We start from the raw sequence: 144,179 nt of genomic DNA, 5'->3' as shown, positions 1-144,179 counted from the left end.
CTGAAGTGACAAAGACGCCATAGTGTCCCCCAAGGTTCCACTTTAGGTCTCCATTTGTACTTATTACTCATAGTACGGACCGATTTGCATTTACTACGACTTTTCATTATTTTTAATGGCACCCTTCGAATCGAACAAATAGTTTTTTGCGTTATTGTTACTTACGTTTGTCCGTTATTGCAAAAGTACTTCAATGGCGTTGTCAAATGTATTCATTCATGTCGACTAGCATCTTTTTTCTGACAGAGCTCTCTTTATTTTTGCTTTTGTGTATTTTGTGAGTCATTGTGGTAAGTACACAGTTTCCAAGGTTCTGAACCTGCGCTAGTTGGTTAGTGACTAATGTTGCTTAAATAATTACTGTTTATCACGAACATCATAAACAAACAATTAACTGTTTTTATTTTTTATCATCATCATCAACCCATTACTGTCCCACTGATCGCAAATCGCAAAGCCTTCTTTGTTTCTACTTTATACGTCGTTGTTAAATATACCATGTCTAACCATTGCAGTCTATTCAATTTTACTTTGTTATGAATTTTCTAACTTTATTTATAGCAAATTCTAATATCAACGATATAACGTCGTCTTTCATAATAGAAGGATATGGCCATAGCCCACCGCGCTGGCCAAGTACGTATTGGTAGACTTCACATACCTTTGAGATGTTTTTTTATAAATCTCTCAGATATGCAGGTTTCCTCACGATATTTTCCTTCACCGTTTAGCAAGTGATAATTAATTTCTAACATGATTTGAAAAAATCAGAGGTGCCTGAGATTTGAACCTCGGACCCCTCTATCGAGAGGCCGAGTTTCTTAACCACTAGGCTTAATCTTAATTACCTTTCCTTTTTTTTAAATTACCGCCAATTTAATAATCCCGTTAACACGTCCCTCGTATTGACATAATCAGAATCGACGGAAGTGGTGACGTCACGTCTCTCCCTAATAATTTCACAAAGAATGCGCGCGCGGTATGCGTTGATGAATGAAATATTTCCGTTTGAAATCCAAAACCGTGTGATTGTTCCACATAACAACTGTAGGACTGTGCTTCATAACCAGTTCGTACAATGTTAACGTACTTGACTAAACCGAATATCGCAATATCTCAGTCAGATGTAAGCTTTGTAACTTTTCCTTGTATGACGTTTGTGTTTTTTAGATCAGTGTATCTTAAATTATATTTTCAAATGTTCTTAGAAAATTTGGCACACGACGGCCATATGGTTCTTCGGAATCTAAATAGGGATACGTCATAAAATGTTTGTTCTATTCTAACAAAAGAAAGGTCGTCTTGAAGAATTTATTGCCAAATACTTAAGAACTAAAAAAAATATATTAGCCGTGGTGGGATAATTGTTGTTCAATTATGGCATGAGTGTTATTGCTTCATAGCAAAAGTGACTACTGTCACAAATATGACTTACTGATTTTGATTTTTCTAGAGACTTCCCAATAAAAACTACGCAGTCTTAAAAGTTTACAGAATTTGATAGAATTGAAGCTTATCTCAAAACAACGTATGGGTAAATTTCACAAGATATCTTTATCAATATGGAGTAAAACTATTGAGAATGATACCTCTTGTCTCTTAAGATACATCTGCTGATAACAACTTAAAGCCACAAAAAATGTTGAAATGTTTCCGGTCATTTGTACTAAACTCATTCATAGAAGAACAATTGATTTTAATTCTTCGGTGTGAAGATAACACTTTTTTGGAGATAAAAATTGGTTTTTAGCGATCGACATAGATCGTGGTGTAAGATTAATGTGCCTGTTAAAACATTTAGTACTTTAAAACTTTTAATTTTAGACATTCAAATTACATGTTTTTTAATTGAACTGTGTTCTACACTCACATTGTACACAAAGACACACACACACAAAGATGAACCCACAAACACCCACAAAAACAACACTAACAAACTCCTAACTAAAAATATACAAAGTCGAATACACAGACACCTAGAAAGTATAGGCAAATCCTTTATAATTTGATTTTAAAATCAATTTAAAATTCATCATATTTGAAGTACTTAAGTTGCGCTTACATTCTGAATGTTCTGTATTTTTTTCCAAGAGGTAATATTTAAGTAACTATTCCAAAAATCCTAATTGCTTGCATGCAACTTTTTCCTTTCCTGTTTTAGTTCTAAAGTTCATTCATACACAGACAATACATTATCTTTTAGTATTAACACCAGCAAAGGGTCTAAATCCGGAAAGTTATTGTTAAGAGTCACTTCCTTGTAGATAAGACTACCACTTCCTTGTAGATAGAACCATGGGAAATGTTAGAAATATATTCAAATTATTTTATTATAGTATTATTTTTTAATAATAAGTTCCCATGTATATAGTCACTGGCTGGTACGATTCTATGAGTTAGCATAAAAAAGAAAAGAAAGCGTCTTGACGTTTGAGTTGTATTTTGCGCGGGAATAATAAAAGTTGTAAATTGGTTCAAGAAGTTTGGTATTGGTTCAAGTTTTTATTCCTTCAGAAGGTCGTTCTTATACCTACATAATTGATATTAAAAGTAATTTTTTTTATAATGTTTTATACCATTACTTCTGTTAGTTATGGCCTATTAGGTGTACAATTATTTGTTAAACTTGTATAACCAACGATTACAATACAATTAATGATAAGGATCAGTGATCACAATGAGAGGAAAAACGTGGTATTATTGAATTTAATTAAATTTATATTTTAAAGTAAATAGATATACAATTGGACATAAATAACATTTTGGTGCCAATAACTATGCTTCATAACTGGTATAGACCAGATTTGATCAATATGCATCCCAGATTAGATAAACAGAATGGCATGTGCAGCATAAAAGTTTCTGGGTTCGAGTCCCAGTCATGCCCGTTTCTCGGGTTGGGTACGGGACAATCAAAGCACTGGTGTATTTTCCTTTATTTGTCAGACTATGAATACAGAAAGAAAATAAAAATAAAACATTTAGTTACGTAGAAACTAACATTAAACTTTACACATGATTTCTACACTCACAGCTCTACTATCACATTCCCTGCGTCGTGGGTGCCATGGAAACAGATATATGTCTGCCCGGGGATCGAACCGGCGACCCATTGCGCGTCACACTGGTATGGCGTCTGCCCCGTCACTCAGGTCGAAGTACCGCTCAGTAAACTGCAAAAATATACGCCCTACCTTTAAACACTTCCCAGAACAGGATCCATAGCAGATTTACGACGTTTCCAGCCGAAGCTATCAGTCCGATGGTTATGTGACAATAACTCCATGTGTGTCCATGTGACACAAATGTTTTGAGGCCACCGAAGTCCATAAAGCGAACAATGGTGCAGTCTCACGGGTGTCCTAACGGTGTTTAGAGATGCATTTTGCAAGTACAATTTGATAAATAGTTTGCTTTGTCAAATTTTTGAAAATAATATGTTATTGATTTTAGTTTTGTGTGTTACATTTTTTGTTATTTATATAGAAGTATAGTAAAGGAAGCATGCGGTGCACATGAATGTAAGTAGGTAAATTCGCCCATGGACAACTGTAATTAACCTTGGGTAGATTAGGCCTATCGGGGTTGCCCACGGCTACTGAGGATAAGTTGGAAGTTCTAACTTGGAACGCTTTGGACAAGTAGGTATGTCTCCCTTACCAAACCTTTATAAAACATAGTTCTTGACACTGCTGTTATAAGGCAGAAACAGGTGTAGCGGTGGTGCCTCCGAAGTCGAAAACACGCTTCTACCACCATTGAACTAATTATCAATTTATTTAGCGTAATTAATTAATATATCGGTAGGCCTTCAGCTGAAAAATATACGCAGTCTAAGAAAATGCCTTACAAAATATATTATTTACTTAATGTTACGAAATCGTAGAAATCGATCTACTCTACCAATGACGTAAGCTTAACTGTTTGAAGAGCAGTTTCTAAACCCAATAGCAACTAACGAATCTGAACCTAGTATACTACCTACATACTGTTTAATACTCTGCAGTTTTCTGAGCACCTAGTACTTTTATCTTCTAAAGCAATTATATAATTATAACTATTAATTACAATTATTATTATAAACGTGAATGGGGGTTTGTTTGTTTGTTACATTTTCACGTCTTAACCGGTTGTCATGAAATTTCGTACACACGTTGTCAGAGGTCCAGGAAAGGCCATAGGGTACCTTTTATACCAAAAAAGTACTGTTCCCGAGAGATAGATAAAAACAATTTTTAATAAAGGACTCACCAATCTATCTCATCAATTGAATATTTAATTGAATATATATCTTTAGTTTTTACCACAATAATCAATCCAAGATAGACTAACTAGTCGGAGAGCTCTTATCCCGAGCGAAGCCACACGTAGAAGGTATAATTATCATTAAATGATAATTCCAAAGTCTTCGTATAATGACGTGATGTGAACGAACTTCGGATCAGTAAGATACATTGGAGTCTATTTAAGTATTGAAGCGTGTCCGTGAAAATCTACATAATAATGAACGGAGGCAATGACAGTTAGGGTTGCCAATCACTATTTTTAATACTAAAAAAAGTTAGTCAGTTTTTTTAATAATATGAAAGTAGCAGATGACCTGGCAGATGGCATGATGTCCACCTAATATTAAGTGGCCTATGATGCACATTTGCAATCAATCCCAGGTAAGTTTAGATTCCTACATGAGGTCGGCCATAGATGCGCCGCTAGCTATGAGGACTAAGTTGAAATGCCGCGGAAATGTATGTCTCTCTTATCGCACCCTTTAAACCAGAACACAGCAGCGCTTAACACTGCTGCTATTAGGCAGAAGTCGGTGTGGCGGTGGTGGCGCCGGAGTCGAACCACCGAGAGTTCTACGTTTAAGTTAGCTAAGTTAGTCTCAAGGCATCTGTGATCATCGCTGAAGACTACGAACTACTATTAAAGAAGTGACAACCCTACCAGAAATACAATAATGGCAAAAGCATCCGAAGACAATACCGATGATCGACAGTTGACGTAACTATTATTGTTTTTTGTGAAAATTCCTTTCATAATAAAATATTTGCTGAAGTTTATTGGTTAATGATGTCAGCCTGAGGTACTGATGTCATCACTTCCTATATAACTATAAACTGTTACGTATACCAGAAATTGTAAATTTTAATGTTATCTGTGTAATGTTTCGAATTTGTTTAAACTATTACTTCAATTATTAAATATTTTGAAGTTGGTAGAACCCTTTGTGGTTCGACTCTTGCGGCCATCGCCACTATTTCTGCCTAATAACAGCAGTGTTAAGCGCTGCTGTGATCTGCTTTGAAGAGTGTGGTAAGGGAGAAATACTTCTCCGAGGCGTTCCAGCTTAGTCCTCAGGGATAGCGGCGCATGTGTGTCCTCGGGTAGGAATATCTAATCCTATTTGGGGTTGATTACAGATGTCCATGGGCGGCAGAAGCCACTAGTCATCAGGTGGACTGCATGCTCGTCTGCTATTCTTATATAATAAAAAAAACTTGGCCATGTGTTTTTCTTAACATCACACACCACACAAATAATTAAATCATAGACACATCATATTTTATTATTGTTTTTATGTTTTCGTAATGTCATTTGGCGTAATTTCGCCAAAGTCACAAACGAGGCGAGATCAAAATGAGTCAAAACGAATTCGCCAAAGGTCAGGCTGGGTTAATTTAATGACTAGGAAACTAGCTGATTACTGTAATATTAAAATGTGTGTCGTAAGACAGACTTTTAGGGTTCCGTACCCAATGGGTAAAAACAGAACCATATTACTATGTCTCCGTTGTCTGTTCGTATGTGCATCTGTCTGTCATAGATAGACAGATTTTTTTTTTACAGGGTATGAGGGTGCGGCCGTTACAATAAATGCTACAAATAAAAAATCGTTTATATAAATGGGGGTCGTCATACAATAAACCACTATTTTTCCCTTTTTTATTTTTCACCTTATTTATTGAAACAAGATAGGTATACAGTTTCGATTTTCATAATGCATTTACTTCTATGGCTGTTATGATAACAAATACTAAAAATAAAACAAAATTAATTAAATTTTGGTGGTACGGAACCACCCGTGTGTGAGTTCGACTCGCACATGCCTAATTTTTCCAGACATGACCACATTTCGTGTCATTGACCAATGACCACGAATTTATTTTAACAAGTCACCGCTTGCGGGTACGCTCGCGTGTCGCGTGTAGTTTTTTACTTTTAAGTAGCAACTATCCAAAATATTTTTGAAGTTCAGCTCTTATTATTTCCAGTAAGCAATTTAATAAGTGATATCAGAAACCCACTGTATTCAATTGTAGTGTGAATAAAATAAAACATATAATAGTTGCTCAAACAACAAATTGTACCGCTCTTCTGTCGCTCAAGCAAATTAGACACCCGACTTGCCTGAGCTGCAACAGTTTAAGCAACTATTCGGTAACTTAAAGGATTAGTTGGTAGCTTAAGCAACTTTCGCTTATATTGCTATAACAGCCGATGAGCAGCCAGTCTTAAGCTCTCTATTTAATAGAATAATTGACCGTTATCTATACCACTGAAACTTCTCAGTTTTGCATTCGCGTAAAGGAAGCCTAACGACAGATCATCACGTCCAATAAATATACAGTAATGATTATCTAAACGTGGCTCGTGAAGCCAGTAAATTCTCGGCGTGGTAATTGCACGTTTTCTAATTTTTATTGCTTTCAAGCTATCGAATTACGGGCGTGCAGTTTCGCGCTTGTCCGTTTAGAGGTCAATGGTAGCAATGGTAATAGATAGTCTTGTTTTTAATCTTGCGTCCCAAATGTTGCTCCCTACTTATTACGAGCCGCTATTAACGTCTACCCATTATTGTCCCTGCTGCTGGATTAGGGTCTTCTGCTAGAAAGTGGGGTTGCTATTGTCTACCGGCTGGAAAAGTGCGAATTGGTTCACTTAACACACCTTTGAGAACTCTCAGGTAGGTTTCCGCAAGATATTTTCCTTCATTATAGCAAGTGATTATCTAAATATATATAACTCAAAGGTGACTGACAGACATAGTGATCTATCAACGCACATCCCAAACCACTGGACGGATCGGGCTGAAATTTGGCATGCAGGTAGGTGTTATGACGTAGGCATCCGCTAAGAAAGGATTTTTATCAATTCTATCCCCAAGGGGTTAAAATAGGGGATGAAAATATTACTTCGTAGCGCGAGCGAAACCGCGGGCAAAAGCTCGTTAATTTATAATACGTATAAGTAAATTTGAGAATCAGACGGGTTTGCCTGGGTTTCGAACCTTGGCCTTGGCTGGAATGAGAAGTAAGAGGTCAAGTTTCAAACTATCGATGCTTCTAAATATAGTAACTACTTTAATTTAGTTACAACGCAAACGACATTTTCAAAGAAAGCGATACAACTATCGACATATCTTAAATCAATAAAGTGAATCAATGGCACAATTTTTACCACACTTCACACCGACGCGTGAAGAAAGCTTGCATGGTATCGCAAATGATCGCGATAAATCTCATTAACCGCTGCATGATACATCAACTTCGCATGCTTATCATGGGATGGGTGCACCTGTGGTGAAACTGGGCACGTCACGCATGGAGAAAGTGTACGAAGCGTACCTTGTGACTGGCCCCCAATTAGGTTACGACCTCGAAAATCAACCGCCGGCGGTCTTTTTTCGTTGCGAACCGACGCTCTTCGGAACCGGTCGCTGGCCCATACTTAAACTTAATTTGGCGAGCTATTTCCGTGTGCTCTACGTATAACTAAAGCCTAATTAACAGTGCCACGGTCTGGTCTCTTCGCTGAAAATGAAGGTTTACGTGTGCCCCGCTGGCCATGTGCTGATTGTTGTTAAATGACAACTGGTTGTCCTACTGCTGGGCACGGGAATCCTCTCAGATTGAGAAGGGATATGCCATCCATCGTACTGGCTAAGTGCTAATCTACCAATTCCCATACCTTTGAGAACTAGTTTTTGTAAAGAACTCTCAGGCGAGTAGGTTTGTTCGCAGAGTTTTCCTTCACCATTATAGCAAGTGCTCATAAGTTTGTAATATCTGCATATGTAATTTGGAAAATCGAAGGTGCCTGGGATTAAGTGCTGATAGATAAATTCTAATTGTTTGAAAACTTTATGGAAAATTCTATATGACTTTTCTGGCGAAATTCTAATAAGTACGTACATATTTTGAACAATTACACGGAAAAGGTTTTAATTTTCAATAAATAAAGAATACATGTACCTTTGATTTAAAATTGGCTTGCCAAGGTCAATGTGGATTTTAAAAAGCCAAATTAATACAAACTAATACAAAAATGATAATTATTTTTTAAAGCAACTATAATTTCCGAGACGTGTGAAAACGGTAGCCTTCTAATCATCCGTTAATTTCCGTCAGTCACCTTAACCTTAATACATAATGGCTTCGTTTAATAATCTTATCTATAACTAAATAGGTATACGTATATTTCCTACACCTATACTTTCGAAACGGAAGCAATCTATTGCTTATCTATTTCAAGTGACAAGACGTGAATTTGCGTATGGCTTATCGTCACAGTATTCTAATAACGTCGTCAACAAATTATTGTCCCATTGCTGAACATGGATCTCCTTTCAGAGTGAGAAAGATTTTGAGCATAGTCCGTCTGACTTGTCAAGTGCGGATTGGTGTACTTCAATGAAGACTCAGGCGTATTCTCACGATGTTGTGTTTAACCGTTTAAGCAAATGATAATAAATTTCTATACTATAAAAAATCAGAGGTGCGTGGGATTTGAACTTCGGACTGAGATTTCAACCACTAGGCTATCTTATTCGGTAACAGAGCCTCAAAAAGAAATCGAAAAGCAATACTAAACGATGGCATGTTGCTTGGTTGTACCGATCAGTCATTTTCGACCGCAATATTTCGTGCTAAGGTTCAAACTCGGGATCTCGGGCCCCAAGTCCTGTTCCTCCCGGTCACCAAACAGGATTCCTTTAAACACTCGACCCTATTCAATGGGCCGTTTCTTACATTGTCAGTCGCATGTTATCTGAAGCAAGGGTGCTTTCAAAGGGCCTGTTGTATGCGTTCTATTAGAATATAACAGCGCGAATGAATAGAATGGGCGAGAAATTCTAGTGTATTGGATGCTTTGCTGGTTTTTTTTATGTATAGAATGGGAATGCAGTTTTATTAAGCGGTAACTATCCGCGATTGTCTGTAACAGACTCCAATATCCTATTAAATATCCTCTGAGCACTGAGCTCAGTTTGAGATAACTATTCAAATAATCTTTAAAACAGTTAAATATGTAAAGCGTTTGTGAAAATCCATACAAAGAAGGATAAAACTACTTAGCAACCGTCCACTAACATTATATATCATCGTCATCATCATCACCATTATATATGATGGTATATACTTTCAATCGTACAGTATGCACCACCCTTCCTCCAATACAGGATACGTGCGCATTTAAGAATAAAATATACACCACCATAACGTTTTTCGCTCCAAAAAGGAGCATCATCAGGGTAAGTTGTCTCTACGATGATTAATCATTGAGTACCTACTATTGTAACCGTTATAATCTTAAGAAAAAACTATTGATTGAATGATTAACGGCTATTGGTTGACTACAGACAATAAGAATACAAATCTTTGTATTATCTACTATCTAGTAGTAGAACAGTAACACAATGATAACAAAGAAGGGTAAGACAGACAATAGTTAAGTAGATAGGGGTTGATAAAACTCCATAAAACCCCGGATACCCCTCAGATAAGCTAGACAGATCGACTATAAAGATATAAAGAACATTTGAAACGTGTGAAAGGTGTCAAAGCCCTTCTTGTGGGCGTTGGCGGATGTAGTTTCCACAATATGGATTGCCCTTCGTAATCGTAGTTCTGAGCAACGACATTGTTATGGTTCTTGAATTTAACGGCTGATTTAATGATTAATAAAAAAAGTGGCCCGCGGCTCCCCTGCGTTATACCCAAAGTTGCAGCCCCATTAAAGTGTGAATACTACGAAGATTTCATGGGTTTTAATATTTTTGTACGGAACCCTAATTCTTTTTCTTAAAACAACAGCCAAAATGACTCCATATTCCATATAAAATCAACTATCTTCTAGTAAAAATCGTGTCATAATTGGTTAAACCGTCTCGGAGCCAGAACAAACAGACAGACATTTTTTTATAATTGATTGTTTGTTATAAATATCGTATATAGGTACTTTCATGCCAATTGTATGAATGTGTAGGTACTGGTATAAGTAAATCGGATTTATTGTATGGCTATGTTATTTATAACTAAAATCTTATATATAAAATTCTCGTGTCAAAATATTAGTTACCGTACTCCTCCGAAACGGCTTTACGGATTTTCACCAAATTTTATATGTATATTCAGTAGGTCTGAGAATCGGCTCCTATGTATTTTTTATACTTTTGCCGGGTCAGCTAGAATACTATAAAAATGTTTTAAATATGTTCTTTATAATCGACTTATTGGCATTAAGGATTTAAAACAAACTGAAATTTGACTAACGCACAGCCTGCGTTTTGATATAACAGTATTCGAAAATTCGGACAATATATTAATTACCACACACCTGCATTCGTAAAAGCACGGAGCTTTTAATTACTCTGTTAATTAACTTTTTATATTATGTAAGAGATATTTAAAATAAATACTGAGGCGGAAATTTCCCTGAAACAACAGTTTTACTTGGACAAAATCCACTTAATACCATGATTAGCGAGCTGATAACTGATAATGATAACATGATAATGCAGCCGTTATCACCTTGTTTGCATTTGTAAGTGGCAGCTGCTTTTAACAGTGGAGTCTTTGAGAGCCTGACCATGTACCTATTCATTATGATAGATTAAATTCCTTGCTCTATTGTAGGAACGCTACAAACGGTAGAGTCCCTGAAAGTTTTGTTGATTTGTTATTAAAATTAGGTTTAGCACAAATTTTATAACGAGATTCTTTGTTTCTTAATCAGTATACTTAAACAAAAAATCCTACTTCTTAAAAATATGGCTTATGTCTCCCACAACCCACAACTTAGACGAATCATGAGCACCGCCCGAAGATCATAAGCAGGCAGGAAATTTAAAATTAGGTACTTTCCCTAAATGAAATAAATCGATTGTCTTACATATTAGACGACTCTCGTAGAATCTCTATCTTAATAAACTTATCCTCTCTTCTATATCGCGTGCTTAAAGGTAAAAGGGCCTATAGCTAAGGGTTAATAGGGATTTATGCTGAAAGGGCACATAATTTTTTTTTTTTGCCATTCGGTTTGAAATTATCTGAAACGTAAAAATTTTTTACGTTAAGACAATTAAAGTAATCTATCTAGTCTTACTTTTACGTGGTGCTTTCTCTACAACGATAATTTATTACTCCTATTCAGACTAGGATCTTTACTTCTACTTAGCACATATTGTCATACTCAGGTTGTGACGTAAACAAACAAACCATTACATTATTTGTTTACTGATCATCTCATAAGACACGTCATGCGAAAATAAACTTTGCTTCATAAGAATCGTGTAATATTGTTACAGCAAGAGTAAAAAAAATATTTTTGTCCCAAATTAAAAAACGAATTCACCTCTGAGCTGAGACTCTGAGGTCCGTTCTTTTTTAATAATTTCGTTTCACGGCCTTAATTCCTCTTTTGGGCATAAATTTATTGAATTGTGTTTAGGTCGTCCAAAATTTAGTGATGCGACAATATCAATTAATTGAACGAATGAATTGAACTTTTAGGTGCGCTAATTACGCATGAGTATAAAAACATTATAATTTTATAAGCTTTTTTATAATCTTTAAATACTTTTACTAAATTTTCTGAGGTATTTTTAGTATACCCTAAATACAATCCTTTTTTCGTGCATTAATGTGTCTAATCGAATTGTCTACTTTCGTGAGAGGACTAAAAAGATTTAGGACCGAGATTGAGGCAAAAATATCCAAAATAAATATTTTATATAGCATTATTTATTTGGAGGCTTTTCATAACACCAATTTCAGTCATAAAGCCCTAATTAACCGACATATGAATAATATTAATTACACAAATTTTATTAATTAAAATAATTTATTACCGATTTCACCAATACATAATTAGTGGTAACGGTAACTTACGTATTGGTAATTTGTTTGTGTCAAATCGAGATGCCAATAAATGATTGCAATCTGTGGATAGATTCGCTGTTTTTATCAATACAATTTTTAACGCTGCCAACGTAACTAATTAAGAGTAAATTAAGAATTTTAACTTATGTAAGGTACTGATTTCTTTTTTGTCTTGTTTGTGACTTTTACTGTTTCACGAGGAAGTTAATGAGCTTCAAATCAAGATCTACCAAGGTCCACCTCAGTGACTAATTGTGGTGTTAGACGGCACACCTTTGAGAACATTATCAAATTTTTTTAAACTTCAAAACTATTTTGCCATTTGGCTCCCGTTGAAAACCTTCTTCAATGGAAAAATAAAAATTGCATTTTTTAGACTCGAACCGCGGCTGAGCTCTATCCCAGGGTGATGTTCATATAACTGGGCTGTTAGTTCATATTATACGTAACGACTATTAGGGTCAAATTTCCCTAAAAATTGTGAATCTCAGAAAAAATTATAGGTCTTTCAAAGATATTGTTCACTCACCCATGACTTACCCTTACACCGCTTATCTACATTGGAGAAATATTATTAATTATAATTATCGGACACAAATACTTCGTCCTATCAGTAAACATATTTAAGCTGTGTTTAAGACTTTAAAATAACTGCCAATTTGTAAGTTAGTATGCTAACTTATACCAAATCAAAATATAAGAAACCGTTTGTAAACATCAGCAACTGTGCAGGCTAAGATGAATTGATTTTGATACAACTCACGCAAACCTAGATAATTTAAGTATGAGATCAGAAGTTGAGAATATATCGTTATATGTATAAAAGATAAACACTCAATACAACATTTTGGTATTTAATTTTTTTTAATAAACCCTTAGCCGAGTGGAGTTTAGATATCCTCAATCGAACAAATCTAGTCCCATAATTTTTTTAATTTATAAATATACCTAACATGATAATCTGAACTTGGCTTTGATTTTATCGTTAATAAATAAACGTTTATCTCACCTTGAATATTTCGGCAATCCGTTCAAAGGTAAGCCAACTTTGAATGCACAGTTGAATCACAACACTGGACAGTAACAGTCAGTAGTCCACAGTGAATTTACTTGAAGCTAAAAAATTTGATGCTTGATAAGTATCGAAAAGGACCACCGTACGAAAAAAAGTAAAGTTCAACATTCTCTTCGGAATGCTTACATTTCAACCGCCGTCGCACGGATTTGAAACTTTCAACTTTGTACAACGTTCGTTATGTCACATCACTATAATATCAGTCTGATTGTAAGGTGTAAACACTTGTTACGCACAGTTTTCAATAGTTTTGATTTCGTTGGCTGTCACTGACGTAAGACGCACGCGCCGCACACCCGCGCGTCGGAGTGGCTACAACCAATATGGCGGGCTGGCTTCGCAGGCTTTGGAAAGGAGCGATATCGGACGAATGGACCGAGAACGAACGAATTTAACGTTATGATGTAGATCGTATTGCGTAGATTCAAAGCATAGTTTGGTATGAAAGTCAGTTTGGAGTGAACCGTTGGACCGAGTTGAATGGTCACCGGTTGTTTTGTGTACTTTACCCTATTTAGCGGACTTTCAATTTGAATAATGCATTCAAAGCGCGTCATAATTTCGTTGCAATTCATTTTTGGGTTACTCTTTTTTCTAATAATAAATACTTTACCGAATTCTTTCTGTTTTTTATTTGATCGCAGAAGGTAATGTATTTTCAGTGTATAAATTTATATAATTATGTATGTATGAATGTATGTAAGTCTCGTTCCTTTGTCATACAACCTAAACCGCTTGATCTATTTTAATATACGAGGTTAATTGGATTTTTCTAACGTTAGGTAGTCTCCTTTTATATTATTTGTAAGCATTTTTTTTTGTTAAAATGTATAATAATTATTAGTTTATGTTATTTAACAAGAGCATGTCGTATAATGGTAGGATACCCAACAAACACCGTTATCAATCATTAATCACATAATTTATGCCCCTGAAGAACTGGAGACTACTTAGATAAGATTACTTTATGTCCATATCTACTCTTAAAACGAAAATACCACAACAAACTCTCTTAGATAGTATATATATATTTTTTTAAATTACATCAATCTGAAATTAATAAAATTGTAATAAAACCTTTTACTATTTAATGACATATTTGTTTATTGTAATCATGCTGATCGACGATAAAACCATCCTTCAAATCAATCAAACACAAGACGTCACAAATTTTTACACGTAAACAAAATAATCAAATGTATTTCAATCTGTAACTAAAATCCGTTTTATTTTTGGCAAGAAAACTATGATTTTGGACCGTTAACTTTGAATTGAATTTATATTGGTAAATCAGCCATGGCGTTGGATCTAGTCAGTATCGCTCAGCCTCATTATATACCTGGGTTAGTATTTGTGCTTTGTATTTCCTACCTCACCACCCATTACTGTCCCACTGCTGCGCACGGGTTTCCTCTCAGAATGAGAAGGATTAGGCTATAGTCCACCGCGCTGGCCAAGTGCGTATTGGTAGACTTCACATACCTTTAAGAATATTCTACCTAATACTTGAAATAGAAAAAAAATATAAGAAACGGGCAATGGGCATCTAGTATTAGCGGGTGACAGGTTATTGTCGTTTTGAAAAAGAACAGACGTTTTATTTGTACACCATACGCTTAATTTGAAATTCTATGAAACGACCATCTTCGATCTTTATCTTCAGAAGTGACAACCCATCTGTAATCAGCTTTAGATACGAGTAGATATCTGTTCTATATGGAGTTGGTAACAGATGCCAATGAGCGCCAGTAGCCACTTACCATCAAGTGGACTACTTCAGTGTTGTAAAAATTAATAACTTTGTTAAGTGTACTAACTGTGTTTAAGAATAAGTCGAGGTCGAAAAATATTACCTGTATCATTTTTTTTATTTTTTAACCTATACTAAGGGTCTGGACGACATAATCCTCCAGCTCCTTAAATACGACCATGCTATATATTCTTAATTGATTCTGCCTAGTTTCCTGTTCAGTATCTAAACCAGATTTAATGAGCGAAGTCAAAGATGCGTGGGTTCCAAGTTTCCGAGCAGTTCAGATTTAATCTAAAGATCTAACGATCACATTCAGTTCTCAGCAGATCAAATATTGATTATCCCGCAAAAACACATGAGAACCTAGGCATTCCGACATTGAGATAGGTATCTATAATAGACCTACTATAAATCCATACAAAAATCAAGGGGATTAAATATTATAGGGCTATAGAGCGGTCATTGTCAAGATTTTCTTACAAAAACTTTTATGCTGCTTCACACTGACACCATCTCGGATTGGTTGACATTTCGCGTATATTTCAGAACTACTTATTACTAATTAATAATAACTCGTAGAGGACAGTTTCTTCCCACATCCTATCTATTGGTCTTTGACAAAATTTCTATTTTTATAAATCTTAACCATTTTAAAGAGCTAGTAAACTTAAGCTGCAATAATTGTTTGTTTTAGTTGTTGTTATAACTGTTTGTTAAGGTCAGCCAGTCAAAATAGCAAAAAAATGAAATGTTACTTGTCTGACATTATAAGATAACTGGCATTTTCTAAAATCGTAATTGTTTATCTGCATAATACCGAAATAAAAACTCGTTTTTTTTCACTTTGTACTCGTACGTGAGGACTTTAGTATGAAACTGATGAACCTATTCTCTAATAAAAAATATGATGCAGATATCTGTTATATATGCAGATGAGTTATTTTTATCTATGCAGATAGATGTTCGTTAGTCTCGCTAAAACTCGAGAACGGCTGAACCGATTTGCCTAAATTTAGTTTATAACAATTTGTGGAAGTCCAGGGAAGGTTTAAAAGGTGAGTAAATATGAAATATATTTCGTAAAAATGTATTCCGACGCGGTACAAAGTTTGCCGGGTCAGCTAGTTACTTATAATAAAAAAACAAATTAACCAATTTTTTTTTTATTTATGTTAATTTTTTTTTAGTTATGTGCCCAACATAGCCTGTGTTACTCCCATTTTAGACGAATCCATCTAGCCAGTTCTGCGACATTACCTTCTGCAGTTGGGTAAGAATATACAATATGATTTGCAATCTAAAATATGTTCAGAAGTGTCCTGTATAAAATCTGTGCAGAACCCTGTTAAAACAAATACCTATCCTTTATTCTTTAAAAAAATCATCGTGTAACCAAACCCACTTCAAAGTTCCCGAGCCATCTCCAACTTAATCTCACGATCGCCAATTCAGCTCTCAACTGATAGACATTTAATCCAGCAAAAAGTAGCCGCATGGGAATCTATCTACCTTATACCATATGCAACTACTTGGATGCTTAGCTGCCTATGTGGGCAAAAAGTGATCTTGAATGCGGAGTGTGTGTGCACTTTCGCACAGATGTTTTATAAGTCAAGACATAAGTCAATCAGGCACTTAAGTCTAAGAGCCTGATTGACTTATGTTTTATCGTTTGTCCATTCATAGACAAGAACGAAATCTACACACCTGTGAGATCTTTATTTAAACTTCTTAAAGGTGTGTGAAGTTCACCAATTCGCATTTTGCTAGCAGGGTGGATTAAGGTCTATAAGCCTTACATTTTGTAAGACTCGTGCCCAGCAGTGGGACAGTAACGGGTTGACGACTAAATAACAAGAAATTATAAAACTAGTACAAGAATGTGGTCATCCTCCTATAGGATGAGCTTCCTGCCTGAGGTTGACACATGCGTTGTTTCCCTGTTATATTATTAGTTTACTAGCTGACCCGGCAAACGTTGTGTTGCCATATAAATAAAAAAATATTGAGGGTGAACAATCCTTATCACTTAGGGGTATGAAAAATAGATAGTAGTCGATTCTCAGACCTACTGAATATACATATTAAATTTGGTGAAAATCGGAAAAGCCGTTTCGGAGGAGTTCGGTAACTATTTTTTTTTATATATAAAATATGAGTAGCAGACGAGCATACAGTCCACCTGATGGTAAGTGGCTACTCCAGAATTTGTCACATGACATTACTTCCCAGAATTTGGTCTTTATAAGGGTCACTATCAGATAGTGGAATAATATACAGGGTGTATTTTTTTGCAAAATGAACTCGTTCGATTCCCGGCTAAGGAAAATTTTTTTAAAAAACTAATGATGCATATTTTTTATCAAAATCGGCCTCGTAACTCCTTTCAGCATTTTTCGCTAATCCTTATAATTTCGGATTTGGTCCTGAAAGCCTATTTGAAAATACATACACCTATTAGCTTCTAGACTAAACAAAAAAGACATTTAACTCTATATGTAATATCTTTGTTCTAAACTTGTAACCGGTTTGAGCTGTGTGTGTGTCAATTAGTCAATGTTAATTTTACAGTAGTTTGTATTCAAATTGGTTTATAGAGTAAAATACATGCACTTTCAAGGATCACGAGTTATAACCCTTCACAAAAAGCGCAGTTAGTTTTAAATTTTACTTTTACATATACATAACACATTTTTAACTTTTAATATAATTTACCTTCTGTAAAACTTATGACTTAGGACTATATATCAGGTTTTGTTCTTAAATTTGTCTTTTATTTCCAAAATTCAATAGTTAAACTCCAATTATTATTGTTATTGTGAAACCTTAAAACTACTTCTTAATTCTCAGGCAACTGGATATAATGTACAACACGTAATTTAAAATAAAAAAAAACATTTGCAAGTTTTATCGACCGCGGTTACTTTACTTTTGCAGTAGCACACACACTTCGCTGTAACATTCGGATAATAAAATATACAATTTAATACTTCCAACTGGTTATATAAGCGATAATCCTACACGCAATAAATTCGCGTCACCCTTTGTGTCGAAAAGCTTTTGAGGGATAACATTCATTGCGTTTTCTCAAAATTGGCAAGTCGTTACGTAACTTTGATTCATATTTAAAGGATCATTTATAAACGTCAGTTGGGTGCAGGGTTTGCAGTCGGCACCGATGTTTTTATATGTTCATCATCATTATCATCATCAACCCATTACTGTCCCTCTGCTGGGCACGGTTCTCCTCTCGGCATGAGAAGGATTAGGCCATAGTCCACCGCGCTGGCCAAGTGCGAATTGGTAGACTTCTCATACCTTTGAAAACTCGTTTTTTCTTAGGTATGCAGGTTTCCTCACGATGTTTTCCTTCACCGTAAAAGTCACATAACTAAAAAAATCTGGGATTTGAACCTCAGACCCCTCAAGCGAGAAGCCGAGATTCTTAACCACTAAGTTATTACTGCTATTGTTTTTTATATGTTATTCACCCAAAAATAGGTAAAATGCGTGTCAGATAATTAATTTTACTTCAGATCTTTATTGAGTTCGACTACTTAGCTACATATTTTCAGAACCATCCTAGAAAAAAAAACAAAAAAAATTGTGTAATAAGGCTGAAATACTTAAATAAAAAATATGAAATTGAGTTCGATCGTAAATAGGTATTTCGCTGCTCTTGAGAACATTATGACTTCTCTTCAAATGTAGTAACGCAAGTGCGGCTGTCCTCAGGTAGGACTGCAATCCTATCCTGACTGAATAACAGGTGTAGGTACATAGGCCACAGTAACCATTTACTACTAGGTCGTCTTCTTATTTACTTCTTCTACATTGTAAAAAAATTGCCTTGTGTCAGCCCTGAAGCAAAATAATTCAGGCTGGATACACGCATGAGTTATGACATGTCCAACACATCCACGTCTCGAAGGGTCATTGTGCAATTTAATCCTTTGACAATTTATTTTTGGGCAAAGTTGCGAAGTATATTCTGCCAACGTGGTTAGGTAAGATGTCCATACTCAGTTAAATCTTAATCCTTGAATTAATTGGTCAAGGAAATTCAAAATGCTGTTGTTGCTAAGACTTTGACGAAATACTCGTATATAGAAGGATTTTTTTGGATATAAATGCGACGTCATGTGTGCAAATGTTCATGTAATAACTTGCCGTCATCATTTACCTAATTTTCCATTATTAAAAAAGAAAGAATAAGGTTCATGCAAATATAAAGTATCAACTTTACTTTAAGACGAATAGGTTAATGTACGAAGATTTTCGTCGTCATTAAAACATTTTGTTTCGATGCATAGCTTACTTACGGCTAGTAGAATACTTATAGGTACCAATAAATTTAATTGCTATTGAATTATATTTTATTTACGAGACACTCCCTTTCACGATGCTAAAAGTAGAATGGATATCAGTTCAGATATCTATTAGAGTCCCGAGCCTCTTTGCCTAGCAGATTTTGACGAAGGCAAGTTTCAGAATTTTAATATAAGTAGGTACTTGGTTTCACCAACAGATACACGGGCCACTGTCCAGAATACAAGTACCGTATCGGCGACACATATGGCTCCACGACGCACAAGATCCTCCTGGACCCCAGCGTGCTGCACTCCGAGAGACTAGTACTCTCAGACAGGACCGCTGACGACTTCCAGGTCTATTTGAGTACTCATTTATTTAAATATTATGTCATATTTACCTCGAGAAGTATCAAATGTATTAAGTGTTAAGATAAGAAGCAGTTTCTAAATATTATATTTAGGAAGTGAAAATATCAAAGATAACTTTAAAGGTGATCCCTAAGAATTTACGTTCAGTAAGCAAAAATCATCAATACGGTGCATAAAAGATAAAGTAGGTAAAATATACACCATGTAAGGATAAAAAATTTAGATACTCTAGTTGCTTAAGTAAGTTTTCATACTGATATTGCACAATTTAAACCAGTACCTATTGCAATAGTAATAACCACCTACTACCACAGCAATGGGCTGGTTTGTAAGATGATTTAAGGCATAAGGCTGGTATATTTAACCATGTAGCGTGCTTTCAACGCCTACCAGTTTTACTTAAAACTTAGGATTTAGTTATATAAAATATAGGAATAGCAGACGAGCACACAGTCGACCTAATGGTAAATGGCTTCCGCCCCCCATTAAGGTCTCGACCCCAAAGAAGATAATCACCAGGTAGTAGAACCCTTTGTGGTTCTTACCCGAGGTCTGTCACAGATGCACCATTACACTTAAGGACTAAGCTGGAATGCTTCGGAAAAGTATATCTATTTTACCACACCCTTTAAGCCAGAGAGCCAAGCTTCCAGCTTAGTAGTGGTTAATACGGGACTTATTAGGCAGAAATAGGTGTGGCAGTGGTGCCGCCGGAGTCGAATCACGGAGTGTTCTACCATCTTGATCTGTAAGTTATCCATTGACAATTTCTATAACATTTTTGTCCTAGATATTCCGGCCACCGCAAACAGACATCGACGTGGTGAACGCCAGATTTCGCAATGGAGATCCAGTGTATAAACATCCCATGATACCTGGATATGAAGGTTAGACTTCTTCATCTTCACTCTTCTCGCGTCGGTATGCTTGGTATGGTATAATTGGTAACTTCAATTGCTACCAATTGCTAGAGTGACCTTATACTGTGAAAAACATAAAGATCTTTGTTTAAAATTGACTATTGGTCATATTAGTATACTTTTTATACTTTTGAAATCAATCTAAGTAAAAATACCAAAAAAAAATATGGAGAACTCTCTACTCTACTTATACACGTAATTATAGGTACTTATGCCATTGTCTCCGTAAAAAAAGTCCTAATGCACAAACTATCATCCTCTATTTATCGTTTTTATGGGATGATTTCTCTAAAAATATTTTCTTAGCGATTACCACTATTAACTACATATGTATTATAATTAAATAACTGGCTTGCAACATGTTATACATTTCGATTTCACCGTTTTATACTTACTTTACGACTAACTTAATACATAGGTAGTTGTCAGATGTATAGAATTTGAAAAATTTGAGCTATGTAGCATTCAAAACTTTGGACTCTTATTCATACTTGCCTGTTTGATACTTAGACAAACATTACCCAAAGTCATCTATATCCAAAAAGGGTGATCTAGGTAACCTGTAGCTATCCCTATAAACCTATTGCAGTAACCGAACTACCGATTAGTCATTGTTTATTTACGAGGTGACTCACTTCTTGTCTCTGTACTTCCGAGACCAATAGGGCTACGGTATCCCCGGCGTTTCGTATGAGACGACTAAAACGGGGCTTCTGGAGTTGCGGACGGAAAAAGTGCGAGCTCGAACCGTCCTGCTAGCTAACCTAGAAAGGACGACGAGACCAATAGGTCTACGGTATCCCCGGCCTTTCGTCAGAGACGACTAAAAGGGGGCTTTAGTGGTTGCGGGCGGCAAGAGTGGGAGCTCGAACCGCCCTTCTAGCGATCCCGGGAAGGAAGACGGAATGTGTGGTCGCATACCGTTGTACACGAGTGGTGTGGCGAGCATCGTGCTCATCTGGGCTACGCCCGACGGAGTAGCGCGATAAGAGGACTCTGATTGTGTTCCTATGGCTACCTACCCTGGAGTCCTCTGAACTCTACGCAGCGTCAAAGAAGGCCCCCGGGGTCACTTAAGTTGTTGAACAGTTAAACTGCAAGTATTCCAATCTAAACCTACTGTAGTAACCGAAACACCGATGAATCATTGTTTACTTACGAGATGACTCACTCCTATGGATCGGTCAGAATGTCCGCAGCTTCCTGAGACTGTATCTTAATATAATATTTGTAAGATACCAACACCATAATGGGTAGTCTTTCATAATTTAGAATAATTTTATCTAGGCGGGTGCGTGTTAAAATGTTTATTTAGTAATACACACAAAAATAGTTAAAACCGAATATATGTTTTGATGGAAATATGCTTAAGTAAAAACCAGTAATAGCTTAGTTGTTAGAAAATCGATTTCTCCATCGAGAGGTCCAAAGTTCAAATCCCTGATACGCATCACTGATTTTTCATTTCAACCCAGACAATCCTAAATGCAACAGAGGCACATAAAAATAATTTTGGGAGGCGAGACCTATCTTTATAATTATACAGGTCTTAAAGATATCGTCACTTGTCCGTTTTTAAAAATCACTCTATCAAATGTTTTACTTACCAAAGATTAACATTTAACAGTTACTTCCTTGAAAATTTTGATAGATCGAGTATTAATAAAGGATGATTGTAACTTACCTATTTTTTAAGTCCCAAGAACATGTAACTTTTCCGCTTGAGAACTAGGTCTGTGGCCCTTTATAGCCTTTATTCTAGTGTGAACGCTCTGTTTACGAGCAGTAGGCACGCGCATGACTCAGTACGGTAGGGTCAAAATAATATACACCTAAAATATACCTATAGGTTCTTTTCAATAGAGCCATTAATGTACCTAGGCACGCAAATTACGACATAAAAGGATTCTTAATATTTGGTTATTTTCATAGATTAAAAGTAGCGATAGCTTAGTGGTTAAAAATGCAGTCTTTCAATCGAAGTGTCCGTGGTTCGAATCCAGGCACACGCTTGACATACTAACGGCGTTAGATGTCGCTCAAAAATTTAATGCTAATTGCCAACCCGTGTTGTGTATAAAATTCAGTAGGAAACACTATGTATTAAGCAGACTTCTACGTCATTCCTATTTCCACAACGTAAAAGTCTGCTTGAGCGGGAATCGAATTCGGTACTTTTCAACGCACTGGCGCGTAGTAGCTAAGCGCATACTAAACTAATGAACCGCAACGGTATATCAATCGATTTACAATGGACAATTCGAGTAGATACGCGTTACTCCATTAAGGACCAACCCGCAAAAGGGTCTAACGCAAAATGCCACTTGAACTGCCCATAATTATCTCGAATTTAGACCATTGTTTCTCAAACTTTTTGTGTTACGAGTTACGACTACTAATAGGCAATGGGTAAAACTTGGAAGGAAAAATGTTCCACGGATATATTTCTAATGTTTTCCGCTATTTATCTGAATAAAAAAAACCGAGTTAGAAAAAATAACATAGGTAGGGACTGCCTACGAAACGCCCCTCTTCATTTTATTAATGTTATATAATAGTTATTAAAGCAAATGTAACAATAGTCAATACTTAGTATTCATATTATTTAGGTATATACATTACACGAGCTTTTGCCCGCGGCTTCGCTCGCGTTACGAAGTAATATTTTCATCCCCTATTTTATCCCATTGGGGGTAGAATTGATCAAAATCCTTTCTTAGCGGATGCCTACGTCATAACATCTACCTGCATGCCAAATTTCAGCTCGATCCGTCCAGTGGTTTGGGCTGTGCGTAGTACCATTGAGTTATATATATTCAGATTACTCAAAAAAATAACTTGAAAAATTACCATAGTTTCAAAATTTTCGTAAAATTATCTAGGTATCGTAAAATATTTTTAATCAGATTGAGATATATGATCCTAAATGCCGCCAATATGATCCCCTAGGGGTCGCAACCCCCAGATTGAGAAACGCTGACCTAGAGGAACAAAACGGTACCCGACCAGCTCGACCTTTATCTGCCGTTCCAGTTACGTCTGACTATCCGATAGGCGCGATAGCAGCGGATCTGCGCCTGCGCAGCCTAACGGGATACGTCTCATTTACAATTATCATTATGAATATAGTCGGCTAGATATTCTCGATTCATCGAACTCATGAAATATTCAATTGTATGAAAAATTCAAAGCTGTGGAATTCAATGGCGCTGCCTATCGTCTGTAAGTTATGGTGACGGATATCGAAAATAAATGAGCTGGGACTGTGTTTTATGAATATCGGCTCTTTGTTTACAAAGTAATTCGAAGATTGCGTTAACAATAAGTGACGGTATAAAACACTTCCTTGACTATAAGTTATGATATTGTTTTCGGTTGCGTAGATAATGTCTGGTATGAGACAGTAGCATGTTCTAATGTAATCCTACGAGCAACGCATCTGTGATCGCTGTGATTCAAATTATAATGGTGTTTCGGCTAAATAGCTCTTGTGTGATATAAAGATTTGGTATACCTACATTCTTCAATTTCTGAATTCAGTAACTTCATTCACAATTTGCTTTTGAAAATTTAGATCTGTCTTTTACAAAAAATATCTTCAAAATTACATTACAGAAAATCTTAACTTTATTAGGTTTCTTACCACGTCTAAACGCTCATTTCGGCCAGCGGTACACGGTGTCAGCAACAGAGGCGCTGTCAGAGTTTCAGCGGGCACAACTAAATCAGCGAGCTGCAAGGAACCAGCTGGAACGTGTAGTTGACCTGCAAGCTGGCAAGGGAAAGCCTTGGGACTTGGCTGACAGATATGTAAGTCATTAAACAGGAACGATAGTGAAGACGAAAGATAGTGAAGAAGATTGTGGATTTGAAAGTAAGAAAGATTTCAAATGGAAGAAAAGGATTGTGGAAGGAGCCGGAGTGAAGAGGGAATGATAGATTGATCGTTCTGCATGCCGTTATGCTGACAGAAGATTGAACGGTGTGAAATGAGTAAAAAAGAGGAAAAAGGAAGAAAGATAAATAACACTGAAAATGTACTTAACTACGAGTATAATGGGATTGGAAAAGTAAAAGAAGCAGAAGGTGGAGTAGATGATTTAGTACCTTAAAATATAGTCAAAAGATAAAATGGGCAGTTGGATGAAATATGAGAGAACTACATAGTAAAATTAAAAAAAATGCCAAAAGTATATGATGAATTTGCTGTTTCATACAATTTTAGATATGATGATAGAAATCATAGTCTAACATGTTCACATGGATGTCGCCAATGTATAGCAGTATTTGAAGTAGAACCTTTTTGCCAAACTGAATATTTTTACGCCACAGACAGAGAGTAAATAAATTCAACTTCTCTTTCAAAAATTACTCCCAGTCTGCCACCGCTGAGTTCAAGTTACCGTTGGTCGTGGTGCGACCAGAGTGCGCCGGAATCCTGCGTGATGTGCCAATGGATGAGCCAAAGTTGTCCCCACCGACGCATTCGGTCAGCCCATACTTCATGGAGAACGACAATCCTGAGAAGTATATCAAGAAAGGTGAGGTTTATATGAAGATCTTCCTCTGCTTTTTGTGGAATTTTTTACCATTTTCAACACAATTTTAAAATTCGTCCAAGATCTAAATTCGATGTAGTCAACGTTTTAGTTTGTTAAGTACGTAAAAGGTACGTACTCGTAGTGGACTATAATTCAGTACCAAAAAACTTAAATATTAAAAGATTCCCAGTGGTTGCATTTAATTATTATGTTTTTACACTATACATTTTTCTGCATCAATTTTGTTCTCAATATAGGTATGTTAAAAATTTACTTTAATACTGGCATGAATATATTATATTTTTTAGGTCGACACTATTATTATTTTACTTTATTATGACAATTTCTTGATTGACATTTTTGGAATACTTTCAGTTAATTTATTTATTTTGGTTATTTTAATGGCAAAAACTAATGTCGTATGCAAAAATACACGCGTCGTTCGTTAGAAATCAAATTTGGGGGTATAATCCATCCCAGTCTGTGCGTAAGTTTTACGTTTTATATACAAATGTGTTTGATATGTACTATATATCAAGGTACAAGAGGTAAAAATAGAATCAATAATATAATTCTATCTATGGATATTCGTCGTATCCTATCGGCGGCAATCATCAACGGCAATCCTATCGTCCAAAAAGTCTATCGAAATTATTATAATAGTTCTTTGAATGTTATAAAAGTCCACCATCATTAAATACATTCCAGGCAGGGGTAGTAACGGATTTGTAGTGCTTAAGTAGGACTATCATTCTATCTACAGTTAATTACACATGTCCAATGGGCGGACTGAATGCACCTTTGCCACTTCTATAAAAAAACTTATTTATGATGATTACCCGCATAGTGTAAGGTCGACGATGAAGGTTTATCATTGACTAGTCGTCCTGGCATGTGGCATAAAATTAAAAAAAAATGTTATAATTGAACAGTGTCAGTGCCAGAGTTTAATAAATTATTTTTTTCTTGTCTATAGGTTTTGCTGGTCATGTTCCTTACGGTTTTCAACGTTTTGGAGATTCGTCGAAGAAGCTAACAAATTCAGCTCTTTGCGACTTTTCGTCTAATTATAGAAGAAGGCAGAGCACCGAGTGGGCACCCGTAAATGTAGTCAAGTAAGTCAAACTTATCATGAAGTTTACATTTTAAAAATAACATATTGTAATTCTTAGTTAATATTATAATGAATTCCTCATTTGGATAAAATTAACATAATATTAATTAATAAAGTAATTTAAAACTGCATTTACTTGCTTAAAATAAATAAATGAAATGTTTTTAAAAAGTCAATCATAAAGTTACTAATTTGGCTGAATATTAAAATTGCATTCGCCACTTCAAAGTATAATAAGTGAAATTACTTTTATATTTGCGTGACAGTGACAGTTCCACATGTGTTGACAATTTTTCAATTGACAATATTGACAATTTTATTAAATATCACGTCACGCGTAAACCTAAACGCGTAAATCTGTGTTAGTTGTTTATTAAAAACCAGCAAAATGGCTAAGAAAAAGCCGATGTCGCATCTATCGAAGGAGGAGAGAATGGTGATAGTTATATCGGAGATAATCCAAGAGTTGTTGGTCGCACACCGTCAGGGCAAGGATGTTAACCTCAACAAGATGAAGACGAGGATATCCTCGAAGTACGGGCTCGGGACGTCACCGCGGCTGGTTGACATCATCGCTGCAGTGCCGGCTGATGCTAAAGCGGTTCTCTTACCGAAATTAAAAGCGAAGCCGATACGCACAGCGTCTGGTATAGCAGTCGTCGCAGTTATGTGCAAGCCGCACCGCTGTCCGCATATCAACTTCACTGGTAACATTTGCGTGTACTGCCCCGGTGGTCCTGACTCAGATTTTGAATACTCCACGCAGAGCTACACGGGCTACGAACCGACGTCCATGAGAGCTATCCGAGCGCGCTACAACCCGTACTTGCAAACGCGGCACAGGGTTGAGCAGTTGAAGCAATTGGGCCACAGTGTGGACAAGGTGGAATTCATTGTCATGGGCGGTACCTTCATGAGCCTGCCAGATGATTATAGAGACTATTTCATAAGGTAAGTTAGCATTTGTAATTCTTGTGTAACTCTATATTTTTATTTGTAATTTACTTGCCAATTTATTTGCTCTAAATCACATTTATTGAACTTTTTCATTGTCTTATGATAACTTTATGTAGGTGGAAATTTGTGCCAGTTGCTAACAATGAAACAGAATACTATTATTTACAAAATGTTATTCATAAGTAAAGTAATGTTCATAAGTAATTAATGTTTTAACTTTTAACAAACATATTGACGAAACTCATTCCATTTTCATTTTAGTATAATTCCTATTTTAATAAATATTTATCATCCAGTGTTCATTTTCAGAAATTTACACGATGCTCTATCCGGCCATACATCAAGCTGTGTGGCGGAAGCTGTGAAGTACTCTGAGAAGGCTAAGACAAAGTGTATTGGCATCACAATAGAGACACGACCGGACTACTGCCTTCAGAGGCACATGAGTGACATGTTGAACTATGGATGTACTAGGTATGATGTGAGATTTATGTTATAAATTACTAGTTTTAGCCCGTGGCTTCGCCCATGTTTAAAAGATAATAATATGACATACTAACATACATAAAACTGAAAATTCATACCTTCATTGGAACGACAGTTGCACCATCTGGCGAAAAATGGTCGTACCAACTCTGAAACCTTCGTGGGCTCATGGCCAACAACTTTGCTAAAGATCATCACTTGATCGCATAGTTTACGATTCAATCCTTAAATAATCGATTTTTTGGTCCAAAAGACAGTTTCTCCGATTAATAGAGCTTAGATCGCCATCCCTAGTTCCCGTGGAATTTCCGGGATAAAAAGTATCCTATGTCCGTTCTCAGACTATCTTTGTACAAAATTATATTAAAATCGGTTCAATTCAATCGGTGGTTTTGGCGTGAAGAAGATACAACCGGACAGACAGACAGACAGAGTTACTTTCGGATTTATATTATTAGTAAGGATTATGAGGCTGTGTATCATTGAAGATGGTAGAGAACGTAATGGTTTGATTCTAGTGGTACCATTGCCATATTTATTGGTTCCTAATAAGGACAGTGTTAAGGGTTGCTGTGTTTAGGTTGGAAGGGTGTGGGTAAGGGAGACAAATTTTCAGAGGTGTGCCAACTTAATTCTGAGGGGTAGCAATGTTGCCAAAGTCTGGTAGGAATCTGGTCTAATCTGGGTTGATTATAGACATCCATGGAGGGCTGTAGATACTTACCATTAGGTGGATTGCACGCTCATTTGCTATTTGTGAATTATAAAAAATGTGTTATGGAAATCACCAAAGCAGGCAGTGTTGTCCACTCAAAAGAATGTGTGGAAATCAATTGCAAGTGTTGTCATGCTTTAGGGACTGCTATGCTTTTGTACTTTTCTATATACAACCATGTTTTATATTATAATGCCTCTTTTCTTTCAGGTTAGAAATTGGGGTGCAATCAGTTTATGAGGATATAGCCAGAGATACGAACAGAGGCCACACGGTAAAGGCAGTTTGTGAGAACTTCAATCTTGCTAAGGATGCTGGGTATAAGGTAAATAGAATACTATTTTTATTACAGGTTAATTCTGTTGTGAAAGGTTGTGTTTTGTCACTGTGATATGTACATGAAACATTCTAACCCTTTTCATGTAAAAAATTTAGAATTGCCTGTATAGGAAGTGATTGTAATTAAAGATAATGTGGATGGTATTTTGGGAAAATTATTTAGCAAACATTCAATTTATTAAATATTTACTAAATGTTTTAAGACTTGCAGGTTAAGTGTTTCTATGAAATTATATTATTGAACATAATTTGTTACCATTTCTTTTTTCAGATAGTAGCTCACATGATGCCCGACTTACCTAATGTGGACTTTGAGAGAGACGTAGAACAGTTTATAGAGTTCTTTGAGAACCCAGCGTTCAGGGCAGATGGTCTAAAGATTTACCCGACGTTGGTGATCAGAGGCACCGGTCTATATGAGTTGTGGAAGACTGGAAGGTACAGGAGCTATCCTCCATCGACATTAGTTGATCTGATTGCAAAGATTCTGGCCTTGGTTCCACCTTGGACTAGGGTATACCGGTACGTTATTATAAACAATTGTCGTTGATTTTTATTTTACTTTAGTCGTTAGATATTATATTGTTCAGGTCAGGTGATATTTGATCAACATCAAATGTGTCGCTGTGGCAAATATGCAAGCTTGTTTTAATAAATATTGTGATCCAATATGACCATAATTCTATGGATCTCTAGCTTATTTTCTGTAACACGTGATCTCACTCACATACATAAGTGACTGTTTTAAATTTAATCTTTTTTTGGAACAAGATGTACATGTTTAAAATTCATAAAATCACTTAGGACAATATTCATTTCTTAATATCTTTTTACTGAAATAATTATTTGGAATTATTAATTTGCTCAATATAATTTTTCAGGGTCCAGCGAGATATCCCAATGCCACTTGTATCATCTGGTGTGGAGCATGGCAACTTGAGGGAGCTTGCCCTGGCACGAATGGCAGATCTGGGCACAGATTGTAGAGATGTGAGGACTAGGGAGGTTGGCATCCAGGAGATTCACAATAAAGTCAGACCTTATGAGGTAATTGTTTGTCTTATACAAAATATATTTAGGCTTTGTAAATGAATTAATTATCTGCCTATGTAGTTTTATGTTTTCAAATAAATAAATTATCTGCCTATAGTCACAATTGTCTTTTACAACATTCAAGTAGAAAAGTAGTATGGTTTATAAGCAGTTGTTCCCATGAACACAATTGATATACAATCTCATATACTATAGAAATCTTAATTGTTGTAAAGTTGGTCATTGATGCGTAAGGTTAACCTACTCAATCTATCCTTATTGCCTTAATTCGTTTTTCTAAATTAAAATATCCAAACACTATACATATTTAGCATGATAAATATATTGTTAAATTTGTGAAGTTAACATATGGCTGACCATTTTAGGTGGAGCTCATAAGACGCGACTACGTAGCTAACGGTGGTTGGGAGACATTCTTATCATACGAGGACCCAGATCAGGATATCCTGGTTGGGCTGCTAAGGCTCAGGAAGTGTGGCGCAGACACATACAGGCCGGAGTTGAAGCCGGGACCGAAGGCAAACTTTAAACAGTGCAGTATTGTTAGGGAGTTGCATGTTTATGGATCCGTGGTACCGGTGAGTAATATTTTTTTTAGCTACATTTTTTTACTGGCTTATGAACTTCATAGAAACACGTAGATTTGACTGGGGGCACCTTTGTAAAACAGTCTGCGAAAACTGCTAGTCCGCTCTGAATATAGAAATATATCGCGTCGCCATAGCAAATTGTATGACTATACCTGTTCGCAAGAACTTCAGAGCGAACTAGCAGTTTGGCGATGACAATACATCACTACCATTGTTTCAAAAAGTTTTTGTAAGGGAGAAGAAATGGCATAAAAAATCAACAACATATATAGCTGATACATGAATGTAAAAAAAATCTATTTACTATCTACTATCTACTTGCAGAAATCGAATAACAAACCTGCTTTTACTAAAAGACTATCAAATATACTTACTATACACTATATACTTTACTACTCTTAAATCTTAATAATATACTTTTCATTTCAAGATTGAACAACACTAATTCTAACCACTTAAATAACTACTTCAAGTTTAATTAACTTGTAGGTAAACGCCCGAGACCCAACTAAGTTCCAGCATCAGGGCTTCGGCATGCTGCTGATGGAAGAAGCGGAAAGAATCGCGCGGGAAGAACACGGCTCCGACAAGATCGCTGTGATCTCCGGTGTTGGCACTAGGAATTATTATGCGAAGATTGGGTACCATCTCGAGGGGCCCTATATGGTCAAGATGCTGGATCAATAAATATATTGAATACATTTGTGTCTATTATTTCTTATTATTGTGTACTTCTCATTACATAGATTTATTCCATTTCAGTGGCTTTTATACGAAGATTTTGGGAAGATAGGTTATAAATTTATAATCTTGAGACTTGCTATATATCGAAATCGATAAATTTGTTGTATATCTGTCCCTTTTTTCTATTGTTTATATATGAATATACTTGTTTTTCGCGTGGTCAGTTATAAAGTACACGAAAATATTGCCACTTCCTCGAAACCCTTTAGAAATGGAAACATCAAACGGTCACTAGTTTTGTTTGATCGATTACGAATAAATCTATTTAATCGCTTTTGTACCTGTAAATTTTAATCAAAACGTATTATGTTTTTCCTTTATCCATATCCTTCCTTCTTTATCCTTACTCAACTTTACCTTGCAGACCCGATCCTCCACTCTCCATCAATCCCACTGAAATTTATCACAAACACGTTGGAATGCTGCCCAATTACGCTGGTCACGTGCCCGGCACTGTGTTCAGGTAATTATTTTAATTTGATTTATAAGCACTCCTTTACGCATTATACATAATTGATACTTTTAATTATATTTACCATAGATTAATATTTTATTAATCTGTGATATTTACTGCAAGCTAAATATTAACTGTACAGTTTCGATTATGAGGAAACGTTGCATTTTCTACGGGAAAGTAGCGTTTAGATTTACTATGCCCCTGTAAATGCCTTAATTTTTATCATGTTCTCAGTTGATTTTGAGATTAGTTTAGGCAACATACAAAATCAAAAATTGGGCCGGTAGGTACCTGTTGTTTTCTGGACTTGCAAAGTATTTTTATTTTGGCGATTTGTGTAGCATAATGATCGCTACTTTATCGATCTGACACGCAAATAGTTTCAAATTCGCACTCGGCATAAGCACAAATTACTTTCCTGGATCCAAGCTTTCATAGGACCCAGGATATCCTCCTAGTGTTGGGATAGTAGCATCGAATTATTTTTATCTATATTTTTCTAGATTTGGCAAGACCTACGGCAACGACACTAGAGATGCCAAGAGATGGCTGCGTGGTGACTTCACATCCTAAATCTTTGTGCAAATTAATCGCGAAACGATTGCTGATAATTTGGTCTAAATCTGCAAGATTTTTTGCTATTGTCAAGCTTTAACAAACTCAAAAGAAATAAAACACAATATTATATACATACAGTACAAATTTGTTTTATTTTAAACATGAATAAAATTTATTTATACACCAGCTATAGTCAATTTACAAATTATCACATAAATGTTTCGAAATGTTTAAAAGTTTTATACAAGTATAATATAATTATGGAAATAAGTTTACAAACATTTGGGTAAAAAGGGATGCATATTGCATACATTTAGAGTCGGTGCCAAACTTCTAGTCCGCTGTGAATATAGAAGCGAAACGCGAGCAACAGCAAGTTGTAGATATTAGTGAGAGGAAGACAGCGCGGAAAGCACCTATCGCTGCCCGCTCTCGCCACGTGTACATAGCTGCGTTAGTGTGCTCTTACTCTTGACCGCGTTGGCTCTGACTACCCCTGGGTGGCAACAACTTCAGAGCGGACTGAACTTTGGCGCGGACTATACATTTATGTGCGATTAAGGCTAGTGAAAGTGAATTTTAAAATTATTTTGGTGATGCATATCTACGTTGCATGTAGCTACCGTGCAAAATTCCAGATGGTTTTAGACTATCGGTTCAAGCCGTGCGTTGTCGGTACATATGTTTTATTTAGTATATAAATTATGTATAAAGTAGATAAACATTTAGAAAATTAAATGCAATATTAATTGGGAACTATTATAGGCACGTCTAAGAAACCTGAATGAATGTTTACCTGATATGATATTTGAACTGAATAAAACCGCCCGCTTTGAATGTTTTTTTTAATTCTCGCTCTATTTCTTGCTGGTTTTTCTAAATATGTGAAATACTGAGCTAAACATTCTTCTTTATGATACCCAATTATTTAGCACCAAAATTCCTCTTTTAACCGACTTGATTTTCATACTTTATAAAATATAAATGCTTTTTGTGACCTGTACTTGTGTAAAAAACTTTTAATTATTAATAATATACACAATCTATTTTACATATCATAATATGTATATCAATCTACTTCTTCTTAGCATTCCATTCCTTCAACAATTTTTCAGTCAACTCGAGATTTTCGTCTTTCTGTAAATAAAAATAATAGGCATAATAAAATAAAAAATATCTTTGTTTCTATATATTATTTTAAGTTTAATAGAATAATTTCATCAAAATAGATCTAGCAGTTTTATTGAGATTGAAGAAAAAACAGACAAAGTATCGTAGTCTATTGTGTTATCGACTAAGAAAATTCAGCTTTTAAAGGTGGTAGAAAGCTATGTGGTTAGACAGATGGTAAGTGGCTACTGCCTTGTATAATCTCAAATTAGTTATGGACATGTGTAACCTTAAATTAGTTTAGAAACCTGAGAACAAGTTGGAACGCCTCAGAAAAGTATATTTCTCTTACCACACCCATGAAATCGGAACACAGCAGCGGTTAACACTGCTGTTATTATTAGGTGTGTCGGTGGTGCCGCCGGAGTCGGACCACGTGACAATACACAACATTTACATCTTACATGTTCAATACCTGTAAGTATAAACAAATGACTACAAACCTTGATAAAGCAGAACCGAGCGAAGTTCTCGCCCAAATGCTTATGTCCTTCCGAGTAGAAAGCGGAGGGCGGGATCGTCAGCACGCCCGCCTCCTTCGCGAACTTCTTTGTAAACTTGTAGTCTTTGTACTTGTCCGGCTCGTCCTTTAGGTCGATTTTGCTTTCTGTAAAAGCATTTTAATTATTTTCTATGCCGGTCCGTAATACATAATTTTATTCTAGGATTAACCTTTGTGTATTACACTTTTTGTGTGACTGAGATATAGAGACTCATCATTGTATCATATCATCTGGAGGCATCACAATTTTATACCTACATAAGATTTCTAATTAATTTGCAATTTTTACAAGTTCTTTGGCCCGAGGTTCAAATCCAGGCATGCAAATCTGATATTTCAAAAATGCATATTAGAAATTAATTATCACTTGCTTTAACAGCGAGGAAAACATCGTGAAGAAACTAGCTTACACGAGAGATTTATTAAAAAAAACTCAAAGGTGTGTGAAGTTTACCAATACGCACTTGGAGCGCGGTGGACTATAGCCTAATCCTTCTCATTCTGAGACGAGACCTGTGCTCAGCAGTGTGACGGTAATGGGTTGACGAGGACATTGTTTCATTGACTTGCAAATTTAATTTTTTATTAGTCATCTCATTAGATATTCTTTAAACCAATTAAGTTAGTTACCCAGATTAGTCCAATCAGCGACAATAAAGTATCCTCCCTCAGGCACGGTGGGGTTGAACCCGTTCTCCCGTAGCACCTTGGCCAGATAGTCCCGTTTGGAGATCAGCTCTCGGGCAAGTGAGAAGAAGTAGCAATCCGGGCTGTTGTACCGTGCGAGCTCGTATTCGAACGAACGGGCCACCGCTTCCTGGGAGAACCATTCTAGTTAGAACTGGATACATGATATATGTAACAGGCAGTAGTAGCGTTGTGGTTTGAAATTCGTTTTCTTAAGTTGAGAGATGGAGATACCTGATTTTTCGATATTATACATATATAATGCATGTATAATTAAGCATGTCTTTTATTGACAAATGAAATATCGAATCTATACGCTAGCGTTTAAAAATATAAACTTTTAGTGTGAAGTCGAACACTGCTCGCAACATCATCGTTAGCTTTGACAATAATATCAAAAACTTTTCGTACTAAACTTGTAATAGTTTAAAAAAAAAAACCAGATGGGGATAATTGGCGCGCTTGCTAAGGAGCGTGTGTTTCTGCCATTATTCTCAAACGCCCGTTTTCTAAAAATTAAGTAAACATTAAAATAATGGACGTGAAAATATCCTACATTTTGCCAAACACGCCCATACTGTAACTCTTTTAAGGTGTAAAATCCGCGCTAAATTTCTAGTTCGCTCTGAATATAGAAACGAGTCGCGTCGCGAATGGGACGAAGATGGCGTAGGACTCCCCGGCACCCCTCCGCTGCCCGCTCTCGCCCACGGGTACATAGCTGCGTTAGTTTGTCCTTACTGTTGCTACGGAGTATATGCTTGTAGTTGTGTTGGACCGCATTGGCTCTCTGACTACACCTGCGCGCCGGGTACATAGCTGAGTTAGTTTGTCCTTACTGTTGCTACGGAGTATACGGTGTTTTGGACCGGATTGGTTCTCTGACTACAGCAACCTCAGAGTGGACTAGAAGTTTGGCGCGTACTATACCGCTCACCTGTATGGGCGTGTTGCAGGTGTAGACGCAGTTCTGGTGCACCACCTGCAGGTTGCGCATGAGCGCGGCGGGCGCGTACGCCCAGCCGGTCTTCCAGCCCGTCACCGAGAACGTCTTGCCCGCCGACCCCACCGTGATGGTGCGCTCCCACATGCCCGGCAGGGTCGCTGTACAAAATAATGTTTAGACGCTTTCTACATTCACCGCTCCACGTAGGATTCCTTGTCACATGGTCATATGACACACACATAAGCGAATACACAAACGCCTCAATCTAGAACCCGCCCGAACCGCGTGGCGGAGCGGTCACCATACCGGTCTGACGCGCAAAGGGTCCCGGGTTCGATCCTCGGCCAGGCAGATATCTGAACGATGAATTTAGATTTCTGTTTCTAGGTCTGGATGTTTGTGTATTTGTCTATGTGTGTCCATGGCATCCGCGACACAGGGAATCCTAGTGTGGGGCTGTGATTGTAGAAAGCGTTTTTTTAGAAACTTACATAGAAACATATCAAATGGTCGAGGCTCGGACCTGGGGGCCTTTGTATCAGACCGGTATGGTGACCCCTCTGCCATCAAGGTTGATGCAAGTCGTTTGGTAGAAACAAGATATTTAGTAGAAATAAACTTGGTTGTTTAACTAAAACTGAAATCCCGCCCGAAGATAATTGTACTTAGGTAGTAACTAAGCTTCACTGATAATAATCAATCTTAACCAAATTCTGTTCCGTCTATATACCTGAGGACTAAGTTAAAACGCTTCGTATTAATTTCAAAACGGAACACAGCACCAGAACGACATAACGCTCTTTTTATTGGATAGAAATAAGTGTGACGGTAGTGCTTCCGAAGTTGAGGCCTTAAGGACTCTACCACCTTAAAAGCCCTACTTTTATTATTATATGCTATCGTGTAACATATCCAACTGCATTGGGTACTTATAAATCTGTGGTGTAAATAGTTACATGTAATGTCATAAGACTTCAACTCTCTGAATTTCCTCAAATACTTTCCATGAGCTTGTAAATTCGATGACGTAAACATCCAAGGTGTGACGTAACACCACGATGCAAATCAACCCACCAATCCTCACGTGCTTGTTGGGCTCGTACACCATCCACTCGTAGACCTCGTCGGAGAGGCAGATGACGTCGTGCTTGTTGCACAGGTCGGCGATCGTTTGCAGCTCCTGCCTGGTGAACACCTTGCCTAGCGGGTTGTGCGGCGTGTTCAGGATCAGCATCTTGGTGCGGCTGCTGAATAGTGAGGCCAGCTCCTTCTCGTCGAGCACCCAGTCCGCGGAGGTCATGTTTTCTGACTTTGATTTCTGAAAGGAATTTTGATATGGTTTGAATTGCTAATAATAGACTATGCGAATGATTTGTGCGTGCGGTGATGGATGCGTGTGGAAAAGTAAATATGCGCGCATGAATCTACGCACGTCTCCCCTTGCTGTGTGTGTGTCCGTTTGCATGTGCACACATGTATAGCAGTTTTACGCGAACTATACGTGTGTGTCTACCGCCCACTGTATAATGTACATTGTACATATATAACAGTACATTATAAGAATAAAAGTTTAACGATAGTCATATTATTCCTTAAGTTAAGATTGTATAGGCCTCATGAATGAGTGATATTTGTTAAAAAATATGAAAAGTAGACTTTACATACATTCTAAACCATATCTTTTGTTATCTGAAATTGTTATGACATGTGTACATTGTACAGGATTATGATACCATTGATAACCTATCTGTAATTAGTTCCTATCTGTAATTAGTTGAAAAGGGGCAGCTTACGAACCAATCAAGCCTTTAATTGCATTATGTATAACTCGCAAAAGTGCATAACAAACATGAATTATCATCTACAATAAAACATCAATCTTGAATCGAATCCACCCACTTACAACGAAGTATTTAAATATTTACTATACAGGGTGAATTTTTCAAATGGGCCTTCAGGGCCAAATCCGAAACTATAAGGATTGAAGAAAAATGCTGCAAGGATTTATAAGGCCGATTTTCATATACACTAAAACTGCAACATTCGATTTTTAAAAATCTATTTTCCTAGTCGGGAATCGAACTGAAAAAAGCACATCCTGTATTATTCCATCATCTGATCATCAGGCCCATTTGACAAATTCACCCTGTATAAAAGAAAAATGATCATTTTACCGGCTTCAACGCGATGAACTTGGGTATACCGCCGGCAGACTTAATCATGAAGTCATAGCAGTCGAAGAATGGTTCTATTACAATCACCTCATCTCCTGTGTCAATATGACCTGAAAAGATACATCACATTGCAGAGAGTGAGCTTGACACAAGGGGTACATATAATCTTTAAGGTAGCAATACTTATATTTGTGGTTGATCTATTTCCCCCCTTCAGTTAGGTTACTAAGGGGAAGAGAAGATTAGGGGAAAATATTTAGAGGCAAAGATTTTTGGGGGTATTTTTAGTGATTATCTAGACTGAGTTCCTTATGTTTCTCTGTCATGTTACAAAAACACAACTTCTTTATTTAGTTTTCATCGACAGCCACGGCCAAATTAAATTTACGGGTTTGGGTTTAAAACTAGGGGTTTTCAGTGGAATATACAGTGGAGGAACCATAGTGGTTGACCCTCAAAGAGCTACCACTTCATAACAATTATTGTCGTAATTAATTTATTATAAATGAGAATTTTACTGATTGCTATTCATGCTTTATGATGAAAATTATACCCAGTTTGTTGCTTTTACAAACAGTACAGTAGCGAATTCTTATCAGTAACATTATAAATTCATAGCATTTGAACTATACAAATACATATGTATCTCTAAGTATTAACTATAACATTTTATATTATATTGTGTGATAAGAAATGTTAGTCTTGTGACAATTTACATAGTCATCTGATATCATTTTTAGGGATCCACATATAAGTCCTATATTTAAAGAACTGCAGTATCCATAAGTAGATCTAATTTTTTTTTGCCCACAATAATACCTATATGTATTATGTTGTATTATTATCGCATATAATACAACATAATAAAATTTATATCGTATGCTCACAAGTAAATAGATAAAAAATTAAAATTTAAAAAGGAACTGTTTTTTTTTTTCAATATTTTTGTTTTTGCACTGTCTAATGCATAATGTGATAAAATTATCCATATATCTTTTATGTGATAATTTTTTAGTCAAGTATGAGATAAAGTTGAAATTTATCTTACCAAAGATAGCTGAAAACAGGGCCTCGTAAGCACCATGGGTGACGAGAATCTCATTGAATGGATCTAATTCCCTCCCAATCAATGGTGAGTAGACCTTGGCTAAGTTCTGTACTAATCTGGGGTGGCCCTGGAAGATCACAAATATATTTTTAGCAATAAAAGTTGTAACTGTAAGCCTATTGGTTTGTAATTCATCTGGTTTTAACAGCACAACAACAACTATTGATGAATCGACAACAACAATTATTGGTCCCGACAACGGTTGATATCTATATCTAGTGCAACAGGAACAGAATAGGTCTGGAGCTGGTAACAGGTAAATTACTAAGGATAGAATAACTTTGAATATACTGTGCAAATATAAATCACATGATATAACTACATTTTTTTGACCAGAACTAAGTTGTGTGAACAGTGAGCGCTATTACTATTATTGTCAAAATAATTGTGGTTTAACCATTGGAAGATTGTGAAACTATTTTCTAGTTTGACTAAAAAGACAGCATTCATATTATACCTATTAACCAGCTCATATTATAGCTATTTGTACCTTATAACAGTAAGGCTGCTACATTCTAGCTGGAACTTCTAATTTATAATTATTTTAGACATCTTTATTAACTAATCATAATTTTAACTTACAAAGCCCCTAGTATATTGATTGAGCAGTGGGTTCTCTCCCACAGTGATCTCCGAAAGTGCCTTGGTGACATGTTCGGGAGCTGGGTAGTCAGGGAAGCCCTGCCCGAGATTCACAGCTGGTTTGTAGTCAGCGGCCAGCTGGATGTATTCCACCCTGTAATATACAGAATATTAAATTAAAACTAGCTGACCCGGAAAACCTTGTGTTGCCATATAAATAAAAAATGTTAAGGGTGAACAACCCTTATCACTTTGAGGTATGAAAAATAGAAAGTAGCCGATTCTCAGACCTACTGAATATGCATATAAAATTTGGTGAAAATCGGTAGCCGTTTCGGAGGAGTAACTAACATTGTGACACAAGAATTTTATATATAAAAAGTTTAATTGAATTGTCACATGTTTTCATGGTAAAACAAATACTATGTGCTATGCCTATGAGATGACCATGCCCATTTTAGGAAATTGAAGCTTACAATTCAGATGTGCACTACTTTATTTATATCTTATGTTGTTTATTAAATGATTATTGTAGTAATTGCTTGATCTTAAATTTTTTTTTGACTCATGGCAAGATGACACTATGACATGACATGGCAAGATGACACTATGACATGACATGGCAAGATGACATGAAAACTTATCTGACACTTTCTGATTACCAAAAGCATTTTGATGTTATAGCATGATGTTTAGAGAATCAGGCAAGCACCTTTAATTTTTTTAAGTTTGGACCTAAAGGGGATTCAAACAAAGGCCAAACCTTACTCTGACTCTGATAGGAAATATGTGTCCATGAGTTGGACAGTAATGGGTTTTAGACAACATTAGTATTTTAAATGAACAAAGTGGTTTAGTAAGCTGCACTACAAAATTAATGGTGTAAGCTACAAACGTAATTAAAACATCATAATCAACATATATCAGCAACTGTAGTGTCACTGAGTTTAATATTAATTGTAACATTGAAAATTTCAGCTGTCATTCAATTAATATTTATTTCCTTGTTATGTTAATCATGTAAAGTTAATGAGAGCACAAGCATTTTAAAATTTGTCAAGTGTCATTGAAACAAGAAGCTATTACGATTCTTATTCCGTTGTAATTACGGTGGTAATTCTGTGCATCCAATTAGAATCTAACTGCGTAATGATAAGGGTAATGTTTACATGGCGTACACGTATATATTATGTAACCCAGAAAGGGTTATTAAAAAAAACGAGTTCCATATCGAAGAAATGTTATTTTAATTTTTATTATAATTAGTAAAAAGCTATATTAATGGCGCGTTTAAATACTTACCACACACTCTTTTCGCCGGCTCCGTATCGCTCAGGAAGTTTAAATTTAGAAGTCATTGTTGATGAAAATCTAACTTTTTTTGCACAGATATTCTCAGCCACAAATCCAGTTGTAACCGTGCTATGAGTGTGCACTCTCACAGCCGCACACAGTACGTGTCTCCACCTAAATAACATTATGGTATAATACAAATGATTGCGATTGTGCAAACTTATCTTAATGTAAACATAACCTAATGTCATGGGAACTATAGTATGACATTGTTGTAATCTGTGGTTAGAGTGAAGTTGATTATAATTACAGATTCGGCGGCATATAATTATAGCATCGGGTCGCGTGGATCTGTAAACTTATAGATACAAAAATCCAATTAGAAATTGTTATCGTTCCGATAAAACTTCAATCTTCAATGACAATGACGTTTGTCAAATATGACAAGAATTGACAAGATATCACTTTATTCGACAATGATGAAATATAGCTAAGGCTGCGTTCAAAGCTACATTTTGGTAATGTACATAGAATAACTTTTACTTGGCTAGTCACAGCAAAGTCGCTCATGTCGTGTTGTCCCAATGAAGAAGAAAACATAACATGTTTTATTAAGTTTAATAATAATAAGTAACAGTATTACTTTGTTCAAACAGTTTATGACGTTAAAAGATTTTTATAAGATTAAAACTTTGTTTAATATATAAGATATATAAGATTAAGTATAATAAACGATATTATAAATTATAGTGCGGGTTACAATACTAAGTATACGGAGTAAAGTGCTATTGAAAGTCATAATTGTTAGAATTAAAATTATAATAATAGTTTTTTAGATGACATGTATATTTGTTAGCCACTCAGTGGCAGAATAAGCGACTATGTAACAAAAATGTGTAACAACTAACCACTTTTTGGGAAACTGTTTTAATGAATTCATATACGTATTATATACGCCTTTCATTGATCATTTTTTCGAAAAAAGGGCTATTTATTAATAAAAATAGTACATTACAATACGAGGACGAAAAATTTTTTTCTGACAAGTGTGAGTTTGCAGGCCGAGCCGCAGGCGAGGACTGCAATCACACGAGTCAGAAAAACATTTTTCGTCCGCGTGTTGTATAAAATTTTATATTACGGGGTCGGAAATGGGGGTTTTGCGCGAAGCGTGCGTAAAACGTCCATTTACGCACGCCGTGATATAAATTACGGTAAACGGAACGTTACGCCAAAACAGGCGGTCAAGTGTCATTTCGTAGCGTGACGTCAACACATTGAAAATATAGAAATAAACTTCGACGCTACACATACTTCAGGGGAAATCTTGGAAATTATTTAACTTTTATTAGTACAATTGCAAGAATGTCAAATTACAAGGCGTGTGCAGTGACGATGTGTACAAGTACGATCGCTAAATATCCTAACAAATTTGCTTATACAAGTTCCTAAACCCAAATCTCAAATCCCAAATCTCTAAAATTAAATCCTCTGTTTGCAAGCAATGACATTTTATACTATTTATGTAAGAGAAGTATTATTGAGAAAAAGGAATAAATTTAGTAACTCTCGAGTGATTCGTCAATTCCAAATCATTGGAACGGGACGTAATCAAAAAAAAAACAGCAAGTGGAAGTATTCATATATTTAATATAATATATAGATGTCTATGATAAGAATAGATTTATAATACGTCTATGAGAATTCTATTTTAAGGGCCCATTCTGTAATTAATAGGACACAATTAAAATATTTCATGACTGTGTTATTATTGCTTGTGCATGTGCACTGATTAACTTACAGGACTGTATAATTAAAAATACATGATTTGCTAATATTAGTCTTTTATTTGTTTATTTGGTTTATATGGTTCTATTGAGTACACACAGTAGAACTTTTGTATATATTTATCGTCATATGTTACAGGTACAATAATTACTACAGATCACCTCAAAGCATTCTGAAGCTGTTATTTCCTTCGTTTATATTGAAGCTCTTGCTAAGCTGAATTTGTGTGCTGCTTGCGTTAATGCTTTTCTTAATTCCTAAAATTATTTTCTGTAACCACTGAATATATTTTTTTATCACTGTCATTTTCATAATTAAATCTGTAGTCCAATAACAGCAACTGTATGGTAGTTTTCCTTCCTTCATCTTTTTGGGTAGTTTATGCAAGTAAAGAACTACTGTTTATACACTTTTGAAACTTTTGGTTCCTCACTTCTTCTACAACTCCACATTAAAAATGCTACTGCATGTTTGCAGCATCCTTGGGAGGCAGGACAGTAATCCCATTTAATACTTTCCTTTTCATATACAATCATAGACACAGTGCATGACATTTGATGTACCCTGTGTTCAGGACAACTTTTACTTTTCATGAAACACAAGCTTGCCTTCTTCTTAAACTGCACATACCCTATAGCGTCGTCACTATAATGCTGTCGCGAGGATCTGAAATTATAAATATAACCAATAAATAACCTTAAAGCAGTTCACATAACAATATAAGTATAGTTTTAAAAAGCTTGATAATCACTTAAACATAACCTTTCTTCTATCGGAAGTCGGCTAAGAAATGTTTTTGTCCGAAATGATTAAATGTAAAGAATATTTTACTTACGTTGTTTATTTGTGATTTCCATAGGTTATTTCGCGGAAGTTTTTGTATTCATTTTTATTTATTGCATTGTATATCTTCTTTAAGCAGATACACGCTATCAACTTTAATATAGTGTGGATTTATTTCGGTTCACAACATAAATTCAACCAACTCTAACAGCAAACGATATAATTATTATTTGTCTTGTTTATTATGCGTGTGGTGACGTCACAAGACATTTCAAGCAGCACCGTCCCCGTTTTGGAATTTACAACCCACAGATAAAAAATCGAAAATTTCTTTTTAGAAATAAAAATACTTATAGTGTATTAAAAATTAAACTAAATATTGCATAATTTATGTTTACTTATAAGCTATCGATCATATTTCATATTTTATTGTTATTAGTGTCAAGTACCCAATTACCTTATTCACAAATAAACTGAATTGATTTGATTTGATTTAAAATACCTATAGCTACTAATGACCGCAAGCACTAGTTTCCATAAACATTCATAGCAGCAAACATAACAGAAAACGAAGCATAAGAAACTTGAAAAATATATTAATGAAATAAATTAATCAATATGTCAAATCATAAATTTCTAATCTGCTTAGGCAAACATTTAGATGCCTTACCTATTATGCGAAAGAAATTGTTATGAAATATATACAAGAATAAAGAAAATCAAGACAACAAAGAAAATAAACATCAACGGGAGTTCAAGTTACAGATCTTCTAAGTGTTAATCTTGGGACGTATCTCGGATTAAAAAGAAAATTTGTATTTTCAATTCTGCCAGCGAAAGAAATTGAGATTCTCCCGTTTGATTGAAATTTAATATCGATGCTGATTTAAGATTTAAATTAAGAGAGTTAAAGATCAAAATAAATGAAATAAACCTCAATTTCACATTAATTGGTACTATAACAGTTTATTTTATACAAAGGTTAAAGAAGTGGCGTGACTCTCCTTCCGGCGGCACAGTTTAGAGCGCAAAGTCAGCTTTTTTGTAAATTATGTAACTAATATTTTGTATAGAATGTTTTGGAAATCCAAATTTGCGTCCCGAGTAAGCGGCTTAAAAGGCGGTAGGATTTTTTCCGCTGATAATTAACTATACATTTCAGATATTACTTATTCTATTATTATACAAACGTTAAAGAAGTGGCGTGACTCTCCTTCCGGGCGGCACAGTTTAGAGCGCAAAGTCAGCTTTTTTGTAAATTATGTAACTAATTTTTTGTATAGAATGTTTTGGAAATCCAAATTTGCGTCCCCAGTAAGCGCCTTAAAAGGCGGTAGGATTTTTTCTGCTGATAATTAACTATACATTTCAGAGATTACTTATTCTTGACGCTAAGTATATTTTACTAAAAATATCTAATAGATATTTATGAAGTCTAGTTTTTTTTACGAAGGTGAAAAAATGTACAGCTTAAAGCAGTCGTGCAACTGACTTTAATCTACAAGGGATACGATATATTTTCAGCCTTATATTTCCGCAAGCTCCGTGTATTGTAAATTACTGGTGTTGCTAAGAACACCTACGGTAAGTTATACGCAGTATAAAGTCGTGTCACGTTTTCCATTTCAATCGTTTCTACCTTGTTCCTTGGCAGATGGTAGGTATGTATGTGTTTCATATTAGAACATAAAAATTGGATAGTGTTACGAATATGTACCTATATCGTTTACCCTTACTTAAACGTTAAGAAATTTCATGGCTGGCATGAAATTATGTTGTTTATATTATGTTAAATTTTGTGTATTATGTTAAATTTATAAAAACAAAAAAATAAACGATAATAAATACTTACTGATTACGATAACATTGTCTTTATATAATTTAAAATTTAAAAAAATACGGTCACATTTAAACTCGTCAGTGAACTAATTACTGCAAATTATTTAGAAACAAAAAATAGTCACATGAATAACACTATAATTTTCTTAACCTGTTATAACCGTAGAAAAAAAACATTTTTTTACTTTTTAATTTGGTCTTTACGGAGCGGAAGCTTTAGTTGTTATCACAGTTACAGTATTTTTATGTGGAGTACGTTGCACTGAGATGGACGTTAACCTTATTTTTATGTGATAAGAATGCAATTTAGTTCACATCTTTCGAGTTTATTTCGTAATATCCGCGTCTGTTGCCGTATCAAAATAAATTAAGAAGAATAACCTAGATACGCTGTTGTTTGTAGTTACGAGTATGTATACTCGTATGTTTTTCATAGTTGGAATAAACCGATAATTATTCATAACATTTTACTCTTTTATAAAACTATTTGAATCTTTAAAACTACCTTCAAACTATAGAATTTTCTAATAATTTCTCTTTCACAACGGCGAAGCCAGGTGGCATTGTCCGCGATATGTATTATTCCACACGTTTCTAAAAAGCTTAGAAACATATATCACAAAGGATTCTTGGACATAATATTTTTATTTCATTTTGTTATAAAATATTTTTCTTGTCCAATACGATTAGTTTGGTGTTCTGTGCTGAACGATTCCTACTTTATCTTAGAGATTAACTTTAAGAAAGATAGGTAGGTACCTACTTCTTTTTAGCAACTCCAAAAAGATTTAGAATGACGTCATTCAGCTTATTTAAAAATACAGGAGTAGGTAGGTACATTTAATTTAAATAACAATGTAAATAATTCTCTTAAATGAATTCAATCTTTTTTAAAAGATATGTTGCATATCCAGATTCCAGACTGCACAGAAGATTTTTCATTATATATGCGTCTGTACTCAAGCACGGTGTTTCCATACTCTTTATTCTTAGGCCGATTGATCGCATGTGTCTAAATTATCAATCAAATATTTCATCTTTCATCAATATTCTGTCTTTTCAGACGGTAAGCTTTTATGCCCCTTTATGAAGAAGCCATGTTATTTCTATAATTTCAAAATATATAAAGGAATACTTATCTATATTATCATCAGGCAAACAATTCTTCATTATTCACCTCAATATGCCGTTAGGTCCTGTACACATATCATCCATCACCCCGGGGAATTCTTATTTAAAACCTTAAGGCAGGTTTACATACTTCGATTTATTTATTAAAAAAATCGTCTTTTTTATTGTTGCATTACAGCATGTGTAAGATGATAATGTAAACTTTACTCACTGGAAGAGATTTAGTACCACAGTACTATAGTGTTTTAAACCAATTTAATGTAATCTACAAATACGTAGATATATGGTGTTGTCGGCTAGCGGACTTGCTGATATGCTCATAGCTCTTAGTGGTTGATTATAGCCATGGCTCCAGAAAAACACTAGCTGTGGTGTGGAACGTGATCATAAGCATTAGCCAATTCTGATGGAATTTTAAAGACTTTTATTACAGTACGAGTAATTTACTATATTGATGTCTGCTTGAAATTCAAGTTGTCTTGTTGCCTTGGATATGTTCCTTGTTGCCTTGGATATGTTCCCAGCCTCATGTAAGGTCACCGTTATGTAAAATAATAACCTGCAGTGTTTATGGACCCTTCAATTGTTATCATTTATCAAGTTTGTTTTGTCGGTGGGTAAATTCTAAGATTGCTGAAATTAGGTACGCTAAAAATAGAAATGGTATCTAACTCTAGGTTTATTTATGCAAACCACTTGACTTATATTATTTTATAGTCTAGTTTTTTTATGATATTGAAGTAGTAAGTAAGCATGCAGTGCACCTGATGAAGCATGCAGTGCACAAGACAGATTCGTCAGATATCTACTTAAGGTCGGCCAGTGCTACCACAAATAATTTGGAATGCCTCGGATAAGTACGTCTCACTTACCACACCCTTCAAATCGGAACACAGCAGCGTTTAACACTGCTGTTATTGGGGAAAAATAGGTGTAACGGCGGTGCCGATGGAGACGGATTCATTCTACCGGTATTTCCTCAACTTCAACAGTTCCAAAATATTAATGTTTTCATGTGTTAAGAACAGTTTAGGAAACTATCAGAACTAAAATATGAAATTCCCAATTTTCATTCAACCTATCGGTGACTAAATAACAAAATTGCCAAAGTTGAGAGGATTTGTTGCTACCGAAACTGAAACAAAGTTTCTTTTGTAAAACTGAAAATGTGGAAATAGGAAACGTTGCCCTGTTACAATAAAAACTTTTCACAATTGAAATATGTGCTTTAGTTCAATGTTACAGGAGTTATTTAGTTAGTGAAATGTTACACCGGCAATTTTATTGTTTTATGCGAATCCGAATATGTGCTTATAACACCAGAGAATCCAGATGTACATGATGTGTTTTGGGGATGGGGATATAAGGCTCGAGTCCCCCAAAATATAACTGCCTGTAACGACATCCACTTTGTTATAATATAATTTGTGATTATTAATTTCAATACATACAAATTTTGTATTTTGAATACCTTCTAAGTATACAAGTAATACTACCAGTAGGTAGAAGATCCTTGTCCCTGTAGTACCGGGATCAGAATAGGGCTACGGTATGCCCTGCCTGTCGTAAGAGGCGACTAAAAGGGGGCTTCCGGGGTTGCGGGCGGCAAGAGTGGGAGCTCGAACCATCCAGCAAGCAACAAGGTATGTGTGGTCGCATACCGTCGTAAACACCAGACGGTTTGGAGAGCGCGCGTGCTCACCTGGGCGGAGCCTGATGTGGCGACACGTTCAGAGGACTCCGGTTGCGTTCCATTGGTGATCCTGGAGTCCTCTTCACAGCGCTGAGGATAGTCACCAGGGAGGTTTTAGTGCGGTAAAAATCCCACATAACCCCGTGTCGCTCCCACGACACTTTTTAAAGGTTTTCCCCTCGTCAACAAAAAAAAAAAAAAAAACGGTAGAAGATCCTACATACATACTCGTATATACATAATATCAATATTCTTTTAAATTTGAACTGGAATTTGAAAGAGATTTTGATATGAACTGAAAATACCTAAAACGTCCTAAAAATAATTTCAAATCGCGGGATACTTTATTATGGACTCTTTAAAATACCTTATCTTTTAGTCTGAGAAGTTTCTAACAACTTTTATCGTAAACTTAAACGCTGATAAAATTTTGAGTGCAATATAAGGTACATGGACTGGATCTATTTTTCTTGTTTTAATAGTCATAGGAAGCATTTTCTTCCGTAGATGTGGCAAACCAGCATGTGTTACACCTGATGTTAAAACTTTTAAAATAAAGTTGTTCTTTTTAAGAGCTGAGTACAAAAGGGCCTTACTGTTCTTCTGTTTATAAGTGTTTTTGTTGTTTGTGGATGTTATCAATCCATTACTGTCCGACTGCTGGGCATGGGTATGAGACTCATGCCTATGCTTAGAGGATGCGTATTTATAAAGCGAACACATTTTTGAAACTTTTATCACGAGCTTCTGCAAGTGCAGATTTTCTAAGGACATTTTACTTAACCGTTCAAGCCAGTAATAAATAAATAATTTGTAATACGCACTTAACTTCGACAAATCGGAACTTCGGAGATTCTAATTAAGAGACAGAAATTCTACCTACAAGGCTTTCAATCTTTAGTTTATTTTATGGACAACTGCCATTAATATCAATTTCTACTTATTTCAGAATTTCTTTATTATTCCCGATATACGAGTACAATATGACATAGCTATTTTGAATTGAATACCTTGTTAACAACAATATACAATTAACAATTGCGGGACCCATTGATACAAAACTATATATTTTTGCAAGTAACATTTATCAAAATTTTATCTCCATATACCAGCGAGGTGAAAAGTAAAAAAAACATTGAAGCACTGTACTTATGATCTCCAATATTTTCAAAAACGTTTTCAATAAACGCCAGTTTAGATAGCAGGCATCACTGTATCTTAGTATCTTTCAGATGCCATTATCAGCCATTATCCCGTAATGGAAGCTTCGAACTGCCGTCTACCTTATAATGGTAATGGATGATGCATGCGAGTTATGATCGATCGCTTGCATTATCTATGGTTCCTTTAGTATTATATGCATTTAAAAATGCTAAACATTACGAAAGAAACATTTTCTACAAGAAATACACATAGTCTACCTTTTTTAAGGGTAGCAAACGAGCATGCAGTCCACCTGATGGTAAGTGGCTGCTGTTGCCCATGGACATCTGTAATGAACCCCGGATAGGTTTAGATACCTGAGGTCGGCCACAAATGCGTCGCTACTCCTGAGTACTAACCTGGAACACCTCGGAAAAGTAGACATACTTTTCCGAGGCCCTTTCCCACCACATCCTTCAAACCAGAACACAGCAGCATTTACCACTGCTGTTATGTTAGTGTGGCGGTGCTGCCGCCGGAGTCGAACCACAAAGGGTTCTACCACCTTCAAAACTCTTCAAAAGTCTATAAAAATCTTTAATACAAAACTTTACACACCTGAGTCGCAAAGAATAAGTTATGGACAGACAGATATCCCTCGAAGTACTTAGTTATAAAGAAAACACTCAGTCTTTTAAAGTACGAGTACTATTTCAAATTTAAAATAAATATGGAAAATGTTTGAGACATGAAACAAATGTGAAAACTTAGCATTGTATTTTCTGCTGCAACTGACAGATTTTTATGGAAGTGTTCTTTGTTTATCTGAAGGTATTGAAGTATTATAGTATACTATGTTATTATACAGAATTATGAATGTAATGTGCCACTGTAATGCCTCATTACAGGTATTAAGAACTATAAACCCCCGGTGGAACGTAGGAAATTAGAGAATTGTTGTAGTTTTTACATTATTAAAAATCAATCTATCCAGCTATTGTTTACTAATGATTTGATAACTTCTAGTAGGCAGGAATATTATTTTTGATTGATCTTTGGTACGTCAAACATTGTATAGATTGATTATAAATAACGAGCGTAAGTCGCCTATATATCCAAAGATATAAAATAAATGAAATAAACATATTCCTCAAAGACCTGTATCTATACAAAGCAAATACAGGTCAGTGATATTCCTCCTACCAAAGACTGATTTTCTGTCACAACTTGTGTTCTTTCTTGAGCAATTCCGTCATTGAGTCCCATCTTCACGGCTTTCAGATGTTGTTGGCTTAGATGTCTTGAGCAGTGTTAAACCTTTAGTCTGTTGGACCTATGATAATGTGGTACAGGATGATGGAGAAAATCTGTCTGCATGTCTCTGGGACAAAACTAAAAACCACGCTAAATTCGCACAAGGAAATATTTTAGTCCCGACGATCCTGATTAGGAGTATGGACACAATTATTAAAACCGTGTATTGTCGTCGGTCATAATTGTTTAAATTTCTGAATTAATCTGACCCTTCAAAGTGAAAAAAAAGTCCGAAGATTCCATTACATACCCAGATACATACGAGTAGGTAAGTATAGGTCAAGATAATAAAAGCGTGGTAAAAACGATGGTGTTCCCGTAGTCAGACCAAACAACTCACCGCTTCGTCTTTGATATAAATTAGCATATTTTAGATCGTTCCTACCTGAAACTTGTATGATATGTTTATTCAGGACATCCACCCTGAAGTTATCGGCCTCTGAAGGAGTTGAAGCGTAGGCGGTAGAATTACCATACAGGTTCATTCGGTATATTTATAGAATGCTTTATAAAATGAAATGTTCTGAAGAGCTACTTAAAAATTGTACAATTTTCCCGTTCACTAAAGAAATCATTTGGAGATTATTTTCTGAATCTTTTTCATTATTTAATATAATATATCCGTCTGACGCGCGAAAGGTTCCGGATTCGATCCTCGGCCAGGCAGATATGTGGATGATGAATTTAGATATTTGTTCTGGGTCTGGGTGTTTGTGTATTCGTCTCTGAGTGTGTCACGATACAGGGAATCCTAGTGTAAGGCTGTGAGAGTAGAATGTGTTTATTTAATTAGTAATTAAACCATTAACCTTATCTTTACTCAATATATACAGACTGATTGTCGACATTAAACGAAGAGAGAACAAGATAAATGTGATATAAGAAATTTCGTCATTAAGCACCCTTCGAATCGTCATCGAATCTTGGAATCTCTAACTGAGAGGCCGAGTTTCTACCACTAGGCTATTATTTAGTACATTTTAGGTAACTACAATGTCTAATTTAAACAGCGTAAGCGAGTTTGCGTCGCCTCTCAGTTGTGTGGAGACACCTGCCCAGCAGGATATAACAAGGGATCAAGCAAACCTATTTATTTCTTAATTTTTTTATTTTATTAAAGTTGCAACTGAGCATACATTCATTCATTCTGAGTATTGCCTATTGCCGCCGATGGACATTTGTAATTAATCTCAGATAAGATTCGAGTCCTATGTTAGGTTACAGTATAAGTATGTATACAGTATTCTATCTTCATACAAACGCACGGAACGCAAGTTATACCTACACATCTCTATTTCGGTATGCAGTCGGTATACGAACATGCGCAAATGTGTCGCAGTGATGAACGGTCGGTGTGACGGTATTTAGATATTGTTTTTTTTTTATTGAAACAATTATATCTATAGCGTATGTACTAGTAGGTACCATAATGTACTGTTTCTTTTTTAAAAGATAGTTTTTTAATTTTTTACCGAGCAAAATACCTGGATTCATACATAAAAAATGATAGGACGAAGGAAGTTGACATACGAATGTTAATTTAGCAAAAGCTATTCTCGTTGAACACGAACAAATTAAAACTACACTTTTCATACCTACTAATTTGCAACTTATTTATTATAACTTATTAATTAACTTATTTATTTTCACTAAAACAAAATATCAGACAACTTCTACTATGTAAAGGCTAAAATAGAATATTTACAATAAAAAAACTAGAAGAAAGTCAGACGTAATTAAATACTACACATAATAGGCTACTTATGTCACAAGTATCGTATACTATTTTATAGCTCGTGTGACATAAACCCGCTAATATTAAGTAATCTAGAAAAATATGATTAATAAAGAATCATTATATTGATATTATTTCGATTTTTACACTGTGCGAAAACAATCACAGTTGATGGTAGTAGGCAAGCGAGTTTTCCGAATCAGTTAGTCAGCTTCTCTACGTCTAAAAAGTAATTATAACCAGACAATATGAACGGTACAGAAAGTGAATATAGTGACGATTCGAACTACGAGGTTTTCCCGGATAGCATAAAAGAAATTGCAAAGTGTAGGCAGCCCATAATAAGCCGTTGGGCATTCAAGGTTGTGCCTCAAGGTCTTGTGCGATGTTGCCGCCTCGCCGACCTGCGCGCGCATCCCAACAGCCGATGCAACGGCCGTTCGCGCGCCGCCGCCCGCGCTTTTGTTTTAGTCTGGTTGAGTCCTCGATGCCGAGCGTTACGTATTTGTGTATATTAAAGCAAAGTAATAACTTACATATTGTTACAAAAGTCAATAAATAACCTTGAATGTGTTGCCCAGCAAATCTAAGAAGACGTATACTGCAGCATATAACGCTTTCAAAAACTGGCGCAAAGAAAATAAATCAAATTCTTTTTGTGAAGACGTCCTTTTGGCATACTTTGCGCACATATCGACCAAGTACGCTCCACTAACTTTATGGGCAACGTATTCCATGTTGAAATGCACAATCAACGCGTACGATCACGTCGATATTGGTGGCTACAACAAGTTGACAACATTTTTAAAAAAGTACCTATAGTTTGGGATATCGCTCTAAAATATCGCAAGTTTTTTCGAGAGAAAACATTGCCAATCTTTTAAATGAAGCACCTAATAATATATATTTATTAGAAAAGGTGAGTAAAACCCTAATTATATATGTATACCAGGCACAAATATGTTGATACTTCGACCTAAATACAAAAATATGTACTACATACACATTTATATACTTTGTAATCATGATTAGCATTAGGATTGTTTAATTTATAGCCACCACACTCGTACAGATGACACACACGTACGAGTGTGTACTCGACCACACACACGTATTTATCACATACATGAAACTTGTATTTTTTTTAAAACTCTCAACAAATAGTAGCAATAGTGTGCATTTTCGACTTGTTAACTTATTCACGCCCGGTATGGATATGTGCTCAAAAGATAGTAATTGGAATTATTAATTGTTAATTCCTTTTCAGGTAGCTCTTATCTTTGGAGTTTCTGTGGCATTGAGAAGAGAAGAGTTCGTGAACATCACCATCGGCGACGTTAATAAAGTGGAAGACGATGTACTTCTCGTACAAGTACCAAGAATCAAAAATTACGTACAAGGTCTTTCACTATAACTAATGAGTTATTTCATTATTGCTGGAAATATCGACAGGCAAGACCGGAATATTGTTCTAATGACAGATTTTTTCTCCGGTATACGAATGGGGCATGCACTGAACAAGCTGTTGAGATCAATAGATTCGGATCCATGCCAAGAGACATCGCAGAATATTTACATCTGCCCGACGCTTAAAATTTCACAGGGCATAGCTTTCGAAGGACGTCGGCAACTCTCTTAGTCGACGGTGGTGCCGATATCACAACGTTACAGAGGCACGGAGGCTGGAAATCGGCGACGGTCGCTTTCGGGTACATTGCCGACTCCGTAAACAATAAAATAGAATTTGTGAGCAAATTACCAATGGGATGGACATTATAAAACGCACCAAAAGGGTTGTTGCCGATAAAAAATCAGAACATGAGCCTTCGAATTCTCGCCTGAACTTTTCTAAAAACATTTCAAGCAACGAGAATGGTGCTTAAACCACGAGAGCGTCTATACCTTTATTGGGGGGAAAAAAGAGATACCATCAGGTACTATCGACGAGTTGTCGGCTTCTTCAATGTATGAGGCGAAAACCGTCTCTGAGATCCAATCGGAGCAGTCAAAAGGAGCTATTTTTTATCATCAAGATATCGGCTTATACATTCAAAATTTTACCAATGAGGCGGCGCATTTTAGTTTTCATAATTGTAATGTAACTATTAATAAAAGAGTATTCACGTCTGAGAGTAAGGTCGTTCAAACCGAGGAAAATTATTAAAAAAAAATAATGTTTATGTTCAAAAACATATTGTCTTAGTATTTTAATTTCAGAAATTGTTTCCGTTTATGTTCATTATGTAATAAGAATAGTGAAATGATTAAAACTATTAGTATGTTGTAGTAGTGTTTTATTTGTTTTAAAATAGTATACACAATGGCAAGATCATAAATACACTCAAAATTATTAACATAATTATTGCTCTAGACAAAGTAATCATTTCTGACTTTTAATTTTCAAATGGCATTTACAAGTGTGTAAAAATCGGCTACTTTGGACACGGAAAAGCATGGCTAAAATGCGGGTTTAGGTCACAGAGTGCTATAAATAATGTTGGCGCACAGCCCTAATGCGAACTCTCGCCCGGCGCCCCATGGGTATATAATTGAAGGACAGGGCCGAGTTACAATACTATATAGATCCTTATACTGTGGTTAGGTCGGTCTCAGATTCGTTGCGTTGCTACGCCTGTGGTTTAAGTTGAAACACCTCCAATAAACATGTAATAAAAGCAAGACTTTTCCGAGGCGTTCCAGCTTAGTCCTCAGGGGTAGCGGCGCATCTGTGGCCGACCTCAGGTAGGAATATCTAATCCTATCTGGGGTTGATTACAGATGTCCATGGCCGGCAGTAGCCACTTACCATCAGGTGGACTGCATGCTCGTGTGCTACTCTTATATTATAAAAAAAAGATGTTTTCTGTCGTACGGTGTGGTAAAGCTGGCGAATCACAAATCTTCCATTCGATTATGAAAAGGTGGATTTCCACTCGTTTGTTATTTTAGTTTCATAAAAATACGTATTTTTATGTCGAGGGTAAAACAGGCTGAAACTACCGTATTCTATATCAAAGGGAGAATTACGTCACGCGTGAGATAAATTGTTATGGGATTCCTTTTCACGTTTTATATCACCATTTTTATGGGGAATAACGTATTTTAAAGCCGAGTCGTAATAAATTCGCAAACTATAGCGTAGTTACATTACATCAACTACTTGGAAAACTGTGGGAAAACTGGTTGCAAGTTCAAGATTGATAGCTTGATACATAAAATATTTCCAATGTTTAGATGCATACGTCAGGGTAGTATGGAGCTACCACCGTGAAAGATCCAGGATTTTGCTTGAGAGGAATTTGACCTAGGCTGATTAAAAAAATGCCTTCTAAAATATAAGGTTATCGAAAAACAGCTTTTCCCTCTTTTAGGAGGAATTTGTCTTTCCTTATAATTGAAGATAGATGATAGATTACAAGGTTTTGGGAAAGGGGAGGCTTAAGACCTCTCTTGTGGATGCTCAGTGGCCTGGGATGGAAATGTTAAACGAAGCCCGATGCCCTCAATCTCAGAAGTTGAATTTTACAAGCCTTTATAAATGTCTACAAGAGAACTTGTATCACTCCTGCCCTCCCCTTAGTCTGCCAGTTGCTAGCACCATGTTGAATTCTGAGTAGGTTAGTAGAAAGGCGGTCAATGCAACGCCAGCCTCTTGTTAATATAATTTCCACATGTAAATGTAGACTTATCAACCCATTATAGCCTTATGAGTGTACACTCTCCATGATGAAACTTTAGAGAATAGCTAACACCGATAACAACACTACACAATATTGAGACTAATATAAAACACAGTCACGTAGGTTGCTCCACGATATTTTCATTCACTATTGAAGTAAGTTATAACTAATTTCTAACACACATGACTTCGAGAAGTTAGACGTGTTTTGAATTCTAATTTGAGTATTAGCATCAAAGGATTTTTTTTTACATTTTACAGACTCTAAAGTAGCAAACGGGTATGCACACCCAACGATACCTACTTTTTTTCGAGGGGGAAACCTTCAAAAGGTACCCGACGACGTGGGAGCGACGCCGGGTTATGTGGGATTTTTACCGCACTAAAACCCGTCCTCATGGACGGCCACCGGGGGGTTGTTGGAGAACTCCGCGATTTCCGACGGAACACAACCGGAGGCCTCCAAGCGCGATGCCCGGATCGGGCTCTGTCCTGGGAAAGCGTTCGCTCCTCCCGCCGCATACCGTCGTAATCACCAGATACAACATCTGGTGATTACGACGGTATGCGGCCACACATATCGCCGTCTTTCCCGGGGTAGCATACTAGACGGTTCGAGCTCCCACTCTTGCCGCCCGTAACCCCGGTAGTCCCCTTCAAGTCAACTCTTACGACAGGCAGGGGATACCGTAGCCCTATTCTAGTCCCGGAACTACAGGGACAACCCAACGATACCTACCTTAGTGGCTACTGCCGCCCATGGATATCCATAACCAATCCCAAAAAACATTAAATTTCTACCTGAGGTCGGCCATCGATCGGTCGCTGCTGGGAATTAAGCTGAAATGTTTCGGACAAGTATATCAAGTGGTAAAAGACCACACCCTTCAAACCAGAACACAGCTGAGCTTAACGCTGCTGTTATTAGGCAGAAATAGGCGTGGTGGTGGTGCCGCCGGAGTTGAACCACAGAAGGTTCTACCACCTTCAAACTTTACTTCATTTATGTTTAAATAACGCCTCCTTAAGGGCTAATGTTTACTATGATTAATCATGAAGGGCACGCATGACGTTTATATATTAGATCCCTTCGGTGTTCGGGAAATGACATGTTCCCTCCCCTACGTGTAAGGGTGCAATTTCCGCCTATTTTCTGATGTGTCCTTATTGATGCCAAGTTATTGATGTTTTTCGAAGCAGGCGCTGTTTATTATGTAACAATGGTTTGGTATTTTAAGTAAAGCTTGTATAGTCAGATTAAGACAATGGTGAAGGCCCCACTACATGAATGTACCAGGAAGGCGGCGACAAGAAAGGAGTGGCGACGTCTTGTTAAGCGTGCCACGAAGACCAAATAATGACGACGACCGCTCCGACAAGAGTGTAACGCTTAAGAAGAAGAACTTGTATAGTAAATTTATTTTTGTAAACATTGAAGCTGAGTGGGGACCTTTTTGTTATAAAAAAATCCGTTCTAGACTCCGGCAGTGCCGGTAACTTTAAGTGTTCACTTGAATATGCGCTATCGTACACAAATTACATTTTATATGACACTAACTGACCCGGAAAAAGCTGTGTTGCCATATAAATAAAAAAAATGTTATGGGTGAACTACCCTTATCACTTAGGGGTATGAAAAATAGATAGTAGCCGATTCTCAGACCTACTGAATATGCATAAAAAATTTGGTGATAATCGGTAAAGCCGTTTCGGAGGAGTACAGTAAAAAACATTGTGCACGAGAATTTTATATATAAGATTAAAAATTTAGCACTTGGGAACGGTTACAATTATTTTATATTGAAAAGTTCATCTGACAGAATGTCTTACGAATTTTCGATCAGGGTCACAGTCAGAGTTCAACATTTTTTACCCATCACAAAAAGTGTACAAGGCAAAGAAGTATTCACTTTAAAAATCACTGTCAATGTGGCTTATAAAATGATAGATCAAAAAATTACTAAAGTAGTCTCCAGCTCTATAGTAGCAAACCTTCTCATTAGTAATACGGTCCCGTTCCGTCCATCTATCTTCTTTTAAGCCACTTACGCGCCAGACAAAGAGATTTACGATCTATCTGCTTAAGCCTTATCTGTTCTCATTAATTTCCTCTTATGTTTTGGCTCAATCAAGATTTAGTCTATTATGTTTTTGTGACTTAGTACTTTTTATTATCAGGGTATTGACAATCAGGCTCTACTCTACAGGTCTGTCGTTAAGGTCCGAGGTTTTGACATCTCGTTTGTCGAAGTTGAAGGCGATTTAAAAGTTATGATTAATAAGTAAGTTCATTGATGAAGTAAATCGTTGCGAGAAAGCCTAACTACAATTGAGATTTTCTATAAAATAGTGTGAAAGGGGTGTGATTTAGTAAACACTACCTCTTTGCGCTTGTTCATCGTGGTGGACTAAACCCTTTTTCATTTTGATACACAATTGTCTAGCAATGAGATAAATATAAAAATATTGTATAAGAAATTAGCCACATTAAATTCATTTCACGCGTTTCGACGCTGAAATAATTAATGACTACTTATTAAGTACAACCTGATAATGAAACTTTACTTTATTGTTCTCGAAAGCAAGGTAGGGCTGCCAGTAGGAAAAATAATAATAGAATTAAATCCTAGCCATACAATATATGTAAAAATTGTGTACGCCCTATACTTTTTTTTTTATAATACAGGAGTAGCAGACGAGCATGCAGTCTACCTGATGATATTCCTACCTGAGGTCGACACAGATGCGACGCTACCCCTGAGGACTAAGCTGGAACGCCTCGGAAAAATCTGTCTCCCTTACCACACTCTTCAAAACGGAACACAGCAGCGCCTAACACTGCTGTTATTAGGTAGAAATAGGTGTAGCGGTGGTGCCGCCGGAGTCGAACCACAAAGGGTTCTACCACCTTCAAGTTGGTAGGTTGGTTCAAGATTAGTTGTGGGAAGAGTCTGAAATAGTGGAAAAGTAGTTAACATTTTATTTGCTGGTAATAAACAGTTATTAATTAAATAAATATTAAATGGTAATCAATAAAGTAATAGTCGTTAGTCCCACAATTTAGACGAATTTACGACACCACATAAGTGTATATTAAAATCGTTAAAATTCGACAAGATTTTTGGTTTGGAGGGCATATTAAAGAATGAAAATACATGTACTTGAAAACATTAATCTCCATAGTCGGGTAAAAAGGGCTGCAGCTATGCAGTGCCAGCCCTACAAGCAACGGGTTCAGAACCAAACACACAAGGAGCTCACATGTCGACGATCGCATTAAATAAGAAGCTAACGTGAAGAAATTTAATTTGGCGTAAAGTGTACGAATGTTGAACATTCTGGAAAGTATAGTAGAGTATATATACTCTGTGAACGTGTAAGTGAAATTCCAAGTGAAGAAAATTGCTTTGTAAGGTAAGAAGACTGGGAATACGTTTGTGTAAGGTTTTGTGATTGTGTCTGTCATATTAAGAACTAAATATGGGTCAAAAAACATAATGCATGAAGGGGCCAAATTATACAATACGTTACCTAAATCAATAAAAAACAATAAAAATATAAATAAATTTAAAAAGGAAGCACTAGCGCACGTCATGAAAAATATTGAAATTTAATTAGAGTAACTCATTATGTATTTATAAGCACGCTTACTGAAGTTATCTTACTGTATTAGCTTAAGTTTGTCTTATAAGTGAAATTTTGTTATTTCTTTAGACAATAAAATTCTTTAAACCTATATATTGCCATTGAAGATTTTGGGGTATACAATTAAATTTTGTAGTATTACTAACACAATTGTGGTTATTAATCATAGAATTTGATCAATAAATGCAGTGGACATCATAAACGTTTGATGCGCTGAAAGTGATTTTGAAATCAGCTGTCGACAAGCATTTTAGCAATACAGGCCACATTAGGAAGTAATATCTGAAATTTTGACAAAAACAAACTTGTGTGTTTCTATGACACAGATAGCAATCGAGCAAGCAGGCCCATGGAAATCGGTGACTAATATCATACTGGTTGTACCTGAAGCCGATACCTAAGTCAGCTGGCATTTACACCCTTCCACTAAAACGCAAAACTGTTTTACATTAAAAATGGGTGACGGCGGTATAACTCTTGTGGAAGCAAGTACGGTAGACCCAGAAGGCTTTCAAATAATTCGTGACGTGAAGCTTATTTTACGAAACGTATTTGTAAGAAAATTAGACACATTCACCAAATTTATTTGTCTACAGTGATTTACTCGTAAATGGTATTTGACTTTAATTTTGTAAGAGAGGAGCGCTCAACAGACCCGTAACCCGATAATGCCAAGAGTACGGTTTCGTAGAAGTGCTTACCTTGGTAAATTGGACCTGACAATGTAAAAACTGTAAAATGAATTAGATTTTTATTCAATTCTCATTCTTATGATCATTCTGCCTTTTAAGATATATAAGATTTTATTAACATTACGTAGTATGTATAACATTTAATACTTAAATAACATTAGATAATATTGCCTGTGTGATATAGACTGCAATATCATCTTTGTGCATATGATTTAAAAATAGGTGCAATAAGAGCTAGCCTTCAAAGTCGGTGATGCCTCTGTGCCCTCTGGTGTGCATGGGTTTGTGTGCAATTGTCCATGGGTAACCAATGACGGTAACCAATTTCCATCCGGTAGTCTATATAAATGTGCTCGCTATTAAAATATTTTATACAAAGATATTGAAATATAGCCCTGTTATATTATTCTCTCAGATATATGAGTTAAGATTAAACCCAAAAATAAATTCGGCATTGGCACATGTAATTCGATTTATTTAATTAATTAACAGGGACTTGGTAGGTACTGCAATAACGTCAAAATGCGAAATTCTCTTTTCATCGAGTGCCTTAATTTATACAGAACATTTAATTTTCATCTTGAAATTCCATCGCATATGTGATATTGCCCCAAATTTAATTTGCCCCATGTTTCATAAAGTGCCTTGTAATAAGATGAAAAATAAATCCTATATTTTTTACACCGTTGTTGTTATATTCGGGCACTTTTCCACTTGCACTTTTAATCACTTTTTGCAAGATAATATCATCCAATTAAACACTTTTCAATATTATTATCTACTAACTGTGCCCGGGGTATCACCCGCGTTTAAAAAAATGTAACATGTAAATGATACTCTTATAACCGACATATAAGGAGAACATGGTCATAAATATAATATAGACAAATCACGTAATACGAGTATCTTTATACTCTACGAGATTTTGTTCGCGGTTTCGCTCACGTTACGAAGTAATATTTTCATCCCTTATTTTATCCCCTTGGGGGTAGAATTACTGATGCCTACGTCATAACATCTACCTGCATGCCAAATTTCAGCCCGATCCGTCCAGTGGTTTGGCCTGTGCGTTGATAGATCACTATGCCAGTCAGTCACCTTTGAGTTATATATATTTATATATGTTATTCTGATATTAAACTGTAGGTATTATTATTACGTTCAATGCAAATTTATAGATTTTGCCATCAAAAGGTACAAACATCCATACTTACAATCTTTTGCCTTTATAATATTAATAGGACTTTTTCTGTATTTTATGAAAATATTAATGGTGGTAGAACTCCGCTGTATTTATTCTGCCTGATAACTGCAGCAGTGTTAAGGGCTAATTCTAGTTTGAAGGATGTGGTAGAGAGACACACGTCTGGCTATGGTTTATTAGAAGTGTCCACTATCCATGTACTGCAATAGCTCAGATTAGTAAATAGTTACTACGTAAGCAATAGCAACTTACTATCACGTGGACTGCACGCTCATTGCTACTTGTATCAATAAAAAAGAAAACGAAGAATTCGAAAATAGAACAAATAAATATTTTCATTCTCTGCAATGGCGTCTCATTCGATCATTCGATCTTTTAATAATGGCCGCTCTCACTTCCGTAACGTGATATTTTATTTTGTTTCGACGTCCATCGAATTCCCGGAAGAGGAATTCCCGGAGGAGGAGAGAATCTCATTTGATATTGCAATTACATATTTTGTTTGCTTACTTCGATAATAAATTCGTTATTACTTAATTAAATTGCTTTTGAACTTATGAATAAATAAAGTTGCTTGAATCTATCTAATTTATTGCACGCGTTTTATATATGGTCCACATAAGATATTTTTAAATAAGTAGCAATCCATGTGGTGCTAGATGGTCACTGGCAGCCCGTGGATATCTATGATTAACCCCAGATGGGACTGAAGTTCTACCAATACCCGAGACATTTTTTTTAAGTATTGTTCAATTCTTATTAACTAGTAGGTGGGTACATGTAAAAAATCCACCAGAGTTGTCTTTTAATATCACTTCTTGCTACCAGTCGTTGTCTCGTGCCTGTTTTTCACGTGTGCTAGCCGTCTTACCGCGTGTGACCTGTGAAGTGCAAAGACTCCTCAGGAAGACCAGACCGTGATTACTTCTTTAAGCCATGTGACAGCGCCGTGTGCTTCACTCTTGCCATGATTCGTGTTTGCAGATAGACTTGGAAGGCAAGGTTGGTGGTTTTATCTACTCATTTGTTGACGATGATTTTGTCATATGACTTACAATTCTACATTCTCACATTATGCAGTCCACTATATCGTTAGGAGTGTGAGGCCTGTGTGTAAGAAGGAAAACCCCAATATGAAGGCAGAGTTTTTAACTACTCGGCTACTGTTTATGGACAAAGCGTAGTATCTAAACTCCTTGAAAATGTCAATAGGAAAGCGAGGGTAGGTATATGTTAGCGTAAGCACCTGATTACAATTGAAGTACGTAACGAAGGGTCTTTTCGAATAATAGACCTTTACCTGTATAGAGAACTTTACGGCCAGCCTTTTGAATTCCGTTACATTCGGAAATGCCATTCTCATGCCTACGTGAGGGTTGAACCCTTGATTGTCGATTATACGGCATTATAGTGGCAGGGGGGTGCGAATCATTTGACATGGGTAGTTTAAGTAATTGTTAAGAGTGGGCGCTTTGTGTAAGCCTATTTTCTATAGTATACTACTACTGTATAGTTACGAGTATGCAGTAGTTGGCCAAATCTTAAAATACGAGTAAATAGCGATAAATGTTCAAAGGAGCCTTAGGATCGATTTGGATATAAACTAAAATTATACCATATAATATTTTTTATCTATTTTTGGGGCTTATGAATAGATTTTTGTAATAAAAAGTTCGTCATGATAATTATTGCTACATTTCTTGTCTTGTCTTTGCTACCATATTATTTAAGTACCTAATATCCAAAATTATTATTTTCAAAATGTCAAAAAATGTACAGTAACTATTTACTGACAACCTGGCATGTTTTTCCGAACTTGGCTCCCAAACTTCGTGTGTCAAACGTTCAAACTTCAGCGTCATCTTACGGATCCTCTGATAAAGTAAGGTCGGAGATCGGGGCTAATTATCCGCCTCAGATTACCATCTAATTGCCTTAGAGGTGTTCTCCGAAGTGAAATTGGTTCACCCGAGCCGTGGGGCTAATGGACTTGGGAACAAAACGAAAATTGGTAGGTTAGGGAAGACAGTTCTCGTTCTTCTTTGACGCATTGTTTTAGCTGTTGTGGGCGACTCATTGAGACTGGATTATAATTAATGAACTAGTAAATACCCCGGATTTCGTCTGCGTGGATTTAAGGAATGGATCTAGAGATTTATGAAAAATGTTTGAGTATTAAAATATTTACCTAATACCTTACGATATACCACTCGTATTATATTATATACGTTTTTATTTATTATGATTTCGTAGCGAGTTTTAAATTGTTATACTAAGGTATAATATGGGTTTATTATTAGAAATGGAAAATGATCTAATTTTTCGATAATTTTACTATTAGGGCTCTTAGGAACGATGGCTATTAGGAAAATTATTAGGAGATTTTCTATCGCTATCTTTGTAATAAAATTAGACTTTATTTATATTTGCAACCACTTTTAAATGTAACAACAAACACCAAGGCATAAATCAAGTAAAAATACCAATTACAAAGTTTATTTTATTCACTTAAGACTAAAACAATATAGACTTACGAACTAAACTATTGACTAAGCCAATATACTTTACAAGAGACTCCAGTAGCCTTACTGAGTATTTCTTTGATGAACGTGATGAAAGAAATTTATACACTTATTGATACACTTAGATAATGATATGACTAAATTATAATAATGTTAATCAATGAAGTTTAAATACTTCTCTACATTAGTGGCGTTGTAGTAATATAACACAATTGCGCAAATTATTTTGTGCCAATTTTTGTCATAATTGCGCAGACTAACACTGTTCACGTAGTCTTTATAAAATATGCAATTCATTAGTTTATGATATTTGGGTGTTACGATTGTTAAGTTGTTGTTGAAAATTGCATAGTCGTTTTATGTACAAACAGTTGCTACATTACAATGCGTTTACTAGTAGTACGTTTACTAGTAGTAAACTAGTAGTACTAGTCTTCGACAACTTGTATTGTAACGAATACTGTTGTGTATTCTGAATAGGTATAGTACTTGTATTGAAATGAACTGTAGTTGAAACTATTGAGTTCCAAATGATGTCTATGATGTTATGAATGTCATTCGCATGATCTTGGTTAGAATTTGGATTAGCACTTTATTACTTTATAATAATTTCTTTCCATGATATTCATTGGAGCTATATCAAATAAACAGAGTAAGACACGTTTCAAAACTAAGAACAGGATTTTCTTTTAACTGCGCAATAGCATTATATTATTACGACGTCAAAGATTTTGGGATAGACATGTGGTGGGAGAAAATAATCTAAGAAATATAAAAGAAAATAAAAATATATAACTTCATACCAATTAAATAAGTTCATAATAAAACAATGCCCGTTAGTCTTTGAAAATTAAATTAATTGATATAAAATAAATATATTTAAAAATAATATTAATATTATAAAAAAAATACAAACTTTTGAATATATTTGTTTTTGAAATTATTTCATACTAAAGCACCCCATAAAATTATATAATAATAAAAGATAAGGCAACACATAAAAATTAATATAATCCTGAATTTATGATAATAAAGTTGTATTATTTAATTAAAATGATTGCATAAAATATATTTAGTTAAATATATGGTTTAAAATATGTATAATGTAATATTGCAACGAACAAAATAATTTATTTTAAATATAAAGAATATGTAAGTACCTACCGTAAGAATATTATTTGATTTAAAACTATGATGAAATGATAAAGTTGAAAATAATATGATACAATTACTTTAATGATTTTGTAGTGTTAATTTTTTTCTCGCGTTTTGCAAGAATATTGATGAGAACTGATTGTTGATGAATTATGATTGGTGATAATGATGATTGATGATTTTGTTGATATTGATGATAGATAACTTAATTGCCTCTTGGTCGCTGACGGCCTTGATGTTGCTCTGAATACTCGTTTCCTGGTCTCTTCTGTTGTTGCTGAAATTATAAAAGAGAAGGTCATAATATTTATTTATCTATCTATAATTTGAGCTTTTTGCGCCAAATCTATAAAAAATGTAAAGTAGGGTAAGAGACATATGAAAAAAAACAAGAGTGAAAAGTAAAAAACAATAGTAAAAAGAGTTAACAAAATTAGATCAAAAGACAAGAAGCTAAGACTGTAGGTGTAACAGTAAAAAAAAAATAATAAGTGTAATATCGCATCCGAAAATGAAATAATTAAGTGCGAAAATGTTCTAACTTAAAAAGAACTTCATAATTTCGCAATTGGCGACCACCAAGCGACTACACTTCAAAAGGAAAATGGATTTTTCAGCCTCGCTTAGCAATAAAAGTGAGCCATCAAGTCCTCAATCAGGCGAGAGTTTTCGCGCTTAATTCATTGGTTCGTTGGCGTTTTATGTCACATTTTTAATATTCGTCACTTTTCCTCTTAATATAAATATATGTTTGTTTTTAGATCCTTGTCCTGGAATCGTATATGGATTTGGATTGCTCTCTAATCTATTTACTCTCTAAACTTATATAAGTTTGATATATTTAATTTCTTCAATCCTACCTGATTTCGTTTACTACTCCTTACCCATCAATTTATTCCTAAAATGTTTGAGACCTTGTTATTTAAGTAAAGTTAAGAGTTAAGGAGTAAGTTAGAATCTAACAACTTTAAAAAAAATCAGTTAAATTAAAAATTCAATTCAATATTTCAATAAGTTTCATCGACAGATGATAGTAATATGTTTCTAGTAGCAACTAGTCATCTACAATAGCTGAGCTTGGGACACGGAGCAAAAAAGAAAGACTAAACATCTATAAGAAAATACTAAAGCGTTTCAATTTTTTTCGATAATTTAATTCGATGATAATACAAACTATATTGGAACAAAATAATTCTAAACGAGTGGTTATATTGTTGTTACATTATATTAAGGGTAGGAAAAGAATGACATTGTGGGTCGGTAACACATACATAATAATTTGTAATTACAAAAACTCTTTGAACTTTAACAAAATCTCAGAAAACTTCAAATTATGCTATAACACAATGTTTTTTGAGGCATCGTCTCAATTTTTTAGTTACGCTGGAAGCAGGTAAATCTCATTTGTAAGGTAAAGAGGGTCGTACATTCAAGCAGCAGATGAAATTTGGGGGCTCTATTCATTCGCTCGATGTTGGTAATGGCTCGCGAATTAGAAACCACATGCTACATTAGACTTCGTATTTTCGGGTCAGTTTGGTGGTTTGGAATTGGGCTACGTTATGAAATAACGTGTTTGATTGGACAGATTAGATAAAATGGTGGTTTGGCTGTTCAATTGTTACTTCTATTACATAAATGCTGGTGATGTGTGATACTTTCTACGCTTTCACTAGGATTCCATGTACCACATATGATATGGAGACACAGAGACAATACTGATTATTAATTAGATATTCTCGTCTGTCTAAAACAACTTTAGATAAAATTATTTCAAAAATGAAAATGCCAGCAATAAAAGTGATCCATCAAGAATCTAAGCGGATGGACATTGAACATGCTTTAACGTTTAAGTAATTTCAAACTATGAACTTGAATGTCTGTTTTTTTGTCTTGTCACATTAAAATGTTGTTATAGGCGTATACTTGTCCGATTACTGGCTTTAATTTTTAACATCATAATTTCCCCAAATCAAAATAAACTCTTACCGGTCTCAAATCCTGTGCATCTTCTTCCGGAGGCGGCGCGGTGGTAGTCGGTACATCGCAGTCTTCAGTGGGGGGTACCACACACCTCAGGGACCGTCTGTCGAACACTAACATCGCAGGGCACCGCTGCAGACGAGGGTATCCGCCCTGGCACTGCCAGTACCGGTTGCAGGACTTGCCGAGGGGTACGTTGCCGTTGGCGTCCTCGTTGCAGAGGGCTGGAAGGTGTAAGTTAAGGGTTAAGTTAGGAGTACATGTCATCATGAAATATGGCTGTTACAAAATTAGAACGTTTGTCATATTTAAAAAACAACTTAAGATATTATCTACGTAATGTAAGTAACTTCATCATGAAATTACAAAGATCGAACGTTTGTCATATTCAAAGAACAAATTCAGAAACTATCTACATAATGTAAGTAAAACGTTAGTAAATTTATAATCATATCTGATAATACCTTTATATGGAACTTAACGATAATGATGATAGGGGAAACGCTGAAACGTTGCTTGTAATTTACACACTGAGTGTGTTAGGCCGGAACTTGGCCTAGCGCACTACCATGCGCCTCTAGCTCACCAAGTATTGTTGATGTTCGTACTACAAACTTCGTAGCAGTAATTGTTTTGTCTTTGAATGACTATTTTTTGTTTGCTTACAATTAACTCTATCTCAAAATACAATTGATCTCAAATTTATTTCAACAAGGTTGAACGATAGCTTTGTAAGGATTGTATTTCGTTTTACAATTGAATAATCTTATATATAAAATTCCCGTGTTACAATGTTAGTTACAGTACTCCACCGAAACGGCTTTACCGTTTTTCACCAAATTTTATATTCATATTCAGTAGGTCTGAGAATCGGCTACTATCTATTTTGAATACCCCTAAGTGATAAGGGTTTTTCATCCTTAACATCTTTTTATTTATAAGGCAACACAACCTTTGCCGGGTCAGGTAGTTGTAAATAAAAGTCTGAGTTCGATTGTATCTCATTTCGCAATCTTTGTCGAATAGCCAGACACTTGTTCCAAATTATTCGGCAAAGATTTGTAACTTGAACGTAGGTACAGTTCAGATTCTCACGATATTCGCGCGATATCACCAAAACAATCGAACAATATACCACAAATACATGCTTAATTGTTATTTAGTACATTCGATAACATTTGCATCTAATCGTGAGTCAGATCTCTGCGAAGGTCAGGTGTGATCGTGGGAAACTGGACACCAGCTTATCAAAGTCAAGGGAGAGCATAGAACCGTGAAGGTACCCTGGTGCAAGGGTACTGTGATATGATAGTCGGAATTATATTCAAAGGCATTATATTCAAAGGCATGATTTGTGCTTTTTTCTGCGCTTGTATAGATATTTTTTTATAAATAATCGTAGTCGTAAGAAAAGTTGCACTTTTTGCAGCGAATTATTTATAGAATGGTTAAAAAATAATAAGAAATACATAATGGATGAAGTGTAATTGTAGTTCTATTCTGTTAGTTGATCATGACAGTTTTGGCGAATTTTAATTTCATCAGAAAGTTTTCGACGTATTCATCGTCATTTAAGTAATATTAAATATATTATAATGACGATATTATGATACGATGAAACTCTAATTCTAATTGTAAAACAGTTTTTAATTATATTTTTAACGAGCTTTTGCCCGCGGCTTCGCTCGAGTTACGAGGTAATATTATTAACTACGAAGTAATATTATTAACTAACAAAATCCTTTCTTAGTGGATGCCTACATCATAACATCTACCTGCATGCCAAATTTCAGCCCGATCCGTCCAGTGGTTTGGCCTGTGCGTTGATAGATCACTACGTCAGTCAGTCACCTTTGAGTTATTTAGATTTAGATCATTTTAAGCTTTCTATTTAAGGTCGGATGCCAAGTCGGTCTGTTCTTCGGCAAACCTTTGTCAAACGAATATCCGTTTTTGCAAAGTAACCAAATCTTTAAACGAAACGCATTTAGTGCGTTCTAATTATATCAATTTCAAAAGTACATTTAGGTACATTACAGCATTAAAGCCTTAAATGCCGTAGTGGGAAGCTTGATGTTGACAATTAGTATGCCCACTACGTGTTTCTTGTAAAATAATCACACGGCAAATAGATTAATATAGCTATTTAATATTAAACTGTTTTGTTATCGTGATTGTTAAAATATTGATCAGCGTGAGATTTGTCAGCCGGTGATCACGATCTATCATTGATCGTGGTTAACGCATTTGATCACGACGAGGATTAAACGATAGATATGATTAAACGTGGTTAAGTGCTTGTCCGTTCTAGATAACTAGGATTTAGGAGGATATACGTTAAGTAAAATGTTAGATTGAGATTAATAGTAAGTGGCCGGAAAATTCGTATAAGTAATATAAATATACTAGGAGTGAACGCGGTTTTAAAAAAATAACATGATATAGGTACATATAACTGAAAATTTGGAATGACAGTGGCGCCATCTGTCGAAAATTGGTCGTACCAACTCAGAAACCTTCGTGGGCTCATGCACAACAACTTTGCTAAAATCATCACATTATCAAATGTTTTTATCATAGTTTGCGATTATGTATAGGACATACAGATAAACGTTCATTTTTATTTATATAGCTTTTTTTAAAATAGGAAGTAGCAAACAGGCAATATTTGTCTTCTGCTAATTTAGTTCAAGTTGGAATTCAAAAAATATATAGGATTTTCAATGTCCTGTGCTTTAGAAATTATATTTTTAACGATGCAGAAAAACATGAGATATTATATTTTCTCTCATGTTATATATGTACAAGATAATATGTACAAGATTTTATCATGAAGAAGAGGAAGGAAGGAAGAAAGGAAGAATTTCCTTGTTTCTCCTCTGAGAAGAATTCCAGAAGTAGGAATTTATTCATTCATAATTTAAGGATTGTATCAAATTAGGGATAGAAGACGTTGGTAACAGCAAGGTAATAAGCCTTAAAGCATTACTTGCATAATAGTTAAATACCATACTAATTATAAAGTCGGAAACGCACATCGAAAATAAATTGTGCGCAATTTTTAAAACAAAACTCAATAAATCGAGTCTAATCGAAAGTTTAACTAATGACTATAGTATTACTTTAACTAACTGGTTTCATTAACCGATTTCACCTAACGATGATAGTAATTACTCAAAAAATTGGCCAAGTGCGAGTCGAACTCGCACACGGAGGGATCCGTACCACCGAATTTTTATTTATTTTTAGAATTGATTTCATAGGTACCATAGAAATAAAATCATTGTGAAAAATTAATCAGTCTGCATATTACGGTTAAATAGACAAAGCGATTTCTTGCGGTTTCTTGTATTGCGACCCCCTGTATTTACAAGACTTTTTAGTATTTGTTGTTATAGCGGCCACCATTATTCTGTGAAATTTCGGCGGCCATATTCTGTGAAAATTTCAAGTTTCTATCCTTTGCGGTTCACGAGATAGAGCCCCGTGACAGACGGACAGACAGACAGTGGTTTCTGTGGTCCCGTTTTTACCCTTTGGGTACGGAACCCTAAAAACGATGGTTAACTGTTACATAAACCCGTCTAAGAGGGTATTACGGTATTATCCGCTTTATTGATCGGCAATTAGGGTGAAAGCTGCATGACAGATTGGTGAAACGTCCATTCAGTGGCTCTATTATGAAAATTAGTAATAACGATGTGTAGACATGTAGCTATGACATAAGGCGTTTACACACGTAAGACTACACATCGCATCGATGTAATGCTATCTATCGACGATTGTCTTACGATAATCGTATCAAATTTTATGACGAGACTATAAAATACTCAAGACAGGTTTAGGCCGTTAGTGTATCGTACTGCGAATATGTATATACTGTCAGTGCGAATAAAATGCTTTCGATAACTGCGTGTAGGTAATTTCGCTTGTAATCTTCTATCACGAGACAAACAAGACTTAAAGCAAAATTGTGATATTCTAATACATGAAAAATGGGGCACAAAAGCCTGTGTACCATTTTCTAGAATAGTGAGGATAAAGTTAGAACGCCTGGATGTATGTATCTTTTAAAATCAGAACTCAGGATTACTGAATAGTGAATACTGCTATTAGGCAAAAATAGGTGTGTCCCTGTAGTACCGGGATCAGAATAGGGCTACGGTATCCCCTGCCTGTCGTAGGAGGCGACTAAAAGGAGGCTTCCGGGGTTGCGGGCGGCAAGCGTGGGAGCTCGAACCGTCCAGCAAGCGACCCCGGGAAGGACGGCGGTATGTGTGGTCGCATACCGTCGTAAACACCAGACGGTGTGGTGAGCGCCTAGGCTCATCTGGGCGGAGCCTGATGGGACAACACGTTCAGAGGACTCCGGTTGCATTCCGTTGGAGATCCCGGATTCCTCTTCGCAGCGGTGAGGATGGCCACCGGGGGGGTTTTAGTGCCGTAAAAATCCCACATAACCCCGTGTAGCTCCCACGACACTGGGTACCTTTTGAAGGTTTCCCCCTCGTAAAAAAAAAATAGGTGATGACCGGTGACGACCTATAAACGAAGTATGTAAGCATACTTTAGCAATAAATCACGTATTTTATGCAGTTGACAACTGTACCCATGAGTTTTTACGTTTTGACAAATATGACTGTTTTGGTATTTGTTTACGTATTTGCCCATACAATTTCCAATCAGCGCCCCTAGCGGATTGTATCAGAACTATAGTGTCAGCAACGTAACATTAAATGTCTAAATTGACAAAATGGCGCTTTATGTTTTGTCTCTCTTTTTTGCGAACATGTGAGGCAGGCAAAAAGACTCGAGCACTTACTTATTGTTACGTTTACTCAGTCTACTGAAGCAAACGGAACAGAATAATGGATTGATAAACGTAACGTAAAATTGTGGGATGTTTTGAAAACTCATTGTAAGGGTACTGGTAGCAAAGAAAAGCCAACGTCATCAGTCGCCTTACGCCTCGTGTGCGAGCTTCCTAATTCTACAAGGAAGACCATTAGAGTAATGGAGTCGTGACGCAACTGATCGTATTTCTACAGCGGGCCAAAGGTTATATGAAGCTTGCCTGCAATGCCCCAAATGTTAGGAATGGGGTATTAGAAATTCATTTGGTTTTCTCCGTAATACTTTTACTTTGAATCGGGTTGCTTTTTTATGTAATACTAGCTGTGCTGTTCCCGCGGTTTCACCCACGTTAAAAAGAAATCTAACAATATACATTACATAAAATATAAGTAGCCTAAGTTACTCCTTATTACATCAGCTACCTGCCAATAAAAATCCCGTCAAAATCGGTCCAGCCATTTTGAGATTAGCCGGAACAAACAGACAGACAGATAGACAAAAAATGTTATTATCGAGTATGTACCGTGAATATACATACGGTATGCATGTAGTATAAAGCGGTTATTTTAATATTAAAAACAGACACTCCAATTTTATTTATATGTATAGGTGTATAGATAGGAATAGCCAGACGAGCATTCTGCCCACCTGATGGTAAGTGGCCACTCATGGATAAATGTAATTAACCCCAGATAGGATTAGATTCCTACGACCCGTGGCCGGTCTAACCACAGATGCGCCACTAACTCTCAGGAATAAGCTGGAACGCCTAGGAAAAGTATGTCTCCCTTATCACACCCTTCAGACCAGAACGCAGCAGCGCTTAACACTGTTAGAAACAGGTGTGTTAGGTAGAAATAGATGTCTCATCAAGATGTTTTCCTTTACCGTAAATTTAATTCATTACGAATTTCTAAAACGCACATGACTTCGAAAATAATTCGATTCGAACCTCGACTTTATATTGCAAGGCAAATTTAAAACCACTAATCCATCAGCTCTACCCATTAGTAAGTAGATCCTGTTTGCCAATGCCCAATCACATATCGGCCAGGGTTGGGTCGCAACCTTGCTACTGGGTCACCGGTCACGCTCTGTGTCCGAGATGTAAGGTTCTTTTAAGAGATAGTAGTTGTGAGTAAACAAGTATACGAGTGAAGAGTTAAGTAATTGATGTAACTTGCTCATTTGTACGAGCCGAAAAAAGCTTCATCATCATCAACCCAATACTCTTCCACTGTTAGGCACGGGTCTCCTCTCAGAATGAGAAGGATAGGCCATAGTCCACCGCGCTGGCCAAGTGCGTACTGGTGGACTTCACATAATTTTGAAGACTGTCTTTTTAAGATTTCTCAGGTATGCATGTTTTCACGATGTTTTCCTTTACCGTTTAACACATAACTTTGATAAATCAGGTGCGTGCCTGGGATTCGAACCTCGGACCCCTCGATTGAGTCTGACTTTCAACCACAAGGCTATCACTATTACGCATAAAAGTAATATGTATCTTGCATACAAATAACGTTATAAGATAAAAAAAAAACCAAGGCTATAAGAACTAGAACTAGATAGATTTATTACAATGTTTGCGACTAGATGCCAAGTTCCTAATTACACATTGTTAGAAGTTTTTTACTTTATACGACCTGATCTTATTATTCCAAATAATGTTTTTTTTGGATTGGCAAAGATAATATTGGATTATATTGGCAAAGATAAGGCAAAGGGTACTACTTGGGGGCGATTAAACTACTTTTATTTTTGACTTTGTAATTTAAAATTTGCAAAGCACAATATATGCTTTTCCTTCGAGGAGAATCAGAGAAGGGGAGGCGGTTTTGGATTCTCATAGCCTACCCTTCGTTCTTTCTACGGCTATGGGAAACGTTCTAGGCCCTAGTCCACCAGGTTGGTCGAATGCCAATACAAATACTTTTATGAAATTTTTAGAGAGTTAATCAGCTGAAGTTTAGCGTGCTACTAAATTACCACTCCTTTAATTAAAAGTAAATCATTATCTAACTACTAATCCACTTAATTCTTGTAAGTTGGTTAGTAGCCAAAGTTATAAAATAAGCATAAAGGTGTCTTTCTCACGAACTGTCTCCACACTTCAAAGGCCTTTTTTTGCAAAAAAAAATACAAAAATTCCTTAAAATTTTGTTGTACATTTCGCGAATATTCCTCAGAACTTGGACGTTAGTTCATATTATTATGCTGGCCGCGCGCCAAAGTTCGCCACTCAAGAACCCTCATGATAGAGAGCTTTCTCTAAACCGACTTCACAAACAAAAGCTGTTATTGTCAGAAAAAAATATTTTCTTTACAACTAAATGAAACCTTGAAATAAATTACACTATTTGTTGAGTCGACATCTGTATCCACAAAACAGTTCTAATTTGATTTTTAGATTTGAGGTTTAAGAAATAGCTAAATCTAACGCTGTTTTTAAAACGCTTCTGTTTTAAAAACAACTGGATAAGTGGAGAACCATTTTCCCGGTTTAATGAAGGACATTTTAATATGACCCTAATATAAAGGGTTTTAAAGATAATCAGTTCTGTAATTACAGATATCCATGGATTAACAAATAGTTCATTATGAAATTAAAATTAGTTGACAATGTGTTTAGTTCCCACTTCTATTATTGCATTAATGGTATTTCTAGTTATTATTTTCGTTAACACTAAAGTATAGTTATACTTAGTTTAGTATTAACTAGAATTTAAGTATAGTATATACGTTTTGCCTTAAAAGATAATATTTTCTGAAGTAATTTTACAGTATGTATCCAGCAGTAGATGAAAAGTAGAGTAAATTGTGGACATACAAATTTACAAACTCACAAACCTACCATTATACGGTCGAATACAGAACATCATTTTTCGAAGTAATAAGAATAAAGTTTAAATTAAATAAAATTTATGAAACACTTACGATGCTTCTGACACCCATCAACATTTTCGGGCCAGTCGCAAGAGTGGGCGTTCTCGTTGTAGAGCAGGCCTCCGATGCAGAGCTGCTCCGTCGCGGTCCCGTTCCAGCAGGTCCAGTACCTGGTGCAGGAGGTCTCGTGCCCGAAGATGCCGTACAGCCAGTCGCAATGCTCCGTGCCGATTGGTGGGTCTGGTGGGAAAGATTATCAGACATTGAAGTGGGTAAACGTGCAGGTTACCTGATGGCAAGTCACTACCAATCAAAAATTAATTAAAACGCTTTCTACACTCACATCCCCACGATAGGATTTCCTGTGTCGTGGTTGCCATGAACACACACAAAAACTATATCCACCCGGACCAAGAAAAGATATCGGTCTGGCCGGGGATCGAATCCCGGAACCCTTTGGGCGTTCCACCGGTATGGTGATAGTATTGCAACGCAGGTCGTCAAATTTGCAATTAGAGTTGAAGTGACAAAAATGGACGCCTATACTTTTTTCTGCTCTTGACGACTAAGTTAGAAGCATCCATCAAACCACAACATACGAGTAGTGGTTGATGACTAACGTCCTCTATAAATCTAATTTTCGCCTACCAAATATTGGAATTATACAATTTCTTGTAGTCAGAAGTTTCGACCTTTAACGGGCAAAACATTGGCTAGGTTGATTATTAATAACATTCGTAAGTTGGCAATCACGCTACAAAACAGCCGATTGTTCTCAAAAGTCCTTGTAGAAATTCCGATGATGGAACAGACGGACCACTTGTTAAAAAAAAAAACAGTAACGAATAGTTTAAAAAAATGTATTTCTTTAATCCTATCCATTTACGACTAGTAATATGTATATAGTTTGATGTAGTTTTACTTTGGTTATCTGAATATGTGTGTAAAATATGTTACTGACACTACACTTAAAAATCAAGCGACAAGGCGTGGGCAGACAAGATTGTATACAAACAAGAGACGCAGTTGTAATTTCAGTTCAAAATCAAAGTCAGCACAGAACTAGATTGGCTAGTGCCCTACATTGAGAAGGTCGACACTTGATATGTGGCTCGTACGACGTATGAATGTGTACTCAAATATTTATTGCGTATTACCCTTTAGCGCCAAAATCAAGTTCAGGGCTCGTTATCGATACATAAACAAAATATTGACAGGTTGGAATTATTTTGCATGTTAATGCCTTTTAATAAAGAGGTCATTCAAAAACCTCGTCAGGTGCGAGTCGCACTTTGAAACTTCAGGGTTTCGTACTGAGTTTTATTTTTTTATTTTTTACGTATGAATGTGTATTTTAAAATATTTATTGCGTATTATCCTTTAGCGCCAAAATCAAGTTCAGGGCTCGTAATCTATAGATAAACAAAATATTGACAGGTTGGAATTATTTTGCATGTTGATGCCTTTTAATAATGACAAGGACATTCTGATAATTCGCCAAGTGCGAATCGCACTTTGAAACTTCAGGGTTTCGTACTGAGTTTTATTTTTTATTTTTTACGTATGAATGTATACTCAAATATTTATTGCGTATTATCCTTTAGCGCCAAAATCAAGTTCAGGGCTCGTAATCTAAACATAAACAAAATATTGACAGGTTGGAATTATTTTGTATATTAATGCCTTTTAATAATGACAATGACGTTCAATAATTGGTAAAGTGCGAGTCTGTCGAACGTCGAGGGTTTCGTACCAATTTTTCATTTTTGTTATTTTTAGTATTGTGTATGATATAGCAAGGATATAGCCGCCATGGTAGATAAAGCGAAAAACGTCGAATATTCGCGTTTTTTGTGTACCCCCATTAATTTCGCAGATTTTGTAAATTAGTTGTTACTGTTATACCGGCAACCGATATGTAAATTATGTGACGGATGGCACGTTAGCGGTAGCTTTGTAATAGGGCTCCGTTTTTATCCTTTGCAAACGGAACCCTAAAAAGGTGCGATTAGATTATGTCGCGCATTTATTAGACATAATTTTAATATTTGTAAAGAATTTAATAAGCAACTCGTTTATATGTAGGTGTAATTAGTATTTTACTCGATCGAGGCCAAATTTTAATCTTGGAGAGTATACATTACTGTTTTTTCACTGCAGATTTATGTATATGTTCGAAACTGGGTCGAATGTGTTTTTGCTATTACACAACTACAGAACTAATCTTACTTCGGTAATAAATTACAAACTGCTTTCATTTCAAAAGGTTACCGATTTTTACTATCCCACTACTGGGCTTAAGTTACCTTTCAAAATAAAAAGGATTTGCTATACTGGCTATGTTTTGTATAATTTATATACTTACTTTATTTTAAGAAATGGACGAAGAAGTTTTCGCATAAAGGAAAGCTTGTAGGTTTCCTCATAGTATTTTAGTTTAGTGAATAGTAAAAGCAAGTGAATATTATTTATTAATATAAAAATAGATTTCATAAAGGTTCGATGGCTGCATCTATTTATTGTATTAAATTTATTTGTATAGGTCAGAACAGAATTCGAACTTTAGACCTAAAGCCAGACAGTAGGAAGGCGACCAACATAATAACTTCACCCAATCTGAAAGGCTTACTTGGGAACTTGAACCCAATCTACCTATAAGACAAAATTAACACTAAAATACTATAACTAATTTAAAAGTTATTTTTAAAGTACTTACTTATTTGAACCTTGGGGTATTCACAGTAGTTAGACCTCCAAGGGTAGTCGCACCCCTCAGTCACGCCCCTATGCTTCCCAGCGAACACCAGGCCGTTCGGGCAGTCGTACTGCACTGACTGCCCGTTGTCACACTCCCAGTATTTGTCACAATATTTGTCATCAGCCACCACACGTGACTTCGTCTTGCAAGGCTCCTCAACTTGAGCACAGGATACTAGCGCCGCACTCGCCAATACTGCTGGAATAGAAGAAAATATATTTTAAAAAATAAGTAACTAAAGTATACTAAGTTATTTGTCAATCATATTTCAGGGTTCCGTACCACCAAATGTTTATTATATTTTACTTTTTTTTTAATAAAAAAACCTTATTAAAATGTTTTTTATTGTTCCTACTTGTAATTATTATAATAACAGTTGTAGTAGTAAACGGATTGTAAAAAATTCAACTATCTTTCTAGTACAATTTAATAGTTAGATCGATAAATGGCGAAAAATACCGATTTGTTGTATGGAGACCCCTTTTAATATTCAACTTTATTTTATTTTTAGTATTTGTTGTTATAAAAAAATGAAGTGTCTATTTATTACGGTTCCAGAGATCGAGGCCCTATATACGGACAGATAGCGAAGTCTTAGTAATAGGATTCCGTTTTTACCCTTTCGTTACGAAACCCTAAAAATGTGTTGATTCGACAGCTGAATAGTTATTTTCCTAAGTTTTTTAAATTCCAAAATGGCTTTATTGCCAATGCGATTATGGCTTCAGTGATTACAATATTAATATTTCAGACATTAGCTAAAATAAATTAACTTAAGTATTTCAGCATCCTCTAAAAGGGACTCCGAGTGGATTCTGTTACAATGTTCATAAGGTTTATGTTTAATAAGTTTGGAACTTCTTTGCCCAAAATAATATTAGAAGTATTACTATTTCTGTGTGAGCAAGTTAATCTTGAAAGCAGCTTAATCTTATTTTCACAGTATTTTTATAGGGCGTTCAAAGGTAAAGTAATATAGGTTACTTTTTATCTTTGAGGATAAAATATCCCTTATATACTGAAATAATAAAGAAAACAGAATGTGTGGCATATATAATATAATGGAGATCATAAAAAGGTAACTTGGCCGGATTACTTTTAGATACACGTGTATGCTCATTCCTTTGTATACCGTAGTATAAAAGTTAAAGTTTTTTTTTTGCGTTAAAAATACCTAGAATAAGTTAGAAGATCGATCGATCAGACGCCCAAGCAAACATTTCCCCCCATCGGGAATCAAACTTAGGACGAGAGCAATACGTTATTGTCAAGCATCAAATTTTGTAGACATTTACAAGTTCATTTTTCTTCAAACAAAACAAAAGACTAACCGGCCATTAGAATAAAAAGCTCAAATTAAACCATCAGTCTTGTGTTCTGTCACCGTACGTCCTTTTCCGCAATTTCCCAAAAAGACTAGGGACTCGGGAAGTTCCCGAGTCATCCAAATTTATTGCAATCACCTGGCACTCTTATTACAAAGGAAAAAGATACATAATCACAACACGTTTTTCTGTATACGAAAAATTACTCCACCGAAATCATTTATCAAAGAAACGACCTTTATAATATTTAACGGTTTGAAATTATCTTTTCGGTTACATTATTTTTCATAATCTCAATTTCTCAGAAAATACGACCTTCAAAAAATACTTATTGCCTACCAAACATCGAAAGACTATTTGCATCCTTAAAATTGACAAATTTCGATTATTTTTAGACAAACAATTGATAGATTGAATATTAACAACGGCCGTTAAGCTGTTACTTTGAAAATAGATTCATATTTGATAAATCCATATCCATTAAATAACCCAAACATCCGTTTTCCGAGAAATATCAACTCATGGGAGGCATTCAAACTTAAACCTCAGGGGTAGCACCATTTCTGTGGCTGACCTCAGACCTCTTATTTTATCTGAGGTTGATTACAAATGTCTATGGGTGGCAGCAGCTTCTTACCATCTGGTATTTGCCCACACAATTTCCAATCAGCGCCCCTAGCGGATTGTATCAGAACTATAGTGACAGTAATGTAACATTAAATGTCTTAATTGACAAAATGGCGCTTTATGTTTTGTCTCTCTTTTTTACGAACATGTGAGGTGGACAAAAGACTTGAGCACTTACTTATTGTTACGTTTACTCAGTCTAGTAAGCAAACGGAACAGAATAATGAATTGAGTAAACGTAACGTAAAATTGTGGGATTTTTGAAAACTCATGGTAGGGTACTGTAATCGATAAATCATACAAAACCCAACCTTCAGGGAATAAAGTTAAATATACTTACGACATGAAAAGCAATGAACGTAAATAGAATAAAAATAATATTTTTTCATTTCCTTTCATCTTTATTTATTATACGTTTTCCGTATCCTGTATTTTTGTTACGGTTTATTATTGGAGGTTTATGAGTTTTAGATACCATATTACGATTATATTCCACGTGTAATATCATAATGTTGTTTAAGCGATAAACAAGTAATAATAATATTATGGTAACAAACACCTGTTGTTTATTATAAGTTTATTATTTTTTGCATACTGAAGATCAAAATTTTACAATTTCTGCCCACCAGAAATTGTCAAATACGTGTTTCATCATTTGTAACCAAAAGGCCTTCTAAGTTTCATAGCGCTTGCTTCAAAAATGGATTTTCAAACAAACTTTCAACTTCCATTTAAGTCCCTCAGGGGTGGAAATTAAAAAAAAAAACCTTTAATCGGTACCTACGTCATAAAACCTATTGTCCAAATTACATGCTTCTATCTTCAGTATTTAGGCCTTGCAATGATGAATGCCAGGTAGAAAAATGCCAATCAGTCAGTCAAGACAAGTATTTTTATAGATAGAAAAAGGCACACCTATTTTTATTTATCTTTCAAAATCTGCACATTTTGGAATTTTATCACGCTCATAGCGTAGATATCCCCATTTATAATTAGTGGAGTGAATAACTCGGTCTGTCTGAGCATAACTGTACGTTCGGCCGTAACAGGCCGGCTACCATTTAGAGCTACCTGCAGCCCTGCAATGTAGGTCAACTGGCATGCGTAATTTCATTCTTAGAATATTATTATGAGTAATGAATGATCAATTAAATGTCATTGGGAAATGTCAAATAGTCTGGCCAGCGAACGTAGAACATATCGGGTATGGAACATATTTCGAACACCTGTTTAGTAGTCTTTACCATGGATATTTGTAATCAATTTTATGTAGGACAGTAGTTTTAGCTAAGAATCATTCCAGATGCGTAATACGTTGAAACCTCTTGGGACTGTGTTTGAATTATGTGTAACTTTACCACAGTAAAGGCATAGATGTAGTACCTAATGTCATTGGGTAAAGGGAAAACTAAATTCTTCATACGTGTGTAAATGTGAAGTCTAGCAATTCGCACTTGGTCAATGCCGTGGACTATTTAATTTCACTCACTCCGAGAGAAGACCCCAGTGGGTCATTAATGAGTCGACGTCCGACCTCTTAGGCTTCTAAATAAGATGCTGTCAGTAATCAGACACCATCAAGTGGAATTCATACTCGTTTGCTTTAATTTCACACGTAAAGCCTTATAAATTATTTTCCATACAAGTTATAATTACTTCGCAGTCAACTATTCGCGATAAGACGAAACTAAAATCATTAATGTGTGATCACGTACAATTTATTTAGCAAGTCGTGACTCGGCATGCGGAGATTCGTCTCATATCGTTATATAAGTGAGGAAGTACTTACAAGTCAACGCACTTCATAGATTCATGTACGATGTTTGTATTAGCTTTCGTTGGCTTAGTTGATGTTCCGAGTTATATTTCCGAGTTATTAAGTTTAATAAAGTTAAAACACTTTGATGTTGGTGTTCCGAGTAATATATTTTTTTATATTTGTAGGAGACTCGGTGTTGGTAGAGTCCCAATAGGTGGGTGGTGGGTACTTCATGTACGATCTCCGATTATAAGCTTTCGTTGGCTTAGTTGACGGTCCGAGTTATTAAGATTAATTAAATCAAATAACTTTGTTGCATATGTTCCGAGTAATATTTTTTTATTTCTGGATGAGTTTCGAATTAATTCTGTTTAAAGAGCCACACCCTTATTTAGTTTACTTCTCAAAGGGAGTAAGGGAACGTACCCATACTACGTGACCCATTTAGGGGGGGGAGGGAGGTCTTTAAAATGTCACGCTAAGTCACAGGAGCGGGGGGGGGGGGGGCTTAGACTTTTGTCACGTAGTATCATCATGTCACGTAGTAGTATCAATTCATCGAGAGAAATCTCGCAAGCAAGCAAGTCGACGAGAATCCGTGCTACAGGCGTATACAATAACGTCGTTGTACGATCGGCTGCTTTTGCTAGTCGCGCCGGCTCAGGACACAGTTCCCGTTTTTTTTTTTACCTAGTACAACCCATCTCTAATACTTCGTAACTATTTGAGGGGGGGGGGGGGGTGGGGGTCTTACACTTTTCGCACAGTATAAAAACTATATTTTTTATATTTCATTTAGCTGTCTATTTTTTATAACGGACAATGCCGCTCTCAATTAGATTACTATAAAAAGATACGTTTTAATTAATCGTGTTATATAAATAGACCGAAATAAGGCCATTATTATTTGATATCATTGGGATTTTCCCAATTATAAATATGCTGTTGGCGAGTTTCCTTGAATTTGATCACTGATATCTGTTGATAGGTATCTAAAGTTATTATATAAATCAATGTTTTGTGATTATAATAGAATCTAATAATACTATTATGTACACAGTTATTGAAAAGTACTATGGTAAAAATCTATTTAAATAATTAATCGCTATGAACTTTAAATATTATAACCCAATAATGTTAAACAATGTTGAAACATGTGGTAACGGAGGCATACTTATCTAAGCACATTCAGTGGCCGAGCTCAATCTAATTCTATCTGGGGTTGATTACGGATGTCTATTGGGGCAGTAGCCACTCATCAGATAGACTGCATGCTCAACAACCTACTACATAATTACTAGTTCATGACGATGCAGTCTGTATCACAAAGTTCGAGTTCAATCCTGCTGGGCAAACATTTGATGATCCTTTTAAATCAATGTTTTGTCTGGGTGTTACTGTAACTGTATCTATTTTAAACTAATCTTAAACCTGTCTTGCATACATCACAATAAACCAACAATTTTACTAGCCGATAGAACTCAGGAAACGCGTTATGCAACAGTTGAACCAGCGTAATATTTCCATATACGTACATCCACGTACATTTATAGCAAAACCAGGCTTAGGATGTTGATATGCAAGAGTGTGCAAGAAAGTAATCACTTAGCTAATTAATCTTTTTGTTGAGTAATGGAATGGAAAACCACTGGAATTATATTGAGCGGATACTGATTATATGATGAGAATATTATGTTAAAATTAATACTACGTCTATTTTTGTTGTATTGCATTTAAAGCGGTTAAGAAATTCGAGCTCGCACTTGAGGAGTTCGAGGTACGAGTACATGTCCTAGGTACGATATCTGGTTTTCAAAATGATGTGCGTAGAACAAATTTATGATCACTTGCTTAAACAGTAAAGGAAAATATTGTGAGGAAACTTGCACTCCTAAGAGTTACAAAAACTCTTTGTAACTCTCAGAATATGTGAGGTTTACCAATTCGCACTTGGCTATCGCGATCGGCAGACTAAGGCTTAAACCCGTCATTCTGAGAGGAGACCCGTGCCAGTGGGACAGTAATGACTTGACGACGATTATTGTAAAATTTCATGTCGTTTCATTACTTTGATAATAATCAATAATGTTTTAATATTTTACGTTTTTGTAGACTTTATAATACGGCGCCTAGTACTCGTATTAAAGTGTAAAAAATAAATAAATCCATCTTTTATCATAATAAAACTCAGTCTCATATAATTGCAATGAATGAAGTTATATAAAATACTTAATATGTTAATGTAAGAATACATTATTCAATTCTTTAAATTTGGAGTAAAAAACAAACTGGTTAATAAATAAATGATTTATGTATAAAAAATTATGTATGTTAAAAGGCGTATCAAATTATGATAATGTTACACAAATTAATTTACATAAAAACGATTTTATGGTCGTTGATTAAATATTATTAGAAATATTAACTTAAATAAGATGCTTCTTGTAAATTAAATTTGCATAGAAGATGGATAAAGCGTTTAATAAAAACTAATTGTGTTTTTAACGGTGTTTAGATGCAAAAATTAGAATGAAGTTATACTAATCAGCGGAGGTAACTATGTATGTAGGTATTAATTGTTTATAATCTAACTTTACTTAAGGTGAAGGTTTGAAGGTGGTAGAACCCTTTGTGGGTCGACTCCGGCGGCACCACCGCCACACCTACTTCTACCTAATAATAGCGGTGTAAGGCGCTGCTGTGTTCCGTTTTGAAGGGTGTGGTAAGGGAGACAAACTTTTCCGAGGCGTTCCAGCTTAGTCCTCAGGGGTAGTGGCGCATCTGTGGCTGACCTCAGGTAGGAGTATCTAATCCTATCTAGGGTTGATTACAGATGTCCATGGGCGGCAGTAGCCACTTACCATCAGGTGGACTGCATGCTCGTCTGCTACTCCTATATTATAAAAAAAAGGATTCAGGACTTTTAAGTTAATAAAGACTGCCTATAAGTATGTCTGCCTTTCAAAGGCCAGCCATGCACAATTGCATATTCCTACATCTTGTATTTTGAGATCGAATTAGTGAACACATATGCAGGTCACCAGATGGTGGACAGCACATGCGTTTGCTGCTACCCATGGACATTACAGACGTCCAGATTCATGTGTACTTACAACTAACTATGCGACATACGAATTGGTTGGTTGATTACAACTAAATGCACATAAGTCGGTCAGTCGGTCATGAGACGTCGTTTATACTAGACACATACATTTGTTGCTTACAAACTACAAGTGGTTCTCAACCTTCTTATTTCTAATAACTTTCTTACGATTTCGTTCGCGCTTAGTACTCATTGCGTGATGTATAAATGTAATAGGTGCAACACAGACTTTTTGGATGGCGTTCAGTGCTCAGTCTGCCATAATAGGTATGACTTTCCATGTGCGGGAATAACGGAAGCCGGCTATCGCAAGTTAGGTGATAGAAAATTTACATGGAAGTGCTCCGTGTGTAAGAACTCGAGTCCTACGCCAGGAAAATCATTGGAGCTTGAAGGGATACTAGCTGAAATAAAATTTATGTCTGCGCAGCTAGCATCTTTGCCTGGGTTGGTGGAAAGCGTCAGGAACATCCAGGAGGAGGTGAGAGACTTAAAGTCTATTAAATCTGAGCTCACCGAAGTAAAGTCCTCCGTAGTATTGGTGCAGCAATCTATGTCCTCTTTAACTGAGCGACTAACCAAGATAGACGGTGAAGTCCAGTCGCTTAAATCAACGAAAGAGCAGCTTACATCATTGCAACAACGCGTGGAAGAATTAGAAAGAAAGACTGACGAGGATCAGCAGCGGTCTCGATTAAACAACGTTGAGATAAAAGGTGTTCCATTTAAATCTAACGAAAATCTATTTAATATCGTGCAGAAATTGGGAGAAACCATTAACTACTCCATTGCAAAAGAGCAAATTAACTATATTGTGAGGGTGCCCACTCGAGGCGACAATAACGCGAAAAATATCATCGTGTCGTTACACAATAGATATATTAAGGACGATTTTGTTGTTGCGGCGAAACGGTTCAAATCATTGACCGGCACAAGCTTGGGGTTGGGCGGAGAAAAGCGAATCTTCATAAACGATCACCTCACGTTTAAAAACAAAACTCTGCTCAATAGAGCGAAAGAGCTAGCGAAGGAACGGAATTTTCAGTTTGTTTGGGTCAAGAGTTGTAGAATATTAGTTAGAAAAAATAATACATCTCCAGTGATCCCAATAAGCTCAGAATCGGACTTAAAACGGATTTGTTAGGCTTAGCAGTGCTTCATTATTGCATTTTTTTTTTTTTAATCTTTATTTGTTATTATTTTTAACTTTATTCTTATTTTTGGCTATAGTTTACTAAATAATAACAATAACAGTATCTCCGTTCTTAACAAATAATCAATTTAATTATGTGTACTTGTTTTAATTTTAAGTTTGAGAAGCGCACTTGTTTACGCTTAAACATTGCATTAGTCTTTGTGCTCTTATCGCTTGATCTCTTTGTATTTTTATTTTTTTTTTTTAGTTGTTTTGTTACTATCTTACTAATTACACTGTAATTAGGCTCAATTTTGCTAAAATTGTCTGGTATTCATAAATCATTAAGTGAGTTTCTCTTTATTTATTTTGTTTGTTATTGTAAACGTTATACCTTAGCATTGGAGTTGAATTTCGTTGGTATAGATCGTAACTAGGTTTTTTTTTTTGCATATTATTCTTGCCTACATTTGTCGATTTTGCTGCGGAATAAATTTATTTAACATTTTCAATCCGGATCATACTTGTTGTCATTATAGGTGTTTATTTACGTATCATTAAAACACATTAGGTAATAGTTATTATAGATCAGTTATAAATATAATACATGTTTAATATTTTCTATCAAAATGTCCGTGGTCTGCGAACAAAGGCACAAATATTTAACAGAAACGTTTTGTTGAACAATTATGATATCATTTGCTTGACTGAAACATGGCTCAACAATGATTTTAACGACAGGGAATTGTTTGATGATAGGTATGTTGTCTGGCGGCGCGACCGAAACTATGCGCGCACGAATCAGTGTTTGGGGGGTGGTGTTCTTATAGCCGCGCGGCGCGAACTCGTAGTGGAGGAAAGAATTGAATGGCGATCATCCGCTGAAGATATTTGGGTCACCTTAACTCTCCACCGTGGTACGCATAATACTACCTGCAAATTAAACATTTGTGTCGTTTATATATGCAACCAAAATCTTGGTAATACACAGCTTGCACAATTGCAGAATTTTTATACTAAATTAAACGATACTATGTTGAATAAATTATCTGAAGATTTCTTGATAGTTGGTGACTTCAATCAACCAAATATAAGTTGGCTACTATCAGATGATGGCCAATCATTTTATGCTGCAAATATTCAGGCCTCCGTTCAGTCTGACTTTTTTGATACATTTAATATGCTCTCCTTATTACAGTACAATAGTCACCAGAATTGTAATAATAGATTGTTAGACCTTATCTTCTCTAGCAAACATATTGCCGTCCATAAGTGTCCCGACCCCCTAGTAGAAGAAGATCCACATCATCCAGCACTGTGTGTCTCTATCAATGTTAGCCAGCAACATATGCTACCCGTGCAGCCCAGAATCAAATATCTTTTTCATCGGGCGGATTATACATCCATTTGTAATGAACTGAATTCTATAGATTGGGTACGTTGTCTGGACAGGGGTTCGGTAGAAAATGCTGTTTCTTTCTTTTATGATAAGTTAAACACTCTGCGGGATATGTACGTTCCCAATAAATTATTAAAATCTTCTTCCAAATATCCTCCATGGTATAAAACTCCCCTTATAAAAGTGCTTAAAGAAAAATATAAATATCACTCGAAATATAAAAAATATGGTAATCTTTCAGATCTTAATTCATTTATTGTATTGCGTGATCGAGCCAAAGCTCTTGAAAGGACTTTGTATGAAAATTATATAAGCAGGGCTGAGCGTAATATTAGATATCATCCTAAATCCTTTTGGAATTACATAAAAAGTAAGAAGGCACCAAGCTCATATCCGGCAAGCATGAAATATGAAGGGCGTACATCTACAAAGGGTGAAGTTATTTGTGAAATGTTCAATCAGTTTTTCAATTCTAACTTTTTACGTGCGACTGATGCACATGAAAGTGACTTTAAATCTCTGCATGATACTGGAACCTCCGTTGATCTTAGTTTTGTGTCGATCCGAGAAGCTGAAGTATCCAATTTATTGAAGACCCTGGATCTCAATAAATCTGCTGGTCCCGACGGCATCCCGGCTATATTTATCACGCGTTGCGCTGTTCCCTTAACCACACCCTTAAGTATTCTGTTTCGTCGATCTCTGGCAGATGGTGTAGTTCCTAATATTTGGAAAAGTGCCTTCATTACTCCAGTACATAAAAAAGGTCCCAAAGATGAAGTACAAAATTATCGCCCTATTTCTAAACTTTGCTTATTTGCAAAGTTACTCGAGAAGATTATCTATGGTCAGATGTATGCCTGTCTTCGTTATACGTTTCTTGAGCAACAACATGGTTTCTTAAAAAATAGATCGACCGTATCTAACCTTGCCGTTTGCTCTGATTTTATATCAAGTTATATGTCTTTACCTTCACAAGTTGATGTAGTCTACACAGATTATAGCAAGGCTTTTGACAGAATAGACCATAATATTCTTTTACGGAAGCTTTTCCTAATGGGTATAAGGGGTGATTTGTTTAGGTGGTTCACTTCATACATAAATAACCGAAACCAAACTGTGGTTCTTAACGGGTACAAATCCTCACCTATACTAATACCGTCAGGTGTTCCACAAGGATCCCTGTCCGTCCGCTTGCTTTTTACAATATTTATTAATGATATTAACTCATGCTTTAAAAGTTCCAAGATAATCTTGTACGCAGATGATATGAAGATCTTGTACCCCATCACTAATATTACAAGTTGTTTCCTTCTTCAGCAGGATCTCTGCAACTTAGAGACATATTGCATTACCAATAAACTTGCATTAAACGTATCCAAATGTTTTGTCTGTTCATATACACGTCAACCTAAACCTATCATTTACAATTACACATTGCACGATATATCTATTAATAGAACAAATATTATTACAGACTTGGGTGTTACATTTGATAGTAAATTACTCTTCGACACCCATATTGATAATATTATTAAAAAAGCTAATAAGGCTCTTGGATTTATATTAAGAAATTCGTTCGATTTTAAAAATTTAAAGACATTAAAAATTCTTTTCTGTGCTTTTGTTCGTAGCCATTTGGAGTACTGTTCACAAATTTGGAACCCTCAATATAATATATATATTGATAGAATTGAGCGTGTCCAAAAACGTTTCCTCCGCTTCCTGCAGTTTAAAGCGAAAAAATATATATCAACCTATAACTTGCGGTGTATCAAATTCCACATGCTTCCCTTATATGAGCGGCGGTCTATTGCGGATTTAGCATTCCTATCTAAAATAGCTAGGGGGCATAATTGACTGTCCTGAGCTGTTAAGCAAACTAACACTCCGTGTGCCTTTACATAATTTTCGAAAACTACCTCTTCTGTCAGTCCCGCTTGTAAAACGTAAATATCGACGCAACTCATTTTTTCCGCGATCTTGCAGATCATTTAACGAAATTGCTCGTACTGTTGACTTAGACCTCTTCCATACCAACGATTCTCAACTTAAATCTAAGCTAGCTAATAATTTCTTTACCTACTCTGTTTGATTACACTTTTTTTTTTTTTAACTTGTTGTCTTCTGACTTGTTTTTTCTTTTAAATTATTTAATTTAAGTCCATATGTGGAAACTTATAAATGGCCATTATTGTACTACGATTTCATGTTATACTATGTACTAGCTGTAAGTTTTCCTAAATAAAATAAAATAAAATAAAATAAAATAAAATAAAATAAATAAGGTATCTACGAGTAAGAAGGGGTTCAAGCTTAAAACAGTTGTGGCGGTGACATCTCCCTTGTAAAACCTAATGGTTCGACTGGATATCAAGTCATCGAATAGCAGTCACTACATTGCTGAATATCTTCACTTTAATAAGTTAGTTTTTCAAAAAAGTCCTAAGTAAAAGCTCTTTTATAGAATTACAACAGACTTCAAAGCCGTAGTTAGCGATTCGTTTAGTAGCATTTTGCATAGAAAATTTCGTATAGACTTAAACTTTATTTAGTTACTCAATAAAACTAACCTATTCGCAAATTTTTACCATGTCCAAATATGATTGCTCAGGTGTTATGTCGTGCCGAGTGAAAGCGCTTCCGAGTTGCGTAATATGACATTGGATGCCTCGGTCGACAGTAGTGATCGGATTGGGATGGAAATTCCAACTCAAAATAGGCTAAATGGTTCGTATTTGTTCTTTTTTATAACATAGGAGTCAGACGAGCATGCAGTCCACCTGATGATAAGTGGCTACTGCCGCCCATGAACATCTGTAATCAACCCAGATAGGATTAGATATTGGCCACAGATGCGCCGCTACCCCTGAGGACTAAGCTGGAACGCCTCGAAAGAGTATATCTCCCTTACCACACCCTTCAAAACGGGACACAGCAGCGCCTAACACTGCTGTTATTAGGCAGTAATAGGTGTGGCGGTGGTGCCGCCGGACTCGAATTACAAAGGGTTCTACCACTTTCAATGAACTACCATTTTATAATGAACAGCAGTGGGGCAGTAATGGGTTGACGATAAAAAATATGAAAATTAGTAAATGCGTATACAGTCCACCTGATTGTAAATGGCAACTATCGCCTATTGACACCCCTATTTAATCACAAGTGGAATTGCTTAAGTGGCGAACATGTTTAGTCAATTAACTCCCTTTGCATAATGTGCTCAAATATCGCCCCAGGGCTGGTAGACTTCACATACCTTTGAGATGACTACAGAAGAAGTCAGCAGGAGAACGTTTTGCACAGGACCGATTGGAGCAGCTCCAATTGATAGAGGTAACTAGTAGTGGAGTTTAAAAGGCAGATAGACAAGTAGAAAATTTTAGTCCTATCTTTCTGCATTGTCTCATTGTATTTTATTCAGTGAGGATTAAATTTTATGTACACATACAATTCGTGTGTCGTATAAATCAATCCTAGTATTCATCTAAGATACATTTCCTTTACATTATTAGTCACATTGTTTATTTATTTGTGTCTGCGATAAATGAGGTAGATATCGCACGACGGAATAGGGTAACCTCAACTGTTTACGTACCAAAATGTGTTTTCCCTACAAACATTTATAAATTTGCAAGCGAAATTACTAATATATTTTTATTGGTTCAAGAAGAGACTTATATTCTGCGTATCTCGGTATAATGAAAATTTAGTACATACAGTATGAAAGAATATGAAAGCAAAGCCCCAATATTTACTTAAATATTTATTTTTAAAAAATGTTTTCCCTGTAGTTAGTATATTTATTTCCAATTATATATATTTATATGCACAATATGTGTTACATAATATGCAAAAAAGTAATGCTATTCTTGTTATAACCACGATAACAGTGCGATTTGTATGAATAATGAATATTTAAGCTTTGATGCGTTGGCGCTAATGTCATCTTAATGGCTTCTGATAAGCAGATTCTCTAAATATTTTCATAGCGAAAAGCCTGTGTTAGGATCCCGTAAAGTCTACGATCCTGAAGAGAAGATCTCTTTCAAATAGATTTTCTAAATACTTGGCTAAAAGTTTAAACCCTCACTAAACTTATACTTTACGACTAATTAAATTAAACTGCCGTGTGTTTATGTAATATCTTCTCGTGTTTATATAATAGCGAAAGGATACTCACTTTTAACAAATCTTCACAGAACCCAAAGTAATGGAACTGAAACTGAAGTTTAGACAATAGATTCATAATATTAAAAGCCAGCAAGAATTTTTTTTTTTATATTTCATTTATAACATTAAATATTTAACATATTTTTTATTATATTACCGGCCTCTGTGTTTCCCGATAAGTATAATTGAGAAGTCTTCAAATCAAGAACTAAAGTAAATAGACAAGCGTATATATATAAAGTATATAGACATCTTAGGCCTCATCAACGCTCGCTATCAGGCGACTATGCACTAATAAAAAAAGCGCGAAGTCGTCGGCAACAGCTAGCATAAAATTAAAAAGACTCAAATATAGATAATTTATTAGCATTAGTATAAACAAATACTTTTTCCACACTCAGAATCAGGATAGCTTCAGGATGGAAATAGCCGTCAAAAAGCTAACGGAATTGATTAGGCTCTGAAATGCAGTGACATTTCGTGAAAGGTCGAGGCAAGCGAGCCAAGTAATTGCTACACTTAAGTAAATATGCTGCCGGTGATTGGCGATGGTGCTCAGCAAATCAAATATGGATCTAATCTAGATGATTCGAGACTAGAATGTGACGCGGGTTTGTTGGCATAAGATTGACGAGTCGTAACATAATTCTAAAAATAAAATTCTCGAAATTATACAGAGTTAAGTGATTTTTTTCTGAATATCCTCACGTAGACTACTTATTAATAATGGAATGTATAGATAGAATTACCACTTAGTTAAAAAGAAACTCACCAGGCAAGTGGTCATGTATAACAGGCCGTATTCAAATCTCTTAGTGTAGAATACTTTAATATTATCATTCAAGAAGCATTTCTCGTGTGTTATATTTATTTAAAAAACGTAAATGCTCTTAGTGCTACTTTTATTATATATGTATTAAATATAATAATAGGTTTAAAATGAATATCATAATATTGTCAAGTTTAGTAAAGGTAACTAAACTTGACAATATTATGATATTCATTATTCGCCCCTTTGATTTCGAAGTACTTATAAATATTTTTTTCCCTAATATAATGTAGAGTATTTTCTACGTACTATATATATAGGTATAAGTTCAATAAATAACAAGTTGTTTTGTTTCATTCCCACGTGCAAGAGAATTGCATTACCGGGGGCGGCCTTCACCCTCACAGTGTTCGCGTAACAGTGCATTCACCCTACTATTGCTTTGTACTAAGATATTATCTCATACAACCTATTGGGCGTTTATAGATTGACGAGCTTTTGCCCGCGGCTTCGCTCGCATATCGAAGTATTATTTTCATCCCCTTTTTTATCCCCTTGGGGGTAGAATTGATCAAAATCCTTTCTTAGCGGATGCCTACGTCATAACATCTACCTGAATGCCAAATTTCAGCCCGATCCGTCCAGTGGTTTGGGCTGTGCGTTGATAGATCACTACGTCAGTCACCTTTGAGTTATATATATTTAGATTGAAGTGATTTGTTACTTGTTTTTAATAATGGCAACTATTATAAAAATAAAAAAGCCGACTACTATAGCCATTCTTTCTATTTAGACGAATTCAATCACATCTCATAATTAAACGCGTTCTAAACTCACAGCCTCACACTAGGATACTCTGTATCGTGGGTACTATGGACACATGGAGACAAATACACAAACACCCAGACCCAGAAACAGAAACCTAAATTCATCATTTAGATTTCTGTCTAGCCAGGGATCGAATCCGGGACCCTCTGCGCGTCAGAGCGGTATGGTGACGCGGGTTGTCATAAGTTATATTATGTTAGGATCCGTCAAACCTTTTGGGCTGTAGGACGTGGCAAACAATGATATATAAAAACTACAATGGTGTCAAAGACTTTAAAAACTATAGCCCATGTCACTCTTATAATTTAGACGAATCCTTGATGGATTTTAACATATGAGAATGTTAACATATGAATGTTAAAATCCGTGCTAAAGAATGAGAAATACATACATATGCTCGCAAAACATTAACTTCTGTATTTTGGTAAAAGTAGACAAGCACACAATATAGTAAAGCTCCCATTTCTGCATCAAAAACAACAGTGTTCAGTTACAATGTTTTAGCTTGAAATATAGAGTATGGGGAAGACATTTTAACAATGCAGTTTTTAAGGGCAGCTAGTATGATCGATCTCAGGAAAGACTCGGTTGATTATTATCGATGTCCATGAGAGACAGTTCTATAATAAAAATGGTCTGTATGTTTGTCTGTTTGTTTGTTCGTAAGTTTGTGTGTTCGTTCGTTTGTTAGTTTGTTTGTTTGTTTTTTTGTTTGTTTGTTCGTTCGTTTGTTCGTTTGTTTGTGAACTAAAAATGAATTAGCAGTCATTGTCGCCCATTTACATCTACTTCTAACCACATAAACAATGAAGAAATATTTATATGTAACTAATTTTAAACATCAGTCGTCACCTTTGTAATTGCACTGCAATAATGTCCTCGTACAGACGACTTTGTTCCCATTTTTTATATACATAATTGCTAATATAATTTTGCTTATTACTTAAACTTTATTACTATATTGCGTGTACGGACTCCGTCAATTTATTTCCGTTTTAGGGCAAAATATTGTGAAACTAATGTCGCATCCTGTCCGTAGAGACCATGAGATTATAATACAAGTAAGTATGCTTAATATAAAATGGTTGAATGAACAGGGGAACATAATAAATTGGTTAGGAAATATTGTATTTACCGTGAAGAGGAGAGTAGAGTCGTTATAGTCAACCCATTACTGCCTTACCATTGGGGATGAGTCTCCTTTCAGGGCGAGAGGGGTTTAGGACATAGTTACCTTTGAATGTTTTTTTAAGGATTCTCAGATGTAGATGTAGGTTTCTTCACGATGTTTTCCTTCGTCACAAGCCTTGCAGCAACTGATAATTTGTTTTTCAGATCAAATCAAATCAGAGGTGTCTGGAATTTGAGCCTCGGACATCCGATTGAGAGACCAAGTTTCTGTGACCGGCTCCGTGGACAGATGTCGATGGACATCAGTGAGTCTACCGCGTTTTTGACCGATTTCCGATAGGCTACCAATCTTTACAGCCACTTACTGTTCATTTCCCACTTCAATTTCATCGAAGAAGTTCAGTATTACGGGAAAGTAAATAGTAGTAACATACATTTTACGAGTATTATTATGGAAAGTAATAAGGGTCGTATAAACATAAACATTATACCCGGCGATGTACCATTAGCCCTTATGAGGGTACGGTACCTCATAATGACTTAAAACGTAATTTAGAAGAAAACCGTGAAGATAAGGTTAATGATACGGATTATAAATTCATGATTCGTTAAAACTTCCGTTTATAGGGTTCCACCATGTTTTTTACCGTTGAAACAAGTGTTCGTAAATTTTTAATTTGCGTAAATTACTTCGAAAAATCAGAGGTCCGTGGGACTCGAAGCCCGGGCAACTAGGATGAAATTGCGCAATTGAGAATAATTAAGGGATTTAAAGTATTTTATTGATTTTCAAATTTATTATCAACTTTTTATTATGTAGTGGATACATAGACAATAGTATAATAAGTAAGATATTTATTGCGTTACTTTTATGTCGCCGGTCTCACTAGGACCGAGGTTCGATCCTAGGCATACATTGATTTGTCAAACTTATGTGAGAAAATATTAAGAAAACCTAACAGTTCCTTAGGTATGGTTCCAAATCTAAATATCGCCTAAAAATCGCAAATATGTGTCACCCTTGGTCAGCCTTGACCATCTTACTCAGAGACGAAACCCGTGCCCAGCAATGGGACCGTAGTAGATTGACGACGATATTTTTAATAATATAAAAATCCGCTTCATTGAACAGTTAGTAACAGACAGTCGGTTTACATAATTACATATTACCCAAATTAGTAGCACATATTACCAAAATAATATCCACATAGTAATCAACTCCACATTATACGAAGCCTATGCTTCAGATGAAGTAATTTAGATAATAAACGCTAGCATGTATACATTGTAGCTCGCGTGATCATAAATCAGAGGTATAATTAAATACAATTAGCTATGCCTCAAATTACGTGACATTACACTCTGAACACGCTAACAAGAGACGTGACATTCACTTGTTTCTTTTTGCCTTTACACTTTTTTAGGGTTCCGTACCCAAAGGGTAAAACGGAACCCTATTACTAAGCTTCCGCTGTCCGTCCGCTTGTCACAGTCACTCACAGTCTATCTCTTAAACCGTAATAGAGAAACACTTCGATTTTTTTACAGAATATGTATAACGGTGGCCGCTATAACAACAAATACTTTAAATAAAAATTTCGCTTTATCTTTATCATCTTTTTACATTACATTTACTTCTATGACCGCTATGATAACAACTATGAAACTATGAAACTTCGGTAGTACGGAACACTTCGTGCGCGAGTTCGACGCGCACTTGGCTCATTATTGAGGTTTAAGGGTTCATCTACATCTACTATATTGCGTGTCAGGCGTGCTGTGTCAGACAAAAACTATTCTCCTACATGTTTCTTTTCGAATTGTGGAGGTACCCTAGCGGACCCAGATATAGCCGGAGTCATAACCATCTACCTCTTATTATACAGGTATTGCGGCTGACCCAAGGGCACCTCCTGTGAGTAATTTATATTTATATAGATTTCTATTTTGGTCGAACAACGTTACTTTGACTTTTTAAAAGGCATCAAGTTATAAATTTTAAAATAATTACTCCTACTTACTACTCATAATTATGTTAAAATCCAACACCCGTTCGGTTGCAAGGCGTGCCAAAGAATGAGACATATAACATATACAGTAATATACACTCCCTGAAACAACATTACCCTCCGCTATCAAATAAATAGAAAACATTATAAGGTAAATGATGCCAAACATAGTTTAGTAAAATTTATATAATGGTAGCTAATTAAACTGTCTTGTGTTCAAACGCCGGCGCGATCTATAAAAACACTTGAAGATGTATTAATAAGTGATATGACTTGTAAATGCACTTATCGCGGGCAACGAAAGTGTTTTATTTAGTTTGTAGGTTATTGACGTCTATGTGCAAGTGATGAGCGAATAGCGGAATTTTTATATTTATATGTTACGCAAGTGACTCAAGTGTGCAGCTCGCTAAATTACTTCTACCCATAATAGCTTGTGACCAAAGACAAACTAAGTTATAATGCCTTATGTAGCGATCTTTTTATCTTGTTCCCGTCGTTTATGGTCCTTTATGTTTTGAAGACTAAGCTGGAATGTATTACTAATAACTTTATTGTGAGATATAATAATACTAAAAACACAGACTGCGCACAAATGCGTGGACGCATCACGAGCCTTTCCAGCAAATTCTCTTTGATTTGTGTCAAAAACCGACGCTCTATCATATCGTCAACTACAGGCGCATAGAAACCTACACAAACAAAAACAAACACATACACATATTTTAATTTGTAGCGGTTTGTTGACATTTGGCAAGCATAAAAATTTGTAATGTTTGTTCAAACTTGACAAGTATAACGGGGTATGAGCACCATAATAATCGCAATCGCTTATAACTCAGACCACACACAACATGCAGTTGCGCAGACTAGCCAACTATGCGGCTTAACGGGATGTGTTTGCCACATACCGCGATTAATAGCTACATTTACTTAAGAAATCAATGCATCTCGATTCCACACGTGGTTAGCGATTGAGAAACGACATGTAACATGAATCATGTGCTAAGTGATGATCTTTGCTTGTAATTAATACGAGCCTTATACGCTGCTTCCCGTGTGATTCTTGCGGACATTCTCTAGATTGTTTTTTTTTAATTTAGACGTGCTGGGTTGGATACATCAGTAAGCTTCAACCCAGCCATCAGGCTGGGTTGATGCTTTGTTCTCTCAAGGGGGGTCCGAGGTTGGAATCCTAGACCCGTAGATCTGGTTTATCAAATATAATGTGAGCATTAGAAAATATTATTTTTGGCTCGACTTGGCGGAGGCCGTGCCTCCAGATGCCGTGCCTCCAGATCACTATTGGAATGGTGAACGAAAATACCGCGAGTAATCCTATACACCTGAGTACTTAAAAATGTTATCCAATATGTGAATTTACTAATTCGCACTTGGCGTCAAGAGTTCTACCACACCACAAAGTGTTCCACCACATTGACTAGCAATCTAAATCTCGATTTAATTACTTTAAATTTTTAATCACATAAATTTTAATTTAATTATGTTTTTTCATACTGATTATTTTCATTCATTTTATCATTCAATTATCAAGTTCTGCTTTATATAGCAGAATTCATTTCTTGTGATGTCTACTACCGTGGATTTACCTACAATACTCATTCAAGGGAGATTGCTTAAAACAAACATTGTATTAAAACTTCATATCGTATTCAATAAATGTACATAACACACAGCCCTAAACACACATTCGTTTCGCTTATAAATATTTGCGATAAACATACATAGTGGGATTGCAAATATCTGAGAGGGTAGCGAGAACGGTTGAAGTATACATCTATGATATTATAAGTGTAGAGGGTTCCAGGTTCGATCCCTGACAAATATCTAAATGATGGATTTAGATTTCTGGGTCTGGGTGTTTGTGTATTAGTCTATGTATGTGTTTATAGAACCCACAACACAGGGACTCTTAGTATGAGGCTTAGGCTGATTCAAAAAAAACGGCTAATTTTTTTTTTTCAAAATCCTCACATAAAAACTTCCGAGAAGGTGTGAAAAGACGCCTGTAAAAAGCAGAGCCCTTAATATTATTATTAAGAGGTCGCGCATCGGGAATTTCTATTTCCCGTTTAAATAACACAGGAATATATTTTTTTTGATTTTGCAATATCGTATTTTTGCAACGGCTCATTGAATTAGCGGACCAAAGCATATTTTTGTAGGAAATTTGACGCTCTACAAAAAAGGTCCTTACAAAGTTTTTGATAGTCACACTCCTTCAAAAGTTATTCGAGGTCAAAGTTGATCTTACAAAAAAATTCAATGTTTTTTTTTTCGATGATACTATGAATCTTTTCTTATTATTTTGTTATAAAGAGGATAGATTTCGGAACAATTGCATCTTCTATTATGTCCAAAATATATATTAGGTATTTACTTTTCTTTTTATAAAAACTTTTCTCGTAAACATTTCAGTTTAAGTCACTACAAACAAAGTGTTATTGGAAAACAAGTAATTAATCTAGATCTAAATTTTAGGAGCAACTTCAAACTTTGGAGTTGTACATAAATAATTTTAATCTAATTACAATTGTTTCGCAAGTATCTATAGTTTATTGTTGTTATTAGAACGACTGCTAATCTCTTTGTCAAACTTTATGATTTATTTGGAGCGTCTTTATCTGTTATATTTTCTCTAATTTCTGTTATTAGTGCCTATAAGGTGGCAAGATAGAGCAGGAATATAAGATCTTTTCTGATTTTCCGTCAATTATTGTAAGTTATGTGATATGTATGATCGCAAACGAAATTATATAGACTTGGGAATATTTGAGTCGTAGTACTATATCAAATCACAGTCGCGTGATACTCTAATCAAAGCGATATAGCGAATAATAGTATCATTGAGAGTAATGTGAAAAAAAATTCTCAATGAGTTTGATTTATTTGAAACTTATTTCTCAAAACCAGCAAAGTACCCGAAACCAATCTCAGGTATTCTTCAATACGGTCTGGAGTAGAATTTAAGGTACATAGTCCATAGTTTTTGAAGGTGGTGTAGAACCCTTTGTGGTTCGACTCCGGCGGCACCATCGCCACACCTATTTCTATCTAATAACAGCAGTGTTAGGCGCTGCTGTGTTCCGGTTTGAAGGATGTGGTAAGGAAGACACACTTTTCCGAGGCGTTCCAGCTTAGTCCTCAGGGGTAGCGGCGCATCTTTGGCCGACTTAAGGTAGGAGTATCTAATCCTATCTGGGGTTGATTACAGATGTCCATGGGCGGCAGTAGCCACTTACCATCAGGTGGACTGCATGCTCGTCTGCTACTCCTATATTATAAAAAATAACTTGATGTTAATTAGCTACTTCCACCCATAGACGTCAGTATGCAGCTACAGGTAGGATTGTAGTCCCGCCTGAGGTAGACAGTTGATAGTTTTTTTCTATAATTGTTATTTGTCCCCTCCTGTGACAATTAAGATGAATCCAACGCCACCTTATACATAAAGATCCCTTACGTCGTTTGGGTTGTAGAGCGTAGCAAACATGTACATAAATATATACTCTCGAAAAACAAAACCCTTAGGCGTGTTCTGAACGAACTCGTACCATACTAATACTTTATGAGTATTGTTCCCAAGAATTCTCGATCAGTTTCTATGTATCAAACAGATGAGTTTGGAATAGTTGGCTGATGTTACGATCGTTGACCCACGTCCCTGACATTCAAGTCACTTTTATTATAAGGCTTCCAAACAAAGTGGAATCGATAAATAATGTGTTTCTGTATACTGGCTTATCGCGTGACTTGTCTTTAAATGTACATTATTTGTTGACGAAGGGGCAACCTAAATTTTTAATATTTTGAACAAGTTTTTCAGTAACGACATTTTTTTCGTATTTTTTAGGAAATGGCTGCTGTTGAATACAAATCAAACTCAAATGTGCAATTTGAGTTGGAATTAAATAATCTGTCAAAACCAGTTGCAATACTCGACTCGCACACACTAACTTAATAAAATATTTTTGTAAGTTACAATAAGTAAAAAGTAACTGAGAAATAAATTTGAAATGCATACCATGCATATATTAATAACCTATCAACTACAAACAGACGCACAAAGTTACAACTCTATTAAACCGTCGATCCTTTGTATGAACGCAAAAGCAACATATTATGAAAAATGCGGGGAAATGGTATGGTAATACGACATCCCGCTACAGAGAATTGAAAAATATTTTATTAAAGAACAATCGTGGTAGTCGAGGGGCTTCAGTACTTAGACTGCGAAGCTCTGTTAGCTTTTCATATGAATGTAATGCAAATATTCCTAATGAAGTTTTCTTTGAACCTCCGGTGTTTACCTCTTTCATTATTTCCAAGCCTGGATAATGGGTGTGAATCTTTTTATAAAATATTATCTTTCCACATGAAAGACTTGTCAAAATTGGCTCACCTGTTTACCTAGTCGGACAATTTCTTAAGCATTTTTTTCACAATGTTTTCTTTTACCATTAGAACAAGATATAATTTCTAACGACATAATTTGAAAAATTTAGAGGTATGCATGAACTACTTCAGAGATCCTTTAACAGGATAAATACTAGAATACTAAATAAAGTACTAAAGAGACACTAATAGGTAATCAATGTATTGTACTAACGTAGTAGCTTAACTAAGTGCTAATAAAACTGCATTAACTCCTCGAACTAGTGATAATAATAAAAAACTCGACTGCCTAAAAATTTAACATATGTTACTCCCATAATTTATACGAATCCATCAACACCTCATGTGTCAGTGTTTCGAAACCGTTTGGACTCCAGGGCATGGCAAAGAATTAGACCTATATATATGCTTTAAAAACATTTTATTCCCCGCCAGGTAGAAACAAAGCTACATAAAATTCGTACTCGGAACTGCATAAAACCAAGTCTTACAATGCCTTTTACAAATCTAATGCGCCTAATTAAAAAGCATCAACGATTCATCCGTTATAATCTACATTTTCCTACTTAAACTGATTACGCCCATAAAAAGACAATTAGTTGATAATCGCAAAACACACGCTTTCGACTTTCTTGCAGTTACATCTAGATTGTTTCGTGGGAGCACACGACTGTCGTGAGAGAAACGGTTATAATAAAGAATAGCACTTCTGGTATGGCGCGTGGTGCAAAGTGAATGTAAATGTTTAGTAGTATCAACGCTTTTTCATCTAAAACCTCTAGAAATCATGTTGCGAATCAAATAAAAAAATATTAAAAGTAGATTCTTTACAGAACTCTTTTTGATCAAATCTACCTCCACTTCACAAGGTTTCGTTATGGAGAAGAAGCAGCGAAAGAAACTCCATACTTCCAAAGTTTCAACAGATATCCATAAGAAATGCAAATATTCAAAAAAATATTTTGTAATGGTTGATGATACCAATTAGAACATTCCATTAATTTCAAATACAATCATAGGTATAAGCTAAATAATAGTTTTTATTTTTTGTTGTTTTGTTGACATAATATGACATATATATGGCATATAATTACGAAAGTCTTAAGGTCCTCTGCTGGACCAGTTCCGTGCCCTCTTCTAGTGACTTACGCTGTCTTCCTTAGGTCGTCGGTCTAATTTTTTACCTGTGCCCATATCATTATATAATTTATTCTTTCTCGTTTTCTTGAATACACATAAGTCCTGGATTTTCGTTGCAAAGGTTTTGACCACCTTTTACCAATGATGAATTTTGGAAATATTTCTAAGTGAAATTTAAATGAATAGATTAAGTGAGCTAAGCATTAACTAAGTAATTATGTAAGCTTAGAACATGGCAGTATTTTAATGTCACACTTAAATATTTAAATTAAAACCATGTTAAAATTTAAACCGCGATCTCCTATAACTTGTAGAAAACGTTAAAAAGAAACAAAAAGATGCTTCCTGACTTTCTCATACGTTTCCGAACAGCATACAGTATAAGAGGGTTTTATAACGACGGTAGTGCTTACTGTTGTGCGCTTTGATATCTAAAATATATTTTTACAGGTTAATGAGAACGTTTGGGATTTAAAACTGAATAAAATAGTTAAGAGATAGACAGAAAGGTTTATTTACAAAGCATACCTTGTCCTTTAGAGTAATGTTTATTAAACATTTTAGGAGCAACATATGAAAAAATAAACCCTCTTTATATCTACAGCCATTGAGCCTGTTAAGCACGGGCCGCACAAGACTAAATTATATTTTACTATACAATATTTTAACTGGTATATATCTCACGTTTGAGTGGCTATGTTACGGCAGATATAACTGCGTTAACACAAATATACATTTCTATGTAGTATACTCTTCTGAGTATACTTAATTAATCTAAATGAAATCTAAAAGCTTTTTTAAATTATTTTCTATCTGTGTGATACAGGTATGAGTTTTTTTTGGAAATGTCCAAAATGATTTTATGTAGATATTGATACTTATAGTATAAAAAATCATTTTGAACCTTATAAGAAAATTAAACTAAAATTGTGAACGAAAATATATACATATTTGTTTGGCACCATGATAAATATTTTGTATTTTGGCGCAGACGCGGCGTGTTTTTCATCTACTCCACTTCATCACATGCATTTAGCGGATCAGATTGATACGAGAGACGCTAGACGGAAATTTGAAATTCTAAGCAGATCCCAGTTGAAAATGTGTCCATCGTTCTATCAAGACTATAGTGTATGATGTTAGAGTTGAGTTTCCAAATGAGGTATAGGATGAAGTGGCCAAAAGTCGTTGAAACAGCAGCAAACTTACAAGAACAAACTTTGATGGTTAGATATTGCTAAACATTTTTACAATTAGATGGTTATTTTTATGATAAGCGTTTTCATGTTCTTACGTGTTTATTTGTTTGTCCTGGCTATTTCAATAATTGTCTTTGTGTTTATAGCACTCAGACATAGCATACGTTTGAGGCTTGAATATATGAAATGTTTATGTTTGTTTGTCGATATTTTATTGGCTCAAGTATCTAAGATGTAGTAGGTACAAGACTTAAGATAGGCAAAAGAGAGATATAAAAAAGAACTGAATAGAATGTATATTGAGACAAACTCAGGAGTTGGTTCATACAGAAGGATTTGACAGCAAGTCTATGAGCTAAATATTCCTATTGCCGATTAGCCTGAGTGGACTAAATTAGAAAACATAACTTAATGGCCATAAAGCAACAACTAAATACGGACTTCTGTCGTTCTTTTAAAAACCAAAAACATGTCTTCATATCGATATTCAATGCAATGTATCAAAAACAATGTGCATTCCTGGGCACATCGAGATATCCGAGATTCTACGATTGGACGACGACATGAATAAATGTATTAGCCCGACAAGTTCTCAGACGGCTAAGTTGGGGCGATGATAAAATTTTATTTTGATTTCATTCCCCGAGCGTACTTTGAGTATAAGTAACTTACAATAACTACACTCCACAGTATTCCACCCGTATAATAACTAAACTACATCACAATATTGTGTGGAAGAGAACAAAATTATATGAAAAAACTTAGTTTTATTCACATTTGCCGTCCAAATCTACAGTGTGGTTGATATTAAGCACGACACAATAACAATGCGACTACAATGACACCATGCAATACCGGCTACTCTACAGCAACGACACATTTTTGTGGTTACCCCAATGCAACCACAATGAAACCAGTGTTTGCCAAAATTTTGCCGCTACCGTTTGGTATAGCTGTGTATTTATTGACCACGTCGCAACCACAATGGAACTACAAGTGACAACATGCATAAGTGACCGACTACTCTACAGCAAAGATGTGTTTTTGTTTCTACAACTCAACCACAATCTTACATTTTGTCGCTATTATGTGGTGTAGTTGTGGATTAATTGACCGCGTCGCAACCACAACGGATCGACACATGAAATAGTATTTAAAAGACGGGCTACTCTACAGCAAAGACACGTTTTTATTACTATAACGCAACTACAACGTAACCACTGTTTCCCGACATTTAGTTACCGTGTAGTGTAATGTGGTTACATGTGAATAGAGAGATTATCGTGTAAAATTTTCTTATAGCGAGCTTCTTATGATAAGACGTGAGCACAATTAGGGAAAATTACTTATCTAATCGTATTAAAATATTGTTGTTTTTCTTCGTTCTGAACAACAAGCTTAGCCCATTGTTTATGGGAGGAATTTGGGAGTATGGTTCGGGAGTAATAAAAATAGGATAATTAAGGCAAAATACGTAAAAAGATAACTATATTAGACTTCTGTCTTCTGACTTCTGTGGTTTCTGCCGCCCATGGACATCTGTAATAAGCCCCGGATAAGTCTAAGATATTTAAAAAAGAATCACAAAGGTATGTAAAGTCTACCAATATGCACTTGGCCAGCGCGGTGGACTATGGCCTAATCCTTCTCATTATGAGAGGAGACCCGTGCCCAGCAGTGGGACAGTAATGAGTTTGATGATGAAGTCTAGAATCCTTCCTACCTGAGATCAGGCACAGATACGTTTCTGCCCCCGTGGAATAAGTTGGTATGCCTCTCAAAAGTCGAAATCATCCGACTGTCTTTCTGTTAGATTTACTGCCTACTATAGCTTAACTAACCTTAAGTAACCTCAACAAACATCAATCATACGCCTATTTCGGCATTACAGAAGCTAGTAATAACATGCGCGGCGTGTCCGTTTATACATAAATAGAAATTAATTACGCATTCACATGTCTGTACTCGAAGGTCGTGAGAACAAAAGCTAAGCTCCCACTCCACTATTGTTCTGTAACAATGATGCTTGGAGGGTTCGTTTTGTAATTATGGCTGTCGACAAGTGTTAAGTGGAATCAAGGGGTTATCTTCAAAATTATGCTGCATCACGACTTGATTATATTGAAAGCGATGAAGGAAGTAAAGTACGATTAGTATGTTTTTTTTTTTAATTTTATTTTTTTTCTGAGTATAAAGTGCCAATGCCACTCTTAGCAAAAACCTGTCTCCTTAAGTGATTTTTTTTCAAATAGGTGTAGTCGCACTGTCACATAGTAGTAGTTGAACTGCTAACAAATCTTGGAAATTTGTGAAATGACTTTGTCGTGTAACTTATGAGTCTTTATAGAAAAAATGCACATATTTTCAATTAAAAATACAAATGAAGGCCTGCTTTACGGAGACCTATTTTCATCAAGTTTCAAAATTATGTGCAAAATCTCTTGTGGTCGTATATAACCAAGTCATTTTTTGACCATGACACCCAAAAAGTTTCAGATTCGATCCCCGCTTAGGTATATCTAAAAGATAACTTTAGATTTCTGACCTAGTTTTGGATGTTAGCGTAAGTCTATGACACGATACAGGAAAAATTGTGGGGCTACTGAGAGTTTAAAATACGTTAAAAGCTTCATATTGAGGATAAAAAGCATTTCACAAACACAAAAGCTTTTATAAGCTCGTGCTTAGCTCTCCTGTCGAAGCGAAAATATTTTTCTTGTTGAACAAAAATAGAAGACTTTTTGAAGTTAACCAAACTTTTATATAAGTCGCTCTTTATTGACGTAGTAAACAAGCGTGCAGTCCACCTGATGGTTAGTTACCTGTCGCCCATGTACATCTGTAATCAACCCCACATAGGATTAGATTAATTATATGTAAAAATAATGGCATTTAAAAAAAAAAAATTAAAAAGAGAATAATTATTTTTAAAATTAAAAAAGACAAACCCACTGAGTTTCTTACCGGATCTTCTCAGTAGAGGTCGCGTTCCGATCCGGTAGTAGTTTAAGAAAATATTGTAACTGACAATTTGTAAGTGCCGCCGTTGGCCTATACAAAATAAATATATTTCATTTCATTTCATTTCATATATTTCATTTCATTTCATTTCATTTCATTTCATTTCATTTCAGATATTCCCACTTGAGGTCGGCCACAGATGCGCCGCTACACCCGAGGACAAAGCTGGAACGCCTCGGAAAAGCATGTTTACCTTACCACACCCTTCAAACCAGAACACAGCAGCGTTTAACACTGCTATTATGAGGCAGAAATAGGTGTGGCGGTGGTGCTAATTTGGAATGCTTTTATGTGTTTCTTCTTTATATTTTTAGGTTTTTAACTGTAGAGGGTAATGTTTTCGAGTTGCACAGTCTAAGTGGCTAGCTAGATATTAACATATAAGGTGTACTTAGATTCGTCTAAATTGTGGGAGTCACATAGGATACATTACTTCTCTTTTCAGGTAGTTTTGGGCAGTCATTCTTAATTTTTATAAAAATGACTAGTTATAAAAATACGTTTCAAACTAAACTACTTATTTACCTTCGCTTTTAAAAAACTTCTAATCTATCAAAATAAACTTTACGTTACAAAGTGATAAACACACAAACAGACAATTAGACTGTAACAATATAGCTATTATTAACAATGTTTAATGAGGATTGTGTCATTATGCGATATGTTTACGAGCTCAAGCCGAGGTGCTATTCGAGTTGTCGAGTGGGCCCACACGATAAGATTTTGGTTAGGGTTGCCACATTTATATATTGTAATATAATATTTATTTATCAGGATCGATTGAAGACGAAAATCAGTGCAGAAGTTTCGGAGATTAGCCATAACAAACAAATATACAAAAATTGTATTGATTAGGGTTCCGTACTCAAAGAGTAAAAATGAAAACCTATTACCGAGCCTCCGTTGTGAATCTGTCTGTCACAGGGCTCTATTTCTTGAGCTTTAATAGATATACACTTGAAATTTGAGTATGTATTGCTACGGCAGCTATAACAACAAATACTAAAAATAAAAATAAAGTTCATAATTAGAAGGGCGTTCAGTCGTTTCGAAGATAAGCCGGAAGTAACAGACAGACAGACAAAAAAAAAATAATTGTTTTTTTAAAGTATCGTATATACTCTTATATGCATATAGTAAAATGTTATCTTGACATTACAAACAGATACTTCATTTGTTTTTCTTTGTATAGATTTCTTAGTGGGAGTAATGGAGAACTACAAAGGAAAACTTCAAACCAATTACTCAAGAATTCTGGTCTGGGTCAAACAGTAAAAAAGTTGTTTGCACAAGCATTACCTTGATTAGAGGAACGTCGGTTTTAATAAGTTAATAACTGCCTTTATGGCCTTTATCTTCTGTTTACTCTATGGTAGGGTTGGCAATGCATAAATTTATTTAGTATATTTGAAGGTAATAGAACTTTTTTGGTTCGACTCCGGGGGAATGGATCCACATCTTTTTCTACCATAACAGCAGTGTTAAGCGCTGCTGTGTTCAGGTGTGGTAAGGAATACTTTTCCCAGGCATTCCAACTTAGTCATCAGGAGTAGTTCATCTAAGGCCGACCTCAGATAGGAATCTAATCCTATCTGAGGTTGATTACACATGCCCAGCGGCAGTAGCCCTTTACCATCAGGTATAATACATGCTCATCTGTTACTCTTATATTATAAAAAAAATACTCCCATGTGACAGCCCTACGCATGTAATCACATTCAAAGAGCCATTTTGTTAGTAAGGTACAGCTGCTACGTTACAACTGAATAGTGGTTAAAGGTTTCGTGTCTACTAATGGAGGATTGGGATGTCTACTGCAATTACGGGTAGTGGGAATTTTGTAGTCGTTTACGATCGTCAATTTTTAAATTTAAAATGGAGTGACGAATTACTTTTTAGTTTCTTGCTAATGTCTAGTGATAGTTATACCATGGGTTTCCGTGCTTTGAAAATCGCATTAAGCATTAAGCTTTAAAGGTAAAACTCTTTGTGGTTCGACTCCGGCGGCACCACCATATTTCTACCTAATAACATCAGTGTCAAGCGCTGCTGTGTTCTGTTTTGAAGGGTTATAAGGGAAACTTTTCCGAGGCATTCCAGCTCGGTCTTCAGGATTAGTGCATCTGTGACAGGCCCCAGGTCTATCGAATCTTATCTGATGTTGATTACAGATTGCCAAAGGCGGCAGTCTCCATTTACTGCATGCGGGCGAGCATGCAGCAAGTCTGCTACTTCTATATTATTTTAAAAAAGCAATGAGGCCTTAATATTAGTGTGTATCAATTTGCATCTAACCAACGTGGTGGGGTGGACTAAGGCAAAACACTCTGAGAGGAAACCCGTACCCAGTGATACATAAATTAATATATAATGATGACAAAATAACTTAATTATAAGTATATATTGTTAGCAGTTATCAGGCCCAATGTCATGGCGTCACAACAAACTTTGCCCATCAAAGTTTGCGCTTTGATCTTCTGTTTTGGCTTATTTCCTTTTGGGAACATTTCCAAGAGTTGGGAGACTAGGCAATTAACGAGAAACCCACAACGCAATATAATGAAGCAAGGGATGAATTATTTCGAAAATGGTCTTGTTTTCGGTATTGTCACCTTAGGAGTTGAATTGATGTACCAAATTAAATAAAAACTTCATGTTATGGCCATATTGTCAGTCTTACATGTAAAGGGTTCAGGGTTCGATTCGTGGACAGGCAAACATTTAACTAAATTTAGATTTTTGAATGTCAGCTCGTATCTGACGCCAGTTACTTACTTACTTATACTCAATTTATCATGTCTTATCTCCCAAAGATCGACATATTATGTTAATTATTTTCAACTTTTTCGGTCAAATGTGACTTAACCCTTAGGGTTACAAAGATTACGATGTATTTTTAAATAGAGCTGCTATATGTTACACTACAGCAGATATAGAAACCTGTTCGGGGTTTATTTGCTTTCTTTGTCTGTAGGATTATTCAATGATTTTATTACTTTACAAGGTTTGAAGATAATAGAAGAAATACGAACTTTTTTAAGGTAACACTACTACACAGTGTTGCCATCTTTATAAACCTATGATATATGAAACTAATTTATTTGTGCTAGTACTTATACGATAGATAGTAGAGTAAATTTTCATCAAATGAACGAATCGAACATTGATTTACCTTTTTGATTGGATGCACTTCCCTTGTGCATTTTGTCCAGTACAAAATAGAAATACGAAATCTATTTACAGAGGCGAATGGACGCTGAATTCGTTCAAACAAAATAAACCTTGCTATTCATGGACAAATTTAAAATATTATTTTAATTTTTATAAAAGATAAACTTTACGTTGTTAATACTTATTTAACAAATGAAAAAAAAAATCATTTTTTTTGTCTTACTGCCTTCTAAAATTGAAATATTTTTTCATCCTCATATATCTGAAGGAAAGCTCGCAGTATACTCCACTACCTTGATCTAGTGTGAATTGTTGGAGAAAAGCGTAGTTTAGCAGTCAGCCTGTAACTATGTTTTTAATATTCTAGGCCCACCTTTAAGGTTTAACTACCGGTATTTAATTGTAACCGGGGCCAATAGCTTAACATATCACCGGAACTCGGAAATGCGTATGAACTTTAGCCACGAGCAATCACTCTAATATCCAATCACATCCGACGTTGCTCAATTATTTACATTCGTTACGATCTAGATAGAAGTTCAAGTTACGTAGATAAGACTTGATTAAGAACCAATCTAACCTACATAACTTGAAGGTATCAGCCGAACCAAATCTCTAATAAAAACAGCGACAATCGCAAAATCGTTTCGTACCATGAATAGGAGTGTTTACTTACCGATAAAACCCGCCCAATGCCGTCCGCTAGCCATTCTGGATTCTGTAACAAAATGGATAAGAGTTAACGTAATTTCCACCGCTTAATCCGTACAACCGTACCGTTTCACACTATAGCGTACAACAGTACCGTTTCAAACTGTTTCGAAGATGTGTTTTCCCGGCAAATTGATTTCCTACTGCCACGGATTTGATAAGGCGTTGAATTTATAAGGGAAAGCGATCACTTTGGCGTTTCAGAGTATTTGTTAGTTCTTATAAATCTTTGTATGTGTAAACATGTTTCATAACTAATTCTAGTGATGGTAGGGAAAGTATTAAAGCAATTTTGATTGCACTTTTATGTAAAAACAGAAAAATACACGTAATAAATTAGTTTAAAAATAAAGGAACTAATGAAGTATCATATTTATACTTTCTACTACTTATGTAATTAAGTTCTTAATTTATTTAGAGCTCATGTATAGTATTTACGTTACTGTAGCATTATTATTAACTGAATATTATTGAGATTATTGTCACACAGCTTCAGGGATACTGGCCGTCCCTGTCAAAAAAACATTATAAATAATATTTTGTCTGCTACGACTCGTGTCTGACACGTTCAATGTCTGTAGAATTAACAGAGCATACGTAATAATAATAAGTCGTAATTTATAAAACGAAATCTTGTACATACCTACTTAAGTTTAAAAATAGGTTTAGAAAGTCTAACAAAATCTAAATCAAAATATATTGTTCGCAATAAATCGTTGACTTTGACTAATGAGCAGGAAAGATAGTTACGATACAGACTTACAGCTCATTTAACAAGAAACAAAGTATCCATCATAACGTAAAAGCACTTTGGAGTCATTATTTCAAGTGAAAGTAATACTTATTTTATAAGACAAGAATAATTCGTTACTTTGAATTTATGGCACCGCCACACCTGTTCTGGCTACAGCAGTATTAAGCTGCTGTGTTCCGGTTTGAAGGTTGTGGTAAGGGAGACATACTATTCTGTGGCTTTCCGACTTAAACCTCAGGAGTAGCATTTGTGACTGACTTCAGATAGGTATTATCTTATCTGGAGTTGATTACATAGGTCCGTAGGCAGCAGTAGTCAGTTACCACCAGGTGGACTGTATGATTCCTTGCTACTTCTATCCTAATATTATAAAAGTTAAAATGAGTTTGTTTGTTTTATTTGCTAACCTTAACCACCAAACCGATAGTCGTCAAATTTTGTATACACGTTATCAGGGGTCCAGAATAGAACATAGGGTACCTTTTATTCCGAAAAAAGTGTTATGCCTGAGGGATAGATAAACTTTAACAACTTTTATCATCGACCTCTGAAGCGAGCGAGGCCGCGGGAAAAAGCTGTATAAAAACAGAAATGACTCCTAATCCTATGTGGAGTTAGAGGAAATGTTGATAATAAACACGTATTGCACAATATTGTTCCTCTAATCATCTCAGTAAATACTTTAATGAAGTAATTTGTCTGAAGATTTAATCAAGACCTAGTCTAAGGTTCAGAGATCAGACTCAATAGTACGAGTCTGGAATATTGCTTTAAACTTACATAACATTTGCAATATGCAGCGGTTATCTGCAATGTACGAAGACTAAAGGACATAATACACTAGCGACAGGAGCGACAGCCCACGTTGACGACTGTCGCCGACGACAGTCGCTGTCTATCGCCAATGACCGACAGCGACCATTACTGACAATGGCTGTCTTTCGTCAGTGACCGACGGCTAGCCACGTTGGCTGATATAAACCGTCTGCCGACAATCGACAACGACTGTGGCAGCCCGTCGTTCGAGTATTAGCTCACTGACACTCGAGTATTAGCTCAATGTCGCTTGCATATTAGCTCATATATTAGCTCTCTGACGCTCAACTATTTAGGTCGCTGTCGCCCCTGTATTACCCACTATCTCTCGTGTATCAGCTCATAATCGCTCATATATTAGCTCATTGTTGTTTGTGTATTAGCTCTCTGTCGGTCACGAGTTATTGCCCTTAAACTAAATGCTGATTTAATCTTCAACTAACAACCAAATTTGGTTCGAATTCGGCGATATTGGCCACGCGGCATCAAAGCTAGCGTTGCGGTTGGCAGAATATAGTTATAATACCGTAGTTAGGGTTGCTGCATTTCAATTTTAAAACAAAAACATAATAGTTACAGTTCAATACCATTTAATACATCTCAAATGGACGTAGATTGTAATGATAAAGCCCTGTTTATATCTGCAGCTATTGCACGTGTTATGCACGTATATGTAAAAAATAAAATGAACCTTTTTCCGTATGAGTCTACTCAAAAACACAGAAATGTAGTGAATTGTTATGTAGAAAGCGCTCGCTTTAGAAGTTCACGATATGTTTTATGTATTTAGGCCTGAAAGCTAACTTGTCATTGAGAGTGTTCATAGTGTCAACCCTACCAATCTCTAATATCAAATGACACTCAATATTTTTAGAATCCAATGTGGTGCAAGTGTAAACACTAAAATGATGTACTAACTGTTTATTTACTTGAAGATTTTGTATCCGACCCGATATTTCAAAGTTTTCGAATGTGAATTCACGTCCCAGCCCTGCATATTGCACAGGCTTTGGCAGACGTAAGCAAAATAGATACAGCAAACACGACGGGGTTGTTATTGGAAATTTGCGGTTCCATCATTTTGCCGAATTCAGCTCTAAGAGCACCAAATATCGGGAATCAAAGAGAAATGACGACATTTATTTTGACAGGATCGGGAATTCCTCTTCGTAGAATTACTCAACTGGAAAATATAAACTGTTTTGTATTCGAGTATACCGAGTATTTTTGTCAACAACTACAGGCACGGTTGAATGGTAAGGTTCACGAAATATGATTCTTGTCTTGTTTATAAAACGCATAAAGGCACCTTTTTTGAAGAGCCCCATGTCATAGCGCTCCGGGAATACCTGAGAAGGAAGGATTTTTTAAGCAATTTTCACATAACGTGATTTTTAGTTTTGACTATAAGATGTCACTTAAACTCTAAGATGACATGTAAGTACTTCTACGACTGTTTAGGCTGCAACCCTTTAATTCCATCGAATTAGGCTCTTCTTAAACTGTAGAAGAGTTGCTCTTTACTCCAATTAGATTCGCAAAGGAAGTTAAAAGGAGTTGTTGATTTAATATTTTAGTCACAACGACATCCACGGGAAAACAAGTGTGCTATTTAGGACTCTTTTCTCGTGGTAAACTTATATTGCAGCAAAATAGGTCAATAATGGGATACCTACATGTACATATAAATGGACCCAATTGCTTTTTATAATGAGATACGTCAAAACAAAAGAAATAAGTCAGCGCAGCTTTGAGGATAATAGGTAAACGAATACATTTGTATTAGAGACCAAATTTTATATTTGAACTACATGTGAATACGTGACAGAATGTAAAGAAGCAAATAGAGTGATCTAGAGTAAAGTTTCTGCATAATTATCTTACTTTCACATAAATCCGTTTGAAAGTTTGCTTGTTAAATAGGTCGGGAGGAAGACGAAGCATTAAAACTTGCTCGCTTTGTTCAAACTGTTAATAAGCAACCTTGCACGAGCAGAAAATATTTTTATTAATCTTGATTCATTTAATTAATGTTTCACGCCGAAATTTAATTAACGGTGGTTTAATTTGTTAATTAAAGTGTTGGGTTGATTATTTTCTGTTGTATTTTTTTTACAATAGTAATGTGTAGTTAATACAACACAATAGTGTTTGGATACAATTCTTTTTTTTTTCTAGAACTACTGGAGAAGGGCTAGAGCGTACTCCAACACGCTGCTTGATACGTATTACTTTACGTGTAACGTTGTGATCTCATGAAAAAGTCCAGGGTTCAAATCCCGTGCATTTTTACTCCTATTATATGTTAATATATGTTTTTTTCTACTGTTATTTATGTGTTTTAAGTCAGATGGAAAACCTTATGAGCAAACCTTTATGCCAGACAGTTTTAAACGAAAAAATAACTCAAAGGTACGTAAAGTCTACCAATTCGCAATTGACCAGCATGGTGGACTATGGCTTTAACCGTCTTATTCAGAGAGGACATCCCGAATTTGGACAGCAATGAGCTGATATATATATAGATATATTTAAGATTAATTCACGTTAATTAATCAATCTCTGTACAAATATAAATAAGCGCCAACCATAATTAACTCACTCAATAAAGTAATTGCTCTAAATACGTACCAACATGAACAAAAACAACATTGCGTTAAAGATCAGCCATTATGATCCTCATTACAATTTTATAGGCTGTAACATATTATTATATTTTCTCACGATGGCTGATGTAACGAGCATCCGTCCTCGGAAAAAATGACGCTGTCGCAACATTTGCGGTGAAAGCGAAACAATTAGCACGTTGTGCAACTATTGTAGGGCTGGCGATTTTTTGCGCTTGGAATCTTCAGGATGCGCCGCTACTCCTGACGACTAAGCTGGAATGCCGCGTAAAAGTATGTCTCCCTTATCTTACCCCACTAGAACACAACAGCACTTAACAGTGCTGTTATGAGGTAGAAAAAAGTGAGGCGGCTGTGCCGCGACAGCCGAACCTCAAGGGGTTTAACCACCTTAAAAAAATGGCCCAGTGTGGCAGTTAGGTAAACTGCAATTTTGTGAGCATGCAACGTGCATGCTTGTATTGCTACTGCTATTTTATTAAAAATATAGGTATCAAGGCTGAATAAACGAATTAAAACTAAATGTTTTACAGAGCTTATAATAAACTAAATTTATGCGCAGGATTACTACGGTCTTTTTATTATGTAACGGGTACTCACGATATGCGTTTTTTATATTGATGTTCACTGAATGCCTACGGGTAGTTACTGATGTTCTTCGTAATAATAATATGCACACAGATTACGTCAAATTATTAGAACACTGTCTCCGGTCTGGTTACTTTCTGTATAACGGTAAATATTTTCTTCAAATAAATGGTGTAGCCATGGGTAGTCCAGTCGCTCCAGTAGTCGCAAACATATGGATGGAATATTTCGAGGGGATAGCCATTGCTACTGGGCCCAATTGCGTTAGAGTTTGGAGAAGATATGTAGATGACATCTTTGCCATCATAACAGGAGGACGGGGACAGGTAGAAAGTTATTTAGATTATCTGAACTCGGTACATGCCAGTATAAAATTCACTTGCGAAATGGAGGACAATGGGAAGTTGGCATTCTTGGATGTCGCATTAGAGGCCCGCCCTGATGGTACATTTAGTCACGCAGTTTACCGGAAACCTACTCACACGGATAGATACTTACACGGCACTTCACACCACCACCCCAGACATTTAGCTTCGGTTGCAAAGTCCCTCACGAACCGGGCCTATGAATTATGTGACAATGATCATTTGGCGCAGGAGTTGGAACACCTGGAGAAGGTCCTGCGTCTCAATGGCCACGTAACTATAGCCAAACGAACTGAACGGAATCATAACACCACCAGCGTAGTAGAAAGGCATTCCGCATATTTCCCGTATGTGAAAGGTGTCACGGATAAGATAGGGAGGATTTTAGATCGGAAATATAACATAAAAAGTATATTTACGCCTTTTAAAAAGCTCGCGGCCTATCTTCGTTCCCCCAAGGATACTATTCCATACCAGTGCCCAGGGGTCTATAAGGTTGACTGTAGCTGTGGTAGCTCGTATATTGGGCAGACAAAACGAGCCATATCACAACGCATTAAGGAACATATCAGCGCAGTCAAAAATAATGACCCTAAGAAATCTGCGGTAGCCGAACACATCCTCAGTTCAGGTTGTAACCACTGGATTGAATTACACAAACCTCAGGTGATCTCCACTGAGCGTCATTACTTTCCTCGTTTAGTAAGAGAAGCAATAGAGATCAAGAAACATCCTAGGAACTTCAATAGAGAAGATGGTTTTAAGTTAGCCCAAACGTGGAATCCAGTGGTTAGTTTATGCAAGTCACAAATAGTGCAAAGTACGGAGCGTAAGGATATTGTCAGTGTTGTGTGTCGTGATATGAAACCTAGAAAAGAAAAACGAACTAGACGTAGGGTAGATAGATTAATCTACCACTAGTACTTGTCAACGGTTTCTCCCCTCCACCTCAGTTTCGCCGTGACCACGATCCATGCAACTGGGTCGAAATATCGGCAATATAAAAAACGCAATTCGTGAGTACCCGTTACATAATAAAATGTCTCAATTCCGCGATAATTTTAGTCTAAAATCATATACTACGGTCTTGGCGTGAAAATTGAATAAAACGGCTGGAACTTGTATAATTAACTGTAGTAGTTGTACAATTTAAATAGGGCTGCCATTTTGTTAAAGTTTCATGAACTTCAAGGATTAAATTATTTTAAAGGTGATGAATAGGTACTAGGTAGAGCAACTAGTAAACTTAATTAGCATAAATATTACAAGTTTAACAGGACAAAAACTTCTTATGTTTCAACTAAAGGACATTAATGCAAAGGTATGAATGCAAAAACAAGGTTGATTGATCAAGTTTTTGTCTGAGTCTTCAAATATATTTATAATATAAAAAGAAGTTATAATATGATGTCAGTTATATTATTGGAAAGTACAGAGTGCTTGATGCTGTAGTTGTTTTTAATTCTCTAATCTCTAAAGGAACTTCATTCAAAGACTTGTAATCTTTCAAGATCATTGCAAGGTGGAATGGATTTAGAGGCTAAAACTATTTTCTAAATAAATCTAGGGCTTTAAATTGGTCAACTCAATAACCTTCACTGTGCACCATATCGGCCAGAGTTGACAACCCTAAAAAGGTCTACACTACAATGCTCGATGATTCTGTTCTGATAATGAAAGGTCACTCTTGCTTGTTGATTCTGAAAGGTTGTCATAAATTTTGTTGTAAAAGTTATCGTTGATATATTTGTAAGCATTAAATATGTCCGGTATTAAAATAGTTACATTTTTATGGTAATAACTTTTATTTTAATAAATTGTAATTCTTTAAATTAAAAATAAAGACTTCAATAAGTGAAAAATTATTAAAACAACTTAAAACTATAATATAAGTACAAATTAAATAAAATCAAACTTGGAAAATCGTGATCCAATTAAAGTTGCAAGGTTTCCATTTTTCAAAAGGTTTTTTTTAATTTATTTAAGTTTTTATCTTTTCATTCAATCCTTCGCATAGTGAATTCCTATGCCCAATTCAGAAAGGAAATAAGGTTCACTTATTTTCATATTATTTTGTTACGTCATTGCTCCATAAAAATAAATATCATTCCATTACTCGGTTCAGATGATCATAACATACCTACATAATATATTTTTTATCTATGGCAGTCAATTTACACGGCCTCCATACGTTTTATGAGGTTTCATAACAGCATCTGTAAATCTTCGTTACATGCATTCTGACTTATTTATACTCTGTGGGGATTCTATTATGCTGCGAAGTAATAAATATTTATTAAACATGGAACCTACAAATTAAATTATCTAATAAGAATGTAAAACATTTCTTCATAAGAATAAAGCGTTCACGATATTATTTATGATTTTTTATCATCTGTATATCAATGACAGATAAACGACGACAGATACTAAATAAAATTTTAGTATGCGTTCAAAATATTGAAATGTTATATTTTCAAAATATGAATTATTAGCTGACTCGGCAAACTTTGTACCGCCTCAAAATCTATTTATCAAATATATTTCATATAAAATATAGCCTATGTTCCTCGTAGATAATGTAGCTTTCGAATGGTTAAAGAATTTTTAAAATCGGTCCAGTTGTTTTTGAGCCTATTCATTACAACCAAACAAACAAACAAAGTTTTCCTCTTTATAATATTAGTGTAGAAATACATTTCTAACATCAAAAATATTTAGAGTACTTGACTAAATAAATCGTAGGTACTGCTTAAACAAATTATACTATGTAGTCAAACGGTGCTCATTAACGTTTACTCTGCAGTCGGACTTACAAAGTGCAAACACTATTTTAACGAGGACTTAAACGTTCCGTTCGACAGATATCCACTTTATGAGAACGATAAAATGTCTACCGTATGACGTCACGTGAAGAATCTACCTTATTAGACTGACAATAAAATCCTTAGAACAATTATAATCAACTAGGTGTACAATTATAACGATTTATAATAATAAAATTAAATAACATGAATAATATTTTTTTTACGAAGATTTACCGGTTAAACTTAAAACGAAACGTCACTGTAAAAGCGTCTAAATCCTACCTGTACCCGTACCATGAGTTTTTACGTTTGGACAAATATGACTGTTTTGGTATTTGTTTACGTATTGGCCCATACAATTACCAAGTTCTGATATAATCCTCTAGGGGCGCTGATTGGAAATAGTATGGGCAAATACGCAAACTATACCAAAACAGTCATATTTGGCAAATAGTAAAAACTCATGGTAAGGGTACTGTATTTGTTTTGTACCCAACAAAATTCACTAATGATTTGCGCGGGAATTTGTCTACATAATGGCGGCAATGTCGTCCATGTTTTACTCCTATTTCTCTGTAATTAGTGTTCACAAACAAAGTTAAAAGCTTTTAGCGCTTAATTAACTGTGTTCACAGTATATTCTAGTAAATAACAGATGTAAGATGTGTCAGGCCAACTTTAATAATCTTTATTTATGACATGCCTAATTAAGCTCGCGTCTTTGTATGTAAAGTTAAACATTGTTGATCCATAAATGAGCATGTTTACGTTGGAGCTTACATTTCATATGTAAAGCTTTTGTTTTTGTTTGTTATATTTTGTATGTTGTTTTTATAGAGTATGTGTTTTTTTTTCAGTAACAAGAGGAAACACATCTATATTTAAAATCATAGACAAGAAAGATACTTTAAAATCAACAAATTTTAAAATGTACGTATATAATGTTAATTAGGGTGATAAGATCAATGAAATTTATAACTAGTTTTATTTATATTATGTACATTTTAAAATATTTTAAATATTGGCCTGATGTTGAACGAAGATATAAAAATATAAAGATCATAACAAGCATGAAGCTTACATACATACATCATACATCACCATATTATTTCTTCTTTCGCTTATACGACAGAACATAGTAGAAGAAAACTTTAATTGGCCCATCAATTGGCCCACCAATTAGAGTTTTGACAGCTAATAAAATCAACGTTCGATTTAAGCCAATAGGTGTGCAGGATCTAATAATTACTAAGTTTTATATAAATAAACACATCATAGTGGCTATATCGATTAGTAAAGATTACTCACTCCTTACAAGAAAATGTAACCAGTTTTGACAATTGAAATAGTTGCGTAACAAAGTTTTGCCACGCCTCCGTACTAAAATGTCCCTAAAATATTTGAAATAATTATTTATTTATTATGTGAATTAGTATTAGTTATTTATTCGTAAATTTTCTTTAAAAATGTTTTTATTTTTTAAGAATCAAAAAAAGAACTTACAGCTCAGCCGTTTGTAGCTTCATTCAATTTCAAGGCGGCGAAGTATCTTTACTAATCTATGAGAGGCTAGACGTTGCTAATTCTTCACTGCCAAAAAGAATAAAAAACAACATAATACTTTTAGTACAGATCTTGTATGATTACTAATTACTTCAAAAAACTTACTTCAATAAAGGCCACTATTGAAGTGGCCTTTATTGAAGTAGTTTCTATTTGTTCTATGAAATATGACGTCATCGATCAATATAAAAAAAATACCTCTAAAATTTATTCAATAATTTGTGTTGTATACTTAACCAAGTAGTCAATACTACAAAATTATGAAGTATAACTCAAATCAAGCCTTATTGGTTTTGCGTTATTATTTTGGAGGAAAACCCGAAAACAAATTTCTTCAGTCTCTTTCCTTGTAAATTTTATTTCCGTGTTTATTTTCGTACATCAAATACTTTCATTTTTTGTTACAAATTCCGGTGTTAGTAAGAATTTTATTAATTCGTATTGCTATTTATAAATGTCATTTGTGAATTATTAATCCATATTCAATAATAATATCATTGATCAATACAAGCCTACACTTCAAGAGTAACTATTTATTATTCTGTGCTTTAAATACTGTGCTTTAAGCCTGCCCCTGTTGGAAGAGACGTGAGACAGAAGATTTAAAAAAAAATATATCCAAAGACTGAACTAATTTATTACTAATTGCAAGTATTGTTCAAGTTAAAACATTTATTTTTAAATTAATTTATCAATCAACATCTATATTAACATGTCAACAAATATACAATAATAATAACGCATGTTTATAATTACAAGTACCATTTACCTATTTTTTAATTACTGAGCATGTTTGTCATTTGCATATACTTATAATTATGTAACATATTTATATGAAGGATGCGAGAGAGCGAGAGGCAATTAAAATTATATACTGCAACGTGATAACCTAGTGGTAAAAATGCGGCCTCTTAATCCAGGGGCCCGAGGTTCAAATCCCAAGCAGTTCTGATTTTCCACTTATGTGTGTATCATAAATTAATTATAACTTGCTTTACCAGTTAAGTAAAACATCACAAAGGAAACACTTTCTAAAGGTATGTGACTTCACATACCTAATACCACATACCATCCTGCTCACTCTGAGAGGAGACCCGTGCTCAGCAGTGGGACAGTAAAGGGTTGTTGATGATGATGTATATTGATAATATACTGCAACTTCTTCTAGTGTTTTCGCAAATCACTTAGGGTTAGTTTATGAAATTAACCGATGAATGAATTCTGCGATGGAATAAAGTGCTCCTACGGATGTTACTTTGAAGTTACCTTGTTTCGTGTCATTTCCGTCACTCGCGACACGCCACAAAATGCGACAGTCACGCTCTCAATTCACGCTGTCTTCTCACATCAAGGACAACCAATTCTCATTATGTTTGACGTTCTTGCACTGACATAGACGCACAAGTAGCGCTTACGAGCCGATTTAAACTTTTTATTTGTTTGTAAAGATGCAGGTGGCATTTTATAGTTGCCCAAAATTTTAATATCATAAAATAAAGAAACGACACATCCATTAGTACCTAATTTATTATAAAATTATTTTCCTTATTTACTGTCCTGTTACCTCATCTCTACAAACGAAATACTCTGCGAACGGGCAACTCAAATTAAAAAGAACTCTGTAAACAAAACAGAACTTCTTCTCTTTTGCTCCAAGAGTTGAGTAGAACAACTTAACTGTTCCTTTCGGATATTGAACTCTAAACCATTGCGATTGGTTATTTCCAATACTTTACACATGGGAGACGTAGAAGATATTAGGAACTTATTTATTTGACTCTTAAGTTATAGAGCAGTTAGGCGCAAGCTTGATAGAACAAGCAACACTCTTTCTTTTATTGCCCTATGTAGCTAAGCGTCGCTTAGCTATATAGGGCTTACGAAGGTGGCTACTCTTCGTTTCAATCACACAGGAGTCACTGCTCAATACTCACTGAATTCATGCGGACTTTGCCTTTTTTGGGAATCAAAACATATTTAATTCGAATATATGTGGACAGCGCCTTAACAACAATTATGTATGTAATATTTAGCACCAAGTAATATATGGAGTGCTATTCAAACACGTAATAATATTTACGCGTTTGAATCATAAAACAGGGAAGCAAGAATGCGGTAAGCCGGTTAGTTGCAATGATTGTTATTAATTTAAATTGGACTGGTATTAAACCTACGGCATTATTCAAACTTCCTAAACAAGTTCACATAGTGAATTAATGAGTGCCGTTGTCTACTTGTCAACAGCATTTATTAGTAGTTAATTCTAATATTAGCTAATGGTTTAAAGAAGTAGATTTTTACCGATCTACAAAGTAAAGGAACGATGCGACCACACATACCGCCGTCCTTCCCGGGGTAGCTTGCTGGACGGTTCGAGCTCCCACTCTTGCCGCCTGCAACCCCGGAATCCCGCTTTTAGTCGCCTCTTACGACAGGCAGGGGATACCGTAGCCCCGGGACTACAAGGACAGGATCATCGCTAACCTAAGGTACGCTTCTGTCTTCGAAGGGGATCATAGTCTTAATTATCATTAGCTAGTACTCATAGGTTTATCAGTACGCCACAAATATGGGTTGATCATTACCCCTTCATGGAAGTAATGATAACACTTTTCACTGACTGTAACACTAGCATTCTTTGTCTCGTTTTAGACAAATACAAGATTATGGAGATCTAGAACAACAATATACAATAAATTCTTTTTTTCGCTCACAGGGTTTTTCGCTCAAACCCTTTTTGCATCAGACGCGCGACTCTACCGTGTTAGAGTTATCAATAGGCACAATAATATGCGCAAACATAGCAAGAGTTAAGTAAGATAGTTTTTTAATATGCATGCAAAAGTTTTTTATCAATGCATGCAACCGGACGGGGCGTCATTCCGGATTATTGCTCGAGTTGCCGCAATGCGATCTAGTTATTTATATGCAATATTGTTTGTAATATTAGGTATTTTACAAACGAAGCTTTTGTAGTTAATTGCGTTTTTCATACATTTGTATGTCTATGTAGATTTATTTTATAAGTTTTGTACACGGAAAGGTTATCAATAGTAATCATTATAGAAATTAGAAAAAAGGACTGCCTGTTTCAAACTTAAATTTATTTATTAGTGGGCCAAGGCAAACGTAAAATTTCTCTAAAAATATCTCGATAAGAGCGACATTTATAGGGTTACTAAGTATCCTATCTTTCAAATTGCAACCAACTACATATATTAAAAAAAATCATTAAATTAATTTTGAGGTTTCTGAGATTACCACATAAATCTTTACATTTTAATCTTTAGATTTTGCCTCATAAATGATATAATCCTTATAAATGGCATCCTTTTAACGTTTTGTAATAACTGTATTCTATTTTTATTATTCGCGATAAAATCAAATAAAAGAATTTCAAAAAAGGTAAAAGATAAATTGACAAAATGTCCAGATACAAAGAAATGTAGGTATTTCTGTCATCTCATAGGTTCGTTTAATTTCAAAATGAATTTTGCAATGCAAAATTCTGATTACATTGCAAGACAGAGTATACAGTTATTAGTATTCAGGATATGAATTATTTCTAACATAGCGCTTGTAACGCCGGTCGCGTGTCATGACGTCACAATCTTTACGTCATAATTTTACAGTAAACTTACTGTAATATTTACTGGTGGTAAAACCCATAAGTAAAATTGTACTGGATTTTACTGAATGTGAGTAAATGACAAATAACCAAAACTGTTTTAATGGGAATGTTAATGTTAACTTTGTGGAGTCAAACGCTACTGTGTTCTGATTTAAAGATGTAGAGAGGTTTTTGAGGACATGTTACGCATTTGTAGTCAACTTTAGGTAGTACTCAAGTACTCCAATCATTTTGAGGTTGATTATTATGTTTATATATATGGTAGTGGTCACTTATCGTAGGGCAGATTAAATACTTAACACTCAAATTTCATAAAAAAATAAACATCCAAGTAACTCCAGCAAAGTCCTTTCTTCTAAGAACTGATGGATTTATTCTATCTCTAATATTATTGATTTGTTTTCCATATTAATTCAATTCAATTCATTTATTGCTATATCACATATATTAATATGTCTTTATACATAGTCGTTGGTCGTTTTAAAATATAATTTTATATGAATCCACTGGATATTCCGATAATTTAAAATTTATTTACTTATAACGATCAATTCAAACGTCGAAAGCTATTTCGGGAATTGGATGTGAATTTAAATTTTCATCACGCTTTATTGGCTGTTAAAAATTCCTTTACATAATACGAGGTGCGTAGAATAAAGATCTACGCTTCAACGATGTTATACCCATTTGTAATCCATTGACGGTTTTGTTAGCAACTATAATACGCGTAAAGAATTGGAGGCGTAATGGATTGCACGTTATGATGGTTTTCGTAATCAACTAGTGAAGTGTTAGATTTAGTAGTCCGTATGACTTACCTATTGACCGATGATGTTCAATTTGTAATACTAGTCGTATTCTTTATTTAAAATCGAGTTATTCAAGAGTGGGTTAACACTGTTGAATAACAGTAAGTAATATAAGTGTTAGATAATAGTGGAAGTAATTCTAGTAATTTGTAAACGTTTTGTTTACATAACGAGCGTTTGTGAGCGGCTCCACAGATGTTACTGTCCTTGAGGACTAAACTGGAATGTTGTATGTCTTAGCCTTACTACAGGCTTCAAATCAGAACACAGAAAGCTTAAGACACAACTCAACTCAAATCCCAGGCACGTACCTCTGATTTTTCAAAGTTATGTGCGTATTAGAAATTAATTATCACCTGCTAAACAGCGAAAGAAAACATCGTGGGAAAACCTGCATACCTGAGAGATTTATAAAAAAAACATCTTGAAGATATGTGAAGTCTACCAATACGCACTTGGCCAGCGCGGTGGACTATGGCCTAATCCCTCTCATTATGAGAGAAGACCCGTGCCCAGGAGTGGGACAGTGGGTTGATGATGATGATGATGATGAATACTTTACCTAATACAATATGTTTAAGAATAGGCTTACAAAATCCTTGTTTCTAAACATACAAGCAACTAAAAGTTTAGAATTAAATTAAGTAACATTTTATATTGCCGCTTCAGGGAATAAAACTTGAAATTATTGTTTCTCGTACGTTATTAAAAATAAAAAGCAGTAACCAGACGTCTAAAAAGTTTTTATTAGAAAAACAAAAACATACCCACAGAATTTGTCTCGTAACTTTCGGGAACTTTGTGAAATTGCTGATTTATAACAAGTTATACTATAGGTAGTATTATTTTCGTTGTTTTTACTTTACATTACTTTGGTTATAAATAAGCGATGCTTTGGTTATAATTCGCCGTAGTTAAGAAGAACTTTTTATATTCAGGCACACGTAGTGCGTCGGACCAAGTTCGGGAAAATTGGGACTACATCTAGTTTTTAAGGGAGCATAGATAATCTTAAAAAAATTCTCAAAAATGCGTGTAGACTCTACCAAGACCTTTTTATTATGGCCTATGATTTTAGCTTCTTATTTTAATTAGACCTGATACCATCATTGGAATTATACTCGGATATTAAAGTGTCGAATATAAAATTTCAAAATACTCGCTCAAATGATACACAATATCCATTATTCTCTTTACTAATGTGCTGAGCTCATTATTAATTTGACAGTGATTAATTAATTGCAAATTAATTATTGTCCTTAGTATACAGGTTTTTCATTAAAATCATAATTTAATGTGCCTTCATTATCATGCAATCTGAATGTATTATTGATTAGATGTTTACTACATCGATTGCACAAAAACATAAAAATAACTAACTATGCATAAAAACCACTAACCTACCTCCTGTATAAAATACACTTGTTTACACTCATATATAGCTGTGGAAACTTAATAAAGTAAATACGCATGCCTTTTAAGGCTTAGAAATATAAAAAACACACATAAAAGACAATTACCACCATTTAACGACAATAACCAAACACCTTATACAATTGTAGAGCTTTGCTATTGTGATTTGTACTATTTCGAAAGAAGAATCATTCTCACGCTCCGGAACCTTGATTTGATTTATTTATCTGTGAATGTATGTGAGTTTCTATTATTGACACGATACACGTACAAAAGCGATATCTTTTTATGGGAAACAGATATATGGCTCATATGTGCTACCTCGTTTCTTGTAGAGTTACAGATAAAATACGTGTTATAGACTCTGTATAGCAAAGATAGAAAAATATAACGTAGCTTGGGGAAAATCTCAAAGATATATATAGCAAATGAGCTTGCAGTTCACTTAATGGTTAGTGGCTATTACCGTAGATATCTGTGGTTAACCCCAAACAAAATTAAAGACCTACCTGGGGTCTCCCACAGATGCTACTCCTGAAGACGCCGTTAGTACGCCTGCGATAAGTATGTCTCCTTTACAACACTTCAAATCAGGATTCGGCAGCGCTAAATATTGCTGTTATTAGACAGAAATCAGGCGGCGGTGCCAGAAGTCCAGAGTCGAAGTAGATATTAGTATGAAGAATGGTTCTACCATCTTTAAATGAGCAAACGACTAAAATTAAAGCAAATATTATAAATAAATTATGTGTTACATACTACGGCGCGCGCAACTTCGTCCTACGCTAAAGATATATTATTTACACGCGTCAAAAAAGTATAAATTCAAAACCTAAGATTTAGTTTTAATAAAATGTCGGTTTAAAGTTTTTATGTTCAAGTAAACACATGAATGTAACATGTTGTTTATGTGGACCCTATATATATTTCCGTCAATGTTTGCCCTGAAATTTTGGATCGCAACTGAACCTTGCAAATAACAGTTTGCGGATCTGCTGTTTACGTAAAACTATGGCCGGTTGATTTAACATTAGGTATTCGTGGTCTGACCCAAAACTCAGCCTTTTTGTTGGTTACCCTAACGTTCCCGGCATTCACGGGTTGCAAGTTATAGTTCAGAACTTGGTCTAGATAGTGTACTACTGATTTATGAATAGATATTCACACTGGAGATTTAATCCAATTGAAATGGGCTGTATTATATTCATGAGTAAATAAAAGGTGGCAGAATTGGTATCCTTGAATCGTCGAATGGAAACCACGTCTCGGCAAAAGGAGCACAGGACGCTCACCGAACAGGTGGACTGTTGATCTGAAGCGGGCGGCGAGTAACCGCTGGATTCAGACGGCTCAAGATCGGTCGGAGTGGTGCAGATTAGGGGAGGCCTATGTCCATAGTGGACTTTTAAAGGCTGATGGATGGATGGGTGGATGAATGAACTAGTATAGTTCGATTGAAGGTGTCACCACCACGTCTATTTCTAGCGTGATACAGTTCTTTCGTTTTAGTGAAACGGTATAGTTGCCGATACATATGAGACCTCATCCTTACCATCTTAGCCCTAAACAGTGGCAACATATCTGTGATTGGTTTCAGGTAGAACACCGGTTCAATTAGAAACTGATGACAGACCATTTACCATCAGGCGAATCTAGTTGCAAGCCATTTGCTACTACAATCTCCTAAAAAACCCATAATCTAAGAATTTGAATCTTTTATTTTGGTAGAGTCCTTAGTTTACTTTTTTGGTTGGTGTTAGGATCCTCTTCATATAAACAAACCTGATAGTATGTGATCTCTATCTACCCTCCATGTATATTTAACTAAATCACAATATCATCAACCCTTTTGTTCTTTTTTCTAGGGTAAGTCTTTCTCTATAACTGAAAAAAGCTTGGAGTAATCTACGACGGTCTGGAGATGGATATTTGGGTTAGTAACCAACCTGTTGATGTTTTAGCACTGCTTTTAAGGTTTCGGGTTAGGATTAACTAATGGTGTCCAGTGATAACATATGACCACTTAAGGTACTCTTTGAAGCACAGAAGCGCATATGTTTAACTACCAGCGATTATCCATCCAACCTTCAATTGTACCCGACATTATAAGTAAAGATGGTTTAAAGTTTACCAACCATTGGATTATGGGCACATCGAAAGGAGAATTCTCCCTTACGAACAGAAAATATTAAAATCTAGGAGATTCTAAAGTAAACTCACTAACCGATCTGTGGCCGACCTTAGGTGGGAATATCTAATCCTATCTGGGGTTAATTACAGATGTCCATGGGCGGCAGTAGCTATTTACCATCAGGTGGACTGTATGCTCGTCTGCTACTCCTATATTATAAAAAAAAAACATTTCATAATCTAGCAGGTTTTCTTATCAAAAGATATTATATTAAAAATGACCGCTTTGCTTAAACATGAGAGGAAGTCCGCTGTAATGAATGCAAATCTTTCAACGAGATACATATTCAGTTATCCAAAGGTTAATTAATTCGAATGTGTAGTAAGGCTTAGTGCATATGGAGATCTAGGTTTTCTATAGCTCGTGTTATAGGACGATGAACTGAGAAGGAATTTAAGTGGATTTGCATTTAATTATCAATTAGAAAATTAATTATCACTTGCTATAAGGGTGAAGGGAAATATCATGAGGAAACCCAGATGCCTGAGAGTTGGTAAAGGTAATGAAAAAAGGTAAAACTGTAAGGTGGGTAAATTCTAAGAATTGACACTTGGCCAGCGTGGTGAAGTAGGGCTTAATCCTTCTAACTCCGACATGAGACCCGAGGGAGCAGTGGGACATTCATGAAATGATCTGATGATCTGTAACTTACATGTAGAATAACAATTAAATGCAGAAGATACAGACAACAAGGTTTCTATGAGGTCTAAAGGTCTTTTTAGTCCAATTTTGGTGGCACTGTACTTTTGCCTTCTGTTTCTGTTTGAATGGTGAAATAAGGGAGATTTTCCAACTTTGTTCTTATGAGTAGCATCGCATCTGTGATCAAACTCTGTGAATCCTCTGTGAATCCTCTGTGAATCCAATGAGTCTTACTGTCAGATTGATTGCATACTTAATTGCTGCTTCAAGTTTAATAAAAAAATCTCATCAATATCTAATGCGGAAAAGAAACTCATATTGTCTCTACATAAACACCAAAATTTTTTTATCTCTTAGAAAAATCAATGTGCTGAAAAAATATTTTTCCGAATATTGTGTATATACTTGTAAATAGTTTTACGTAAGAGATCTCCTTTTATTTTACATCATAATTAAAGTTATTAATTTTTAAATGAATGTTGTTAACGTTTGCAACGTAAATTACAATTAGCACGTAATATCAATTAATTACACATCTATTCAACACTAAAATTTAAACGCCTGATCATATAATAAATACAATAAAAAAAAAAATGTTTTTTGTTCAAAAATTTCAGGCTATTGTCAATCAAACATTCAATTATCAATACATAATAAAAATCTATACATGAATAGAAATTGTACAAAAAATTAATTGCTTTACCTTGGTGTATTAATTGTCTAACAAAAAATCAGTAGATACCCTATTATTTATCTGTAAATACCAGTTTTATCAATGCAATGATAAAACTGGTTAAAGTATAAATATTATTGAAAGATTTTATCCGAAAAATCTGGCAAATTAAAGGAAAATGTAACGAAAGAACGGATTTTGAGTACAAATAAAAATATTTCCAGCATCCTACTGTATTCTGGCATCTTCGCGTGACAATCAAAGTCACTATACGACTTTCACTATCAATGATTTCACGAGCGTATGACATAATGTTATGTACAGCTTTGAAAAGTGCCGTCTATTTAAAATGGAGAAAACGGTACTTTGTAAGGAAGAATACATTTTAAATGGCTTTATGTTCGTTTCAATAGAAGTTAAAAATAAAAAAAAAATAAGAATCATAAATGGCGCTTCATTTATATTTTAAAAGTAAATAAAATTCAAAAATAGAACAGATAAACTCACAGTTTTGAATACTCGTACTGGCAACACGCACTAAAACAATGTTCGCGCGTAAATCGAATCGTCGCGTCCACTCGGTTCACGAAGTATGACTGTGGTGTCGTCGCCGCTGCAGTGAATGTGGTCGTCACTTACCACTTGTCCCGCTGGTATTACCCGGCATGAATTGTACACTTGTTGTCTTTATTGCCAGCGAATTAATTAGCCGCCTCCTTAAATCGGCAGGTGTGCCGTCGTGAGCGTTGAACTTTGCGGTGTATTTGAATACACAATTGTTATGCCCCACGAGTCCGCTCATTTTTATTCACTGCTTTGTGGAGCTTCTTTGTGGTCGATAGCTTCTAGTTCAGTTAACAGGAAAGTATAGAAATAATGGCAAAAGTTCTCGGAACATTTGTTGCTGTCATTTTATTTTTGTCGATAAACGGTGCAAATTTGACAGGTTCGAAGACAATTTTGTGGATGTTTCCTCATTTTTAACGTTCTCAGCCCAGGTATATTACCACCGTAATATTAATGAAGTGTCCGAATACCTCAGCTCGTCTCCAACGAGGAAAATTATACGAAAACTTCTCGACTACATTTTTGTTTAGCATCGCCGGCATAATTTACGGTTAAGGCGCTAACGAGGGTCTTTTTATTTATAGCAGTAATTACAAAAAGTACTAGGATTGGAGTTTTATTTAGTATATTTTTAAATATTTACGAAGTTGAAGGTGGTAGAACACTTTGTGGTTCGACTCCGGCGGCACCACCGCCACACCTATTTCTGCCTAATAACAGCAGTGTTAGGCGCTGCTGTCCTCCGGTTTGAAGGGTGTGGTAAGGGAGATAGACTTTTTTTATTTTATTTATTTTTCTTTGCCGAGGCGTTCCAGCTTAGTCCTCAGGGGTAGCGGCGCATCTGTGGCCGACCTCAGGTAGGAATATCTAATCCTATCTGGGGATGATTACAGATGTCCATGGGCGGCAGTAGCCACTTACCATCAGGTGGACTGCATACTCGTCTGCTACTTCTATATAATAAAAAAAAGTTCTTATAAGTTTGGCGGTTTACTTAGTTCGGTAAGAGGTCCGTGTGTGTAATTGCATACTTGAATAGAAATTACTTATATGCTATTTGGTGTCAGTTACAAAGGTTAGTGGATAGTATTGACACTATTGACTACTTCATATAATTTCCACATTCCTTAGCTTCTTTTAGGGTTCAGTACGTTCGTAAAAACCGCAATCTTTATAAGATTAGTCATGTGTTTGTTTGTTTGTCTCTCCGTCTGTCACAGCCAAATTTTCTCTAAATCTAATAGACATAATTAAGAAAAATGAATCCAGAATGCGGTGTAGTGATCAAGTGCGTCTCAAACTTAACCGATTTATTTAATGAAATCACTGTACATGGGGATATTGATGCATGCAGTACATTTGATAAGTTGTCAGTGGTCAATTAAGGTGGAACGTTCCGGGAGGTGGCTCTGAATTATAATATTCTTGAACCAGAAATATTAGTGCTGTTATGAGACAGAAAACATATCAAAATTCTGATATCCCTGCTCGATCAATCCGTGAAAAATTAAACAACCATTATTTTGTAATATCTTCCAGGGATATAGACTATATAATATTACGTAGTACAGTCAGCTTCAAAAGTAGTTGAACATATGAGCTTTAAAAATACCTATTCATCCAAGCATTCATAAGTAGCTGAACACACCTAGAACCATCGTTGGATGAACGTCTGTCCTAAAGTTTTAAAAGTAGATGTATCCACCTATCCATCCATCTATAGTGTCAAAAGTCATTGAACAGTGACATATAATAGTGACATTAGCTATTTTTTTACAATATATCGGTGTTCTGCTACTTTGAACGCGTTAGTGTTCTTCCAATTATCATTCAGCTATTTACGAACGCTTCGGTACATAGGTAATTTTTAAATGTTGAGCTCATCTAGAGCTGACTGTACAAAGCAATAAACACAAATTCCAAATCCATTCCATCCCTAATAAGGTTAATAATGTCTGGATCCCTGAAGCAAACATTCTCCAGCTAACATTTGATTGATGTTGGGTAACTTTCGCATTAGATGAACAACTTGCGGAGGTTCAAAGTTCAATTCCCGGCGGTCAGCTCCACTGCCACGATATGACATGTTACTGACGTTTTTGGTTAATAATCTTCATGCTAGGGATGTGGAAAATATCGATTTCTGTAATAATCGATTGTTTTTGTGTAATAATCGATGTTTCAAATAAGAATAATCGATAAAAAAACGGTTTTTTGAACGAGCTTGATAAAACGTAGAGTAAGATAGCAAAAAACGTTATATTTTTCTATCGGCGACTCCGCTTTCCGGCCAATTTGGACTTTTGCTTCAAAATCAATTATTACTAGATTATTTCAAAAATAATCGATTTCGTAATGATCGGTTTATTTTGAAAATAAAGATCATTCGATTATTAATTAATCGATTCTTTAAACTCGTTCTCACAACCCTACTTCACGCTTGAATCCATTCTGTCATAAGTTACATGATTTATTAGCAAAGAAAGTTCATTTGATGTTCGTACGTGGGTCAATCAAGAATCCAATTAAAAGATATGGATCATATATTATTCATGTAGATGTATGACATTTACAAAAAATGATAAGTGACATGATAACATGGTGAGTTATGCTTCAGAGCTTTTGCAGTTATTTTTATAATATACGAGTAGCAGATAAGCATGCAGTCGTCCTGATGGGATAGATAGTCCTGATAGGACTAGATTCCCTATTCCTGTAGTTCCGGGACTAAAATAGGGCTACGGTATCCCCTGCCTATCGTAAAAGACGACTAAAAGGGGGCTTCCGGGGTTGCGGGCGGCAAGAGTGGAAGCTCGAACGCCCGGCCAGCGGCCCCGGGAAGGACGACAGTATGTGTGGTCGTATACTGTCGTATGCACTAGACGGTGTGGCGAGCGTCAAGCTCACCTGGGCAGAGCCCGATGGGGCAACGCGCTAAGAGGACTCCGGTTGCGTCCCTTTGGAGATCCCGGAGCCTTGTACACAGCGCCGACGACGGTCACCAGGGAGATTTTAGTGCGGTAAGAATCCCACATAACTCTGTGTCGCTCCCACGGCACCGGGTACCTTTCGAAGGTTTCCCCCTCGATAACAAAAAAAAAAGGTCTAGATTCTCTGAGGTCGGCCACAGATGCGCCGCTAACCTCGAGGACTAAGCTGGAATGCCTCGGAAAAGTATGTCTCCATTACCCTCCCTTACTCCCTTCAAGTCAGACCACAGCAGCACTTAACACTGATGTTATTGTGTAGAAATAAGAAATTCATGTTATTTCTCCATCTGTGGAAACATAACACGTATATGTCAGCTATGAGCAATGAAAAAGGGTTTAACAATGATTTATCATGGCATAGACTATAAGTGCAGATAATGTCTGATTGACGAATAACTTCCTGAAGTTCGCATATGCGGCCTTAACGTATATATTATAACAAAAATAGCTGTGAATGACTGATCTAATTTACACGATATTTTTAAAAGTTTTTAGCATCTATTGATTAGGGATAACTGACACTAATAACCCTATTATTTGCTTATGACCTTTGACTGTAATAATTTTAGTTTTTGCCGGAAGAAAATTGAAAATTGGCGCGGCGCAGGAGCACTATGCAATGATGGCAATTGACATCTGAAATCAACGATAAAATAGTAAGATTTGCAAAATTTTTGAAATGTAAATATTCAATGAACAAGTCTTACATAAAATAACGCAACAGTGATGATGCGATGGAAATTTCCACCGTTATTGAAAAGTTATTCAATCATTGTTTCGCGTTGTCTAGTTACCATCAGGGATGGTATGGAGCTCTATAACGGTATCCGAAACCATCGGATATTCGAAAAAAATATATCTGAAACCACAACGGAATCTGCTATAAAACTTTCGAATAATTTCACATAAGGACGGGGCTAATTTTTTTTCATAGTTAGGAGTAACAGACGAGCATGCATGGTATATCCCAGATAGGATTAGATATTCCTACCTAAGTTCGGTCACAGATGCGCCGCTACCCCTGAAGACTAAGATGGAGCGACTCTGAAATATCTCTCTTACCACACCCTTCCAACTAGGACATAGCAGTGCTTAACACTGCTGTTGTTAGGCAGAAATAAGCGCCGGAATCGATCCTTAAAAGGGTTATACTACTCGTAAATGACTCGTAAATGGTACACTATTATGAAAAGTTTTCGTCCGAGCAAGCTGATGCCGTTCAGTTACTTTACAAATAAAACCAAATCATTACCTATTTGTATTTTTGTATTTACGATCCCTTATCTCGTATACATAGCCGAAATTAGCAAAACAATCGGATAATCCGAAATAATCCCATTTCCGCAACCGTATCCGAAACCGACATTTTTTTTAATAGATCCGTATCTAACCAGATCCGAAATATCACATCCATACATCATTACTAACCATTTCTCACTGTTTTCACTCATGTTATGTTAACCAATCACTCATCTAAGTGAGGAAGGTCGTTGAACCGATCAATCAAGACTTTTAGTGCTTTTGGTGACGTAAACAGGGACGTGATAGGGTTGTTACGAAATGAGGTCAGACAGAAAATGCACAGATTTTAACGACATTGTAAAAGTTGCAAATGAATTTGTAACTAACCTTATCGTAAGTAATTTTCGCCCATCTATTATATAGCCCAGAAGGTTAGAGTTACCTGTTACCCGTAAGATTACATTAAGAACTAAGTTGAAACGGCTCGTGTAAGGATAGCTCTCTTTGGGCAGTAGTACAGTCGCACGTGTTGTGAGGTAGGAATATGACTAGCGGTAGTGCGTCTGGAGTTGAACCACAAAAGGGCTCTACCACTTATAGATGATCTTTTGCGGTCACCATCACGTAAGGATAATATGGGAATATAAGCCGTACTATGTATGTATATTATAGTGTATTTCAGTAAATTGTACTATACCTATATTTTAGTAAAATAAAACAACACGAATAGTCAACCTTTCATCGGTAAACAGATGTTGTGCATTTCTCTCTGAAAGAAGGTAGCTGGAAAAAATATCTATTTATTTATTTATTTATTCATGATCACCAACCCAAATATCGCCTTATATATAGTCACAAAAGGTTTTCAGTGAAATATACTGATCTATGTACCTACCTCCCTACTATATTTGTTCCTAAAGTACCTTACGTATTTTACATTGTTTACAAAAAAAACTATTTTTCTTAAAAATATGAAAAGGTTTTACCTACGTGGTAACTTGAGCAAATCCTTATCTTCTGGCCAATTCTCCAACTAGACCTGGTAATGTCCCCTCCGCATAAACTCAGTACTCAAAACGGGTACGTTAATGAAGCTTACTTTTACTTTTGTTTGCGAACGAGATCGGATATAAAACTGGTCGACCGGATAACCTTGGGTCGGCAGATGCTGAGGTCGTGTTACTTGTCCGTTTACTCGCGTCTGTAGAGAAAAAGTTTAGGTGTCTGTGATTTTTGCTATTTAGTGTGATGTCGATACATGAATATACTAGTGAAGATATAAATATTTAGATTTTGCTAATTAGCTTGAAAGTTTGCGGGGAAATTATTACCACCACAGTTATTTCTAGCGTGCTTGCTGTACGCTGCTTTCCGGAAGATGCCGAGTAACTTATATAATACTAGTTTCAAAAGAAAATAATATGATATTCTAACATATGACAGTGGCGCCATCTGACGAAAATTAGTCGTACCAACTCTGAAACTTTCGTGGGCTCGTGGACATCAACTTTGCTAAAGATCATCACTTGATCAAATGCATAGTTTCCGATTCAATCCTAACTAATATCGATTAAAATAATCGATTTTTTTGGTCCAAGAGATCGATTCTCCGATTAATCGATCTTAGATCGCCATCCCTAGTTTACGTGGGATTTCCGGGATAATAAACTATCCTGTCTTTTCTGGGGTCGCAGACTATCTTTGTACAAAATTTCATTAAAATCGTTTCAGTGGTTTAGGCGTGAAGAACAGACAACCAGACAGACAGACAGACAGAGTTACTTTCGGATTTATAATATTAGTAAGGATAAGGATAAGGAAGTAAGGATTAGGTGACTACCTCAGATAGTCCTCAGGAATGTCAACGTATCTGTCGGTTTAGGGAAATTTCCTATTCTCTAAGCAGTTAGGTAGTTATTCAGGCGAACTGCATGCTCTACTTTAACTCTCAGAATTAGTAGGTTATTTGTAGTAGCAATGACCCACGTAGTTTGGAAGACGTTTCTTCTTTAGCTAATAATGTCCTGTACCGAACATATCTAGTACCCACTTTATCGACAATTGTACCACGCTGTCTTTTATTTAAGTGCAGTGAACATCGAACTGAACTTATTCCAGATGTTAGAGTATGTTTGCTTTTCCCACAACTTTACTCGAGTATCAGCTTAACTGACATCTCGCGTTATACATTGCGTACTTAGAACTGATATTGTATTCCATTACGAGAACATTGGACGCAATGTACCGCGAATTTATCGATAATTTTTCGTGATATCGACAAGAATCGCTTTAAGTACCAGAAAAGGCTAGTCTTACGTCGATAGTAATAAGGTTCTTCTTTACGGCAAACGATTCCTAGAATAGGTACTTATGCATCCAGTTCCAGGAATTGCTAAGAATGGACAATACGTGTACACCGCTATAGCCTTGCATTGTGTTTGTTCTGTTAATGTGGTGGTTTTTAAATAAAGCCTATTGAGCGAACAATGGGTATGTTTAATCTGTGCCGCTTTGGCTTTGTCTCTTCATATTTTGTCATGTTAATTAAAGTTAGTGACGCCTTATGCATCAATTTACATAATATTTTTGCTTTCAACGATATCACACTTTCTTCCTTATAGGGTAAACATTGTCGGTATTTAATGTTGGTAGAAAAAAAGACGTTTTCTATACTCTTAGCTCCAAGGATTTCCTGTGTCGTGGGTCACATGGTCACATACATACATGAATACACAAACACCCAGACCCAGAACAGAAATTTAAATTCATTATTTAGATATCTGTTTGACCGGGGACCGAACCCGGAACCCACTGCAAAATCTTTTGGCTCCAGAGAGGCTATATCTATACCTGCCTAATAACCGCAGTGTTAAGCTCTGATGTGTTCCGGTTTCAAGGGTAAGGTAAAGTATATACTTATCCGTGGTATTTCAACTTCGACCTTTCAACTTGTTATTACGGTTCAACAGATAAAGCGAAAGACGTCGAAACGTAGCGATTTCTTGTATGGCGACCCCAATTTCGTATAAAGATTTTTTTACCACAGAGCCCAGAGGTTTTCAGAGATAGAGCCCTGTGACAGACGAACAGACGGACAGACAGCGGAAGCTTAGTAATAGGGTTCCGTTTTTAACATGCTTTTATTAGCTTGGGTTGTATGTATGTAACAATATAACGGAATCTTTGAACCCGATATCTATCTACATTAAAATTTATTTTGTACTTTTTAGTTGATCTTATGATAAAAGCGTGTTTTTTAGTTTTTTTTTTTTTAACTATATTTATTACCCTTTGGGTACGGAATCCAAAATGATTCCGAAATGTTGACGGATGTTCAGGACACGTACACGATGGCTATTTCAAGAACAACGAAATTAATGTGCAATGGAGAATAACTTGTTAGCCTTTAAAGGCCCAAAAAATACCTTTCTGCCAAGGCGAGGACCAAAGTCGACGAGTTTAAGGAATCCTGACGGTTTTTATTAATGAAATTAAATTATTTAAGAATGAAAGTACGTAAATTAAACGGTTAAGGAGTTTTATTTACTTACCTTGTTTTTTAAAAACAAGTTTAATTTTAAAGATAAATTTAATGTTTTTTTATATTTTGCCAAGTTTTGTTATAAAATTAGAGTAACCAATGAGCTTGCAGTGCACCTGATGGTAAGTGGTATCTGACGCCCGTGGATATCTGTCTACCCCACCTGGGTCTATCTGAAGCCGATCACAGATGGGTTGTTACTACTGAGTACTAAATTGGTCGCCCCATGTGTCAGTTATCCGCACCCCTATCTTTTATATGTATTTTCATCAGATGAACTGCATGTCCCTTGGCTACCATCAAATATAAATCTTTTATATAAAATTCTCGAGTCATAGTGTTAGTTACCGTACTCCTCCGAAACGGCTTTACCGATTTTCACCAAATTTTAAACGCATAGCAGTAGGTCTGAGAATCGGCTACTATCTATTTTTCATACCCGTAAATGATAAGGGTTGTTCACCCTTAACATTTTTTTATTTATATGGCACCGTTTGCCGGGTCAGCTAGTATGTAATAAAAAAATAGTAACCTAGTATGAAATGCTCCAGGTGGTAAGTGGCCACTGCCGACCATGAACTTTTATAATTAACCCCTGATAGGACTAGAATCCTACCTGAGGTCGGCTACAGATGCTACCCCTGAGGACTAAGTTAGAAGACCTTGAATAACCATAATCTACTATTTGAGCGTAAAAAGTTTATATTTAAAAAAAAAAAACATATTTCGGCAAAAAAATTCAAAGTCTATGTTTGGTACCGCGCGGGTACACTTGCCTTATAAGAATAGCTAGATTTAAAAAGAAAGTAGGCATCCGACCAAGGTGAGCTTGGTTATACAACCTTGTGCCAGGCTGTAAAGGATCAAAGAACTCAAAATTTGCATGACAATGTGAGACCTTTCACCTTTAACATTCTATCACAATCGCCTACGTATGTTTCTGGAGATTATAACAAGATTTTTTAGATTTAGTTCTTTTTTTGGTGGTTGGATTTTTGTCTGCCTATTTTTGGATTTGACTGTTTGTTTATTCCGGCTAATCTCCGAAACGGCTAGACTGATTTTGATGTGATTTCTATGGCACTTAGCTGATATAAAAGGCTGTGTAAAGGGTAACCTAGGCTACTTTAACTTTAGAAATATAATTAGGGTTCCGCGCAAAAGTTTAAAATCCATTAAATGTGTTAACATTTTTAAACGCGGGAGAAACGTGGGGCACAGCCCGTAATTATAAACTTTGACAAAAATTGTGCCAGGGAATAATTTTACGTGGCTTTTTAAGGTTTCGTTCAGTTGTAGCCACTTGTTCTTATTTTATCTTAGTTCTTATTATGATGATGATGATGATGTCTTATTTAACGCAACTGTCAAAACTTTCTCAGCAACTACTTATTACTTTGCATCTATACAGATGTTTATACAATCGAATGTTGACTGATTTTTTAAATAAAATGAAACATGTGCCTGTTGATCGCTCAAGGAACAAATTGGATGCCACGAGCTAAGGAACTACTCAGCAACGCAACTATCGCTCGCGCGATTAACTTCAGACCAATAAAAATATAGACTTTAAGCCTTACTACTTAAACAAATAGACTTGAAGGCTATTATCCCCTTTAATGTAACTAAGCCTGAGGTGAAACTAGATAACCAGAGCATAAAAGCATCATACGAGACACATAAAACACCAAGGCCGGGCTATAACGTCACATCCCTTAACTTTAGCAATATAGGGTTGGAAGTTAAAAAGAACTGTCATAACGATCTTTACAGGGACGTCGGTAATAAAAGTGAATATCGTTCCTACAGGACTCAAGTGACGCAATTCACAATGGAAATGGGAATTTTATTTAAAAACAATCCGTGCCCTATGGTTTCACTTGCGTTTGAAAGCGTAAATACTCGGGAAATTTGAGGTTTTCTTTTTATTTCGCGCTACCCTAATTCTTTTTCTAAATAAAGTTAGAGTATACAGTACCCTCTGAAACTTCTTATAACATCACCTATCTGGTAGTGAAAGTACCGTCAAAATCGGTCCAACAGTTGAAATTAGCAGGAGCAGACTGATATTTAAGACCAATAAAACAAACCATTTGATATGCACACGTTATAGCTTGCAACACTTTTTTTATTTATTTTTTGGGTCTGAATCCTATGGTACGGAACCTTAAAAATGATATATTATCATATAGGTCAGTTGGTAAGTTTCGGTTGTGGTTCAGATGTGGTTCAACCCGGAAAAAATAGACAAAAATATTCATAAGTACGAGTACTTATACAAAATAAATACATTTAATTTCAATACCTCAATACCATTTATTTATAAATCACGGCGACTTGAATAAAATTCATTTTGCATAGTCACTTTATTTCTAAGGGTGCGAAATGTAAATCCGAGACAAGCATCGTAATAAAGTCTCTGTCAGAAATAATCTCTTCTTTCCCGTCAAGGTGACATCGGATATGTTTTCGAGTTGTTTTAATACCGTGACGTCTTTCGTTTTATGTACGGCGAGAATTATTTAAAATACATTAGAACCTTGCTTTAGCCACGTTGTAAGTGGTAGAACCCTCTGTGGTTCCACTCCGGCGGCACCACCGCCACACCTATTTCTGCCTAATAACAGCAGTGTTAAGCGCTGCTGTGTTCTGGTTTGCAGGGTGTGGTAAGCGAGACATACATTTCCGAGGCATTCCGGCTTAGTCCGGGGTATCGGCGCATTTGTGGCTGACATGTGTAGAAATCTAAGCTTCATCTGGCGTTACAACGATACCATCTTTATTAGAATTCCTTAAGGTTTGTGGGCTGTAGGGCGTACCAAAAAAAGATACATACTTTCATATACACGTAGGAAAAATATTCCTATCCGTAGTCAGGTAAAAATGTTAAGGAAAATCTACGAAAAATAAGATGTACTACGTAAAGAAGCCCAATATATAAAAGTTACCGTTTTAGGAAGCGTTATTAAATCACTTTTGTGTACTATAAGGCGGATCACAAAATCACGACAAAATTCGATAATAATACGCGACTGGTAAATTGCGATTCTTACATAATATGATTTTAGATTATACGATTTCTTTAAAAAGTTATTATACTTTTAAACCTTTTTTAACTTATGTTTTGTTTTGTCTAACTTTGTAAACAAATATAGGGGATGATCGCAGAACCAGAACCAACCGGAGTGGTACCAGCACTATACCTATTCCTATCCTGAAGCAAATGTCGGCTTACTTATGTACTCGTACACACATAATATGAGGCTTCAGATTTAGCACTCAGGAGTAGCAAGGCATCTGTTATGGGCTTCATGTACAATATCTTTTCTTTATGAAGCTGTTTATAGTTCATGTGCGGCAGTGGCCAGCATTTACCATCAAGCAGTCATAAATGAACGTAAAACCATTCGAAGACGAAGTAAAAACTTCTCATATACTCCTAGATACCTAAACTGTATATTGCGTACTGCAAATATACGTGTAGCAGCTCCTATCGCCGACAAACAATAGAGAGCCATACTATCAAAATGCGATTTGCATAATAATGTTGTTTATTGGTTTAAGTCTCGCATTACATCGTGTAGAAGCTGCCTAACAGATTATTGTGTCACGATGATTAAATTGAGCAGAACTTAGATTACTAAATACTTGAATTGATCACCCCTAACAAGAAAGTGTTACCAGTTTTGAGAATTGAAATTGTTGCGTAAATAAAATGTTGCCACTTCTCCGTTCTAAAATGTTTGAAATATTTATTTATTACGTATTAGTTATTTATACGTAAATTTTCCCTAAAAATGTTTTTATTTATCAAAAATTCAAACAATAAATGATAAAAATATTATTTTGTGGTTTCATTCATTTCAAGGCAGTGAAGTATCTTTCTATATTACTTATCAACGTCAGAGGATTCAAATTTACCGATTAATTTATCCGGACAGACGAACAAAGCATGTATTAATTTGATCCTGACAGAAGGTATTTGTTTCCGGGGATTAAATTAATTAGAAAACGATAATTAATTTTCATTCGCAGCGCTGAAGTATTTTATTTTCAGGGTAGCTGAAAATTGCGCAGTTAATTTATCTTGCAACGGACAGTTTCTGTTTATTGTTGAAACTCTTTTGTGTTGATTAAAACATTCATAACAACTCTTTTTTGGGAAGTTTTTAGAAACATATATTCGCTTAAAAATAAATTTCATATATTTTATGGATTATATATAAGTATTGGAAATAAAAGGTTGCAATGTTAGCCTAGTGGTTACTGGAAACTCGGCCAACGAGGGGTCCAAGGTTCAAATCCGAGGCCAATCCCAGGCACGCACCTCTGATTTTAAAAATTATGTGCATATTAGAAATTAATTATCACTTGCTTAAACGACGAAGGAAATCATGGTGAGGAAACCAGCATACCTGAGATTTTTATAAAAAAAAATCTGAAAGGTATATGAAGTCTAGCAATACGCACTTGGCCAGTGCGGTGGGCTATGTGCCCAGCAGTGGGACAATAATGGGATGATGATGATGATTGGAAATAAATGTAATGCGTTAAATTTTACTGGTAACACATACATGTGAAAATATTTTTTATTTTTATAGACACTTAAAAGCGATAAAATCTTTGTTCGCATATCGTTTTAATGATCTCAGTACGACAATTAGTCTACCTTCCTAAAGAAATCTTAAAGAGCTTTCCTTCTTATAAATTTGTTAGAAATATGAAGTCCGTGGGCGCTCCTCTCAAAGTATGAAATATTTGCGTAGAAAAGTAAAGTAATTTTTGTTCATCTTAAAAACAATGAGGATTTATTAGTGCGGACCAAATACGTCTTTTTGTGTGAGTAAATATAATAAAGTTGAGTACAGTTTGTGATGACCCTTAAATAAGGTTTCTTAGAAGCGTAAGTAATTTTTGATGGTTTGCTAAACTAAGTGTAATACAAAGATGTAAATGGTAATGTTTTATTTACTACGCGCTATGCTCCTCGGTGTCACCCGCGTTTAAAAGTGTAAGTACTCGGGAGATTTCATGAGTTTTTTACAGCGAACCCTAACTTTTTTTCATAAATATTGTGGCCAAAGTCACTTCTTATAACATTAACTAACTGCCTGTGAAAGTCCCGACAAAATAGGTCAAGCCATATCCATCGTTCCCGATCATAAGAAAATATCTTGAATTTATGTAGCGTTAAAATTTCAGAGATAGTATGTTTTGATACCCACATATTAAATGGTAGGTATGAGGGACTCGCTATACAAAATTGCAGGTTCCTCATAATTTATTGTAGGATTATATTTAATATACGTTGCTATTCTTATGATAATAGTAACATTCTTATTCCTGTTATTACGAATTCATCAAGAACAAAGTCATATATACCTATATTTTATATTTCAGATGGATGTACGTACCTATGTAGATATAATATATTTATATTTATAGTAAGTATTATAAAGTTTATGTTATTTATCACCTGCCACAAATTTTCTCCATTCTCCCAGGGTTGATTGGTAGAGAATGCCATAAGGCATGTTTGCTCTTTTATACCTTAACTTTCTGTTATGTGTTACAATAAAGGCAATATTCATAAGACCATCTTCGTCACAATATCCTCACACTTTCAAAATGCCCTGGTTTTGGAAACGGGCCAGTTATAACAAGGTCCGGTGCCGTTCCTTCCTTTCTAAACGCTGCCTCATCGCAAGGTCGGCTCGCTCGGTGACCACTCAGCCTCCGACGTCTGGTGCAAGTTGGTAATATGAGCGATTTTTATATTTTTTGAAAGATTGTGTAAACATATGTTCACTTCCGATTATATATGTACATCACCCTTCAGTTTACAAGACAGTCCTAAATTATTGTGCATATTATTTGAAAGAGGCAGTAATAAATCATTGTATTGAGTGACAATTGTAAGCACACACGGAAATGAACAAAGGGATATGGATTTTACGTGACTTACCTAAAACTGCTTTACCACATCTTTGAAACATTTCAATAATAACCCATGTAAGGTCGAAATACGTTTCATTATTATTATAGGGCAGTTATAAGTATAGTCGCGGTGACACTTTAATCAAACTATGAAAACTTCAAACTTTAAAATATTATAAGTTGCGCACGCCTATAATTGGCATGCACACGTGTCTAATACCAATAGTGTAATACTTATAGAAAGAATTGTGTGTACTGCTGTTGTTGTGCAAATAAATAAATAAATAAAATAGTTTGTTACTTACTTGATTTTACCATTCGCGGTAAATCGTGACATAATATAAAGAAATCTTCTGACTTCGAATATTACCACACCTATAAATAAATTGCAGGTCCATTTTCTACGTAAATTAAACACAGCTAAATCCTTGTCGCTTGGACCACACGTCATCAGAGTACCATATACAAAAATGGCCTAAACGCCTGGGAGCTTCCCACCATTTAAGCACGCCATTGTGCGGGCAACTTGACCCAAATCATGTTGTGCCATGTTGATGGTATCGATCACTGAACCTGTATCATATACCCATAACATACATAATATATTATTATACAATTATACATATAATAAAGTTGAAGCGTTTGTCTATGAGTTCCGTTTTCTATTTTCTAAATGATACCCATTTTAATTTTTTATGCGTTTTTTTTATACTCGACAGCGGAGGGTAATGTTTTTTGGAGTGTAGGCTTAATGGAGTTTACCATGAGTTTCAAAACATCCCACAATTTTACGTTACGTTTACTCAATCCAATATTCTGTTCCGTTTGCTTCAGTAGACTGAGTAAACGTAACAATAAGTAAGTGCTCAAGTCTTTCTGTCTGCCTCATATGTTCGCAAAAAAGAGAGACAAAACATTAACCGCCATTTTGTCAATTTAGATATTTAATTTTACGTTACTGACACTATAGTTCTGATACAATCCGCTAGGGGCACTGATTAGAAATTGTATGGGCGAATATGTAAACAAATACCAAAACAGTCATATTTGTAAAACGTAAAAACTCATGGTAAGGGTACAGATGATGACTTGGTGTTGGATTCGTCTAAATAGGAGTAATGATCTATATATTTTTAAGCTGTCGGTTTTCATATTATAATAATTATCTAATTATGTTACTTGTCATTTACTTGGAAATCGTTAAAGTAATTTAAAGGGTACTTCCATAGATTAGTAAAGATACTTCGCCGCCTTGAAATTGAATGAAGCCACAAACGGCTTATTAATTAGTAAGTTCTTTTTTTGAATTCTTGACAAATAAAAACATTTTTAGAGAAAATTTACGAATAAATAACTAGTACTGCGTAATTTACATAAAAAATAAATAATTATTTCAAATATTTTAGGGACATTTTAGCACGAAGACGTGGCAAAACTTTTTTAGGGAACTATTTCAATTCTCAAAACTGGTTACATTTTTTTGTTAGGAGTGAGTAATCTTTACTAATCTATGGGTACTTCAGGTAAAGACAAAATTTAGAAAATAACTAGCTGACCCTGAGTTGTGTTGCCATATAGATAAAAAAATGTTAACAACCCTTATCACTTAGGGGTATGAAAAATAGATAGTAGCCGATTCTCCTACTGAATATGCATATAAAATTTGGTGAAAAAATCGGTAAAGCCGTTTCGG

The 144,179-nt window shown here is 35.5% G+C and overlaps 5 protein-coding genes and 1 long non-coding RNA gene across 8 annotated transcripts in view; 2 read left to right on the top strand and 4 right to left on the bottom strand.

Annotated features, from left to right (window-relative positions):
* The window catches only part of LOC140746964 (uncharacterized), a 74,534-nt gene extending 60,966 nt beyond the window's left edge, over nucleotides 1-13,568 (bottom strand). Inside the window, exon 1 of the mRNA XM_073079163.1 lies at nucleotides 13,174-13,568. The gene's annotated coding sequence lies outside the window, so the exon portion shown is untranslated. The remainder of the gene's footprint in view (nucleotides 1-13,173) is intronic.
* Nucleotides 13,569-14,372: 804 nt separating this feature from the next.
* LOC140746966 (CIMIP2 protein GA14893) lies at nucleotides 14,373-32,335 on the top strand. Its single transcript, XM_073079166.1, has 8 exons — nucleotides 14,373-14,582; nucleotides 19,521-19,659; nucleotides 20,465-20,561; nucleotides 24,229-24,404; nucleotides 24,973-25,135; nucleotides 26,112-26,250; nucleotides 31,498-31,596; nucleotides 32,094-32,335. The coding sequence occupies exons 1-8, from the start codon at nucleotides 14,536-14,538 to the stop codon at nucleotides 32,161-32,163; spliced, it is 930 nt and encodes a 309-aa protein (XP_072935267.1). The 5' UTR covers nucleotides 14,373-14,535; the 3' UTR covers nucleotides 32,164-32,335.
* Nucleotides 26,535-31,089, top strand: Elp3 (elongator complex protein 3). The gene is made up of 7 exons (XM_073079160.1): nucleotides 26,535-27,200; nucleotides 27,516-27,680; nucleotides 28,618-28,732; nucleotides 29,018-29,268; nucleotides 29,628-29,793; nucleotides 30,165-30,377; nucleotides 30,879-31,089. Exons 1-7 carry the CDS (start codon nucleotides 26,638-26,640, stop codon nucleotides 31,074-31,076), a joined length of 1,671 nt encoding a protein of 556 aa, XP_072935261.1. The 5' UTR covers nucleotides 26,535-26,637; the 3' UTR covers nucleotides 31,077-31,089.
* A 789-nt stretch (nucleotides 32,336-33,124) lies between the features above and the next one.
* Nucleotides 33,125-41,069, bottom strand: Kyat (Kynurenine aminotransferase). Of its 2 annotated transcripts, XM_073079165.1 has the most exons (10): nucleotides 40,921-41,069; nucleotides 40,620-40,784; nucleotides 39,318-39,471; nucleotides 38,676-38,802; nucleotides 37,628-37,737; nucleotides 36,528-36,771; nucleotides 35,445-35,611; nucleotides 34,451-34,637; nucleotides 33,762-33,925; nucleotides 33,125-33,285 (listed from the first exon to the last, which is right to left on the bottom strand). In XM_073079165.1, exons 1-10 carry the CDS (start codon nucleotides 40,932-40,934, stop codon nucleotides 33,223-33,225), a joined length of 1,395 nt encoding a protein of 464 aa, XP_072935266.1. In that variant the 5' UTR covers nucleotides 40,935-41,069; the 3' UTR covers nucleotides 33,125-33,222. The 2 variants fall into 2 exon arrangements, with proteins under 2 accessions (XP_072935266.1, XP_072935265.1); XM_073079164.1 differs by lacking the exon at nucleotides 40,921-41,069 and having other exon boundaries at nucleotides 40,620-40,914.
* Nucleotides 41,070-42,437: 1,368 nt separating this feature from the next.
* Nucleotides 42,438-43,561, bottom strand: LOC140747111 (uncharacterized). The gene is made up of 2 exons (XR_012102848.1): nucleotides 43,234-43,561; nucleotides 42,438-43,064 (listed from the first exon to the last, which is right to left on the bottom strand). It is a non-coding gene; the product is annotated as an uncharacterized LOC140747111 (long non-coding RNA).
* A 21,484-nt stretch (nucleotides 43,562-65,045) lies between these two features.
* On the bottom strand, nucleotides 65,046-128,875 carry LOC140746961 (protein obstructor-E). Of its 2 annotated transcripts, none has more exons than XM_073079158.1 (6): nucleotides 128,717-128,875; nucleotides 109,296-109,337; nucleotides 77,373-77,612; nucleotides 74,708-74,896; nucleotides 66,923-67,140; nucleotides 65,046-65,210 (listed from the first exon to the last, which is right to left on the bottom strand). In XM_073079158.1, exons 2-6 carry the CDS (start codon nucleotides 109,327-109,329, stop codon nucleotides 65,139-65,141), a joined length of 753 nt encoding a protein of 250 aa, XP_072935259.1. In that variant the 5' UTR covers nucleotides 109,330-109,337; nucleotides 128,717-128,875; the 3' UTR covers nucleotides 65,046-65,138. The 2 variants fall into 2 exon arrangements, with proteins under 2 accessions (XP_072935259.1, XP_072935260.1); XM_073079159.1 differs by having other exon boundaries at nucleotides 77,373-77,609.
* Nucleotides 128,876-144,179: the final 15,304 nt, after the last annotated feature.

This window comes from Epargyreus clarus, unplaced genomic scaffold, assembly GCF_041222505.1.
Source record: "Epargyreus clarus isolate Ecla_fem2 unplaced genomic scaffold, WU_Ecla_fem_2.2 ptg000014l, whole genome shotgun sequence".
Taxonomy (NCBI): Eukaryota; Metazoa; Arthropoda; class Insecta; order Lepidoptera; family Hesperiidae; genus Epargyreus; species Epargyreus clarus.
The sequence above is the reverse complement of the archived record's forward strand: the minus strand, read 5'-3'. Positions and strand labels throughout refer to the sequence as shown.

Excerpts from the sequence above, each read along its gene's own strand:
- LOC140746966 (XM_073079166.1), top strand. The coding sequence starts at position 14,536 with ATGGCGTTGGATCTAGTCAGTATCGCTCAGCCTCATTATATACCTGG. Across the intron at positions 25,136-26,111 it reads TGAGAAGTATATCAAGAAAG|GTTTTGCTGGTCATGTTCCT; the intron begins GTGAGGTTTATA and ends TCTTGTCTATAG. Across the intron at positions 26,251-31,497 it reads GCACCCGTAAATGTAGTCAA|ACCCGATCCTCCACTCTCCA; the intron begins GTAAGTCAAACT and ends TTTACCTTGCAG.
- Elp3 (XM_073079160.1), top strand. The coding sequence starts at position 26,638 with ATGGCTAAGAAAAAGCCGATGTCGCATCTATCGAAGGAGGAGAGAATG. Across the intron at positions 28,733-29,017 it reads CTAAGGATGCTGGGTATAAG|ATAGTAGCTCACATGATGCC; the intron begins GTAAATAGAATA and ends TTCTTTTTTCAG. Across the intron at positions 30,378-30,878 it reads TTTATGGATCCGTGGTACCG|GTAAACGCCCGAGACCCAAC; the intron begins GTGAGTAATATT and ends ATTAACTTGTAG.
- Kyat (XM_073079164.1), bottom strand. The coding sequence starts at position 40,861 with ATGACATTAGGTTATGTTTACATTAAGATAAGTTTGCACAATCGCAAT. Across the intron at positions 33,926-34,450 it reads CGCTGATTGGACTAATCTGG|AAAGCAAAATCGACCTAAAG; the intron begins GTAACTAACTTA and ends ATGCTTTTACAG. Across the intron at positions 33,286-33,761 it reads CTCGGTTCTGCTTTATCAAG|AAAGACGAAAATCTCGAGTT; the intron begins GTTTGTAGTCAT and ends TTTTATTTACAG.
- LOC140746961 (XM_073079158.1), bottom strand. The coding sequence starts at position 109,329 with ATGGCTAGCGGACGGCATTGGGCGGGTTTTATCG. Across the intron at positions 74,897-77,372 it reads ATACCCCAAGGTTCAAATAA|ACCCACCAATCGGCACGGAG; the intron begins GTAAGTACTTTA and ends CTTTCCCACCAG. Across the intron at positions 65,211-66,922 it reads ATGCACAGGATTTGAGACCG|CAACAACAGAAGAGACCAGG; the intron begins GTAAGAGTTTAT and ends TTATAATTTCAG.